This window comes from Oreochromis niloticus, linkage group LG10, assembly GCF_001858045.2.
Source record: "Oreochromis niloticus isolate F11D_XX linkage group LG10, O_niloticus_UMD_NMBU, whole genome shotgun sequence".
Taxonomy (NCBI): Eukaryota; Metazoa; Chordata; class Actinopteri; order Cichliformes; family Cichlidae; genus Oreochromis; species Oreochromis niloticus.
Window position 1 is genome coordinate 3534481 of NC_031975.2, and position 109850 is coordinate 3644330.

Genomic DNA, 109850 nt, shown 5'->3' on the forward strand with positions numbered 1-109850 from the left:
TTATTGTTACGTCACATTACTGGTACAATGGTACAGCAAATGTTAGTGAGATTCTTGTGTGCAACCTTCACAAGCAACAGTGGTGTGCAAAAATACAACAAACATAAGAAACAAGCCAATTCAAGACATATGTCTGCATGTATATACATATATGTAAAATATACAGAGGTGTCAGCAAAAGATATGGCATATATGAACAATATGGAGTGCATAGTGTTGAAGTTCCGGTAAGTGAGAGTGAGGTGCCTATGAAGTGTCACTGTTCAGCAGTCTGGTGGCTTGATGGAAAAAGCTGTCCCTCAGTTTCCTGGTTTGGGACCAGATACTGCAGTACCTCCTGTCTGACGGAAGTAGTTTGAACAGTTTATGACTGGAGTGACTGGAGTCTTTGATCATCCTCCCAGCTTTCCTCAGGCACCGCTTCCTGTAGCTGTCCTGGAGGGAGGAAAGCTCACCTCCAATTATCCTTTCAGCACACCGCACCACTCTCTGGAGAGCTTTGCGGTTGTAACCGGTGCTGTTGCCATACCACGTGGTGAAGCATCCAGTGAGGATGCTCTCAATGGCACAGCAGTAGAAGGTCCTGAGGATGCGGGGGCTCATGCTGAATCTCTTCAGTCTCCTGAGAAAGAAGAGGCGCTGCTGCGCCTTCTTCACTGTTTGTGTGAACTGACAATGTGAGATCCTCCGCCAGATGTGCACCTAGGAAACGGAAGCTGCTCACTCTCTCCACAGCAGCGCTGTTGATGGTGATGGAGGTATGTGCTTCTCTACACCTTCGGAAGTCCACTATCAGCTCCTTTGTCTTCGTGATGTTGAGGGTGAGATGGTTCTCTTGGCACCAGTGTGTCAGGGCACTGACCTCCTCCCTGTGAGCCGTCTCATCACCTTTGGTGATAAGACCCACCACTGTTGTGTCGTCTGCAAACTTCACAATGATGTTGGAGTTGCTAGTGGCCATGCAGTCATAGGTGTAGAGTGAGTACAGGAGAGGGGTCAGTGCACACCCCTGTGGAGCACCAGTGTTCATTATGACGGGGGATGAGGTGATGCTGCCCAGTCTGACCACTTGGTGTCTGTCTGACAGGAAGTTGAGGATCCAGCTGCAGGGAGAGCTGCTCAGTCCTAGATCCTGCAGTTTCCTTCGAGGGAACGATGGTATTGAATGCTGAGCTGTAATCTACAAACAGCATTCTCACATACGTGTCTCTCTTCTCCAGGTGCGAGAGGGCAGTATGCAGTGCCGGGCTATGGCGTCATCATATTTGGTCTATTTGGGATGTTTTCACATGTTGTGTTGGGCCAATATTAGTGTAAGTATCTATCTAAATTATCGATCAAAATAATTCACATGTTCAGTACTAAAAGTTCCAGATGTGTGCATGTTGTAGTCATAGTGGTCACTGTTGAAAGTTCAGCAACAGTAAACTGTGTTGTGAAATGGGCGGAGACAAGATGGGGACTCGAGACATTTATCTGAGCTACAGGACTCACATTTTCTGCTTTTACATACAAAGATGCTCTAAGGGAAAAAAGACAGTTCTCTAAGTCCAGCAACAATATTCAAATTCAGCACATTAATGAAAAAATTGATAGAAATAATCAAGCAATTATAAAATGAAATTAGTGGAAGGGTGAAATTTGCCCTTTTCACCAGTTAAGGTCTTGGATTTGGAATGAAAAGATGTGTGAATTGAAAAGAGCGTTTCCTTCATTAATATCTCTGGATGTTAGGAACTAGGTTGCAAAGTAACGTCCTCATCAGAAAAACAGAGACAGCACAATAAAGTGAATGAAGGCGGATAACAAAATGAAAACAAATTGCAACAAAAATGCAATTAGAATTAGAATTGTACTGCAGCAAACCACACCACGTTAAGAGTAAACAGAGGAGTAAACAGTAACACATTGCACAATCATTATTGTGTATCTGTGCCTGGATTAAATACTGACATGTAGCTATATATATATAGTAATGCCCTTTAATAACTATTAACCTCATATACTTCATCAAATAGTTACTCTGATTCTTAATCATCATATCGAAAATGAGAGATTTGGATAGGTTGTTTGGCTCTTGGTGATTGCTTTCTTTTTACAACCAGGACAGGAGAAAGAACAGGAGGAGAGCGCAGAGCTGATTAAGAGTGAAGCAGACTGATGAGACACCAGGAGAGCAGGAAAAGGGAAGAAGAGGAGAACAGATAAGACAGAGGTGACACAGTTTATTTATAACACGGTAAAAGCAGGAGCTGTGAGACCAGAGCTGGCTAAGTTTAAAATACTGTAAACATCACAGTTTGGATATACATGCTTCATCATCATCATCAACATCATGGTCTTACTCCTGCTTCTTATAGAGAAAAATCATAACAAAGCTGAAAAACTCAAATTGCACTGATTATTTATTTCATTATTATTCTGTGGAAGACAGTTTGACCTGATTTTACTATCAAACATAGTAAACATCTTTAAAAAGGTGTTTTTATCAGGTGAAAATCCAAACAATTACAGGGCTGGGCTAAGCTGCCAATGTTTCAAGAGCAACGCCCCCTGATGACATCATTCCAAACGTTACTGAAAATGATGGTGCCTGTAACTGTCCTCTGCCTACAAAATCGTGGGTTTACTTAGAGGTTGCAAATCATCTGAATTTAACATTAGAAAATAAAACAACAGGGTTTTTTTCTATTTCCAAAATGATACAATCTGTGTTTCACCATTTCACAGGGCAGTGTCTCCAGCACTCCTTGAACATCAGCCAAATCCGTTCAGACAACCAAACCGCTCTCAGCGCTTCACACCCAGAGAACACAGTTATAACTGCTTTGCCTCCAACACCACATTCTTCAGCCACCAGGAGGAGCCTCCTGACCGTCACTGCACAGACGAAGTTGTCACCATGTGCTCCTTCTGCGCAGGTGGGTTTAGGCTGATGCTCACACACACACAGTAGGATGTGGATTTTGCCTCTAAGCTCTGAAATAATGGATTTTTCCAGACAGGACAGACAAGTTTTATGCTAATATAAAACAATGTAAACCGGAGATTTATTATAGTAACTGAGGATTGCATGGGATGACCTTGGGGTGAATTTGGGAAGACTGGCAACTCTCTTAAATAATTTTCACTTGTGAATAATCTTAATAACTTCAAATTGTTTGGAAATGTCCATGTAACCCTTGTAAGATTATTGCTGAAGATGAATCAAGTGTATTTGGTTAACAGCACCTAGGTGTTATTTACTCTCTTCTTCTTATAGAAGTAGCAAGGATGCACTTCCAAATGCTTCTTCATTCTGCCTCAGCTCTTGACAAATGGTGCACCACGTGTGTTATAGCAGGTCTGAACAATTCAAGAGCTTGAATTGAACCAGACTGAGTGTTGCGCTGTACAAGGTTGCTGTGCATACAAGTGGAGTTGCATGTGCTGTCCAACTTAATAGATGGTGCCGTTCAGTCATGGCTATATGTCTTGAAACATTTTATATAGACATATATTCATGCATTATAAAAACATAGGATCAGGTGCTGATTTGTGGAAACTGCCGTGTTGCTCTCCCATTTTGAATACTTGGATCGTGTCTTTTGTATGTGACTAGATACTGAACATATGGCCAGTAAGAAATTGTACACGTTTGCATGCTGTGGAAGCAAATTTTAACATTTAAGATATGAAGGACCATAGCTTTATTACCTGAAAAAGAGTCCCTTCACCAAAGAAGTGAAAATGTGAAGGAAAGACACAGTGTGATCTGGATAAAACATCATCCTCTTCCTGGAGTCAGGGCTCTAAGACATGAAAACATCAACAAATATGGCTATGGTTTTATTCCCGATATTGTCACAATTATCACTTATTATCCGCAGCTGAAGACAGCTGACAACAAGTCAGCTAAACAACAACAGCTGGTTATAAGCTAACATTATGCCAGAGGGCTAATGTTGGACTCGAGTGTCCTAAAAATCAAACTTTCCCTCTGAACAGTTTGATCACATTTTCACATGTTTATCTGTCCTGCCTCTTCTCGCCACAAACCCCTCGCTGCAGATGGATTTCCCTCGCTGAGCCTAGTCCTGCCCGATGCTTCTTCCTGGGGAGTTTTTCTTTCCCATGTTTGATCCACTTCAAAGAAAGTTTCATCATTGCTGGCTAACAGCAGGAAAAAAACCCGCACTTACCAACAGAAAAGTTCAGGATATCCTTAACAACTCACGCCAGTATCGCAGTCATCAGTCAGAAGTAACTCGCACTGACTCACGTTTTCTGCACCGTCTTGAATTGCAGGTTCTAACTTGTGAATGATGCAGTGAGGAATGAGTCAGATAAAGGTTGGCCTCTTTACACAAGAGTGTGTCTGCACCATTAGTTGCAAAGCCAATGAAGCCTGCACCTAGTTTCATCTGAAGTTGTAAACAATCAGGCAAATGTCTGATGCATAGAATGAATTTGGTTAATTTCTCATTACTCTGAAACAGCGATCTAAGTTTATATGCAATTTTTACTGTTGTTTGTGGTGTGAACTGCTTGAGAAAAAAATCTTCATGTTTGGCTCACATTAATCGCAGCACATCACAAACATCTGTTCATTTGGGCTTGTTTTACAGTCCCTGGACCTGGGTACCTTGGGTAACAGTCAGTGTGTCAATGATGATCTCGGCAGTCTAATGTGAGGCTCTCTGTACTACAGCTGAAGCTTGGCCCAAATTGGATCACAATGATCCCAAGCACAGCAGCAAAGAAAAGAACCAAAGCCCAGTCAAAGTCCAGACCTCAACCCAGTTGAGATACTGCGGCACAAATGCCTGAAAGCATCAATGAACTGAGGCAACACTGTAAAGAAGAGTGGGCTAAAACTCCTCCACATGAAAGACTGAAAGCTGCTTCAGGCTGCTAAATATGGTTCTACAAGCTATTGAATCCAGGGTTGTAGAAAGTCTTTCATAAAGTGTTTTTATTTAAACATTTTCTTCTTCAAAGTCAACACCATCTTTAACTGACCCATCCCAAGGTAATATATATTACTTGAAGATTATTTGCCAAATCTTTGTCTTTGTCTAAGACGTGGTTTACATTGGATATTAGTGTCACTGGTCTTGGTCATGTGACCTATTACAGGTGATGTAATACCCCCCCCGTGCTTCACTGTCTGATGATGGGCAGCTTCATTTGAAATGTCATGCACTACTAGGTTCAATAAATAAGGACACTGGTGTTGTTCAGTGTGTGAATCATTCATTCTTTTCTATGTTTAATAAAAAAGAAAAATGGTGCAAAACAAACCTTCCCTCTAATCAATCAACAAAGAAAAAAGGAAACAAATTACGCTGACATTCCTCTTCACATACCGTTTAATACTATCAGTGACTTTTCTCTACAATAAGAGGTATTTACCAGTTATTCCCCAGCAACAGTAACTCATCTTGCTCTGCTTAAAATCTCAGGTAGTGAATTTTTTAGGCTTTAATTGAGGTCTGACCTGGGTGACATGTTATTATATTATGTACTGATTTTTCTTTCTTTTGAGAGAAAAATATTTTTTACCTCACTTTCCATGTTTTTTGGGTGCACAAACTTAAAATGCATCTGTTAAACACAGAACAGATAAGTATATAACCCAATAAGCCATATCATGTATGCTTCTTTGCTCATGTGGACTTGAAGAGAAACCCCCCCCCCAAAAAACAAAACAGTGTGGGCGATGAAACCGATCAAGACACATGCAGTTAAAATTTAAATGTAATTATGACAACTTACAATAAATTACAATGTGCTTTTGCCAATAACAGTCCAAATACATAAAATTAGAAATACAATAACATTACACCATTGATAAATAAACAGATAACACTTGAGGGGTGAATGAATCGTTATTTTCAAGGAGTCAAACTAAATGGCAGACACAAGGTGCTTATGAGAAATTCATTGTGTAACTTTTTATCAATTTCACATTTCAATACTGGCTCCATGTAGTGTTGCTATTATCAATGCCTACAATGAGATCAAACTAAGCAGGTGCAGTGCGCTTATCATCAAACAGTGCCTCATGTCACCTAACGCAACACAGACACACAACTGAGCAGTGGGAGATATTTCATAACAGCAGCTTATTGCTTCTCCTGTGGACTGTCAAAAAAACTCACTTGCTACTGAGCGGCTGGCAGGCTTCCTTCAAATCACCTGGATTCATGAATACTGACAACAACGAACTAACAAACAAGGTTTCTGAAGCAAAGTAGTTTTTCTTCCAACTGTTATTTTTACGTATCTGAGCAGCTTACTGTGTATTATCGCCTGAAATAGTCACCTGTGTAAAATAAGCTCTGACCGAGACTCTACAGGTGTGGGGAGACATACGACCAAATCCTGCGAGTCTCCAGGTATCAAGCAAAATCCAGCGACTTCACATGTATTCTGCTTTCTTAAAAAAACAGTCGCTGCATTTCATGAGGTGAAAATGAAGGAGTGTTGTCACAATAATTTCACAGTCCGGCAGTGGATGCCACAGAGTTACGTGGTTGAATCTGTGGTGTGTATATATGCATGTTTCTGAACCATGGCAGCAGATGTCAAATGATGACGGCAACTGTTTATCAGTGGGAGTTTTGTGTGTGTGTTATTGTGTAGGCATGACTCTCCATAGTTGTGCTCGTTTAGAAGCCTTGTATATGGCAATAGGCCTCCAGGCTAGAGAAGAGGACGTAGAGGAACCAGAGTCCAAAGAACAGCAGTGAGGTAAGGACTTTGGGGACGCGTGGGCCTCCGAGTTCACCACCTATGGACGGCCTTCGGCGAAGCATTAACACTCCCATACACAAGAAGGCAAAAATGGTGAAAAGCGTGACAGAGAAGGCCAGTGATCCAGGGTCCACACGGAAAACCTTCCCTTTGACTTCCCAGTATATGGCAGACACAGACCAGGCCACTCCTATGCCCAGAAACACATTAACTGCGTTACTTCCTGTCACGTTTCCCACAGACGCGTCTGCGTACTGATCCTGCGTAGCAGCAACTTTACTAGCAAAGGTGTCTGAAAAAAAAACAGTCAAGTTAGAGAATGAGGCTAATCAGCTGTACATTCTTACATTCATTTCCTAATTCAAACCTCTGCAATACAAGAGTGTTTACAACAACAACAACTATAACAACAAGAATACCTCACTAACCAGGAAGAGAAGTCCCCAGTGCTACAAAGACCACTGCAGTGACAGTGTCTCTCAGGCCGACGGTGCACCCGAAATGGGAGGCTAGGTCTCCGATAATGGCTGTTAAAATACCAATGACAGTGATTGACACTATGAAGCACGCCCAGCCATTCCAGTACCCTGTGGGTGGGACGCAAGCAAACAGGATCTTCCAGAAGATACAAAATATGTGCATGAAATAGTCGAAGCAGTTGGGCACTCGCTGCTCCTCTCCCTCATCCTCATCACCTGTTTACCAAGACAGAGAAAGTAAATCAAACACGGCAAGAAAAAGAAAAGACGTCAATACCTACAAATGGTGCAAAAATAACTGAGACATTTATTGATCCTCATTACAAAATCCACAAAAATGTTTTTGCTATATCATGTTGTGTATGATATATTTTTATTACGTTTTTGGATCGCATTTGACACATTCTGCGTTTTTGGCAACTTTTTGTTAACAACAATGTTAATTTTAGACAAAAAAAAAAAGTTTTGTCCATACCATTTTAAAATTGATCACTGATCAAAGTATTGATCTTGTTGATGACATAGAGGTCTCAGAAACTCATGTATCAAATATGATACAAAGGGCATTATAGGGTTAAACAAGAAAACTGTGACAAGAAACACTTTAGTAGATTTCTTGTTTTATATTCCCACTTCTATCTTCAGTTTTCTCCCTCTGCACTTGGAAATTACTTTGACATGTCTGTAATTCTCAAACTATCAATATCAGATTTTCTGAAACCTTTGTGCAGTAACTGCTGTTGAACCCATTGAATTAAAGATGAAAGTTTGTTCTTCTGGTTTGATTTAGTCCACAGTTATAGTGGGCAGAGGCAAAATTACACAAAAACAATGTTACACTGTCCAAAAACTTGCAGACTATCTGCAGCTCAGTATTTCAAGCATCTTAAATCTTTCACATCCATGAGCAAAGGTGACGTTTACAGTACATTCCTCAGTTTCAGCCGCCAAAAGTTTATTGTTGAAGTTAACTTAGAGTTCTGTTTACAACACAGAGACATTACCACACTTCCCAGACCACACTGTGTCCATACCTGGTTTCAAAAGTACACGTCTTCATTTCTAAATTATAACGTTCACAAAGTCTTGTAATAAAATTACATGCAGTGCAATAAATTTCATGCATACGGATTCACAGGCAAACCTGAATTTCAGAAATTTACAAGTGAAGCTCCAAAGAAATGACACGAAACAAAAAGCAAAACAATAAATAAATAAAAAATGCCGCTGACCTGCACTGACTGTGACCGCCCCGATGAACTGCTCTTTCCATGAGCGCGTACCAATCACCACGGCCAGATTTGTATCCTTGAGCAGTTTGTCCACAGTGTTCTGTTGCAACAAATTAAATATGTTGGTAATCAAGCAGAAACAATCATTGCTTACATGGATGCATACACAACAGATGGGTTCACATTACACAGTTTCAGGACTTTTTTCAAACCACGTCTCAGATGTCTTTCCATTTTAACTTGTTTTGTTATTTAACACACACCAGGACAACAAAAAGAATAAATATTATTTAAATGATCTATTTACTTCATTGCTTTAATTGAGAATAAGAATACATGAACAACACTTATTGGCCACTTAATTAGGTATACTTGTTCAACTGCTCTTTAACATAAATATCTAATCAGCCAATCACACGGCAGCAACTTAAAGCATTTAGGCATGTACGCAGTGTCAACACAACCTGCTGACATTCAAACAAGCATCAGAATGGGGAAGAAAGGTGATTCAAGGGAATGTGGTGTGGTTGTTTGAGAAACTGCTGATCTACTGGGATTTTCCTTCACACTAGGGTTTAAGGAGAACGGTCAGAGAAAGACGGGTCAATGAGTGCCAGGGTGAACCTGCCCTGGTGAAGAGCAGAACAGCTAGACTGTTTCAGGCTGATAGGAAAGCAGCAGCAACTCAAACTGTTGCCCGCTCTAATCAGTCCAATTAGTTCTGTTGCAACATTTGGATGGTCAGAATTTGACAGGGTGGATCCATCCTACCCTAAATTAACAGTTTAGTCCTGCAGTAATGATATAATAGTGTGAGGTATTTTTTCTTGGCACACCTTCATCCCTTTATAATCCTAAATGTTAGGATAGAGTGTCATGTCACACCGCTCTAATCATCTCAAACCTGACTGTTAAACATAACGATGAGTTCAATGTACTCAAATCGCCTCCACAGTCAGCAGAGCAAATTTCAAGAGATTTGCAACTGAGAAATCAACAGCAACTGAGTCATGCTGTCATGTTAACATGGACCAAACTGTCTGAGTAATGCGTCCAGCATCGTGCTAAATCTCTGCCATGCAGAATAAATGTATTTTTGAAGGCAAAAGGGGTTTGAACCTGGTATTATACAGGTATACCTAATATAGTGGCCGATGGGTATATACACAGTACAAGATGAGATGGACTTAGCCAAGCAGTGCTTACACAATACACAATGTACACACACATTCCTTCTATGTATGGGAAATACAGGTACATGGAATGAACCTAACTAGATAGTTTGGAAGCGGAAGAGTATCAGTGAGGAAAGTCTCATCATTCCCATCAAACACAGCGCGTGAGTAGAAACTGTACCTGGTCTAGTACTCCATTGGGACTCTGACGCACAACAAGGCAGCAGGAGGTTAGTGAAGAAAACCACATACTTGTACAATCTTACACATTTATTTTTTAAGTTAAAAAAAAAATTAAAATTTTTCCAAATTTGCAAGTAAACTTCTTCAGGCTGCATGTGTTTAACATAACTTAATGTCAGTAACTGTCACTTTACTGGTAGTGTAACGCTTGTATGAGCATCATAATATAGAAACAAACATCCCCCACTCACTCCACACACACCTTAAACTCACAGGACTCCTCTATGATGACCTCTAGCCTGCTGTGCTCTCCAAGAATGGGTTTTCCCATCTCGGAGATCCTCCTGGCCTGTTCCTCCTCAGGGGTGGGATTCCCTGTGAGAGAGCACAGACAGGAAATCACTACTCAAGCATTAATGATATCTTACGCACCTCAGTTGAGGCTAAATGCCCCAAACCTAAAGCCAATAGTGAAGAAAAATAGCACACTAGCACACGCTTTCAAAGTATGGCGTATTTCAAAGGTGTGTGAGCAGCATTTCAAAAGAATCTATAACTTGGCTAAGAAAGTGGTCTCTTCTGCACCAGCAGCTCTTTAGAGACCTGACCCCACTCAAAACATGTGGGCGGCAGAGCTTTTTGGGCATGGTAAACGTCCTAGAAAGGTGAACGTCTGTGAACTTCTTTTCATGAGAAACAGTCCATCATGCCAAAGGACCCAGGCACAATGGAAAGTAAAGGAAGAAAAAAAGCTGTTTTTGACTGGAACAAATCTAATTTACACGAAAGTTTCCTGATAATTAATGAAGCAGCTTAGCTAACCACCAGCTATCACCAACAAACAGGGACAATGTAACATGTTATACAGTAGCTTCTGCATTTGTAACCATTTACTGGTTGTAAATTTTACCATCAGAGTGTGAAGACAAGTGCACAGTACAGTGCACCAACTACATTATATTGCCAAAGGTATTCACTCACCCATCCCAATTATTATATTCAGATGTTTCAATCACCTCGGCGTGCAGACTGCTTCTACAAACATTTGTGAAAGAATGTCTCACACTCAGGAGCTCAGTGTATTCTACTGTGGTACCATAATGAGATGTCACCTGTCTAATAAGTCCAGTTGTGAAATGTCCTCACTGATAAATATATCCACAGGCAACTGTTAGTGGTATTATAACAAAGTGGAAGCAATTGGGAACGACAGAAACTTGGACACTTAGATCGCTGAGGTGCATAGTGCACAGAGGTCATCAACTTTCTGCAGAGTCAATCGCTACAGGCCTCCAAACTTCATGTGGCCTTCAGATTAGCTCAACAACAGTGTGTAGAGAGCTTCATGGAATGGGTTTCCATGATCGGGCAGCTGCATTAAAGCCTTACATCACCCAGAGCAATGCAAAGCGTCAGACACAGTGGTGTAAAGCACACCGCCACTGGGCTCTGGAGCAGTGGAGACATGTTCTCTGGAGAGACAAATCATGCTTCTCTATCTAGCAAGTCGGGGTTTGGTGGTTACCAGGAGAACGTTACTTGTCTGATGCTTTATGCTAACTGTAAAGTTTGGTGAAGGGGTGATTATGGTGTGGGGTTGTTTTTCAGGGCCTAGGCTTGGCCCCCATAGTTCCAATGAAAGGAGCTCTTAATGCTTGTGGTGGAAGATTTTTTTCTGATGTATTAATCATATGTTTTAATCATATCACATTAGCAATAGTAATATAACGTTCTCACTTTAGCATAGCAAGATCAGTCCTGTCACCAGTTGTATGCATGCATGTAGAATGTTATCACAAGTGGGCCCCGAGTTTTATTGCGCCTTCACAGTGGATCCACTGTAGACAAACATTCCTGCTAAGGTGACGGCCAAGCAGAAAACAAGGTCATAATTCTCTCTGGGAATTGTTTGGAGATGACCCCTCCCTGTTCCAACATGACTGCACACCAGTGCACAAAGCCAGGTCCATAAAGACATGGATGAAGTGTTTGGTGTGGAAGAACTTGCACAGAGTCCTGACCTCAACCTGAGGTCAACTGCCTACTGTCTAATATCATTGTCTGACCTCACAAATATGCTGCTGGAAGAATCATCAAAAATTCCCATAAACCTATCAACATACTCCTAAACCTTGTGGAAAGCATTCCCAGCAGAGTTTTCCTGGCCCAAAGATGGTTTCTGCTTGCTTGAATGAAATGTGCTCACCTGGGTTGCACATAAGCTAGCCAGGTTTTCCAGTCTTTCTACTTGTACTTCCCTAGTGTTTGGCCCTCTTCACAAGCACATTTAGTGTTTCATCCTCTGGCCCTGCCAGTATTTTTTTTAATGAAAAAACACAAACCCATGGAATAAAAGTTAATGTATTCATATATGTTTTACAGATGTCTTTATGCCTATTGCAATTCTGAGACAAATTGACAGTAAGGTACTAAAGTGAGTGTAAAAAGAAGCAAGCGCTGGGGCGTTCACTGAGCTCAAAACAAGAAATGCAAATTTCTGCTGATAGTGTAAAACGACCACTTCCCACTGTCACATTTAGAGCCAAGGATTTGGAATTTCAAAATAATAACCAGTTATTTTAAAATGCTGCACAGATCACCTTTAACATGCAAAACCACACCCAAACAATCTTACCCTGGTTTAGCAGCAGTGCTGTGAACAAAGACAGATAATGACTGAGTACAAGAAATATTTTCATGCTGTGATAAAACAGCCTTACACTAAAATGAAAGTCTTCATTTCCCTTCTGAACTTCCACAATAATGATTTTATACACGACTACTTCTTTCCCCTCCACTGGCATGCACATATCCAATTTCTGCATCTTTCTGACACAATGAGATTACACGAACAAACAATAACACACTCCAAACTCATAATTAGCTGTTGCGTCTGTGCTGCAGTGAAACAGAGACAGTAGTGAACGCCTGCGTGTTATCTTCGGTTACTTGCAGCATTCAGCTGCGTGTGTTGTTGTTACTGTTTTGATACTTGATCTTGCACATTGATGCGCTCTGTTGCTTTCTATTAGTGTACACGAGAAAGGAAAAACAGACTACAACTGTTATTTTATACTAATTTTTTTTTAAATAACAGAGTCATGAGAAGTCACTTAAACATTAAAAATGAAATCTGAAATAATTACACACTCACAAGAGAGTCCTCGCTTTAGCCATTTGGGGTTGTCAAGCACAATGAAGAAGTTTTCCTGCTTTTCATACTCCTCCACGTTTATAATGCACACTCGCAATGTCTGACTGAAGACACAAGCACACACACAGACAAACACACACACACACTTATTTCTATAACAGAACAGTTCTGTGATTTTACACAGGAAGAAAAACTCAGAAATACAACAGTCTCTGCTTCCTAAACATCTGCACCTATATATATGTAACATGCATAGGTAATGTCCAATGAACTGAATTTACTGTGAATACTTTAATAAAATTTCTAAAATTTCAAGCAAACATTTTTTTTATTTGTCACTTTGTGTGATTTGAGGTGAAAAATAAATATAGGCTTGAGGTTTAGCACCGCAGCCAAAGTAGAGATGTCAGGAATGACAGCTTATAGCTTGTAGCTTGATTAACAGTGTCCCCCTATCTCCCAGTCATTGCCTCTATGTTACTATACCTTACCTGGTCTGTTCATTGGTGAATTCCAGCTCCCCTCTGGTCTCCTCGTAGTCCACTCCTGCCTTGGCGCTGCCATCTTCCGTATGGTACGGCACAGCAACTGTGCCCCTGGACCCCGAGTTCCTCAACACAGTCACCGTCAGGATGCCAGTGCTCTCACTCACCCGCAGCACGTGCTGCTCAAAGGTGAAGATGCCAGCATGATCGTCGTCCAAGATGGTGACCGTGGCAACCAGCGGCTCCACTAGTCTCCCTTTGGGTGGAGTCCCGGTCCCTTCATTTCCACCCTCCTCTAACCTCAGGTTCTGAAGGCGCACAAAGAAATGCTCATCCTCTTCAAAGATGTCATCATCCAGGATCCTCACCTGGAGAGAGCAAAGTATTATGAAGTTACATTCCTTCCAGATGCACGTGGTCATTAACCATTTTATTGCAGACATTCACTACAATTAAATTCTCAGAATGACAGATTTTTGGATCCCACTGACAGACACCCTAATTATAGGGGAGAAATGTAGATTCCTGGTCACCTTTCCAGAGCAACTTTTGTGTTTGACACAATAAACGTTAAACGCTGACACTAACATTAACTTTTTTTTTCTTACCTTGATTTCTTTGTGGGTCTCCCCCGGTTTGAACACCAGGGTTCCCTCAGTAAATTCATAGTCTGCTCCAGCATTGGCAGAACCATTTTCTGTACAGTAGTCCACGTAGAAAGTATTCTGACCCGTTCCCCCATCGAGGATCACCCCCAGGCTCAGAGAGCCACAGTTCTCCGTGCACTGATACTGGGAGCTTTCAAAACAAATGTGCGAGCACGTGGCCTTGTCAGTCTCGTGGCCTCCTGAACGTCGCGTGTGCTCAGCAGCATGTTTCTTTAATATGTTACCAGCACCGATCATCATGCGAGTTGCCTGGACACGGTAGAAGGCACGGCTCTTCTTCTGGTGAACCAGGGCAGAGTAGTTGGCCATCTCGATCAGCTGGTCCAGATCTTTGTCTGGGTGTTTCTCCTTAAGGTCTTTCAAGATGCGGACAACCTGTCAAAGCAGGAGAACTAGTAGTCAGACTAAGTCTTGTGTTTACACAGATAATTATGTTGCTTAATATTATGTAAAAATGCCCTTTAAAAACTATTTGCTCAGCAGTGTCTTACAAGAAGAGATTTTATTGTAACTATCCAGACAGGGTTTGCAGTGGGGATGCGAAGAGTGATGCTCACACCAGAACAAAAATAAATATCTTAATTTGTGATGACAAAACATGTAGTTGTTTCTTTGACAAAGGTTCACAAAGAAAAACTTTGGTAACACCTGCTGCTCAGTTTCCTGCTGTTCAGATGCCTCCTGTCTGCTCTTCTGCTATTCCCTCATTGAGACTCCAACTGAGATAAAATCTTATTGCCTCAGGAAACGTGATAATGAACTGCCGCTATTCAATAATACATGTACTTTGTATTTATTTTATTTGCCATGGACCCAATGTGTGTCTTTAATAAAGTGAAACTAAACTAAAAACTAATGTCTACTGTGACCATTAAATATGACTGTTTATAAACTCACTGAGCTCTAAATAGAAATGAACTGATTAGAAATGTGTGCAGTAGCGGTGAGAAGTTTACATGCATTCATCATGAGCATTAACATGAAAATACATACATACACCCCCACTGATATTTGGCTACATTTTAGTGGGCTTGCCATCAACAAGCTTTTAGCATACTTTTGGCCACACTTCTTGGAAGAATTGGTAGCGGTCACTTAAATTAGTTGGTTTCTCGGCACAGATCTGGAGCAATTTTCAATACGGTTGAGGGTAGGAGCTTTGGTACTCAAAGATAACCAGTTCAAACAATGTACATAACTGCAAATTATTTAGATGTGTGACCACTTTGCCACAATCTAGAAGAAGACCCGAGCTGTCACGTTCAGATGAGAGGAACTGGAGAGCTCCTGGAAGACCAGTGTGACAAATTTGACATCACCACAGACTGAGAGGGTGCAGACCACGAAATAAGCCCATGCTCCTTCACTAAAATGTGCAGCTGCCCACATGGACAAGCCAAATGGCTTCTGGACAAAAGTTTATGGTCAGATGAAACAAAGACATATGTTGGGAAGAGTAAAAGGTAAGGCTTTCTGAACACCGTTGAAACTTGGTCACAGTTGGGTGTTTGAACAGAATAATGATCCCAAGCACACATCAAAACTGGTTTTGTAATGGCTAAAGTAAGCAAAGGTAACATCAGGTTACTGGAATGGCCTCTCCAAAGTCCCAAATCCTATTCAAAATTTGTTGACTTTGCTTAAAACTGGTCAAATATCCAGTCAGAATTATGGCAGTTGCTTGTTGATGGCTACCAAAAGTACCTGGTTGAGGTGGAACTTGTTAACCAAATATTAGTGAGAATACAAGCAAAGTTTTGACCCTGAGTGGATTAAAGTCAAACAAAGTCAAACTTGTGCATCCCAATGCTTGTTTCTTAGTCATTAAAGATGTATGCTGTATAATTACTCCAGTCTGGATGAAGAACAAGTCAAAGAAATCACTAGAAAAATAAACTTATTGTGACATTCATGTCATTGACGAGTGTAGGCAAATTTTTGACAACAACTGTATATCAGAGGGACAGATCAGGCTGAGCGGTTAGAGGACATAGAGATGGTTTGGACAGCTGCCGAAGAGGCATAGAAGATATATTGGACAAAGGATTTTGAATCTGCCAGGCAGGAGGAAAAAAGAAAGACCACAGAGCAGATTCATGGATGTAGTGAAGGAGGACATGCTGAGGGTTGGTGCTAGAAACAGGGTGAGATAAGGATGATGATCATCTGCGCCAACCCTTACAGGGAGAAGAGTTCTAATTAGCTAAAACAAAACAGATGTTAAACCTGAAATTAATGGAGAAAAAACCCACTATTTTAAAGCCTTCAGTCTGAGTGGCTCAATAACACATTTGCCTGAGTCTTACCTCATCTTTGTTCTGGTCTAGTTCATTGCCTGTCTGCACAGAGACCGTAACAGTGGAGGAGTTTCCAGGGCATGCACTGCTGTCTGACAGCTTTCCGTCCATGATCACATCAATGCCTTTTGGAGCAGGGTCCCCTTCCATTTCCACCACGATGCCGTGCCTCTTGTCAGCACGGTAACGCTTGTGCATGTATTTGTAGAAGAGTAGGCGGCGGTCAGCGATCCAAGCCAAGATCACACACACCGGAAAATACAGCAGCGTCACTATGGCCTCCCACACCTGATTATGCAGGCAACATGAAAAATAATCATTTACTCATTTGATATATTAAAAATAGAATAAAAGTTATGTGTACATATTTGGGTGCTCATTAGCTAATTGGATGTTTGGGTGATTTTTAGAAACACAACATCTGCAACAAGTTTTTAAAACCTCAAATCTAAAAATACAGACTGTGGATGTGTAAAGGGTTACCAAATGAGGATCTACCAAACCTTGTAATACAGCTTGTAATATTTTGAATGTCATGTGAGATTCAGTATTTAAGATCCCCCCATCTGTTTGAAGGTTCTTGCCACTTATATTTTCCACTGTTTCCCTTTGTTCTCCACAGCAGAATTCAGATGTTGATCTAAATAATCGTTTTCTTGCTAATCTGTCGTCCATACATGAACACTGCAAAGTGCAACAGTGAGCCACCACTTCTGTGTCTGCAGCTCAGTCATGTGACGCTTCGCTTTGTCCTTCTGCCATGCAGCGATGTAGTTTTTATGAGTATTATTGATCTTTCAGGTGAACTGAACTGAATCCTGTTTTCTTACGTCTCCTTACATCGCCTCTGGAGGAGGCTGTAAAACTTTGTGAAAAGAGTCCAGTGAGATGGTATGAGTCAATGACGCATACTTCTGACCGACGACAGTGATACTGCAGTGAGTTGTTGAAGATATCCTCAACTTTTCCCTCCATAAGTACTGCTGTTTTTGCCACTGCTAGCTGCTTTTAGCCAGTGTTAGTGAAAGTTTCCTTGAAGTGGATCTACCATTGCTGACTTGGACACTTAGGGAATTCTCTTGTATTATGTGAGAATGTAACCAACCCGTGTGCTTTTTGGAATAATCTAGTCTATCATTAGCTGGGGTAACACTGGCTTATAACCAGCTGTTATTGTTGTTTAGCTGGACTGCTGTCAGCTGTACGAAGTCAGGAAGGTCACATGTCTAATCTGCTGACAAAAGGTAACTGTGATAATATCCGGAATAAATGTGTTGGAGACCTGAATTCATTTCAGGAGATTCCATTCGCATTTTTGTTTCTTTCATAAAGGGGACCCCTTCTTAGATGAAAAATATAGGTACGATCCTGTCTGCAGGTGCCAGCACAAACTACAAGTTTGCCTCCACAGAATGCAAACCCCTACGAGTCCTCTTCTCCTCCGCCTATGGCAGTGGTGTCCAAACCCAGGCCTCGAAGGCCGCTGTCCTGCAGGTTTTAGATGTGTCCTTGATCCATCACAGCTGATTTAAATGGCTAAATTACCTCCTCAACATGTCTTGAAGTTCTCCAGAGGCCTGGTAATGAACTAATCATTTGGGTGTGTAGACCCAGGGTAGGATCTAAAACCTGCAGGACACCGGCCCTCGAGGCCTGGAGTTGGCCAAGCCTGGCCTATGGTGTACGGGCAGTCTCTAGCCATATCCATCTGGTCCAGCGTATTCCACGTGAAGGGCCAACATAGAGTTTTCAATGAGTTTTCAATGAATTTGTTGAAAGAAATAATAATAATACACTAATCATTGTATATTTATGAGTACAACAATTTTTTTCAAGAAAATAATCTCATAAAACCACTAACTTTAAAGAAATACTCATTTTTAAAGTGTGTTAGTGCAGATGCTGTGTTTCCAAAGATCAACAATAGCACTTTGGCCAGAAGTGCATACGTTTTTCAGTTTAAATGTATGCAACCATCAGAACATACCTCTACAATCCCAGGTGAGATGACATCCAGTATGAGGTAGAGCCAAATGTAGGCAAAGATACTCCAGAAAGCCGTAATGAAAAACACTCGGAGGTGTTTGATCTTACGAGACTCTCCGTCAGGGACCACCCACACACACAGACCAATTATCACAAACATATTGAAGGCGGCGCTGCCCACTATGGTGCCCGGGCCGAGCTCCCCCGCATGGAAGTTGTGCCCACACACCTGTTAAAGTGAGACATAAAGAGCCAATCAAAGATCATTTGTTAAGCTAACTAGAACTGAATAAGAGCCACGTAATGACTAGAATTCAACACAGACTCCGAGTGCACATACAACTCCAGCAATTGTTGTATATGTTACGCATTATGCTGCAAATGTAATGACTTGTGCACCTCAATAACAGAAAGCAGGATCTCAGGTGCGGAGGAGCCCAGTGCCATGAGCGTGAGGTTGGATACAGTCTCATTCCAGATCCGTACCGTCGCGACTGTGGTTTCACCGTTGGGTTTGGTGATGGTCACCACTTTCTCCTGCAGTCACAGAAGTTTGGGAAAATGCCCAAAATGCTTAATTTCAGTTAAGACATATTTGAAATGCCCAAATCCATCAGGTTGAAAATCTTGTATACGGTCTGGTACAAAAAACAGCGCCTCTGTCAGTGCGCCCCAGGGTGACTGTGGCTATAATGTAGCTTGCCATCACCAGTGTGTGAATGTGTGTGTGAATGGGTGGATGACTGGATGTGTAAAGCGCTTTGGGGTCCTTAGGGACTAGTAAAGCGCTATACAAATACAGGCCATTTACAGGCCATTTAATTGTTGACAGTTTTACCCTTTATAATAACTGCACTGAGGACTGCTCCTCTAATTTCAAAATGTTGTTACATTGTGTAAAATGTAAATTCTTATGGTCCATTTTAAATGAGCTTTGCCACAGACAGGAATGCAGCGTTCCTGGATCGGGTTTATATGTAGGGCTTTCTCTTGCATGATAGAGCTTAAACCGGCATTCATGGATGGCATAAGAAACTGTGTTCACAGAGGATATATGGAAGCATTCCTGAGCCCATGCCATGATTTGAATGACAGAATCACCCTTGGTTTTTAATGGAGTGCTGGCTCAAAAATCACAAGTATCCAGTACTGATTTTTGGCCCCGTCCCTTGTGTACTTGTATCGATCTTTTTATGATATTAGGTACTATAGATGATGGATATTCAAAGCCTTCACAATTTTATGTTGAACACTATTCTATTTTTTTCAGATTGGCAAACCTTTATCTAAACTCTGCCTCTCTAAGATAGTTTTCTACACCCAGTCATGTTACTGACCTGTTGCAAGGTCATCTAATTAGTTCCAAATGTTTCTCCAGCTACTTGTTTTGCATGAAACAGTATAATGTCATGCAAAATTTAATATATAAAAATATAACAACAAGAGTTAAACTTTTCATATGTTTTCTGTATTCTGCTGTGAACAAAATATGGGTTTATAAGATTTGCAAAATCAGGCATTCTGCTTTTACATTTACATGGTGATCCAACGTTTTTGGAAGAGGGTGGTAATTTAATTTGTGTAAGGAATAAATTTAGGGGTCTGGCTGCTTTGATTGACAGGTATGCCACCACATGCTCGACTTGTACTAATAGGAGTCACTGAACTGGATCTTTCAAACATGTTTGTGCTGTAGGAGCTTATTTAATAGAATCATCTGTAAAATAATAATCTATTCTGAGTTGTAGACCACCCAAGAGATTTGTGCTTTGGTCTTGGTGACTGAAATTTAAACTAGCCTGTTATTTAGCACTGATGAGCATGTCAGCTTGCTAACCAAGATTACTACCTTTAGCGCCCATTTTTAGCTCCCCAAAAAACAAACAAACTACTCATTGGCAGTTAAAAGACTGTGATTCAAAAGTGGAACCCAAAAGCAATGGGTGAGGTGACAGTGGCTTTGTCCATCTTATACTTACAGTCAATGCTTCAAACACAGTGACCTGATACTAGAACTACTTTTGTTTTGGTAACGAATTAATGGGTTAATTTTTTTTAAATTGAAGATTGAATTGTAAAATTTATAGTAAATATTTTACAACTGTTTCTCTTTATTTCCTTATTCTCAATATCTGTTAATTCATCTAGGGCGACATATATTGGGACTTTACTTTGATATTTTTTTTAAAATGCAAGCTTAAAGTGGAAATAAAAGTTGCCTTTTCCTGATGTAATGGTAGAGAATGTAAAAAGGAGCCAAAACACTAGTCAACTACCAGCAAACACAAAACTCAGATAGTAAGAAATTACATGGTTGCATTTTTTAATTTCAAATTTTAAGCTCAATAATACCTGTGAGGTAATGACTTCTATAGATGCCATGAAGCGGTCTGCAATGATGGACACACCCAGGAACATGTACATGAGACAGAGGAAATAGATGATTGCCCTCCCTGCCTGCTCCCCCAGTGGAGGGTTGAGTGGTAGCCACACCGGCAGCAGGATGCCAGGTTTACAAACCACAGTGTCAGAACATGTCCGTTTTCCAGAGCCTGAGGTGTTACCAGAGGATTGCGGCAGCTCAGGGCCAGATGCTCGCTCCACAACCTGGGGCTTGAAGGAGGTCCGGGCGTGGCACAGGAGGAGGATCGAGAGGAAGAGGAGGCTGGAAAGGTAAACTGGAGGGGGTCCCATGGTATCCCTGAGTCAGGAAGGGCCTGGGGGTGGGGTTCACTGGGGGAACCGCTGGGTCAAAAGAAACTCCTAGTGAAGCAGAGAAGCACACATTTTTTTAGAAAGAGATTTATCAAAAATCTTTTTGGTATACGTTAGTTTACATATCAACCATGTCTTAAATGGTACATGATAGGCTGGTTCTTATACCCTGCTTTTCTATACTGCTCGAGACCTCAAAGCACTTTATACGACAACAAGCCTCGTACACCCATTAACACACCTTCACACAGACATGCCTAAGTGCTTTCTAGCCAACATTCACACACACATGCACACACACTACATTCATCGGGAGCAAGCAGTTTGTCTTTTCATCCGCTCCGCCCAATCTCTTCCTGTGCCTTTCTGAAGGCATCTCTGGCCCTCGAGTGTCCTGGTCCAGTTACTATCTAAGAATGTGGACATCAGCTTTTAAAGCAATTATAATGTAAACTATAACAGCAATGCCATGCAAATAAGTACATTTTAAATATGCTCTACATCAGATTACCATAAAAACAACAACAGCTGTGAAAACAGGTCTGCAGTCTTCATGATGTAACACAAAATTGTAGACATGCTGCTTCATTTCTGGTATTTTTATGGTCTTTGTGAGTAGTTTAAATATTAGATGTGCTTTAGTATCACCTGTCAAAGCTCTTCCTCTTCCCTCATGTTTAACCTATATAATATCCAGCAGGTGACGATATGATGACCGTCAGAGTAAAACACCATTCATACTGCTTCAGGAATGCAGTATGAATGGATGCATTTTCACTTAAAACCATACTATAATAGATTTGGGCAATATTTGCTATTTCCCATAAAATACTGAAGTATTCTGTAAAAGGTGTAGAATGATGGCAGAGAGGCTCTGTGAATACAGAAGTTTACTACATGGATAAAAACTGAAGATATGTGTGTGAACCCAACTCTGGACTTTTTCTAAGATTATCCATCTGAATCCAGCACTGGATAGCATATGGTCGATGTTGACCTACTAGCAACAGTATCCTCTCAATAATTTGTAATTGATCAGTAATGAAACTGGCTAGCTTTCAGCACTAATGTTTTGTCCAACACTGCGATTGAGAAGTGGACTTTCATAAAATTAGTTTAAGGCATATCCATATTTTAGTTAACATTTAGTTAGAATTAATTCAATTCAATTCAATTTTATTTATACAGCGCCAAATCACAACAAAAGTCGCCTCAAGGTGCTTTATATTGTACAGTATACTCTATAATAAAACATACAGAGAAAACTCCAACAATCAAATGACCCCCTAGGAGAAAAACTCCCTTTTAACAGGAAGAAACCTCCGGCAGAACCAGGCTCAGGGAGGGGCGGGGCCATCTGCTGCGACCGGTTGGGGTGAGAGAAGGAAAACAGGATAAAGACATGCTGTGGAAGAGAGACAGAGATTAATAACAGATATGATTCAATGCAGAGAGGTCTATTAACACATAGTGAGTGAGACTGGAAGGAAAAACTCAACACATCATGGGAATCCCCGGCAGCCTACGTCTATTGCAGCATAACTAAGGGAGAATTCAGGGTCACCTGGTCCAGCCCTAACTATATGCTTTAGCAAAAAGGAAAGTTTGAAGCCTAATCTTAAAAATAGAGATAGTGTCTGTCTCCCAAATCCAAACTGGAAGTTGGTTCCACAGAAGAGGGGCCTGAAAACTGAAGGCTCTGCCTCCCATTCTACTTTTAAATACTCTAGGAACAACAAGTAGGCCTGCAGTGTGAGAGCGAAGTGCTCTAATAGGGTGATATGGTACTACAAGGTCATTAAGATATGATGGGGCCTGATTATTTAAGACCTTGTATGTGAGGAGCAGGATTTTGAATTTAATTCTGGATTTAACAGGAAGCCAATGAAGGGAAGCCAAAACAGGAGAAATCTGCTCTCTCTTTCTAGTCCCTGTCAGGACTCTTGCTGCAGCATTTTGGATTAACTGAAGGCTTTCAGGGAGTTTTTAGGACATCCTGATAATAAAGAATTACAGTAGTTCAGCCTGGAAGTAATAAATGCATGAACTAGTTTTTCAGCGTCACTCTGAGACAGGATATTTCTAATTTTAGAGATGTTGCACAAATGGAGGAAAGCAGTCTTACATATTTGTTTAATATGTGCGTTGAAGGACATGTCCTGGTCAAAAATGACTCCAAGGTTCCTCACAGCATTACTGGAGGCCAAGGTAATGCCATCCAGAGTAAGAATCTGGTTAGATACCATATTTCTAAGATTTTCAGGGCCGAGTACAATAACCTCAGTTTGATCTGAATTAAGAAGCAGAAAGTTAGCAGCCATCCAGGTCTTTATGTCTTTAAGACATTCCTGTAGTTTAACTAATTGGTGTGTGTTACCTGGCTTCATGGATAGATAGAGCTGGGTGTCATCTGCATAGCAGTGAAAATTTATGCTATGTCTTCTAATGATGCTGCCTAAGGGAAGCATGTATAATGTAAACAGAATTGGTCCTAGCACTGAACCCTGTGGAACACCATAATTGACCTTAGTGTGTGAAGAGGACTCTCCATTTACATGTACAAATTGGAGTCTATTAGATAGATATGATACAAACCACTGCAGTGCAGTACCTGTAATACCTACAGCATGTTCTAATCGCTCTAATAGGATATTATGATCAACAGTATCGAACGCTGCACTGAGGTCTAGCAGGACAAGCACAGAGATGAGTCCACTGTCAGAGGCCATAAGAAGATCATTTGTAACCTTCACTAAAGCTGTTTCTGTGCTGTGATGAGCTCTGAAACCTGACTGAAACTCTTCAAATAAGCCATTCCTCTGCAGATGATCTGTTAGCTGTTTGACAACTACTCTTTCAAGGATTTTTGATATGAAAGGAAGGTTGGAGATTGGCCTATAATTAGCTAAGACTGCTGGGTCTAGAGATGCTTTTTGAGTAAAGGTTTAACTACAGCCAGCTTGAAGGCCTGTGGTACATAGCCGATTATTAGAGATAGGTTGATCATATTTAAGATTGAAGCATTAATTAATGGCAGGACTTCTTTGAGCAGTTTTGTAGGAATGGGGTCTAAAAGACACGTTGATGGTTTGGAGGAAGTAATTATTGAAGTTAACTCAGAAAGATCAATTGGAGAAAAAGAGTCTAACTGAATATCAATGGTACTAAAAGTAGCTGTAGATAATATTACATCTGTGGGATGATTATTGGTAATTTTTTCTCTAATGATAAAAATTTTATTTGTGAAGAAGTTCATGAAGTCATTACTAGTTAATGTTAAAGGGATTGTTGGCTCAGTAGAGCTCTGACTTTTTGTCAGAGGATAGTCATGTATTTAAAAGTTTTTAATTAAATTGCTAAGCAGATAAGCTACTCAAAAAACACCACTGTGTTTGAGCAGGAACAGGAAGTGATACTCTACCACAGAGAGCGCGAACACCAAGTGACAGCCAATTTAGAGTTCAATGTAGGGTTGTGTAATGTGGTTCAGACACAAAGTGGGGAGGATTTGTAATCAGGTAACCCTGGTCATGAGATTAAGGAGCCACCAGTTGTCTGGGTTCACAGCAATGATCCATTCATTTATTAGTAAAAATGACAGAACAGTATATTGTGAAACATAAAACCAACAAAACAGCAGTCACAAGAGATGTTAGTCTTCCCCATCAGCCTAGCTAAGGACATTTTAATTGAACAGATCAAGACTCCTGATGATTCCTGACATCTTGAAACAGCACTTTAGTGAATTCACCAACTCCCCCATGCTGACTTCCAAAACATCAAACAACAACAACAATACTAGTCACTGATGGGATATTGGCTTTGGCTAAACAGTGCTATTGACATTGCTGATAAGCGCTTATGGAGGGAGTGCTGAGTTGCCTCATTGTGGTAATCATGTTTACCTAAAGTCTTGATCCACAACCACACCAAATTCCTCCCAGACTTGAGTTTTTGCTTCAGCCACACTCCACTTGGCCTAATGGTACCCATCAGCTGCTTCAGTAGTCCCACAAACTCATTAAGACTCCACTCCTCTTTTCACCTGAGTGCCTGAGAGATAGTACCACAGTTCTAATGACTCAAAAAAACCGCACTTTTAAACAGGAAGAAATCTCTGGCAAGAATCCACTGGCGAGAAAGGACTCCCGTAAAGCTGTGTACTCTGCAGTGTCATGCAAAGAAGAGTCAACATGTCATCCCCAAGCTGAAGGTGCAGGGAAGAAACCCTTTAATCCACCAAGGAAAACTCCAACATACAACTTCAGAGTGGACCAGAGTCCAGCTCCTTTTCAGGAAACAAGGTCAAGAACCTGAGTTCTGTGTTGAGGTCAAGTCCAACTATTTCTAGCTCTCCACTTAATCCACTAGGTAATGCTTAAACAGCATTCACATTAATGATAAACAGAATTTTTGACAACAACATATACCGGGCTTGTTTGTTTTCCAATAATCCCACCAATTAGATGTGAAATTATTCTATCAGGCACGTGTTGTTCTGTTTCATATTCACTTCACTTACCTTCCATGTATTTCTATGCAGCCTGTAATGTCAGACTGCTGGTTTTCAGTAACTTCACTGATTTAAACCAGAAAGAGGGACATAGCCAAAAATGTCACTAATTGTAAAGATGTACTACCATCGCTTATTGATCGATCAGTGAGTCATGATGTTGCAGTCAAGTATTCCAGAGCAGTGGTCCCCAACCTTTGTTGCGCCACAGACCAGTTTAATGTCAGACAATATTTTCATGGACCGGCCTTTAAGGTGTGGCGGATAAATACAACAAAATAAAATGATACGACCAAGACAAAAAGGGTGGTATTTTGTAAATATAATAATAAACGCGAATTCACTGTGTAATTGTGTAACTTTATTAGCAGCGTCCTCCTGAAATGCGCCAACAACATTGAGAGTAACATCCTCCTCTCTGCCCCTTAATGCGCTCTGGTCGCTATGGTAACGTGTAATTATTTCTTTCAAAATAAGACACACAACTACAACACGGGAAAAGACTCAGGGAAACAGAGTTAACGATAAAAACCCTGAAAACCATAAATTTCACACCCGAGCCTCAACTCTCGCGGCCCGGTACCAAACGACTCACGGACCGGTACCGGTCCATGGCCTGGGGATTGGGTACCACTGTTCTAGAGTTCTCAAGTTGAAAACATGTATTTTGGCAATTTCCAACACGTGTTTTTGATTGAAAGGAAGGTTAACAATATCAAGCATCACACAGACAAAGTGTAACAGGGAGATTTAGTGTAAGCAGTGAGTCTGAGAGTGTCATGGCAGGGTGGGAGAAAGATTTCAGCCTTTTTTCAGTGCTCCTCTTGAGTCCAACGCCTCCACTGCTCCTGCACAGGTGACACTGCACTATTGTGCACTGTGACTTGAAACAGATACTGGGGTGCTGCATCTTTGATGTAGCTGGAGCCCTGCCAGCTCATTATGCAGTTGTGATTCAAAAACACAGCCCCAAGGGCCTGCAGCATCACATTTCACTTTCCAAGGCCTGCTATGGTTACCTCGACCTCAGACAGCGGGCTACCTTACGCCAATGGTTGCTGTGGGGGAAACAGGCTCACCAAAAATAACCTCCCCAAAAATCATATTTGGACATTAGAACACAGAACAAACCTGTTTTTTTGCGCAAGTTGGAGGATGACGATAATAACACTAAAAACACTCATATTTATTTTACTGTCACATAAAATTATTTTAAAAAAAATCTGTATGCCAACCCCTTTAAGAAGTCCACTAAACGTAAAAGCAAGAACCGAAGACTTCAATATTTGATATGACCTTTTCAACATTGTGACGAGACATGCGTAAAACATAAACTCAGATTTGTTCAGAATAATAAGTGGTGAATTTTGATGATTGGTAGCATGCAACAAAGCCTCAGTGGATAATGAGTGCTAGCTAATCAAGAAGCTGGTACAGGATAAGCTGGATGCATTATTGATCAATGCATTCACCTAAATATAGAAGGATATCTCTTCCTTTCAATCACCTACTCTTTAAGGATCATTCATATGAAGAGCCAGGTGGATTTATGAGTCAGACATTAAGTGCGTGCTTCATAGTCTTTCCACTTCAGAGACTGGGTAAATAGGCCGATAAATTGGCAGACTACTGCTCCTCCCTGCGAGCTGAGCAGCTCTGCAGTGGCACTGATTCAGGTCAACTCTCTGATTTTTCTGGAGGACTGATGTTCACTGGGAACTTTGTCTTTTAAGGATTATAAAAAAACGAGGATAGTGAACAACATAAAGTGCAAAAAAATGTGGCACTCTCTTCTTACAAGCCTCTCTAATGCCTGGAGTACAGGGGTCCCAGGGTGTTGACAACTCTGTGGTCTCTCTGTCCTCTTCACGCACAGGAACAGTGAGCTGGATGACAGCTCCTCTCCCCTTACGGCCTCCGACACGGCCACTATCTGTCAGCACCACCGATAAGTGATTGCCTGGGGTTATCTTACACTGATAGGAGAGCCAGCAGAAAAAAGAGTTAGCACCTTTAACAGTTTAATATTTCCCGCCTGTATCCTGGCCGTGGGGTACTGTCAGATAAAGGGATGCTCTTTCTGACATGTGGAGCAGCTGGGCATACAGGTGAGTTAAAGATGAATAATTCAAACATCAATAATACGAAATAAATGCAATCGGACTTACAGGAGTAATTTCCGAGGTGTCCAAAACCTTTCCGACCACTGGCTGTTCTGTTTTAGCTCCAACAACCAAGTGGATGACATGGCTTTCTGCTGTGACTCTAAACCAGTCAGACTCAGAAACAGTGAGGCAGATGGGCGTGTTACTTATTCACCAATGGATTATCTATTACAGTCAAGTTAAGTACTTTGATTACAGTGATCACAGAAATAACACATATAAATCAAATACTAAGCACTCTTGTCCAAACTAAAAAGAAAACCAAAGACACTTCCTGTCTTGGTCCCGTTTGACAGAAACCTGAAACGCACACACAGACCTTCTAATCACCGATCCATCACTGCAGGAAGAAACTGTGTTGCCCCAACAGCTCAAACATTAACCTATATGCAGATTGACACAGATCGCTTTTCCAGGATGTAAGCTCTATGCACGGGTAAACCAATAACACACCGTGTATCAGTTTCACAGCCAGCCAATCACGGCCTGCGTTTCCACACAGAGCATAAGTTTACACTCGTCTGTAAAGCATTTCCTCTGCATTCTAACAACATCTACAGTGAATCACAGACGCACTCACTTGCCGTTCAAGAAAATATCATAATAACTCTCAATGTTAATAGGCCAAATTTACCACTAACAAATAACCAGTTAATACCACAAATATACATCAAAATATACTTTATCTGTATTCACACTATTTAAGTGTTTTAGGGTCTCTTTGGTTACACATAATTTTTGAACATACTGAATATCTGATTCCCATCTGATTTTTCAAAGCAAACACTGACACCACCGTAGTCAGTTCTTACGGTTTAGATGTGATTAACCATCCAATCTTCTCTTGCTCGTTAATATTAGTAGAGTTATACAAATGGAGAGTATTTTAATATTTTTAAAGTTTATCACACAAACTGGTATAAGTAGATATTCAGACCAAAATAAGACCTGTGTTAAGAGACCTTGGGGTTTTATTATTTGCCTCAAGTACCAGTGAGACATTAAATATGATTCCCAAGATCCCCCAAAGAGAACCATCGCTTTAATGAGTAACACAGGGCTTTGGGGTGTTGTTATGAGCCTACTAATGAACCAATTAAATTCAATTCAATTCAATTTTATTTATACAGCGCCAAATCACAACACCAGTTGCCTCAAGGGGCTTTATATTGTAAGGTAGACCCTACAATAATACATACAGAGAAAAACCCGACAATCAAATGACCCCCTATGAAAAAAACTCCCTTTTAACAGGAAGAAATCTCCAGCAGAACCAGGCTCAGGGAGGGGCGGGGCCATCTGCTGCGACCAGTTGGGGTGAGAGAAGGAAGACAGGATAAAGACATGCTGTGGAAGAGAGACAGAGATTAATAAAAGGTATGATTTAATGCAGAGAGGCACATAGTGAGTGAAAAAGATGACTGAGAAGGAAAAACTCAATGCATTATGGGATTCTCCCAGTAGCCTATGCCTATTGCAGCATAACTAAGGGAGGATTCAGGGTCACCTGGTCCAGCCCTAACTATATGCTTTAGCAAAAAGGAAAGTTTGAAGCCTAATCTTAAAAGTAGAGATAGTGTCTGTCTCCCGAATCCAAACTGGAAGCTGGTTCCACAGAAGAGGGGCCTGAAAACTGAAGGCTCTGCCTCCCATTCTACTTTTAAATACTCTAGGAACAACAAGTAGGCCTGCAGTGTGAGAGCGAAGTGCTCTAATGGGGTGATATGGTACTACAAGGTCATTAAGATATGATGGGGCCTGATTATTTAAGACCTTGTATGTGAGGAGCAGGATTTTGAATTCAAGAGTGTAAGATATATAATAATAATAATAATAATAATAATAATAATAATCACACAGACAGATACATGCTGAGCCAAACCACTAACGTGGCATTCAGTTATACTGTGGAGATTTCACTGTAAACATCTCACTTTTTACCAGTCAGTGCTGGACTGTGTTAACGTGCATACGTTGTGTCAGGTGTTGACTAGAATCTGTCAGTTGGGAAGGCCATTTTTCATATTTAATCAAACAGAAACACCTTCTTTTACTTTATTACGCAATTAATTTTTGAATCTTATCACAATTTAAAAAAAGGCCGTGGCCATGGCAGAGGCAGTGGAAAGCAGGCTGGGGTTTGTTAAAGAATCATCTACTTGTTTCCACTGAATCAGATTTTCCAGAGCGCCTTCAGCAAATGTTTAAGCCAGTTTAAAACGTGTCACAAACACATTTATTTATTATAAGTAAAGGATTGAAGAAAATAATGCACATCAAGTTTAACAGACTGAACAAGCAGAATGTAGCAGAAAGATGAGCGCATCAGAATAAACTAGACAAAAAGTTCTACTTACTGTTATTAAAAAATGTATTTGCCTTTTTGACAGCCACCTATTCACTGAGAACATTTCTAAAGCTCAACTTAAGATGAGATGTATTCTTGTGTCTCATGACTTTCAAATATTAATCATCTGCTGCACATAGTTTTTAAGGCAGTTTCTTCTTTTATTGTCCACTTGGAGCGCTGCACAAAAGGACTGAAAATGAGTGAAAACACAACCAAATAAAAACTTTCAGAAAGCCTACGAGAGTAATGTAGACAAACTTAAACTTCAGTTCAGTCTATACCATCAGGTGTGTCTTACAAAAATCTGCCACGTTTGCTCTAATTATGCATGTATAAATTAAGTACACCAGCTCAATCAGTACCCCTGAGGAATTAACTGTTTTCTGAGAAGTCCACGTGCACGCAGCAGGGGAAAGATAAGCCAACTGCTTTACTGTCTTTGTTCCCCACAAGTCCACCGGGTCAAAATTATCATCAATCTGGACGGCAGCAGTGCAAGCTCGGCTGAGCACAAGGTTTAGTTTACAACACGGCGGGCACACTGCCATGCTGTTCAGTTCCTCAAGTGTGGAGATCTACTTTCAACCACGAATCAACTGCATGTCTAACCCGTTCATGTACAGTCCTATACTGTATTACAACTGACTGCATAATGTCCAAATAATTTCTCATTCAATGTCATTTTGGAACTGATTGTATTTCATCCCATTCACTAAATCCTGTAAATTTAGTCACTGAAATTTCACCATAGGGTGGGATAGGGTGAGGTGGAAGCAGGTGATCCACTGTGCCGACCCCTAATGAGAGCAGACCGAAGAAGAAGGCCACATAAAATTCCAGACTGACATCAGGTAACTTTTTATTGCACTTCAGAATGAGATCGCTGACTGATTTAAAGAAATCAGCTCTACAGTTTTACAGGGTCTCTGTGCTTGATTGGGCATCTGAACTGGCCACAAAGTATATTTATATTGTAAAAATATATTTTTAACATCTTTTTTAAAAATGTCAACATACTTAAACATTAAAAAAAACTAATACTTCAGTTCCATTATATAATGGACATTTGACACTGTGGAGCAGGTAACACTCTGCCATCATTACTACATGGTTGCTATTCAGTTATATGCCAGGCTACACTAAGTGCCAGCCAGACCCAGATATTTTGTAGGGTAAAGTTTCTTGTAGACACAAGAAACTTACAACTGGTAACTTGATGAGCTAATGATCTTTGTGTATATATCGGTGTCTGTGAGACTGTTTGCATTCATTTACAGAAACTTTATGGAACCACTAGAATATTTTGGGCTGTGGGCATTTTCTGAAAGATAAGTCAGTAAAGATGTAGTTCTACTGGTGGCTTTAACACCAGTAGAACTACAACATAAACAATATTTCTTGGGCATTAATGTTTGTAAGTTAATGCATATTGTTATACGAAGTTGTGTTGAACGTGTTGGCTTTGGAGTTGGAGCTCGGTTCTTGCACAAGACAGTGACACTGACTGGGGCTTTGCTGGTTCCTCACAGTTTGGGCCAATTTAATCTCTGCTGAGGACGACAGTTTGGATCTTTTTCAGACCGTGGCAATGTGGCTACACTTTCTAATAACTTGCACTGTTTGTGTCAATCTGTCATCTTCTCAGATCTGCACTGAGCTCCTTGGGATTCCTCTTTTACTGTGTGTTGCTCAGTCCAACAAATGCTGTCACAAAAGCCTGCCAAGCAAGAAGAAGCTATCTTCTGCAGTCAGACGAAGTTCAGTGGTCTTGACAAACTGAAAGACATTTTGAACTTTAATCCTGCAGCTAAATTACTAACTTAAATGAGAATATGTGTTTTTTAAATCAGTTTGTATAAATTTCATCCTTCATTTAAAAAGTGCACCAAATCCAAGTTTTTTTGTTCTTTTACACTTACACATTATATTTATTATCATTCAGCTGCAGAACAGTTCACAGACATTACTGAATGTCCTATATTACTTCAACATGATGATTGCAAATAAAGTTTGGAATTTTAGTACCCAGACAGTATTATTATGACAAATTAAAATGAACTGATCTGCTACACTATCTTAATTAATTCTAATCCCTGTGAAAACACCATGCCACAATTCTAACTGACAAAAAACCAAGAATATGTATATATACATATATATAGATATGTATATATGTATATATACATATATATAGATATATACACATCCAGAGCAGCTTGAGTTACATACTGTCAGACTAAAGAATGGTTACAGAGTTTAACGTCTCTCTTCCTCTCTGATCAGTTTGACTCTGAGATAAACAATTCATTCGACATCTCTAAGCCATTTCCGTCTCTTGTTTCTCGCTCTAGACTCATTGTGACTGTGTTAAAAAAAAATAAAAGAAACGTAGACAGCTGCTTTTCCTGGGACTTCCACGTCCACCTCATTGTAAAAAGAAGAGGCAGGTGGACAGAGAAAGTCTGCATGGGGCCGAAGGTGAGGGCGGACAGAAAGGAGGTCGGGAGACAAGCGGCTGACAGCCAGCAGACAGCGGCTCCTGAGGTTTCCATTACCTGAGACAGCCTGCTCAGCCACTGGCGGCTCTGTCACCTTAGAAGGAACAGCACTCTCAACTTCAGTATGAACCCAGACAGAGACACCTGTTATGCAATATTCAGGAAACTGTCACAAACATAAACAGCAGACTGAATATACAAATACATACTGATGGCTGTGCAAAATAATAGCTCAGATACAGACTGTCAGTACCTTACCTCCCTTTTCCCCCTTTGCTGTAACTCATTCAAGAGAGAATCTGTACTGATTACCCAGTATAAGTGAATACGTTACTTGTACTGTTCATTAACTGGGTGACATCACACAGCCGCCTGGAGACTAACATAGATTATGGAAATGGAAAGACAGCATGCTACTAACTTATTTTTTGTGTTTGCAAGGTGACTTTTATCCTTCACTGTGAACATGTTAATTCAGGACAACAACCTAGTTCAGATCAACAAAATGTGCAGAGGCAGCCAGCAGGCCGGCAAACACAATAGACCAGCGAGTCAATGAAAACAAAACAGACCCTGATAGGCACCGACTCTCCTTTTCCCATCAATCACACGAACTCACAGAGAAACTGATAAATACTATACATCACAGCAAGCCAAACAAGTTCAAAATAAACAGAAATTGTTTACTTGTGATTTATGTGATTTAGGTTTTCTGGACTCATTAATATTGTTGCACTATGCAACAACTGATATCCAAACAAGGTAAGCCAATTTAATTCAAAAAGAAGTATCATCCATAAGACCCTGACCCTGGCTTTCCTTAATCCTGAAGATAAACATGCAGGGGAATCGCATGTGAAATATGAGAGAAATGTAAGGTGTAGTATAGCCAATTGTCCCTTGGCACTCACGAATGGTGCACATATGGGTGGCTGCACCTAATGCTGCCGCATTGGTTTACTTGAGCGCTCACATACGTGTGAGTCTGTGGGTAGGAGCTTGCATTTCAGGATAAGTGTCAGTGAGCTTTAGTGGTAGACTACTTAGATTTACCTCCTGAACCCCCAACACATATTGTCTTCCCTGTGCTTAGATATCACAATAAACAAGACAGCAACTTTGTGTCTGCAAACAACATGAAAACAGGACTGTAACTAAAAAAATTGTTTAATGAGAATTGAATTTACTCTCACATACATGATAACAGGAAACACAAGAAACATCTCACAACTCAGCAAGGATCTTGAAAAACCTCCTGGGATGTATTTGAGCAGTTATTTGAAAAAATTACTTCTACCGCCATCTCTGCTAATGCTGTATTGTCTCAGATGGCAATTCAGGATACTTCTGGTCTTTATATAATACACTGACTGTAGAGACAAAAGAATGAGACAATACCACTTTTAATCCAGGTGTTTCTCATCGCACATGTGTATGGAATCAAGCACCTAATCGTGCAATCTGCTTGAATAAACACTTGTGAATGAATGGCTCTATAGAGTTCACTGAATTTGAGCATGGCACTGTAACAGGGTGCCACAGTTGCAACAGGTCTGTTAAAGAAATGTCTAACTTCTTATGCGTTCATAATCAATTCTTACCATAGCAACTCTGTCACAAAGTGGCAGTCCATGTAAAGTTACAGAGCAGGGACGCCGAGTGCTGAGGTGGGTAGTCGTCAACGCTCTGCTCACGCAACAACAGCACAGTTCCAAACCTCATCAGGCATTAACATCAGCATAAAAACTGTGTGGTAGGAGCTTCACAGCATGGGATTTCATGGCCCGGCACTTTTGTTTATATGATGTACCCATGAACCTACTTACTGTGAGGCTAATATAAAATAAAAATTTCGACAATAGTTGATGCTGATCAGGATATTTTTGGTTGTCTGTTCTCATAACAGGGTCACTCGGCTCATCGACACACTATTTTCAAATGTTCAGACAGAAAGACAAAGCAACAACAGATAGACATTAGCCACTAGCACTGATATATGTCATGGTACTGATATTCAATATCTATATGTCAGCATGCCTCAAGTAAATAATCATCCCTAATATTGAATTCCTCATTACAAAGACTCTTTAAATGTGACATTGCATCATAATATTCAATTGTTTCAAATACACCCACCGTGTAAAATCAAACTTTGTTGCATTCCTAGTTGATTGGAGTGGATTTAAGCTCTATAGATATTACAACAGAAAAGATAAGTGTATGCCAAAAAACAAAAAACTACAAAGAGAAAATGAATCATCATAGTGCTTTTTTGGATCCTCATCTGAAAAGTGATATAACTGATATAATCTCTCTAAGCAAATATAATGAACCAGCACTGGGGATGTATCTGCAGTCAACGCCTCCTGTCTCACACATCAGCAACTCTTAACACACCGATGGCCAGCCAGGGCTGTGGCGGACACAAGAGATGAGTGAATGGGGATACTGTGTGAAGCCACTGCCAATCTGCTAAATGAACAGTGTTTATCTGTCAGTTAAATGTCAGCTCTGAAGTCCAGCCCTTATCAGAAGAAAATGTCAGGGACGAAGCTGGGTGATCTTTCTGAATAAAACATATAAAACCCTCTAAACGTCCAGCGGGAACACACAAACACACATTCTCTAGACATCCTGGACTCATGGGACAGCAAAGGAGAGTAAGTAGGTTCTGGTATGAATTATAATGCACACATATGGTGGAGCTGTAGCAGATTAGATTTCGTTTTCAAACACTCATCAAACATTTACTTGCAGCTGCCAGTGATGATCCATATAGATGGTTTTTCTAGCTGTACTATATAACGCAAATATACTGTAAAGATTATGGGCTTAATAAATACGGACTAGAGGTACTTGTCTTCATTCCAGCCTTATATAATGTTTATATTCCTGTTTTTACTGGCCACACACCTCTTACTATTTCCTTCCCGAACCCATTCATTTTCGACTCAAGATTGCTTTAAATTTAAAAAATCCCGGACAACTTTTAACCTCACTTTTTTTCTTTAATAGAAAATAATTACATAAATAAATAATTCACTGGTCTGATTGACAGCGTAACCACTGAAGTCCTTAGGTTTTTAACAGCGTAGTGACCCCGGACCTATTTAATGTTAGCTATCAAAACTGTACATGGATCACGAGGGCGTAGCCTCTAGCAGTCCGCCACAACCGCTGTCTGTCCGCCGCACCTGTTCGCTGGCCATCCCTTCCCTTCGTCTCTTACCTTATGCTTTATGGGACTTCTCCACCACAGGCTGCCATTGCTTCAGAAAGTCTAGAAACACGCGCCCTGGTTAAACTTTCCCCGCGTCGACAGCAGGCTGAACTCTCAAAGTGAACTTTCTCGTTAACTCACATTGTGGCTAACAGAGGTGGTGATGCTGCGAGCCCACGCGGCTCGTGACGTGCTGCCTTCAGGGTCTCCTCCCGAGATCGTGTTTTGGACTGTACGCTTTTAAAGTGGATCAGGAGCAAAGGTTTCTGAAACTGGAAATAATATATATTAATCACGAATCCTAGAACTTCAAAGAGACTTTGTTCCCGCCACATAAATCTTGTTAACGTCGTTGTTTATGTAATAATTTTTGAGAGCGCCTGAACGCAGCTTAAGCAGATCAAAATGCACAACTGCGACGTTGATGTTACCGTGCTGTCCTGAAGGCTTGCTTCCTCCCCAGATTTTTTAAAAACCAATTTTTTGTCCTTCTAATATTTATATTTGTGGGTAGAATCTGCTCATGTGCTGAAATACAGTTTATTAGAACTGTGTGGCAAGAACTAATGACATTGTAAGCTAATGTAAACTAATGACATTGTTAGGAGTTTCAGGCTGAATAAAGTATTACTCTGGTCTGAAAAGCGTTCTAGTGAATTGTTATTTATGTATATTTGTTTGTTCTACAAAAGGGACTGTTAATATTTTTCATTTAAAAACATGCACAGCGCTCTTTGTAGTAAACATGCAAGTATATTTGTCATCACCAAAACTGAAAAGGCTACTCAGAGCACAGTATGGTCACCATTCTGTATGCTTTGTAGTTATGTAACCATTATACAAAGCAAATTTAACCATTTAAATATAAATTAGTTTATTTGTACTTAACCTATGCTTTACTTCTAATATGACCGTCTGATCACAAAGGTAATGTTATATCTTTAGTGATAGCTGTTATGTGAAACAGATATTTATGACGTGATATATGGTATAACATATTAATAATTTACTCTTGAGAAATAACTAATGAATCTTAAATATACTGCCTTTATCGTGAATGAATGAATGAATAACAGATTTTTAGAACATTTTGAACTATGTTTGTCCTTATCATGAAAGACCTGCCCCAGGCTGTAAGGACGAAAAGATGATAAGTGGTTAAAAAAAACTGATGGATGACATTACTAAAACATTGTAATTTTAAGAAACATTTGGGGAAAATAATTCTTACCAGAACCTGCAATGAACAAGTTTTACATTCATATATGATCATAAATCATATTTATAAATCATACATATAAGCTCTTTCATGAAACTTCCTGATATACTAAAAATAGTGAGTGCGTGGTTAGTGTTTTACACACTGCACAAACATATCTAATATTTTAAATACCCAAAGATGTAAATGCTTAAAAGAAATGATCAACTCTCAAAACAGAAAACTGTATGTTTTATTATTGCATCATATCAGATTCTTCAGAACAAACTGTGAATTACACCTCCTGGCCCACCCCCATGTCTCCCATACAACCAGTAGTCAAATACTGATGATTGTGTACAACATTATAGTATTTTCATGACAACTGGTGTAAATGCAGTTACGCATTGGTGAAACAGATTACACTGAGTGCATTATCAGATATGGCTGCATTGTAACATTTAGCCTACGGGCTGCTTTTGCTTGGTCGTACAATCACTGCGCTGCCAGTGAACCGTGTATTATGGAAACCATTTAGGAAGCTGTTCTTCAGTCGGTGCAAGAAGTGGACATATCTCACTCCGGGTCCATAACCAGAGAACACATGTGACACCTGCAGGCCAAGACAGATGTGTACATTAAAATGCTGGAATACACCACTGTGCACTGTAGCGGCAAAGAAATGAGAGTCTCACCTCTTTCCATTTGTGAGAGTAAGCCTGTCGCTGCTCGGTGGGGTTGACTGTGTGCTCTGAGATCACTGTGTTTTTATCCGCACCCAGTAACTTCACATGCAGCTGGTAGATTGAGTCATGCAGCTGACTCTCCTCATACCTGATAAAATGACAAACTTAGATTTTTCTAAAAACTTCAAAGACATTTCCTGGGATCTCTACACACTATATATGTGAAGTTGGGAGAGTCTGTTTGTTCTTCCTTTTTGGGATGCAAATGGAAGCTACATACATGTCAATTAAAGCATTTTAAACAGACTTGGAGTTCAACTCTTTATCCTCTCAACTTGTACAACAATCATTGCCTACACTTTGCGCTCTTTGTAGTAAACATGCAAGTATATCTGTCATCACCAAAACTGAAAAGGCTACTCAGAGCACAGTATGGTCACCATTCTGTATGCTTTGTTATGTAACCATTATACAAAGCAAATTTAACCATTTAAATATAAATTAGTTTATTTGTACTTAACCTATGCATTACTTCTAATATGACTGTCTGATCACAAAAGTAATGTTATATCTTCAGTGATACGTGTTATGTGAAACACATATTTATGACGTGACATATGGTATAACATACTAATAAATAAAAGTACTAATACTGTAAAAGTACAATACACATAAAAATGCATAAGAACCCCTTTTGCCTCAAGAACCAACTTGAGTTTTTGTGGTAATTCAACACGATTCTGGGAAAATATTCCTCAGAGGCTTTAGTCCATACTGACATGACAGCATTACGCAGTGGCTGCAGATTTGTTGGCTGTACATATACGATGCAAAACCTCTGTTTTATGACATTGCTTTACTGGATTTGAAATCTGGTAACTGTGGAGGCCATTTGAGTACAGATAACTCATTGTCATGTTCAAGAAACCAGATTGAGGGAGGAAAGCAGCTGTCAGAAGATGGGTACAATATACATAAAAATGTTAGACATGGTCAATGACAACACTTGGGTAGGTTGTGGAATTTAAATGATGTTTAGTGTGGGGAAAAAAGTGCTCCAAAGTGTGGCAAGAAAATATTCCCTGCACCATTACACCACTGTCCATCTTAATTGTTGATATAAGGCAGGATGAATCAATGCTTTTATTTTGTTAATGCCAAACTCTGATCCTAAGACTATGATCCTGAAGAGTCTTAAGAGAACTGTAGCACATTGTACGTTCAGAGATGCTCTTCCGCATACCTTGGTTTTAAAAACTGGTTAATCAACTTACTGTAGTTCCTAACAGCTCGAAGCATTGTGTCCATCTCCTCTCACCTTTGACATCAACCCAGAGACTTGCTGCTCACTGGATATTTCGTTATGCTCTATAAACCCTACAGGTGGTTGTGTGGGAAACCCCCCATTCCAATGCCTCTTTTGAATGTACTGCACTTTTTTATTTTTATGGGTTTTGACTGTAGTAAAAAAGCATCTACAGTGTTGACTTCATGTATGAAACAAGCAGCAGTAGGGAATTTCTAGCAGCAGATTGTTGAAACACACACACAAACACACAGGTCTCTGTTGACCAATAACCATTTGGAAATGAATGCAATTAATGGAGGAGCGTGATGTCACAACTCCTTAACAGATCAATAAATAGCAGGATGCCAGTGTTTTATGGGTAAAGTCACTTTCCGTGTACATTAAGTGTCCTTTTATTACAGTTTTTGCTAAAAGTAACATAATGTGTGACCTTTTTGTCAAGAAGCAGTTGTACTTCCTTAGTTAGCTGTTCAGTTCCATTCATTTTTATTCATTGAGGACTAGCCTGCAAGCGCCCTCTGCTGTGTCCATAAAGGAACTGCTGACATTTTTTGTAGAAGAGGTAAAGGCTCATATGGATTGGCTCTGGTATTGGTACACTGTTCCTGTTTAGCTTGTTTGACACTGCAAACTCTGTTAGCATTATTAGGCCCTTTTACACTTTACTCACTTGGTGCAAAGGTTCTATCGTTTCACTTTGAACTAAACCAAAATGATACAGTCACAACTATAACTAATTTATTTACATTTTTTTTGTTTGTATTTATGTTTATTTACCCACCAGTCTTGGATGGCAATTTCAGGCTGAAACTCATCCAGCAGCTCGTCCCACAGTCGTTCTGCTTTCAGGTCCACAACCTGCTCCATGATGAACCAGCTGAGAACAACACCACAAACAAGAGTTATACTTACTACCACTGTAATTATACAACTAGAGGTTATATGGCAACCCACTCTTTAAATGTCATTTCTACAAGTATGTTTGCTGATTATCCCGGTTATACACAGCATCATGGTAATGTCTGACCCAAGTAACACCTACCTGTAACGAGGCAATGCACACACCGCAACACCTTTAGGTATGCCGCTTGTATCATAGGGCAGGACCTCCGTGTTCGTGGTCCAACCAGTGAAGTCGCCTAGGCATTCAGAGATTAGTCATGAAACCACATTCATTTGATTCATTTTTGCCTAACGTCACTCCTGTCTCTCACCATCAGGCTGAAATCGTGGAGGTCCGCGGTCAGGCACGGCAGGCAGTTCGGGTTCAGGTGGTGGGACGTCTTTACTCAACCCTGTGTAGGGAATAAGAGACAATGCTGGTCACTGTAATCCCAGTATAAACAGCTCACAGACAAAGAGTTATCTTTCTGACAGGCACTGGGCGTGCCTCTTTGTAAAAACACACTAAGTCAGCATTCTGAGTCACACCTCAGTTTCCAGTGGTCTTAGGGCCATAAAAGCTTTTTCACATGTAATCTTTAAGGCAAAAAACAGCAGCCGTTTTAGTTGATCTGTTTTATTCCTTTCTTAAAAACACCATACTGCACTGTTTAAATGCCAAGGAGGTTTAACTCAATGCTGATGTTTGTTAAATACGTCTGTAATCATTTATTGATTTAATGTTTTCAGTAAAGTTATGTCTCACATATCACCAGTACAGCTGCTGGAGCATCAGCAACTTCTTGTTCCGTCTGTATATGAAGCTGAATGTGGCTGCAGTTTTGAGGAAATAGCACAAGCTTCCATTTCTGACCGTTGGATGTGCATTTGTGTCTATTGGCATCTTTGCATAAACTTTGTATGCAACTGTGATGGCTTTGTGTTTTCATTTACTTGTTAGCAATGTATTTCACAAACTAGTCTAGTTGCTGTGTGCAGCAGAATACTGGCTTAGTGGGCTTAAAGTCACAGTGTCTCCGATGTCTATACCCAAAGCATCTATTTTTTTGTAAATATATCGCTACATAACCAACAATACATATGCTGATTCTGATCTTTCTGACAGGCCAACATCTGCCAGTGAATCTGTATATTAGCTGGACAGCATTCCATTTACCTGTAAATGATCAGCACCTTTATAATACTGTAGTTGTTTCTATGGTTGCAATGCATCACATTAAGCATTTAAGATATGTCATAATGAATGGTAAATACCCAAACAGCAACAGTTAAAGTATGAAGACATCAACTTCCTGAAGATCAAGTTTTTTTCCTTCTCCACTTCTGCATTAGTCAGATTGCACACAGGTACTCAGAAAGACGTTTAAGGAGGGGGAGGTCTGTGCATTCAGGTTCCATTTTTCCATAAATTACCAAAGATAATGAATTACTCATTAACTTAATCCCGCTAATACTGTGGTCATTAGGGAATAAAATCTGAATTCACACCAGCAGTGAATGTGTGCAACACATGACATCTGTCTGTAGTCCAAACTTTCTGTGGATCAGAGCTAGACAGCAAAACAACAGAGTAGCGTGTGTAACAGTGATATGGTACCGTATGGCGCAGGGTTCTTCAGTAAATTTCGTCCGAAGGGCTTAGCTTCATACACGGACTTCCAGTCCAGGCCGTCGGGCATCGGTGCACCCTGCAGGCTCCACTCTTCCTCGCACTTCTTCTTCCACTCGGCAGCAGACATGGTGCAAATAGCGTGACAGTGTACTACAACTGGAGTCGGAGTTTCCGAGTTCCCAGTCGGTAGTTTTATCTGGAACGCCCCCTCCTCCAACTCGAGCACAAACCACCAATACAGGCAGTGTACGTAAACAGTAATAAACCTTCTGTGACTAACTAAAGGAGACTTTTTATTGTAGTCTGCCAGTGACACACCCCAGTGTTGCAAGCCAACATGCTACTCCTCCCTGGCCCCTTAAAGTCACAGCAGTTTAAAAGAATTTCCATCATCACATGATTTATTTATAATAAATATATAATAATATGTAATATAAGCCCTCATATTATATATTATTTATTCACATGAAGTTTCGATGAATCTCTTTAAACGTATAACCCTTTATCTAAACAAGCTACAGAAACTTCACTAGTGAAAGTGTGTTTAAAAGGAACTATAAGGTGAATATAATAATATCGTTTCGCTGTATTCTCCAGTAGCCTCTAGTTTTTTCTGTGTGAATAATTCTTTGCTAAATACATTAAATCTTTTGTTAGGTTCAGTAGCGTGTACTTATTTATTCATGTATTTAAATCTCAGGGAAATATAAAAATGCTTACTCTTAACAGCAGTCTGCCAGTCTTTTATTAGGGATTACTTATTTTTTCAAAAATGTATTTTAAGTCAAAGTAAGCACTTTGAAAATACCACAAAATAAATCACTTATTAATTTAAAAAACATTCTATTCGTAAAGTTGTCTATATAGCTCATTTGAAAAAATATTTAATTGTTTTATTTGCAGTACGGTTTAAACATTTCTGCAATAAAAAACACCTTTCCCGCACAATTTCGTCAGTAAGCATTGACTGCAATGTCTGATAACTCTGATGCAAGGAGCACTTTGCACTTTTAGGCTATTGCATGATCACTGTACTCTTACACATTTTGCAATGCTAAGGAACCCTATCTTGACAAGGCCAAGTTAAGCTTGTTTAGTTACAGAAATCAAAAGGCTCAGTCTGCATCTTAAGCGCTCATTTTTCTGTTGGAAGTGTTAATGCAGTTAAGTGTAGTAAGAGTTTAATGTTGACTGCAGTGTTAAACATCCACAAGGTGGAGACATTTGTATGTATTTAGTGAGGACACCTAATTTCATCCACAACTGTGCTGCACTAAAGATTTTTCTAAGCATGCGCAACTCACTGAAAAACAAAGTCAGCAACAAAAAAAACTCCGCAGGGAATTACCAAATAAACAGGGACTCGCACATTTTTAGATCATGCCTAATATTAAATAAGAAAGCCTGATATTTATCATTAATGAAATTAATGAAAGTGAGAAATTGTCTGAGAGTCTAATAGGATTTATATTCCATATATTTTATCCTGCTACCTCAGTTTTGCCTTTCTTTATGTAAGTAAAGACATTTCCACCTTAAATTCATGAAGAAAGAAGTGCAAATATGTGCCTAAAAAAATTACCCAGCCTGATCATTGTTTGTTCATTTTCTAGTATTCTCTAAGTGCTTCAAAGTACAACACAAATAGATGTTGGGAACCAGTTGAAATCAACATATTTTTAGTCTAAAACGTATAAAATGTAATGTCATTTATAGGCTACTTTTATAGGTTAATTTATAGGCTACATGCTAATGACATAAGGAAGACCCTGAGTCGGCAGGGTGTGTGGTTGGCGGAAAGCCACAGACATACAGGTTGCAGCAGATGCTGGGTTGGCAGCTTGAGCTGCAGGGCAACATGCTGTGCTGTAATATGGCTCTGACACACATAGTTACTCATAGCATACAGAACTGTGAGGAGAAGCAGTGTACACAGATCAGCCACAACAGTACTGTGACTTGCTTTGTAGTGAAGGGCTGCCTTGTGTTGTTAAAACAGCTTAGATGTGGCAGAGGCCTGCGTCTTGTATTATTAAGCGATTTCACCATATCCAGGGTATCTTTTCATTATCTGGATTCACTTACGTTCAAATTTCACAAGACAGGTTTTGTTGTTTCTATGGCTGCATCACATTAAGCATTTAAGATATGTCATAATAAGTGGAAAACACCCAGACACGACCAGTTAAAGAATTAAGACATCAACTTCCTGAAGATCGTTTTTTTTTTCCATTTGTTCATCAGTCAGATTGCACAAATTTCCAAATTTCACAAGACGATGTTTGTTTGTTTTCTCTTTCAGCCGCAGCCCTGATGGTTTTAATTATCTAAGAGCAAATAAAGAATTAAATCAAACATAGAATTCATATATGTGCTCAGTCTACCAGCGATTGACACCAAGGCCAAATAAGTGTCCAAATTTATATATTATTGCTCATAGAACAACAACATTATTGTCAATTTTTTTTGGAGTCACTAACTTCAGACTGTCATGGGCTGGCTCTTTTGACCAAGCATTTAGAGTTTCATGCCTTTTTGTGTTATGATGTCCTTGTTTGTATGGTTTGTCTGTCAAGTCTCCGGTGTTTAAGTCTCCCTCGCCCTTTGTGTGTTTCAGTGTCTTTGTCTCCTATCGTTTCCCCTGTTTGTCATGTGTAATCTCCTCGTCCATTTAAGTTCCCTTTGTGTCTCTGTCTTCTGTATCCCTCTCTGTGTGTTTGTCTTTATGTGCATGTGTCCCTTGTCCTCCTATTCATGTTCATTCCACATTTCCTCTGTCTGTCATGTTTATCCATGTTCCCTCGCTCCCTCTCCCGCCCTCTTTCTCGTGTTCCCTCGCTCCCTCTCCCGTCCTCTCTCTCGTGTTCCCTTGCTCCCCCTCTCATTCTCCCCTTAACTATCACCATGTCCGTGTGTCTGAGACCTGTGCAAAGTTGTTTTTGCACAGGTCTCAGAGATCTTCCCGGAATGGTGACACTGTTTTCCAGGGACTTGGTTGGTCAGTAGAAAGTGATTTCACCCTTTCACCTCTAATCTGGTTTGCAGAATAAGTGACCATGGCAATAGGATCTCTGGCTGTGCACTGTGGCATCTGTTACTAGCATGTTGGTAGCATTGTAAGGGAAAAGGGCTTTTGGTGGGGCTACAAAGGAAAAAACAAACAAACAGAAAATAAGAATCCCAACAAAAATAAAAGCCAAATCTCTGTCTAAGGCTAGTTCACACAGAAAGGTCAGACAGGCCAGGAACAGACACAGTGACAAAGGTCAAAGAGAAATTTGAAGTTTTATATATGATCACATACAGAAACAAGAGGGGCACTCTGGGGGAGTGGAAACTCCTGGCAAATAAAAGACAGGCGACGACATTCCATACAATGAGACAGGAGGAAGATGCATAAAGATGGATGCCACTTTGCCACGTTTGGAAGGTATCATTTGTGAAACCTGGAGCCAGCTTAGCATTTTAATATCAGACACCAGGGCCCTATACATTTCATCATACCCAAGTAATCTGCTACTGACCAAGTTATGTTCAGCATAGGTTACCATAATGATTTAGCCAGGTATAAAAACAGTCTCTTACGTGACACAGAAAACTGTGACTTTAAGCTTTGTGGCTCTGTGGCTTTAAGATTTTATCTTCTAGACCCAACCTATGTCCATCTTTGAAATAAAGCATATGGTTTCTCTATACTTACCTGTCTTTTGTGAAAACAAAAGGTAGAAAGGACATACCTCCTCCACATAAGCTTAAATTGGTTTAATTAATTTATGGGATACAGCAGATAATCTTACACTAACATTTATGCAAGATTTCTGACTTTCAGTGGAGGAAGAAGAGACGAAAGAAAACTTGAGAAGCAAAAATTCAAGATGACATAACATATAACCTATAAATAAATATTTTCTCTTCAGCGATGGTCCTGGACCAGGTGTGGATCCATGTCACATTGGACAGGACACTCTTTCATTTGGGATCAATAAACATGCAAAGGTCCATGGTCACAAATTGTACTGGAAGGTTCTGGGATCCTACTGACAGGCTCATTTGTTTAGAGCAGAACCTGCAAGACTCATTTGTAAATGCTGTGGTGAGCAAATGGAATAACTCTCTCGCTTCACCCACAAACTTTACTTCCATGGACGCTTGGTACAGTTATTCATACTGCTACTTGCAGTCAGTGTTTGGGGTGTTTAGCCAAAGCAAATGGACCTCGAGTCCTGTCTGCGATGGACAGACAACTGACTCAATGAAATTGAATCAGGGTTCTGGGTGTGCACAGGCTGCTCTTTGACAGGATGGACCCAGCAAACCTGGTATAATTATAGCCTCACCCATGCCACGCTATGTACACGTGACGCAAGTGGTTAGAATTTAAATGAAGAGAGGCCAACCAGAAATATTTCAACAAGCGCTGCAACACCTGCAATACCTCAAACCCGGCTTCCATAAAATCCCATTTTTCCACTTGATAATTTGTATAATCTTCAATCAAAATAATAAAAAAAAGAGGTGCAATTTGGGTTTTCTTTTGAGAAGTTAGGAAAGTATAGTATAAAACACATTCTTAAAAATGTAGATATCTGGAAAGTAAATCATTAAGAGCAAACGCATTATATATTACAGGTCATACTGTGGGCATGAGCTGCATCTCCCTGCTGGTTCTGTCCAGACAGGTGCTGAGGTTAATGTGTGAAAGAAGCTTTAAATATAGCCTGCCATAAAGGTGCTATTTTTAGCAGCTTGCTCCATCATTGTATTTGGTTGCAAAGCATCTGAAGTTACTTTTCCAATCATGATTTCTTGAAATGGTTTTATTATGAATGAACTGCCCTTAAGCATAGACACTGGAATTAAAATGATCCATTTCCCATTCCTAAACCAAGTGACACAATTTGCTCTCACCAATACTGAGAGTGTAGCATTACACGCAGCCTGCAGCTTGACACTGTGCTGCTCTGACATGGGTCAATGCAGCCAGCACAGATTCCTTTCAAAGGTTCACGCTGTTTCAAAAGTGTGTGCAAGTCTGCAGACTAATGGATGTAATGAAAGAACAAAAAACCAAAATTCCAGAGAAATGTAAGCAGTCATAACCGGTGAGATCAAATCATAAAACATCATGAAATTCTCAATAACTATAATTTTGGACTAGAAACATACTTCCCTTCGGTTAGCATGTGTCCAAACATGATAGGTGACTATTTCTGTAATATGATGGTGATTCCAACTTGTTGTGACGCTGGAGGAACTCCATGAGCACCGTTTGTAGAAGGCAGCTTATGTGATGTAACCGCCCTGTTGCATAACTGCTGTAGACCAGTATTATCCAGTAGCTGTGTGTAGAAGCAGCTAGGGTCTGCTCATACTGCTTCCTCCTGAAAATTAAATGCTAATGCCTGTTCTAAGTTTTACTAACACACACACACACACACACACACACACACACACACACACACACACACAATATATATATATATATATATATGCCAAAAATATATGTTGTTTGCCTGAGGGAAAAAACAAACAACAAAACAACGCCAGCTACTTACAAAGTACCTAAATATTCTGCACAGACAAAAGCAGCTGCTCTAGTTAACAGGGACAGATTGGTGTGTGGAGAGATAGAAGAAACCTGCACTAATTTGGTAACATCTGACTTGTTGAAGGACAGGCAGGGGACAGCTGAGAAACATGAGAAGTGGTTTCAATTCAGGGCAAGGGCACAGTGACCCTCCTCTATTATACAACGGGAGGCGGGTTAGAGTGCAAAAATGAGAGGGGACCTAGGAAAGCACGCATGCAAGCCTAGGGAGTCTGGGATGGTTGGACTGGATAGCTGGAGTTGTCCTTTCTGTGCTGTGGTTCACAGACATGGTGACGTTGAAAAAGCAGCTGTGAATCAGTCAGTTGCCAGTCAAAGATGGGTGAGAAAGAGCTGCATTCTGGGATGCCCCTCCCTCTTGGATCAATGCCGGTGTTATAGCTACGATGGATTCTCTAAGTCACAGGTGGCATCGACTTTCTTCCTCAACATTCCGTCACTCAGTATTCCCATCAAAGATTCAGCATCTGATAATTACCATATCAGTTTTGAGTCAAGGGTTCAGATGTCTGTGGTGTGGGGCAGCACTGGTAGCAACAACATCTCAAAACATACGTGAGAATCATTCTCCCTTCGGTCTTCAGAGAAATCATGAAGGTTGGGCTGTCACAGAAAATATTAACACACTCCCTTAAATACATGCACAGCATACTTGAGCTGCAAAAGGCTTTAATAAAAGAAAATAGTAGCTCTTAATCTAATATTGCATTTGCCAAATGTATAAAAATCTGGCAAATGCAATGTTTAAGTCTTTGTTTTACCCTCATTTTTTGGACTCCTGGGTCTTTAAGTTTCTAGACAGTCACACTGTTGTTGTAGTTTTTCCTCTGTACACCATTTTACCTGAAATATGATTGAAGTGCAGACTTTCATCTTCAGCAACTGACAAGCAGCTTCATGGCCAGGTGAGACCTGTTCCCTTGTTATTTCATGAAATAATAAGCAGGTAAAGAATCTGGAGTTAATTCCAAGAGTTAAGTTTGCATTTTGTATCATTTTGCTGAAACTGTCACTCTATATAAGTGAAGAATACAACAAAAAACAAGATCATAAAGATAGCAAAAAGGTTTAGAAGTGACCAAATCAACAATCAACAACCTGATAACTTAAGAAAATAGTCATTAGGAAGAGATAGGTGCATCATTGTCAGACTCTACAACGAAGATACATCTTCATACAGATGATCTGCAGCAATCTGCAAACCACTGGTTCCAAGACAAGTAGAGAAAATTAGACTTGGGGAAAACATCTATAATAGGATACAAAGACCTGCAAAAAAATTTATTGACATAAATATCTGAAATTGTGTACAGAAATATCTGTACACAAGGGTAAAGGCTGAAAATCAATATTAGATGGTTGTGATCTTCGCGGCCCCAGTTCATCATGTCATCCACAAATGCAGGGAAAACTTATGTATTTTTTCTGCATGATAAAGAAATACCGCGTTGCACATAAACTGCACAAAATAAAATTACAGAAAATGTTCTGTTAGCTCATTGTGCACACAGTCCTATGCTGTGAACCCACTGTATAAATCATACATTTCTACAGTAGTTAGTAAAAAAGGAAAAAACGGGAATATTCTGTAATTTAATTGTTTATCTATTACTTAGTTACTTTGGTTAGTATGCATGGCCATGGAGGAGATCTTTATCGGCAGGAAAAGACGCAGGAGTTGCGAAAATACAGTGAAAAGTTTAAAACTTGTGCACTCCTTCACATTTTCCAAAGCCACGCTGCGGGCCAAATAGAGTTTTTGGGGGGCCTGTTCTGGCCCCCAGGCATTATGTTTGACACCCCTGGTCTAGATCAAAGAAGTGCAGTGATCAAAACCTGACCAATCACTCTGTTTGTTTGATTCAGTGTGTTTATGCCTGCCATAGCGTAAACCAGCTTCGGTGGGTGGTGGGGCATTGCTCACCGTTAAGAAACTATCAGTCAAATGCTAACTGTTTGGGATTAGGAAACCCATGCGAGGGGCATTTCTAGATAACAGCCATTTGATAAGTGAAGAAAATACCAACTCTTTCTAACCTTCACACCTACAGTAAGAAACCCTGACCTCCAAAGTGTGCTTGACAAAAGTGAAACTCAGCTTATTTCAGTGGCCTTTCCCCATTACCACCCCAGCCTCACTCATGTGACCTCCTCCTCCCCTTTCACATGCTCCCACACTCCAACTACAGCTATGTATGGGCCAAGGGTTGGTGGGGGGCTGTGCGGAGGATGACAGGGGTGAGGTTACAGCTGCAGCACCCGTCTTGAATGACTGAGCTGTAAATGTGTCTCTTTCATAAACTGTGCAGTATCAGTGCAGAGGCTCTGGCCAATGAGGCTGCAGTAGGCACTAAAATGGCCAAGCCAATGGCTTAGTGTCTGTGTGGTATATAAAGAGGGGCCAGAGACCTCCAGAGTTGGGTGACCCCTATTTTGGCTGTGGTGAACAGGATCTGATCCCAAGGACTGTTACCTCTGTACTTGTCTGGTGTGCAGGTAAAGAAATGATTAGTTTTGTCAATCATTTAAAGAAGAGCAGACGCAGAGATATGGATGGATTTGGAGAGCAAGCCAAGCGTTTAAAATAGCACAAACAATTAGTTCTGGCTACTTTTTCTTTTAATGAAGAGCTGTGGACATGAAGTCCATGATGAAATCAAAGGTTATTGTGCAACAAATCTGGTACGTTTGCATCCATATGATGCATTACTAGCTATCACAAGTCGTTGAATTTCATCAAATTATTCTTCGTTAAGATTAAGCTTAAAGATCATGCTTTAACATACTGACAGACAGGCTGTGGTTCCAGTGATAACTTGTGTCACTCCACTCTTTATTCTTCCTCTCTGCATATGATTTTCTTTTGGACAGTGATTTATGTGGACAGGTGCTTCGCAGTTTGATACATGTAGAGGAGACAGTCTGAAGTCCCCCATGTGTCCTCTGCGACTTTTGCTGTTTCAAAGTTACACTTTTGGTGCTTTTTGGCTGTAAACTAATCAGAAAATTGTCACAATGAAAGGGATTACTGATTTAAAGAACAGCTAATTTTGTAAATCAGTTTGGGACTGAGGTGCAGATCATATTTCATGTGATGTAACTAGTGCGTCACTGCATGCATCAGTACGTATTCATGTTGAACAGCTTATCAGGTAATGAGAGTAACAAGAGTATGTCCATATATATTGTTGGATCGCGGTAGCTGGACAAGTCTGCTGCTAATCAGGCTTCTTTCAGCTTTGTGACAATTATACTTTTGCAGTAAGCCTGTAGAGAAACACAAAGACCTTGTAGTGCTTTCAGTGACCACCCCTGTGCTGGAACTGACCAGTCAAGTTTTCATTTATGTGCATTTATGTGCCAATGTGCAATCAGGACAGTTGTGATTGTTCGTATAAAGCTTTGCTTGTAGATACTGAGGACATAAAGGGTACACAGTCAGATGTACTTGTGCTAAAAATACCCAGCCAACAGGCACTCCTCCCTGTACTCTGTTTCAAACTGACATCTGAGCTGCTGGAAATTGAGTGACACTTGTTACCAAGATTCCTCTGCCGACACCGCTTAAAACTTGCAGCTGTCACACAGAATATCCCATATCTCCAAATGCTGCAGAAGTTTTGTGACTATTTAGATCACCTCCACAATCTCCAGATGAAACTGTTTATTATCGTTCCAAGATTTAATCAAAGGCTTTTCCCTCACTTTGCAGTGTTAGAAAGCAATCATGCCTTTCGGAAACACCCACAACAACTTCAAGCTCAACTACAAAGTTGAGGAGGAGTTCCCAGATCTCTCCAAGCACAACAACCATATGGCCAAGGTTCTGAGCAAGGAGGTATATGGCAAACTGAGGGACAAACAGACACCCAGTGGCTACACTCTGGATGATGTCATCCAGACTGGTGTTGACAACCCCGGTGAGATATGTTTCATATCAGATAAAGAAATCTGTTTAATTTGTGATTAACATTAGCCATAAAAACTCATTCTTTCATTTCTGTTCCCTCTAATAATCCCCCCTCCCGACACACACTTCTTCCTTACATTCTTCAGGTCACCCCTTCATCATGACTGTCGGCTGTGTTGCTGGTGACGAGGAGTCCTATGAGGTCTTCAAGGATCTGCTTGACCCTGTCATCTCTGACCGTCATGGTGGATACAAGCCCACTGACAAGCACAAGACCGACCTCAACCATGAGAACCTGAAGGTATCGCAGATTTCATGGAGGAGAAGTACTTCAGTCACACAAGTCTTCAGATGAACTGATTTAATGGTTTAATGGCACATCTGTGCATTGTTTTAGGAACTCTGTTATTTATTTATCCTTTTCACCTAAAACTCAAAGTTTATTTGTCTTTAGGGTGGTGATGACTTGGACCCCAACTACGTTCTGTCTAGCCGTGTTCGTACTGGTCGCAGCATCAAGGGATTCACCCTGCCCCCGCACAACAGCCGTGGAGAGCGCAGAATTATTGAGAGGCTGTCCATTGAGGGTAAGCATTCAAAGGAAAAGGACCGTGTCTTTGAATTTAAGCGTCCAGTGTCAGTTTGGACAATATTATCCCTGCTTTGCTCCTAACTGCAGCTCTGAACAGCCTGGATGGTGAGTTCAAGGGAAAGTACTACCCCCTGAAGACCATGACTGATGCTGAGCAGGAGCAGCTGATCGCTGATCACTTCCTGTTTGACAAGCCCGTGTCTCCCCTGCTGACCTGCGCTGGTATGGCCCGTGACTGGCCTGACGGCAGAGGCATCTGGTGAGCATTGTCATTAAGTGTTAGTAGGCTGAATGTGAAACATATTCTCTAGAAATCTTTTGTCTGCATTAGCTGTGTGCCCCGCTAAATGTGAAACTATATCTGCAAAGGCACAACGAAAACAAGACCTTCTTGGTCTGGGTGAATGAGGAGGATCACCTTCGTGTCATCTCCATGCAGAAGGGTGGCAACATGAGGGAGGTGTTCAGGCGTTTCTGCGTTGGCCTGCAGAAGGTATGCAGATATAACAGGCCTCGGAAAGCCGGGATGAAATGAAAACAATTGCTCCGGATGTTTCCACGACTATTCTTCTTTCACACCTGCCAGATTGAGGAGATCTTCAAGAAGCACGACCATGGCTTCATGTGGAACGAGCATCTCGGCTACATCCTGACCTGCCCCTCCAACCTGGGCACTGGCCTGCGTGGTGGTGTCCATGTCAAACTGCCCAAGCTGAGCACACATCCCAAGTTTGAGGAGATCCTCACCAGGCTGCGTCTGCAGAAGCGTGGCACAGGTAAACACTCATACGCTTGTGGACCAGCTTGAACAGCCCAGTGAAATCTCCACTGCGACTCTGATCTTTTGCCCTTTCTCTTTAGGTGGTGTGGACACTGCCTCTGTGGGCGGTGTGTTTGACATCTCCAACGCCGACCGTCTGGGCTCCTCTGAAGTGGAGCAGGTCCAACTGGTGGTTGACGGTGTCAAGCTGATGGTTGAGATGGAGAAGAAGCTGGAGAAGGGAGAGAGCATTGACAGCATGATCCCAGCCCAGAAGTAAAGAGGGACAATCTTCCGTTTTTCTCGTGACCGTTCATGTGTAATCGAGCCAGCGGATGGACGCGCAGAGGAAACAGCTGCTCACCTAGAGACTCTTGACTCTGCAAACTTCTTTTTCTTCTTTCCTGCTTTTTCTTCTCTCTGTCCTCTTTTTTTTTTTTTAAGTTCTCCTGTGTTGGTTGGTAACATCCTGGGATCAGCCTCCACTGAGCTGGGCTTGCCTGGCAAATGTGGCATCACCTACTTTTTGTTATAAAAAGTAAAGATTATTGAAGCTGCTCATACTGCTCAATAAAAAAGTGCCCTGTAAAACAACTACACGAGTCATGTTTGTCTTGTTGCAGCATAATCGACAGATAGACGTTTTGGAAAGTAGTAGCTTTGAAAACAAGATGGCAAAATGACAGAAAAAATTGCCAACATCAGTGAATTTTATTCATCTTCAGCTCCATGTTCTCCTTACGCATCACACCCACTCATTTCAGGTTACAGTTTGCTTCTGATGGGAGGAATTAAACAGTAGAAGAGAGTAAAATTACTCATACAGGTCAAACTGTCTGTGTTCTTAAGTCTCTTTTGTATGTAACATTAACTGTATCCAAAATCAGTTTTGAAATGACAGTGAATGTTAAATACTGAGCCCCTCGGGTTTCTAATACTGTCATCATCCACCATTTAAACCATTTAGACCAGTGATACACCTTCTCCGAGCAGGTATACAAGCATTTACCCAAACACTCACGTCACCAAAACCTCTTTTCGAGAATTTTTCACAGTAGAATCCCCCTTAAGACAATGTTCATCCATCTTATACTATGAGTTAGTTGTTTAACCATAAGTTATTTGCTTTTTTCTCTTTTTTTCAACCCATTTAGTTCAAAAACTCCAGCTGAAAGGCTCAGCAAACAACCTGAAACGTTTCTATGGCTTGAATGCAGACAGGGACTTGGAAATTCAAGTTAAAACTGAGTCAAACTGCACAATTTATTCCAACTGCAGCTGTCCTCGTGCAGGGTCTAAATCTAGAACATTTTTCTCATGTATGAGGTGCACTCAAAGTGTTCACAGACTCCTGTTGTGCAGCATGGTACGGTCATGTGTACATAAAAGATGTCAAGTAGGACTTTATGAGACGGGATTCCACATTTTGTCTCTGTCAACATGAAAACCTGTGATAGACAAAGTTCTGTAGCTAGGCTTTTGCACTTTGTACCATGGAGCTGAGGCAGTGTGTGGGCGTCTTCGACCCAACATTCAGACCCAGGATCTGCCATGAATTTGTCCCTCAGTGTCATATTATTTTTGGGTTTTTACCTCACAACATAAAGTGCCTTGAGGTGAATTTTGTTGTGATCTGGTGCTGTATAAATAAAATCAAACTGAACTGAGTATTTCCAATGTAGAGTTCTATAGTAACAGCCTACTAATCAGCTCAAATGCACGTGCAAGCGTTTGGACCATAATCGGTGCTCACCGCCTGCTCTGCTACACAGAACTGCGTCTCTGCAACCTTGTCTTCCTGACTGCAACGAGTCTTGTAATTCTTTGGCTGCACCTCATACTCTACGTTGTGGTACGTTTTACGGCATATCCAAAGACTTCTATGAACTCAAGATGCCCTCTTGAATGAGTGCTGAAGCTATCCTGTTGCAACAAGGTGGAGTGAAGTTACTGTGTCTCACATGAGCCCTTCTGTTACTTTTTGTGAAAGGGGGGTGGGGGATATTCTGGCATTTCATTTAGCAACTCAAGTCTGAAAAGTGACTGTGTGTGTCTGCATTTCACAAAGCTTCCAGTCCAAGATGTGCATCACATTTCATTTTTTCCAGTATAACCCAAACTTTGAACTCATGCAAGATTGCAGCTTGGTTTTGTTCCCCATTATCACTGACAGAAACTGCTTTAAACTAGAATTACTTCCCTTGCTCTAGCTATAAATAAACCTTGAGCTCTAAGATATATACTATATTCATATATTTTATATACAGCCATCAACTGACTGATATAAATCCTGTTTTTTTAATGATATTATTCTAAAAAATAAATAAAGTACCTGTGCAAATATCCACAAATTGAAGTGTTTCACATTTAAGACATTGGCGCCTTCCAGTGGCTAGTTCTGGGTATTACCTATACAGGTACACTGGAAGGAGCTGATTCAAGTCAAAGCAAAGTGCATTGAGGTCTATATTACCTAATGCTAATATACACCACAATGAGAAACGTCCAGGGAGAGGACAAGGACAGACTCCTGGTGTCCACTCTGGTGTCTGCTTCTCACCCTGAGGGGGAGGGCAGGTCAACATCGACTTCCCCTGCTGGGCTACGTGAAACAGCAAACACCAAACTGGACTGAAAAATGTAGAACAATGTGAGAGAGTCGATGATGGCTGACCATTTCCCTGCAATAAAGAAAGACGAATGCTCGACCGGATAAAGTTGGTGGTACGTATGGAGGCGGCAAACAGAAGGTCAGCGATCCCTGTAAAATGTAGGGGTGGGAATGGAATGGGGTGGGGCTGGGCGGTGGGGGTAGGTCACCATGAGCAAAGCCACAACTGAGAGACAGTATTAACAGTAAATCAGCAGCCAAACAATATGATCTCTGTAGCCTACGCAAATATCACAGTACATTATTCACTAAAAACAGGGAGGGAGAATAGAAAGCTCTCGCACTTTTCTCTCTCTCTTTTTTTTGTTTTTTACTTTTTTACATTAAATGTGTATTGTATGAAGGCGCTGGGGGTAGTTCACTTTAAAGGCAACTGGACTAACAAGAAGAAAACACTGTCCACACTGCCTTCGCCGTGCCTTTCCGAATACAGAGCGCTCCCCCCTCCCCTGATCCCCACGGTCATCAGTAATGGACAGAGCAGTTAATACACTGTACCACAAGAAAAAAATAGAAAAAAGAAAGAGGGCGGGCGTTAGAGGAGTGCACGCCGCCTCTGTGTGTGTGACGGTGAGTGTGTAATCTGAGCGCTTGCGCTGCTGCTTGGCCCATCCACTTTTTGGCGTTTCCCACCAACAGAACTGAGGCGACGACTAAAGTGAGATCACGACTGAGGTGAGATCGCACGGCACGGAATAGAAGCGGCAGAAGAGCTGCCCTGCACTGAAAATACACCAGACATACTGAATCTCTCTAAGTCTGTGGTGGGGTGAGTGACGGCCCACCTCTTATTACAAGGCTGCTGAAGAAAAGTGAAGGTTGGTGAAATCTAAATGACTCGGTTGGGGGTCGGTCACAAATACTGAACGTCACTGATTTTAACCAATTTTAGCTCCTGTATTTATTATAGAGGGTCATTAAGGACAACTTATTACACCGAATTATCCCAGCAAACATACTGAAATATAAATGACGGACACAGCCAGAGTGAAATCAGGAAATGGGTTTTAACTTTGCATTCTGAAGCCTCAATGGTAGCTTTGTGACAGCTGCTTTAATAGAATCTTTTAGCTCACACATTATTGCAGTGGACTGCATACAGGTCATACAGACTAATACATGGATACAGCCTCTGTTGCTGAGCTATTGGTTTTTGGACTATTCAGACAATACTATATTATTTGCCAGATTATTTCATTATAAATTATCCAAAAGGTACCAATACCACAAACATAGTTCAAAGATCCAGTTCAGTAGCTCATATTAACAAAGATTGGCAGACGCCAATGAGCTACAGCTGCCCGTGTCGGCACATCTGTAAACACATCTGTAAAGGGTCTGTTAAGGCCAACACTGTTTCTGTACCACAGTGCAAGCATGCTTTTTAGTGCTGTGAAGAAGATGAGAGTCTATGGAGATTGATTCACATTTGGAGCCTGCCTCAAGTGGCCACTAGAATAACTGCAGCTTTTGGCACTTTTTTTCATTACTTGAGGTTATAACTTGGTTACTACTGGTAATGGGAAAAGAGCACCATCTGTCTTCCCTTTTTTCAAACCATGTGATTGACAGCTTAATTTTGACTGTAACTGATTAAGCATAATGTAGTTTTAGTCATAATTTAGGGGTCATAAATTCGTTTAGATTTAGTTTTTCGTGTTTTCACTGGTAACAGTTGCTCCACACCATTTCCAAAGGATTTTTTTCTTTGACATCAAATGCAAAATGTGTCCACATGTCTGATCTTCTCTTCCCCCCAAGCGCTGGATATTCTGATTCTCGCATCAGAAACAGGGAGCATGACAGCTAGCTGTAACGTAGTTGTACCCTTTCACAGTGGCAGATCATATATGTGCCTCTAACCTTTCTACACTTCTACACAACTTAATCAGGTCTGATTGGATCTCATCTCTCCAGAACGTTTTCATATCAGTTTTATCTGTGGATGAAAGTGCATTTCATCACTGTTTTTGTCCTCCTGCATTTTTATTTAGTTATCGCCTTGTCTGAAAAAGCATTTTGTTGCTGACTCTCTGTGATCAACGATCAGCTGATTAGGATAAGAAATGTTTCCCTCGTGGGAGAATGTTTCGTCCGCTCTTTGTAATCAGCACATTTTTCACTTTGGAACTATTTTTCAACCCATGCTGAAATGTTTGCTGGGATAATAAAAGGAGGAAATCAGATTTAGCGTTAAAGAAGACTGAAAAATGGAGGTTGACCAGTTACTACTGACCGACATTAGCCAAATTTGAAGCGTCTGCTCTCGTCACTCAGAGAAACTAATGTGACTGAGAGGCCATAACTCCATGCTGCACTCAGGCTTCTGACTGGCTGTTTCAACGGCCCGTCAACCCCCTCCCCTGACCTTAATCCGGCGTGTTTGTCACTGCTGTATTTACCCGACTCAAAGCAACGTAACACTGCGGCTGCTCGTCTGATTGCTGAGTTGGACCATTTCCTTGTTTGTGCATGTTACTATTTCAACAGGATAACTATCGGTGAGGGGGGAATATTGAAAATTAAAAAAATAAAACAGTAACACAATGTAAAGGTGACATATAAAAAAAAAGTTTTAAAAAAAGGATGGACGAGGATGTCAGACAGACAGGAGGTGATTTTCTGCAGTGGTGAAAGTGACAGTGTGTAAAAACAATGACCAGAACAATAAATAACAAAATAAAGAGTCATTATGGCTAGGAGTAGCAATAAAAAATATTCCACGTATTCCATCTGATCCAGGTCCAGTGGGAGCAGCAGCTCAGGGAAGGGAAAGCTGAGCTGTGTTGGGTAGGGTGGAGAGAGAAGGAGGCAGGGGGGAGGAGGGTGGATGTTTTAGTCTGTATGACTTTACGGATCAGGTGTGTGTCTATCAGAGTGTATGTGTGTATGTGTGTGTGTGTGTGTGTGTGTGTGTGTGTATATGTGCATATGTGCGTGCAGGGGGGAGGTTAGTCTTGAAAGAGACAGAAGGAGACGTCTTTTCTTTCGGGTCCAGCCCCTCACCTCTTCTCTGTTTTTTTGTTTTCCTTTTTTGATTTCCTTTGCACACACACATCAACACTCACACGGAACCACGCACTCGTATGCAAACGCACCCTCTCAATCAAAGTTCAAGGTCCTTAGAGATTTGGGTGGCAATGTCCCGAAAAGCTAGCGGCGCCCCCCAGAGTCGCGTGTAGCGCACCCCGTTAGAAGTCTCCGAGGTGCCTGTGGAAAGATGGCACACCTCGGCCTCGAAAGCCACGCGGCCCCCTGCCACGCCGTGGGTGCAGGAGAGCAGAAAGGGGCCGGCATGGTGGACCTGGCAGCCACATCCGAGAGCTGCCTCCCGCAGAGCCAGTACCACCTCCGCAGGGTCCCGCCGCCCGCCGCCTCTCAGATCCCAGCCACGTCCGACGGCCCGGGGCTCGGACGCTTTTTGATACCCAGGTAGATGGCAACTGAGGAGAGGGAGGGAAGAACAGGAAAAAAAAAGGTCAGACATCTGACATCCTCTCTGTTTCCAAACGCTATCGACACAGGCAGAACCTTTATGTACTTACCTTGTGACCGCAAATCTCCTGATTCCCTCAGATTCATTTGTGACCCTGTTGGACAAACAGGCAACGTAAGAGGTAATCCACCAGAGCACAACGAGCCTCATGATGAGACGGCATTAACAAGTGGATATTACACAGTGGAACTGAGCAAGCATCAGCAACAACAAGCATGTGATGTTGCAAAACAACTTGTCCTCACAAAGGCACTCCTCACTCACTCACGACTTCTAAAGCATGCAGATATAAACAGTTTCCTTCAGCTTCTGTGTTACAACGCTTTCATTTTACTTACTTTCATTTACTCAACTCCACACGGAGAAAACATTTAATGATTTTTACCCCACCAACCACAAACTGGAAACACTATTCCTACAGGTAGGCACGGGATGCTAGTGCATAGTCTTTATAGTCTTTATAGACGATGACACTGATTCTTCCTTGATTGCAACCATGCTTGAAAACAAGTGTGTGGGACCTGGACAGAATGAAGACCATTCACGAGGCATGCAGACAAGCAGTATGAAAAAAAGTCAGGCATTTCTGAACTTGAGCAAATTCCGGTGTGAGCAGGCAGACAGGAAATGGGCGGCACAGGCAGACAAGAAAGAAGAGAGAGACATGGAAACTTACTAACTGTTTTTGATCCTTGTGGAAGAGTACAACCCGAGACTGATTTGTTTGAGCCCTGGCGCTTGGACGGGTCAAGATTGACCCTGATGCCATGACACGGAGAAAGCAGAACGAGATAAAGATGGAGAAAAAAGAGGGAGTAAAGGGTAAGAGCAGGGGATTTGGGGGAGGAGTAAGAGAGAGTATAAGTGAATCACAGGAAAGCAAGTGGTGGAAAAAGAGTGCAGCGCTGCAGCTGATTGGCAAGGATGAAGCTGAGGTTTGATAAGATTAGACATGTGTGATTATGATGACTAGGAGGGAGAGGGGAGCAGAGGATAATCCAGGGCTGCAGCAGGGCTTGCCGAAAGGCCTGGGTGGATAAAATGTTTTGATAAGCATGGATCCATACCCAGGCTGTGCTCAAGACGAAACACAGAACTTTACATCAACTCTACATGACTTTGTTTCATTTATTTGAGGTCCTTGGTTTGAGTTCATAAAAATCTTACACCAACTGGAACAGTAAAGAAAATCAAAAAACAAAAACATCATGTGAGAGACACGTGTGTCCAATAACCATATAAGAATATGGAAATTGAATAAAAGCTATGCAGATATAGCAAGGGCTACACTACGAGGTAGTGTAATAGATTCATTAATAAAGACTGTTTTTTACTGCTCAAAATCAATAAGATCAAGTAAAATGGATGTCTCATGTCAGGTCCGTAGTGAACCAGCACAGAGGTTTTATCCTTTTTTGTTCTTGTGCATGTTTATGGATTAACACAACTTCAGTCACTAGTGAGAAGCAGCAGTCCAAGACAAATGGCAGCAGCCGTCTTGACTTCTTTGAGAAGTGAAATTTCCCAACAAGTACCCTCCCCCAACGTCACATTAGCACAACATAATACCAACATAGCGTTAGCTTAGCATACAAACACATGTATATTGGGGGTGTCCAGATTGAATGCTGCATTCTCCCGAGGACCCGGCCTTCGCGGTCTATGTGGACCGGGTACTGCTCCTTTCTATCTAAAATATAACAGGACACTGGAGTAAATTCTCGACCATCTCACACTTCTGTTTAATCAGTTTTCCGTTTGATGTTTATTCAGCTGTAATCACAGCCAAACCAATTTACTCACGAACAAATAAAACACTGAAAGCCAAACAATAGCATTTTTAAGTTATCTAAGTGACTTATATATCATCTTTAACCTGAGTAGTGAAAGACCGCGGGGGGTTTGAAAACGATGTGCTGAGAGTTTGCTGTTTGCTCCGGCTAGCTATCGAGCTGGTGGGTAACAGATGTCTCAGAAAACGTTGGAGTACTTCTGCAAATATGTGATGTCTTGATAAATAAATAAATAAAAGTTTACACAGCTACATTCTCGCCTGAAAATATCTTAAAAGTTTATTTTGTGACCCAGAAAGAGTAAGAGTAATATTAAAACTAAGTAGTATTGTTGGAAACTGGAATTGGCTGGGCCGTGCTATGAATTCTGGGATATTGTGGGCCACGAAGGATACACCCGACCCATCCTTCAAATCTGGGGAAAAGGAGGACGCACTTGGAGGAGTCTACGAATTTGGACAGCCTTCGTCGCGTCGCTGTGACGTAATCGGCCTACAAATGTGGCCTCAGGAGGATGAATTTGGACACCCCTATTATGTTCTTAATAAGTAGTAACTGCTAACGTCGTAGCAAGTGGTTTCCACAAATGTATGACGCAGGGAGAAGCTGTGAGTCTGCTTCTGTTAAAAGTAAAAAAGAAACACAGCTCCAGCTTTCTTAAAAAGACTACAGCTTGTATAGAGTATAGCTTATGTCAGTGGTTAAGGATACAGCTAACAGAACTACACTTACTTACTACAAGCTACTGTGTTCAAAGCCTAACCACTGAAAACTTCAAGTCACTCAGGAAATGAACAGTTGGTTGATTTTACTTGAGTTTGTAATACTTAAAAAACTTGAAGGCGTTTGGAGGTGAACTAGAGGACAGCTTTTATAATGTGCTTCTAGTCTTTATGCTAAGATAAGCTAATGTCTCATAGCTCATTTATATTTAAAGCATACATATGCCATGCTATTAAATGTTCTTATCTTGAGCCATTACTTTAAACAATATCATTCTATTGATTATTTATTGTCCTATCACTTGCAGAAGAGGCGGCTTGTACAAAGAGCAGTTTCCCCAGGCTGTCAATGCTTTCCTGGTTAAATCAAAAAAGTTTTGATTTCATCACACTGTAATGTTTCTTGTATTCAGCAGTACCTCTTTACAGATCACACCTAGTGCAAGTCTACCTGCGAGTGAGTTTCGAGGTCAGCTTGGTGAAGAGGTTGGAGGTGGCCCTGGTGCGGGCATGGGTCAATGGGCTGGCGTCATGGTGCGACAGAGTGGGTGAAGTGGGCGGGGCTGAGTAGACCGGGGGACCACGATCCCTCAGCTGTCCCCCGTGAAAGGTGCTGCGGATTGTGGAGCCTCGGGTCAGGCGGCATCGGTCTGAGGAGGAAGAGGAGCCTGCAGCTCCGGCTGCAGCAATGCTGAGCGTGGAGGGAGAGGCTGCCGGCATGCGGTGGCCCAGGGAACTGGAGCGAGGAAGAAAAATAAACAGGATTTAGTCTTTGGTCTTATTGACTTATAACTTTTGATAATCCGGTCTTTGAGTCTGACGTCATTAGCTGTTTCCGGGTTCAAACTCCGCCTCTGGTCCCAAAATCAAACAAACACTGACAAACTGTCTAAATTCATCTTAATAAAATGATCAGTTTGGCTTCTTTACAAGGTGTAACAATTAAGTTTAACATCCAGGCATCCATGAAAGCAGGATTTATGGAGTTTAACAGCGTAGGGAGTTAGCTCGCTAGTTTCCATTTAAAGATGATATCCCATGTCCTGACTGAAGGATTTCTGAAAAAATTAAAGGGTACACAATTAAAAGGTACAGCAGTGACGTTTGTAGGGTTACTGAAGCGGGACTAGCTGGTATGTAATGATGTGCTATGTGGTGGTTAGCATAACATAAACACATTAGCACAGTGAAGCTGGAGGATGAACGCTAACTTTTTTCCACTCGATAAAAGTTAAAGCGAGGGTTCCCGATGGTTAGGGACAAATGCAATCGCATGGCAGGATGCTGTAAACGGGCCAACTTCAGTCAGGAGAACAGCTGAGATAATCCATCCACAATACGAGGTTAGTCATTAATGTACTGCTGCATGGGTCAACGCGTTAACGAGCTAACCGTGCTAACAGGTTGACGCCGTGCAGCCCCACGCACGGAGCGATCTGCGGTAACTCGCATACGGAGATTTGCCGCGTTAATGCGGTTATGGCGTCAATGTCATTTTAACAAGATTAACACTGACAGCACTAATCGTAAGGTTTTAAAAACTGAGCTTTAAAACATGCTGCTGATGAATAGTGGTAAAAAAAAAAAATCACAGTTAATTTTGCAAATTGGCCCCATTATCAACAAGACAACCAAGTCATGGTTAAAAGGATGTCGTATTCATTTCCAAACGTACCAATATGTTGGCATCTTCGACTCTGTCTCCACCATCTCCAAACCATACATCACAGCAGGTCATTACCATCTTCTAAACCTTTTCCCTCTTGCTGCTGTCCCACCACACACCTCACTGTCCTCATACATGTCCTGCACCACCCACATACTTTTCTGCCACTCCTCCTCATGCTGTACCACAGTTCCTCTCTTGGCACCCTATCACATCCTTTCTCTAGATCCACAAAGACACAGTGAAGCTCATTCTGACCTTCTCTATAATATATCCCAAAGCAAACATCCCATCTGTAGTGCTCACTGATCGTCACCTGTCTTCTTAACCGAGCTTCAACAACCATAGTTTCATGGTCGACCTTTTCCCTCAGCTCTGTACATGACCCTTGTTCTAAAAAAAGCATACCAGCACACTTCTACTTCATTCCTTGAGGATCCTTTCACTCAGACTGTGTTAAGCAATCTGGTCAAAAACTCGACTGCCCTCTCTGCTAGACGTTTTCATATCTCTACAGGTATGTTAATTAGACTGAGCCCCTTTTCATTTTTCATCCCCTTCAAGATGCCCTCCTTACTAACCCCCTTCATTTCTTATTTCAATCGTTTTCCTCCATCTGTGCTCCTCTCTCTCTCATTTTCTACATACATCAGCTCCTCAATATACTCTTTCCATCTTCTCAACACACTCTTGTCACTTGTTAGCCCATTTCCATCTCTATCCTTAATTATCCCATCCTTAATTACAGCTCTGTCTCGCTGCATAGCCAATCGATACAAGTCTTTTTCTCCTTCCTTGGTGTCCAGCCTCGCATGCAGCTAACTATAAGCCTCATCCTTTGCCTTGCCTCTCAGTGCTCCTGTCTACTTTCTCCTTCTTCCTGACTGCCTACTTTTTCTTTGCTAACCTCTTCCTTTAAATATTGTTCTGTACTTCATCCTGAACTATCTCAATCCTTCTTGAACTCTGTGAAACACTCTTCCTTCATCAACTTCCACCACTTAATCCTTGCCTCTGCCTTTACGTACTTCCTCTTCTTGGCCAAAGCGATCCTATAGACCTCGATCCTGACACAGATACAGTATCAGCCAGCCCTCTCACCTCCACATTCCTGCTTTCTCTTTTCCTATTGCTGCCTCCCAATATGCCTTCCACCTCTCCTCTTCCTTTGTCTTTGGTCAACAGCACCACATTGACTGATTCGGTATGGTAATCTCTTGCTTTAGGATCTGCATATTTGATTCAGCCAAGATTTTATGCTGGATGCCCTCCCTGACATAACCCTCACCCTCACCAGGACACTGACTTGTGGTGCCCTGTGACTCAGTTTGTAAATATTATCAGAACAAAGGACTAAAGCACCAATCCAATCCACCTTCCTTTGAAGGTTAATGTTACCAAATATCTGCTACCTGCTTAATGTCTCTGTGAATCTGTACGACTGCTGACGACACAAAGTGGTACCTGTTGTCTTTGCCGTTCTGCAGAAGAGAGTGTCTATCAGTTCCTGAACGGTCGGTGCACACATATGTATTCCGGCGTGTCATGGCGCTTCCGGGGATGTTATTCTATTCGAGGAGAAGAATAATTTCAGAACACAGAGGTGTTGAGGAATTTAAACTGTGATTCATACAGTGAAGCCGTACTGTAATGCAACTCCATGATCTGTACTGAACTTTGACATTTTACAAAGATATCTGTTGGAGCTACATTGGAAGCAGACAGGACTACGGCTGAGTGAATATAAAACACCTAGAATGCATTTTTTAAATGTTACAATATTTATTACAATTTACAGACCTCGAACAAACCATTTTAACCTTGTAACAACATGAAAACAAGATTTGTTTCTAACAATCTACCTTAAAAAAAGGTAGACAAAAAAAATATAGTTTATATATATATAGTTTTAAGGAAACAAAAGCCATAGCTTCACGATTATGTAAATAATTCTTTTATGCCTTTCTTTGTTTTCCATTATATATACAAAGGTTGAGTGCTTCCTGCTCTTGGCTCTGTATGATGTCCTTCTGACTATACACAGCACAAGGTTTGTGTTTTTTTAACTTGTCTAAGAAGCTGTACAACCTTAATGACTACTTATCTCGGAGCTAACAGTAGTAAAACTATACTTGCTGAGGAGTAGTGAAGACCAATTTTCCGATTCTTGCAGTAAAAACCTATGCCCTTGGTTTGATGCCCAGGTTTCTGCTTCTTGAAGAGTAAATGTGTCACTTACCGTGGTGGCAGTCATGTCTTTGCGACGGTCTGGGATTTCAGACTTGTTGGGGTTGTTGGCACTGCTAACCATTGGACTAGAGGGAGGCAGGCTGCGGCTGCCCATCACACTGCAGCTAGCCTTGCGCGGAGGCATCCTTCCCTCCCGCAGTTCCCGGTCGCCCGTGCTGGTTGGGCTCCGCTTGGGGTGCATGACGGGCATGGAGGGCCCGCCTTTGTTGTGGAGGACAGCAGAGCACAGACACACAGAAATTCATATAAAGAATATTCTGTAGATGACTGGGTGAAAGCAGAGCTGTCACAACAGTGCTTACAGACCTAAATAAGCCCCTCATTTGAATAACTGCAAATTTACTAGAAAACTTGTCTCCTTGTCATATCAGCCGAGACCCAATGACAGGTTGTGGTCACTGGACAACAAGGAGGTTCGTGGTTCCAGATTTCATCATAGCTCAGAAAGAGTTTAGAAAAGAGACTCACAGAAGTCACTGTGTCGTCGCTGCCTGTGGTAGGTGGAGGCACTACGCTGAGTCTTGCTATGTGACGAAGAGGTGGAGGAGGAGGAGGAGCCAGTGGCTGAGGAGTGCTTGTTGGTCCCGTTGGTGATGGGGCTGGGTCGTACCCTCGCCAGGGACAGGCTACTAGCAGTGCGGGCGTCACTGCCATCCTATAATGTCCCAGTGATATTGGATAGAACGGTGTTAGAAAGTGTGACAGTGCAGAGTGTTTGAAGAGATAAGAGGGAGATGGCATGGTATGTAATGATTTCAGAAACAAAGATTTGAGTCAGAATTTGGAATAAGGGCTCTGAGAAGAGATATGAAAAAGAGATTTTTGAAAACACACAACAAACAATTAAATAATATTTATAATAATTATTTTGTCCCATTGGACCCATTGATCCTAGCCAGATACCGTCCGCGTCGATATGCACTGCAACACTGTCTGAGCTAAGAAGAATGTGTGGCTATCTGGCTACAGTACATCCCACCTACTGAGACTTCAAAGCCAGAATTACCATCTAACGACATTACTTGAGTGAGCCAATCATCCCATAATCAAACTGTTCCCTGCTGCTAATAACCAGGGGCAAACTTGCCTTTATGTTGTTTATCTACAAGCCTGGTAAAGACATCATACTATTCTAAACTAGGCCAACTTAAACACTGATGCAAACTCTGGTTTATGGTCATACATTTTAAAGAGTTTTGGATATTAGAAAGAAAAGTTAAACGATTCCAATTCTTGCTGATCCAGTGCTAACATCTGCACCACCCTACAGGCTGGAAAGGCGGTGAAGTGGTTAGCACTGTTTCCTCACAGTCCAAAGGTTCTTGGTCTGGATCTCTTGTTTGCAGTGTGCATGTTCTCTGTGTGCGTTTAAACCAGAAACTTCATCCAAAGGTAAATTGTTGATTCTAAACTGGTTATGTGTGATGATGGAAGGTAGATAAAGCATTGAAGCGCTGTGTGGAAAAGGTTAATAAGCCTTATAGTGAAATATGCATAAATAAATAATACAGGTAAGATACATCTACAGAACTCACATCGCCTTTGCGGCCAAGCAGTAGGTAGGTAGCGGTGACCTCGTTATATTTTTGATTAAGCAGAGAGTCTTTGATTTCCTCTGGAGTGAAGCCCATCCCGACCATAACCTCTGAACCAAACAAATAAACAAAGATGAAGGTAAGAAAACACAGATGACCTTGTATCCTAATTACATAGACCTCAGTGGACAAGCTGACAGCCCACTGACTCACCGATGCGAGCTGGATCACTGTAGTCCTCAACAGGTTCTATATGAGGCTTCAGTTCATCCCCCTCGTACCCTGCATTTATCCACTTGTCCTTCATGACTTGCTGTAGAAAGGGAAACACAGAAGAGCTTCACATTAGCGGGAATTTCACAAAACGTCTGCTCTGTTGATTGTGCGACGCTCACCTCGAGCGTGCAGCGTTTGGCGGGATTGAGCACCAGGAATCGGCGAAGGATGCCTTCACAGTCTGTGGACATATAAAAGGGCACGCGGTACTTTCCCCTCAGCACGCGCTCCCTCAGCTCCTGTTGGCCACATCAAATACATGTTTTTCCATATTTCCTTCAGCATAATCCGAGAAGAACAAGACCAGGTCATTCATGTTTATTAGCAATAGTGACATATGTGACAAATTAAACATACATGGGTCTCTATCCTTCCTTTAGTGGAGCTCTGGGAGGAGCGAGGCATTCATTGCCAACTATTAAATTTGAGATAAAAGTTCTATTTTTCATTTTATATTCAGCATGGCCCACTACACGGAGTAATGATATTACAAACAGAGAGAAGACTGATGATGATGCCTTAGTGTACAAACCATCTGAATGGAGTCCTTCCATGCTGCCAATAGTCTAGCTACATTTGCCACATCCTTTCCTCTGACAGCTGTTTACCTTGATTCTGCAGGCATTATGGTATGTCAAAAAAGATGCTGCTGAAACGGTAATGGCTGTGAACTGCTAAAATCTGCAAACATACACTAAATGAAACAGTAGATAAAATTACATAAATGAGAAGAAGGTTGAAAAAAGCAGTCTTGAACTCAGCAACACTGTACTATTGTTCAAACTCTTTTTAATTTTAGCAGTATGTATGTATTTTTGGACATATTAAATAACTAGCCTGCTTCCTGAGAAATGCATCACCAACAAGAAGCACTCTGAGAGCCCAAACCGCCGCCAAGGCAGCTCTCTCTCTGGGCAGTATTTTAATGAAATGGAAATAGAAATGGAATTGGTGAGGTCAGAGGTCAAATGTGACATCATATTTGGATGCAAACTACAAGGTGAAGGCCTGTTAAAATGATATGTGACATCTCCAGCACATATTGTGAACATAAGCAAATACACACATTTGTTTTAACATTTGTGATTCTTTTATTTTTATCACTTAGAGAAATTAGAAAACATCAGAAATGCAAAACGCAAGAAAGAAATCATAATCATGTGCTTGTTCTTACTGCAATGTGGAAACTGCACAGAGAGTACACCGCTCCACTTGCTGCCAGATGGACAGACCAGATATCTACAACAGTTGTCAGCATTTTACAGCATTCAACAGTTTTTAGAGGCCTCAGTAGCTGAATGGCAACATTTATATTTGTCTATTAGCTGATTAAATATGAACTGAATACACCATCATTTTAAATACTATCAGTTCAGTAGTGTGAGGGCCTCCTTGTCACGGTTCTGGGTCAGTTTCGACCCAGTATTTTGTGTTCCTTATGTTTTGGTTTATTTTGCAGGTTGGAGTGTTTTGGGGTTGTCTGGTGTTTTGATTATTTGTGATACATTATATTACTGTGATTCTGGTTTAGGGTTTTGTGTTCTCATGTTTTGTGTGAGTTTAGTTCTGTGTCCTGTCTGCGTCCTCGTGTAGTGATCTCTTGTTTCCTGTTTTATTGTGAAGGTCTCCGTCTCATGTGAGTGTGTTCAGTTTTACCCCTGTCTCCTCTTGCTGAGTTTGTTTCTCTGTGTGTATTTAAGTCGCGTCTTCTGTCTTTGTAGTTGCTGGTCCGTCTGTGTATCCACCCTGCTTCATCTGTGTGCTTCCCTGCTGTCCGTCGTCATTCTCCGCTGCTCATCCTCCTTCATGTTCAGGTCCTGGTTTGTGTTCAGTAGTTTAGTTGTTCTCAGTTCAGGTAGTCTTTGCTCCGTTCGCCATTTGTCCATTTTATTTTGTGTTTAATAAACCACCCTCACACCTTTACAAGTGCCTGGATCCTCCTTTATTTCCTACACGGCTCATCTCACTCGCCGTGACACTCCTAATCAATCCTAACTTTCTTTTGTAAATAAATGCATTTTGACTGTTTTGGCATTTATAATGTCTGATATGTATGTGCCACCCACACAGTCTACATTTTAATAAACATGCACCGATCAGCCACAACACGGCTGACTGGTGTGCTGCCAAAACCCCTGACATGTCAGGGGATGGATACAGGACCTCTGCGGGAGTCCTTTGGTGTCTGGCACTGGAATGCTACTTGGGCATCCTTTGTGGATCCTCCAAACAAGCATCTGTGGTTCAGGATCATTTGGTGCATTCAGAGGATGCTTGGTTAAATTTGAATCAGAGGATATTGCATGTTCAGTCAGCAGCTAACTGTCCTGTTTTTGAGCAATGTCTGAGGTATGGGAGGTGGTATGGGTCTTGAAATGACGATTTGGAAGTGCAAGGAGGGCTGTTTGATCTGCAAATAACCCACTTCCCACCCATTTAGGTGGGTGGTACTTGTCAAAGTTAGTTTCACATGAATGCTGTGATGCAAGGTTTCACAGCCCAACATTGCATTGTAACTAGATGATCAACGTTACTGAATAAATCAGTGATTTTAATGTTGTGACGTACTAATGCATGAAAACCTATCATTGCTACAATAAACCACCGATGAAAACTCAAGTATCCCAGACAGACAAACAGACGGATAGTTTCCTCCAGCCTTCCACTTGCCTTCAGATTCTGCCCATCGAAGGGCAGCGAGCCGCTGACCAGCGTGTAGAGGATGACTCCCAGACTCCAGACGTCTACCTCGGGCCCGTCATACTTCTTTCCTTGGAAAAGCTCAGGCGCAGCATAGGGCGGTGAGCCACAGAACGTGTCCAGTTTGTTGCCCAGGGTGAACTCATTGCTGAAGCCGAAGTCGGCAATCTTGATGTTGGCATCGGCGTCCAGCAGAAGGTTCTCTGCCTGACTCACACATCCATTCATGCAGAGGAGGAAGCAGAGACGGACAGCAGGATGGAAAGGACAAGGAAGAACAGGAAAGATGGATGGGGCAGAAGAGAGAGTAGAGTGAGAATAAAGTTGTACTGAATACAAAGAGTGCAAAGGGGACAGACGAGGAGAGGGAAGTTGTACTTGTGTGTTATCCACTAACCCACAAGTTCAACTGGACATGACTTATATATGTCACTGTGCCCACTGTGCATTTGCACATCCTACCCTCCCATACTAAAAAAAACCCCACCCTCTTCACTCATCAGTGTGATTAAAAACCCTTTACAGAGACATAGATTAAGACTAGTCAGAGATTACAACTTTGAGTTCAGGGTAATCTGTCAGTGAAATAAATTTTCTAGTCCTAGACTAGCCTTAATCCCCCTCTGAAAGTTGCCCAAGACATTCCTCTGAGCTTCCTCACCTTCAAATCTCTATGGACAATGTTCTTCGTGTGGCAGTAGTGGACAGCAGAAACAATCTGTGGACATAGAAAGACAGACACCCTTGAAGTACCGACAAGGAAAAGCAACAAATGGTGTAACGTTGACACCGAGAGGTAATGTATTCATACTTGTCGAAATTTGGCTCTTGCTTCAACTTCCTTCATTCTCCCATGAGACACGAGGTAGTCAAAAACTTCACCTGTGAGGAGCATATCAGCACATCGGTCAGGTAACAAAGTCAGAAGCTGCGGTTAGCTAAGTAAACACTGCTGATGTATACGGTCACATTAATCACATCATCAGCTTTTAATATTTAATAAAGGTGCAAGTACTGTAAGTTCATTTTAATATCAACAAATCATGCAATTGCATGAAAACATATAATAAACATATAATACATGCAGACTAAAGGAAGAGTTTGACATTTTAGGAAATGAACTTTCTTGCCATGAGAACCACTGAGGCTTAACAGAAGAGGGTAGCAACTACCGTGGCTCTGTCCAAAGGTGATGAAAATCCATGTGAGAATAGTTTTAAGGTTTATCTTGTTTGATAAGACCAGACTACAACTTTGGAAAGACTAAATAATACTTTCTTCTGTATGCTGAGGTGTTGTGATGCTACAGTACTAATAGGCCTGGTATGCACATTAGCTTAAAGTGGCTAAAATTAGCAAATCCTCCTAAAAATGACTGTCTGTAACAATGACTGGATATTTCTCAAAGATATTTAAAAAAATAAAATTGTTTCATGGTCAAACTGACACAAATTCACTGACATGTATTTAATATTTTTGTTAGGCGTTCCCAGTTTATGTGACCTGTATCCACATGGTTGCCATCTATGGCAGCCTCCAGCCATAACAACTACTAACAACACCAAGGAACATCCATAACTACTGAAGCCATTAGGTACAGGTCTGGTGATGTGGGCCATAAAAACTTGATTAAAGTCTTTTCTGCACCCTACTTCAATATCACAATTATCTCACTTGACATTTTTAGAGACAGAATGGTAAATGGCCTGTATTTGTATAGCGCTTTACTAGTCCCTAAGGACCCCAAAGCGCTTTACACATCCAGTCATCCACCCATTCACACACTGGTGATGGCAAGCTACATTGTAGCCACCCTGGGGCGCACTGACAGAGGCGAGGCTGCCGGACACTGGCGCCACCGGGCCCTCTGACCACCACCAGTAGGCAACGGGTGAAGTGTCTTGCCCAAGGACACAACGACCGAGACTGTCCAAGCCAAGGCTCGAACCGGCAACCTTCCGATTACAAGGCGAACTCCCAACTGTTGAGCCACGATCGTCCCTGACGCCTCCTGACACCTTCTAACATATAATGAAATAACAGAGCTAACTGCTTAATCCCAAAAACAATCAACATGTTCAGTTTTAATACTTTCTAAGCTCTTTCTTGTGTGACCACATCGATGAAAGCAGAAGGTTTGACCACACTTTTCCCAGCAGTGATGATTTTGTCCACAAAAATACAATATAACTTTTTATGTAATATAAAAATGTCACATCGTAATATCATTGCTATAGTGACACCATGTGTATATCTTCAGTAGTGTGTACGACACTACTAAGCATAAATCTGGGAAATCTTTTTAATACCTAAAAAAAGGAGCTACTTCAACAAATCTGAAACAAAGCACAGTACTTGGCAAAATATCCAAGAAAACTATCCCTGCAGTGGAAAAAAACAAACATATTTTACCACTTGAGGCAAAAACACACCACAGAGTACAACCAGGCTATGAAGGAGGAAATACTAGCAGCTGGTGATGTGTCACCCAAAGTAAACATATGACTCCACTGAGCGTCCCTGGAGCACTCTCTAGGTGCGCCCCATATGACAGGAAGAGCAAACAGTGGATGGAAATTACTGATGCGGTGAGATGGAGGAAAAACAGGGCTTTATGTAAATGGTTAAAAAGTTTGACCGAGGATGCAACAGCAGCTGGCAGAAAATACTTTTCAGTTCTATTAGGAGACAAAATTATGCAACTCCTGAGGAGTTACAGGGTTTACTTGTTAAGCAGTTATTTTACCATTTTTTACACATTTTACTAAGGAAAAATCATTCGATGGAACTGAACGTGCTTTATTGATACACAGAATTCAATGAAGCTATTTGGCAATTACACTCTGATGAAATCCCAGCGGTGACAGGGATTAGGGCCCTGCTCCCTGGAGTCTAGAAGCTGGTGGTGGAAATGAAGATGGAGGCTTTGATAGAGCCTAAGTAACATGGGAGAGGCGGAGATGGGAAGAAAGGTGCATCACACGAAGGCGTCTGCGAGGGAGAACGACAGGTGATCGGTGAGATTTAACGTAAGCAGAGTGGAGGCTGATTGGGCTGAGGAAGGCAGGCAGAAAGATGATTGGACTGGACCACAGCTGCCGCAATGAGCTTTAAAGCGTGGGAAAGTGGAAGTGATGTAATGCTTAGATTAGCCACCAAACACATGGGAAGCAGACAGATGTGTGACTACAGATCTTCCTTATTGAACTTACGCATAAGCTTCATTTCTATTGGAAACACCACTTTTGCACTTACATTTGACTTATGCTGTGTCACAGGCAATAATACTGTGTAACTACTAATATATTGCTCCTGCTGCCCTATTTCAGTAGATTTACTCTTAAAATTAGTAGTTATGTCATCAATGTCAGTAGGGAAAGGATGGAAAATGGATTGCTAGATGCAAGCATCAAGAAAATGTTCACTATTTTCTTTCAATATTGTAAAAAATATGATCATAAATTTTATTGACATACTGTGACATGATTTAGAATTTTTATGATCTAGCCCTTTTCCCAGGAGTGCATGCCCCAGCAAATTCACCACCAGTGTTAGACAGTACAAGGCTGAGAGAAATGTGAAAAACAAGACCTACAGACTCTACAGGGCTTAGTTATCATTTTAAATGTTAAAGTTCAGTCCCAAAAAGAATGAATGAGTATGGCTTGTTTGGAAGGGTTGGCAAGAGAAAGCCCCTTTATTATAAAAAGCCCACAAGACTTCTGGAACAATGTCCTTTGTACAGATGAGACCAAAGTGAAGATGTTTGGCCTGTCGCTACATTTTTAGAAAACCAAACAGCATATCGGCAAAAACACCTTGCATCAGCTGTTAAGCCTGAGGGTGGAGGGTTGATGATCTGGGCTTGTTCTGCAGCCACAGGACCTGAACAACATGCAGTCACCAAGTCAACCACGAAATCCTCTGAATGCCAAAATTTTAGAGTCAAAGGTCAGTTTGTCTGACAGCTAAAGTTAAAACTGAGTCATGCAACAGCACAATGATCTACAAAAGATTAAAAATGTTGCAATGGCTCAAAGTTCAGATCACAACCCGACTGAAATGCCCCAAAAAATCCATGAACCGAATCAACATTTTTAAGAAGCGTGCACCAAAAATCCTCCACAAACATGTAAGAGCTTGAAGTCTTGCAGAAAATGATTCATGCAAAAATTTATTTTACAAGCTATTAAATCATGGGTTTCACTTCGTTTTTCACAGGACTCCACCATCTGCTCGGAAAACTAGCTGTAAATCTGTAAATCTTTACATATAACTAACAGAATATGCATCATAAAAATACTGAAAACCATAACCCCAAGTCTGACCACTAATATTTCTTTACAGTAGCTTAGCTGTTGTTTTAATACTATCATGTTTGAGCATCTTCACTATTATGCACTGTTAAACATGCTGCAGGAAAAAGACAGAAAGCATATTATGGCCTTCACAGGCATTTTACACCACTACGACTCCCTAATACTTACTTGGTTTTTACCCCCTGACTTAAAGGCGTGCAAAAAACCCACATTTGAATCAATGCCTCTGACATTCGCCAAGGTCACAGCAAGAAAATGATATGGTCTCAGACACAACACAGAAAAATGGGATTGGTGACGAGAAACTGACACAAATAGAAACAAATGGATGCAAACAGGAAAAGGATAGTGTACAGATGCGTGTGCTGGCGGGTATTAATGTGTTCAAGTCTGTTTAAAAGCAACATTATTACTGCACTGAGGCTGCTCACTTATTTATGTTGAGGTCCCATATGCTATTAACTTTAAATACAGAGCAGCTATTAGCGCATAGCCCACAGTTATCTTTTTAAAGAGTCTGTCTATCACATATAGCCATAAAAAGGTTTAGGCACACTATATTCCAATATGTCATAGTGCCTGAACATGACATGTGGATTTCTGGACAGCTATCACTTGAGTGGAATAATTCAATTGCCCACCAAAATTATTATATTTCACAATTTTAGATTAAAAGGTGTGATACTGTAGTTTTGGTTATTTCTATGTTATTTAGGCTTCTTTAAATTAACTATGTTACAGAAGTAACGTTTCCTTTCATTTCCTTTCAGTTCAAGATCGACAACATCGCCATTTGTACTATACGTATAAGGTTACAGCCTTATAGAATAGGCTGCTTTGTTCTGCTAAGGTAAGCTAAGCTAACTGACAACTGGGTCTCATATGATACTGTGGAGATGAGAGTGGAACAGACTTTCTCCCCCTCAGAATAATATCTGTTTTAAATTTTTTTAGGGTGTTAATGCAATAGCATTGAGGCACATTATTTATTACTCATCAGATATATTATTCTTATTGGGTGTGCCAGTCCATCAGCATGAAGGCACACTATTATTTGTCAGACTTACTACTGAGTATGCCAATGCAAGAACACTGAAACACTGAGGCACATTAGATATTAATAAGTCAGACTTATTTTTATTTTTCTCCTTCTTCAGCCTAAATGTTTTTATGCGTGACTCTATATCAGGATGTGTGACTCGATTGGGAATGTAATGACAAATTTTTGGAAATTTGATAATAATAATTATTATCATTATAATGTGAGAGGATACTGAAAATTCAGAAACCCAGGCCAGTAGTTTAAGCTTTATAAATAATTTTGATTTTTTTCTGGTGTTTTCCTGCCACAGTGTGATGATGTCATCCACTGTAAATAAATAATCAGAAAAAAAAAAACAAACGCTTTCTTTCTTTCTTGCAAATACTTTTTATTATACTTATATAAAATATATTTTAACATGAAGGTGTTTTGTCCATCTAGTGTTCTTCTCATTATGGTAGAACTTCTCTGGTTCTCCCAGCCTCCTGCAACTGCCTCGCTCATTAAGAGCGATTCGATTAAAAGCAAATTCTAGCTGAAAAATCACAAGTGCAGGGTGTCTTTAATCATAACTACACATAAGCAAACATGCACTTTCATTGAATTTCTGCATGTAGCAACATTTTCCTAGTCAGGAATGTATTTTCTTTTAATATGACACCAATACAGAGAGTGTCTACCAGGCACTGGAAATACCCCAGGAGCTATTGTTTATTTTTACATATGCAGTGTACATAAATTCTCTGAATGAAGATGGACAACGTCAAAGCGATTTTTCAAATAGTGAAGAACAAATCCTGCCGAAGTGAATGAGTGTTTGGAAGGACTTAAACCCCTTAGACACTGTGTTTCTATGATGGATCAGTTAACTGAGTCTGTCAGATCTCAGTCTTGCTATTGATATTTCTCAATGACCAACGTCAACTACATCCCTACAACATTTTATCAAAAATACAACATAACATTGCCAAACACACGGTTATGATTTACTCTTTCTATTGTGAATATGTATTATCGGCCTTCATGTTTGTAAAATTGGTTGCGCGCAAGCAAGATAAAAACGACTGTGTGGATGTAGCATGCCACATGGTTTTAAAGCAAACCAGGAAGCTATCGTTTTCAGGCTCATAAGGCATGAAAGCAGTTCTCACAGATGGAAAAAGTACAGATATTCCTCAATTAAGTAGAAGTACAAATACTTGTAAAGTTAAAGTACTTATTGAACTTTCTTACTCAAGCAAAAGTGAAAAAGTAAAACCTCTGAAATGTACTTGAAGTATAAAAGAAAAAAGGGCCTAGCTGACCTCCACAATAATTTGCTTTTGTGAGCTTCAGTAAATTTTGCATTCAGGTTCTGATCAGCTGACCTATGACACTAATCACACACCTGAATCAACAAGAATCAACAAGACATAAGTTATTGATATTACATGAGCTATCAAGGATGATTTCAGTCAATGAATCTAATCAACATTCTCATCTTAAATTGAATTTGATACCTGATACCTGCGATATAAGATAACATTGACCATGAACACTAGCCGCTCCAGTCCAATATGGTACATTACTATAAACCTCACCAGAGTTAGCAGTTAGCTTCAAGTTTCCAGTCTATAAAATGTCACTGAGCAGTCCTTACCTTTAAAAATAATCTCTCTTCTTCCTCTCCTGCCCTGTCATTGTTACACATTTTTCTGTCTCTGCGTAAAGTTGTCTCACATTCTGTCTTTCCTGGGAAATACAGCCTCAGTACCGTTAGCTAACAGATACCACTACCCAAACAGACACACAGAAACAGGAGCTAGCTTAGCTTTGTGTAAATACTAGAAAGGGGAAAGAGCCACTCTGGCTCTGTAGAACATACCAGCCATTGATTATATCTTTGAGAAAAATCCTTTTTTTGTGCATATATTAGATAAATGAAGTCAAATAAGAAGTAAAACCAGGGTGTTCTTTCAATTCCATCTGCTAAATTAGGCTAACTGGCTGCTTCCACTTATGTATATATTTTTTCTATTTACATGAGAGTGGAAATCACTCTTATTAAGCTAATATTAAACTGAACCCTTTTTTAACCTGTTCTGTGGATATGGATGAAATAAGGAATCAGTGTTTTTAAGAAATTGTACCACTTTTACTCTGTTTTATTGCACATCCTAAAGAAAGACCTCATCTGTAAAATCAGCCACATACTGCTCTCACAAACAGTTTTCATTTTGGAGCTTCGATGCCAAATCTGTAACCCTATACATCATTTGGGCTCCATCATAGCTTTCCTGGACATGATGGTTGATGTACCTACCTCCACTGGCATATTCCATGACTAGGTAAAGGGTCTTATCCGTCTCAATCACCTCGAAAAGCTGCACTGTAGCCCAAAACAGAACCAGATCAAAGTCAAAACACAAACAAAAGCTGTTAATGTTATAAAAAATGCACAGGTATCTGTCTGGCTCTCTTAATATGTAGAAAATGCCTATGGGAGGGATTGATACATGTGAGATGTCACTCTGCACTTCAGTCAGTGACTGCTTAAGAGCTTAAGAGCTCAAACCTTTTTACTACTGCCTGCGCACACACCTTGTGACAAAGTACAGTAATGTGTACATTAACTTACCTATGTTTGGGTGATTTAAGCCTTTCATTATCCGTACCTCCCGAAAAAGCTGGAAGAAGAAACAAAATTTAAATTTGATGATAAATAAAACCTCAGTGGAATTAGGTGCTCAGTAGAACTGGTTTCAACTATGGAACCAGTCTCTATACAGTGGTGGAGAGGCCATTTCTGCAGTCACTTTGTAGAGATCCATGTCAGTTAAACTAGAGTTTCCCTGAAGTTTTATGATCCCAGAGAACTATGAAAATGTCAAGCAATTATAAGTAGTTTGAGCTTCTCATTTGAAGCATGTTGCTGTTAATTCCTACATGTGACACTGAATGCTAAAATAGTTGTCAGCAGAAACTGAGCATAGTTACACACTTCATGCAAACTATTTTCTCCATTTCATTTAATTCGCTTTTAAATTAAAATAACAAATCTGTCATTTTCTAATTGCACAATTTAGAACTTTTCACAGATAAATTCCAGTTAGGGGCTCACATTTGTCCATTGCATGTTGCTCCTTGTACATACATATACATATCATGCTCATGTCCAGCCATACACTTTATTCTTGGACATCTATAAAGTAGCTCGTCATGATTCACATTAACAAATATTATTTTTTATCTAATACTGTAAGTTATGAAGGTGAGGCTCTCCCCAAAGTGTGCGATATTAGCTCCATACACCTTAATGACCCCTACCTAAAACCATGATTTCGTTTCACATGCAGATTTAGTAAGTCTGTCAAAGGGCAGCATCAAGTGCCTGCGAGCACTTGCCTTGACATTTCGCCAGTTTAAAGGTTCCAGAACATTTAAAGTAACATCATTTCTCGTTCTTTATCAAAAAGTCAAACTGTTATCTGAGAGCAGGAAAGCCCGAGACAAACTTTTCTCAACAAACGGGGAGCAACTGAAGCAACTACAAATGAGACAGCAAGATACTGTTGACCAACATATCACCTGGTAGTAAATACATTGATGGGTTATCTAGGCAACCACAAGCAGGAGTTAGCTCCAAAGCAACAGGCAATGAGTGTGAGCGTTAGAAATGTGTTTACTGAGATCTCAGCATCTAAGGAACCAGACACCTTTTATAAAACAGAGGTGCTGGCCTGCTGATCACTGGCATGATAAAATTGCCTCACTTTTCAAAATTGGAAATTACGGCCCTTTTGTACAGTACAGAACATGTACAGTCTGTGATGTAAATAACGATGTGCCCTATAATGCCCACAATGCTTTTATAACAAAGAATTTATAACATATCTTGTAATGCATCCCTCCTGATGTGAACAGAGTACACATATAGTCATTCGTCTTTATAGTACAGTAATGTGCAAGTCATTTTACCACAAAAAACCAAAGAGGAGCAGACAAATTTATAATAATCCTCATAATAAGAACATTTTCATTTTAAGAGCAAGCAAAGCCCACACAGCAGTGTGATGAATTGGGAGCCAAAATCAGACCAACATCTACTCTGAGCCCTCCTCCTGTCTGTGATACTGTGGGGCACGTATTTGTACACTTCAGTCAGGGGCTTTAAAATTTATGCCAGCTCTCCCAGTTTCATGAACATACAATAACAGTGCCATTGTCATAACAAATGGCAGTTGGTGGCGACTCTCTTCCATGATGTCAGCAACAAAAAAAGGAAGAAAAAAAACGATGGTGCGATAAGCAATTCTATTCTCTTTTTTCTCACTCCCCTTTCCCACGTCTCCCTCCATCCCCTCCTCCTCCTCCTCCTCCATGCAATTCCTTCAGCAGTGCCCCAATATCACTGTTGCCATAGCAACCCAGGTATTAAGACCAAGCTCCTTCCCAGCTTCTCCAGCTGTGCTAGAGGGAATCTTGGGATGCGTAGCGTTTAAGTGTCTTATCATCCAGGCCATCCCATTAATTCCTTGCTCATCACAACGAGGCTGAGAAGAGTCAGATCCATCAAAACAATAAACAGTCTCCCAACACTGTAAAAAACAGCAGGTCTATGTCAGGATGCATGTGAACAGTGGCTATAAGCTTCCTGGCTGTAGACAGAGCAGAAATGCGCTGAAATAGAAATTTCTGCTTGGATGTGATGTGTCTTTAACACACACTTGATTTCAGACAGGACTGTCGTATAAAGAGAAGACAGTTACTTCGATCTGCAGCAATTTATATTTGGCAGCAAGGCTCTGTTCTGTGGCCTCTCCACCAATTCTATGCACATGTATGGAAGGCAGGGAGAGCAATAAGACACCATCGCATTATAAAGTAGACGTTGGGTGGCACTGATAAAGTCAGAAACAGCCAGAACAAGAGGAACTGGAATGGTGGTGAGCTGCAAAGTGGCACACACCTGTAGCAAGTGCAGACAGGTTAAGGCAGCTTGAATATCACACTCTAAACGAGACTGACCAGTTACATACATGCAAGGGTGTCAGCTGATATGGGATGTCACTGTTAGCCTGGCTGAATTAACATGCTTAAGTTCGGACTTTGTTATCTTTCAACTAATCTCTACAAAACCATCCACATTGTGTTAATATTGCCTCTTTTGTGTGTTTAAATCTAAGGACTTTCACTAGCCCACAGGTATATGAAAAAAGTCAGCTATAACCAGTGGCCAGGTGTGGAGTTTTCTCCCTAACTGGCGGAAATTCCTTCACCTCTTTCGTTTCCCACAAGAGCCAATCCAATCCAATAAAAGGTGCACCCAGGAAGATGGGATCACATGGAAGTTAGAATTACAGTTACAGTTCCTGAAGAGGATGCCATGAAAATATGATTTTAAGAATGAGGATTGCAGGAAGTCAGTGAAAAGGGCAAAAGAAAACAATTAGAACTTTACATTTATGCACTTAAGCTGCAACAGCTTGAGGTCACTGCTGTCGATCTACTTAAGATATAAATACAAAAAAACCAGAAAAAATCAAATCAAATATAAACCATCCCAAAATCTCTAATTGGTGTTTATTCTAGGCAAATCTTCTTGGACATTTTTGCAATAGTGTTACCCTCCACATTAATGTAAACAAAGGGTCCTATCCTATAGAACTAGTGTCTTGTTGACTGCATCAAGCCAGACATGCAGATGTCTTCAGTCAAATGAAATCACACACATACTACACACAAATAAAACTGGATTATTTCGTCCCTGATTTGATTTTTTCTGGTCTGTTCGCTTCTTGTCCACAGGCAGAGGAGCTTGTGCAGGCTGATGGACGTAGAGAGACTTATGGCAGTATGATGTTGAGACTTTGGCCCTTATGTGGATATTATAGGAAGCAGCACATGTCACCTGCATTTTCTGAACTTCTATTTACCTTTTATTTTTCTACCTCACACAGCCCACATTTCGAGGCACAATGGCTTTTAATTAGTAAAATAATGAAGTCTTGCTGTCTCCTGCTCCATCTATACCAGACATCCATGTATAACAAGCCATACAAGTATCTACAGTTTAGACTCACATCTCAACATTCTGCCCAGCAGGAACAAGAAACCAGACTGTGCCATGCACCCGACAGACACCAAGCACAGCTGATTTTGTAGCAGTCCACCTCTGAACTGCTACAAAATCTTCTGTTTTCTTTGTCATGCATAGAAACAAGCTTTTCGTGGCAAATTAAGAAAGTATAGGTTGCGTGACCCCGGTTTATGAAATAACTCAGTCCCTCTCAGGCCGGCGATTAGCCCAGAGAGAGACAAGAGTTGATCTCTGGAGCAGAGGTCTCCTCTCACTCCCATCCAGTCCCTAGCACCTGTCAAACAGCATCACATCCCATGAGCCCTCTCTCGATCAGATGCTGTCTCATTCCTGTCCCTTGTGAGAGGGTGGAAGCAGCTGAGGACAAACCTGACCAGCCTCTAAACCCCCAACAGAAGCCATGCTTTGTTTCTGCTTATGAAGACAAATAACATTAAACCAGTGTTTGTTTCTGTTTTGTACCTGAACACATAACACATATATTCCCTTGTCTCATTAGTATCAAAAGGAAAAACTCACCTTTTGTAGGCTGGTAGGGTTCAACTGAGTTTTGTCAATGATTTTTATTGCAACCTGGAAGAGACATCAAGGAATTTTTGATGAGTGAAAAAAAGATAGCACCACTCTTATATGATGCTGTGAAGCCTTTCCTTCTGATATAACTGACTCATATCTAAGAATTGTTTTCTCAGCACCCAGAAATGCAGAAAAATCTTATTTTGAGAGGCATATTTATGTTGTTTTCTACAGCAAGTAAACATGGACTGAGGCCACTCGGAACATTTACTTCAACAAGCTGTTGTCACGCGAATTTGAGCGGATTTAATCCCTACTGACTAGAACTGGTGCTGCTAAACCAGGCGCTGCTAAGTAGATGATGAAAGTTCTTTCCGAGCTTTGTTAAATACATAATTAATCATAAAGTGATGTCGAGGCAAGTCATCAAGAAAACATGTACTACAAATTATTATAAAATCATGTATTAAAAGTTATTCATCTCTGTCTCTCTTCCACAGCATGTCTTTATCCGGTCTTCCTTCTCTCACCCCAACCAGTCACAGCAGATGGCCCCACCCCTCCCTGAGCCTGGTTCTGACGGAGGTTTCTTCCTGTTAAAAGGGAGTTTTTGCTTCCCACTGTCGCCAAAGTGCTTGCTCGTTGGGGGTCATATGATTGTTGGGTTTTTCTCTGTGTGTATTATTGTAGGGTCTACCTTAGAATAAAAAGCACCTTGAGGCGACTGTTGTTGCTGTATAAATAAAATGGAATTGAATAAATTGTTAACTCTTATCTTATTAGACGTAATGCAATTATTTAGTCATGTGTTTAGTTTAGGTTGTTTTTACCCACAGTTTGAAATAATTTTACTTCATAGTTTCCCAGTTTCCCTTAAAAGGACCTAGTATGTGTTTCCTTATTTCCTGTCATACATGTAGTATTACAGTGGTGCATGCTCATGTTAAACATGGCTATAGTTTCATATAATGAGTTCACTGTATCCACAACTAACGCCTTGTGAGCACATTAGCCCCTCCTGTCTGTTTGTGAGTAGCAGCCAATGAGAAGAAAGGTGGCTTAAACTGAAGGACTTCGCTGATGTACATGCAGCATATCATAAGGACTATTTTGAACTTTGAGTCATCCAAAGAAATTCTACTTGAGTCCAAGAATAAAATATGGAGCTTGAAGCTCAGCATTAAAGATACAGAAGATAAGTCAATCTGTTTGTGTTAAAATAGCTAGCTCAAAGAAACGTACACAAATACATTTTAGAGAAGGACTAATTAGGAGGTAAGGAAAATGTACTTTTTAGAAAATATCATTAAAAGGAGGGCTCTCGTGAAGACATACTACTGGATTCTTAAGATAATATTAAAGACACCAGCACCTCGGCCAAGTGTTACCTTCCATTTTTCACAGTTATATCCATCACTCACTCCCACCTTTGATGTCTGTTACTCTCGTAACTCACCTCCCTGCCCGTCAGAATGTGGCGGGCCAGCTTGACCTTGGCAAAGTTTCCCTTGCCGATGGTCTTGAGCAGGCGGTAGTTGCCTATGTGCGGCTGTTCGTCAGAGCAAGAGGCAATGGAGTTCCTGCACCGGGCACCCAGAGAGCGGCTGGACTGGCTGGTGGCCTTATCTGAGCGGCTGGCCCCCAGTGACACATGCTGGAGGAAAATGAAGGGGAAGAGGTTAGGTCACTGTGCCAACAGCAATATCACACAGAGCAGCAGCAGCAGGCTGGAAAAGGACTTTAAGGATGATCTACAACCTCAAACGACTGATGGGCCTCCAGAAGTAAAATAGTATGCATTAGTTAGTGCCTGCAGCCTCTTCAAGCTAGTCATAAACTCTGTCTCCAAACAATAAGACACTCACTCTTTTAGTAGCTAAAGTGTTTGTCACATTGATCACTGCACAGTGTAACACATACTGTGTAAGTGACAAAAAACACATTGGTAACAACACTTACAATAGGCAACCCAGCTTTGTATATCAAATACTGCTAAGCTCATAATGACAAGTTGGTGCCATATCCCATAATCATTCCAACAGATGTTTGACCCGTAATGACAAAGAGCAACAACCTGGAGCTGATCTGCATGTGACTACATGTCCCTCGTTCCTGGGCTAACAGCTGTCATCCAACACAACATACTGTTTCCATTTTGGGCTCAGCATCATCTTCTTCAGAGGTCTGCTACTTCACTGCTGAGAGATGTCTTCATCAAGTTTGACAGGGGATACAGGTAACGCTGTTGCTAGAATATGTGGTGGCCCTGAAGCTTTCACAACCCTGTAAACAGTTGATCCTGGACCCCAACACTTTAGTGCATTGCTGTGCAGTTCTGATCATCTCAAGCTTGAGTCGCAGATAATTTTCAAGGGGAAAACGACAACATGCAATCACACGAGCAACGCTTGATGCAGCACAGCATGAAACAGCTACTTGTCATGTGACAAACAAAGGGAAGATCTTAAAGAGGGAAACATAAGAATAGGTGGTAGTGAGTGGGGCAATAAAGAGGTATCACTTTCACTGTTTGTAAGAGAAAGAAGTAAAAACAACAACAACACAAAAACAAAAAAATAGGGAGCAGATGCTGACACAGTGGTCCCTGGCCAGCCCTGGGCCCTGAGGCATCACACTTCCATTCCCCCCCAGCATGTCATCTTGCTCTTAGTTTCACACGCAAACACAACCACTCATAGCCTTAACCCCCACCTTCCGTTATTCCTTCTCTTGCTTACAGTCATGTTCCTATGCTTCACCTTGGTGCCAATTGGGATCCAAACTCTGCAATCAAACATCTCCAACCAATACCACGGGCAGCACACACATGCATGCGTGGCGAGCAAGCGAGTGCATTAATCCCCCTGCGCTGTTCGTTGCACATCAAGCCAAGCCTCACCTGTGACTGCCAATATGGCAAGACACCGTTTCATCCGCTCCATCCACTCATCTGTCATCATCGTATAATCGAGATGCAACGGCAACAGCTCCAGATCACTTCTAATAGAAGAATCTCCATTCACAATCAATCATACACCTCGTAAAGTCACACGCTCCTGCACATTCACTTCTACACACACACATCCACACATCTATTGGCTTAACCATCCTTCTGTGCTGAAAGCTCTGCTAACAAACAGATGGGGTTGGGGTGGGGGGAGGGGGTGCAAAAGTGTTGAGGGCAATGAAATGACATAATGCAACATAAATCAGTCATGCGCCCATTTAGATATTAGATGGATAGATTCCACATATGCAGAACCTGTTCGGTGTCAGCTTGCTTCTTTTCTGCAGGCCGTTTCTGTTTTCCACAGCATACAATGTATGGCGCTGTCTGACACCCACTGGCTCTGGGGTTGATCGCTTTGTAGGCTGCGCAGCAATGGACTGCACATCATTTTACGCAGTAATCCCCTGGCTTCAGCCGAACAGTCCAGATATTCTCTCTACGTTTATTTTGGCCTCTTGTGCTGCTCTCGTCCCACCCATCCAATTTCTAGGGAACACACACACACACACACACACACACACACACAACAGCAGCAGCAGCAGCAGCAGCAGCAAGGAGTATAATGTGACATCACTATCTCTCCAAGCCTTATAATAAGAGGTGACGGCTGGTTTTCAGGCTTTCTGCGCATATCCGCTGAGCGTTATCGTATGCGGATGGACTCATTCCGGGCTGTTTGCCTGCCATTAGCTCTTTCCCTGCACAGACACCCAAGGTTAGCCCTTTTCCCAAAGAGCCTGCTCTGTTTAAATATCCGTCCAATATCAGGGCAGCAGAGCCTCAAACGAGAAAAACATCACCATCTATGACCCCCCCCCCTCCTCCCCCCTCGCCTCACCATCCGCACAATGAATAAAACCACACATATGCAGATATCTTTTTTTTTTCTTTTTTAAGGGATGCACAATCTATCGTCTGCATGCACACAAACACAGGCAGCAGACTGGAATTGCACTTACATGGTCTCCACTACTCCTGTCGTTTCCAGACGGTAATGCAGATCGAGAAGACATGTTGTTTTCTTTCTCCTTTTTTCCCTGAGTAAGAATCACGGTGTGCGCGCGCGGATGTGATTTACAGGCTCCACAAACGGAATAACATCCGCAGATATGACCCACCGTCCCAAATCAATCCGCCTCTTCTCCAACCGGCCGAGCCACGGTCGAGAGGAGACCTCTGCCTATCATGGCAGCAATGGGTATGTGGAAGGGGGGTGTCCTCAAACAAGCTGCATGTTCCACCATGCACTGTGAAGAAAGGGAAAAATGAGCGGTGCAGCAGATGCAGTGTAACGCAAATCCCGAGCACTCAAGAAGTGCTAAAATGCGGTGATGTTTGGACGGAACCCAGCGTCTCTGTGGCGACTCTCCACCCCCTGCCTCATCCTCATTTCGCCATACAAAACAAACACAGCTCCCTCTGGATGTGTGTCATCTCCCTCTGTCATAATACCGACCGACAGAATCTGTCCTTAACCCCACAACGCCAATGCAAGCCGCAGCACGAAAACGCGGCTTTACGGTGCAGCGGAGGGAAAAGGCCGAAATGTTCAGAAATCGGTATTCCCGGTCGGTGAGATGCGCACCACCGTAAAGTCAGGAAGAAGACACAGGGACGAGACTTCCGGTTGGTTTGGGGACCTGACAATACGAAAGTTATGTTTGATGTTCGAGACAAAACGATTCAAATATCTATTATCTGATCTATCAGGTCATCACTTTCAGCCTTTGTGTATGAGGATAAGAACCAGGGCCCCTCCCTCCGGGGCCCTTAAACTGAACACACACTAAACCTGTATTGTGGTCAGTTGTTACGCTCCATTAAATACCTTTGTGTTGAGTCTCTATGTAAAGGAACACGCAAAACAGCCATCAACATAAGGAACATATGCTATAATGCAGTAATGCTCTCATCTTGTGTATTGTTTCCAAACAATTATCTCATCCTAATGTTAATGATGATGAGATTAATATTAATGATAAGATGAAAGAAAGAAGAAGAATTATTGTTAAATATATGTATTTTTCTTTTTGCTACCTTCTGGCTCCCGGGTGTTCTTGTACCCAAAGTTTAATGTTTATTTACATATTATGTTGTTTTCACTCAGAGTTTGAATGAGTGGTTAATTCATTTTAAACCTTTTTTATTTTCACGTGTGTATCTTCATCTGTCTCCATAAAGAGCATTAATGTAGCTACAAAATAACCAGTGAGAGGATAAAGCAGGCCGTAGAAGTATCACCCTCTCGTTGTGCAAGTGGGGCCAAGTCAGACCGAAGCGCCCCACACATCGACCAACTTCACCATTTTATTTTGGAAACTCAATTTCCCAACTTCCTGCCTGAGTTGTCTAACCCTATTGCGTTTGATGCGACTTAGATGCGCCACATCAGAGATGCTGACAGGTCCAGCACAACACAACCCACTACCGGTTATACCAGCGTAGTTTTGTGCGTAAATGAGCATAAACTATCCAAAGATGGCCGAAGTGCAAGGCTTCTCCATCCAAAACAGTGATTCATAAAGCGGTTCTCTGCCTTTATAAGACCTGGTGTCTGGCTGGGGCCTGCACAGGGAGAGAGATAGTGTTTGCTGTGGGAGCTGAGGCTCTTGTCTCTGTTAGAGTGAATGCTTTAAAAGGCAGAGGCATCACAGAGTTAAAGCATGAATCCCTTTGTGTATAATGTAATGAAATCCCCGAAACTTAACATAATGGGTGGAAAACTGTTTTGAAATTGTAACCAGGCAAATGTTGTTCGGCCCCCCAATAAACCTCTACACAACACTCCTAAAATTACACATTCTAAACATTTTAGGGATCCAGCAATAAAAGTGCCAAGCTACTTCATGTCCACTCATCAGCTCTGAAATAATGATACTTTTTTCTTCACACTGTCAGTGAGGTGCTTCCTGGTTCCCTCTAGGCTACTGGCTTCGTATGAGCGCTTGTGTATATGCGAGTGTCTGCACACACACAATGCTTTGCATTCTATCTGATGGCCAGCAGGAGGTGACATTTATGGTTGCAGAACATGTCTGACTATATAGAAGTCTGTGATTAAATGGCCCTCAGCTCCCTTCATCTATCACCTCAGTCAAAGCTTTTCTGATGAGTTTTTTGGTCTCAGTTGCTGGTTTCAGTTCTTACTGAATACAATATGATGTTTATTTTATAAATTATTGCCTCCATTAATTTCCAGAAGGATGATAAAGAAGAATATATTTTGCCTGCTGTATGAACAGTGCCCCCCGGTTTAACACTTGCTCATGACACACTGTTTCAAAAATATGGAATTTAACTACGATGCTCCACTCAAGGCTTAAAAAAAAAAAAAACTTCACAAAGCAACATAGGATCATGTTTAATGTCTGTTCTATGGTCCACACTGGGTTTGTGGTGGAACACAAGAACACATCAACACAGTCATGACATTACGACCTGTGCAGAGGTACTGTGACTGATGTCTTATCTGTCTGTCGGGTCTTGTACTTAGTAAAAGATGCACATGTGCATGTCTACAGCTCCCTAGAACTAGGAATTAAGAAGCTATGGCTAGTTAGCCTGTTTGTCTCTTTTGCTGTGCTTTAATTGCATTCTGTTATTTGCTGAGGTAGAGATGCCTTTTCTGCATTCACTAAAGAACTCTATAATAAGTACATTTAGCATCAGTCATTCAAACTATCTCCTTATCGTTAACTCAAATTCCAGCTTTATTTTGGTCTGTGAGGCAAAAACAGGTTCTCTGAAACACAAGGCTTTATTACACATCTGTCAAGTTGTTTTCTGTGTGCCACATACCTGATGGCTTATCTTATGTTTCTAAGAATGAAGGCCCCTGTTAAAGGTGCCACCCAGACTTTAATTAAATTGTGCTTGCCCTACTTTTGCTAAGCATAAAGCCATTCCTGAGAAACCAAGCTCTGTCATTTCCACTGACACAAGATGACTCCTTACACACTCTCCCCAGACTTCCAACAGAGACAGTAATCTGTCATCCATCATGTTTTCATAGCCCTCCTGTCTGCTGTCTTCTAGCAGGCCTGTCCTCCAGTTCATACTTCCATCACAGCGCTCAGGTTTTCTCTGCCTGGGTCACAGCCACCCTGTTTCATCTGCTAGCGCCAAACAATTTGATTATTCACAAAATTACTTACGTCTCTACAAAATATAGATTTTCTCAGTGATAATTTGTGAAGTTGCTACAACAAAACCAAATTCCAGCATCACCAGTAGTCCTTGCTGGTTCACAAGTAAATAGCTCAATAGTCTGACAATTGCTAAGAATTTAGGGATTTCATTCTCTGCTGTACATGATATCATTAACATTCTGAAAAGTAGACTGAAAGCCAGTAATAAATCAGTCTTTGGGTCTTCACACAGCATTGCATTAGGTTTAAACTTTAGGGATGTCAGTGTTGAACAAGTACTGCTGGATTCTCCGGGTGTAAATTCATTTAAGATGGACCGATCCAAAGGAGAAAACTGTACTAGATAATCAGTTTTTTCTATCAGTGCAGTCATATCGTTATAAAATATCAGACTGAAGCACTTAAATGAGCTTTGAAAATTCTGCCTGTGAATCTGCCACTTCTGGCATCTCCCTAAATGTTGTTGGACTGTCATCTACAGTTTCCCTCTACTTTCTTTGCACTTGGATCACAGCGATAGGAGCTCATTGTTAAATTAAAAGGTAAATGTCACTGTCGACTACACTGATTTAAGAATGTGAAGACAAGGCTAAATACCTAACCGTCTTGCTAGGACCTGTATGAGACTGTAATTGGACACAAGACTGCTTGGAACTCAATGCTAATGTCGGCATGCTAACAGTGAAAATGGTCACTGGAATTATGTCAACGCAGCCACCGTGTTGTTACAGAGCCTTTTAATCCATGCTAATCTAGGGAGGCAGAAATGTGTAATTAAAATTATTATAACTCACTCACTGAATTTTCAAACAAATTTCAAGCATTGTTTTTCTTTTTAAAAATAAAAAAAATGTTTATATTATATTGAAAGTAATAGTAATGGTTCTTTAGTGTAATGCTTAAAATTAACATTACAGTTCTTCCCAATTTATAACTGAACAACTGGCAGTATTAATAACTTTATATTAACTAATCCATTTATACATAGTAGCCTATTTCGTTATTTTGTTCTACTGAGTTGAGATCAGGTGACTGACTTGACCATTGAAGAATATCCTATTCGTTTCCTAAAAAAACTCTTAGATTCCTTTTTCAGTATGTTTTAAGTAATTATCTATTTGTGCTGTTAATTAGTGCCTGACCTGTTTTTACAGTAGCTGATTGAATCTGCGCAGAAAGCACGTTTCACTTCAGAATTTATACTCCTACTTCTATTCACAGTAACATCATCAATAAACACTAGTGACCCAATTCCACTGGTAGCCATGCATGCTATAACATATCTGACAGATGAGCTGTTGAACATGGTCAAACATGAGCTGTTTCTCTTCTTTGTCATGACTTTTTATCATTAGTTCATCTGGATTTCATCGGTATAAAGAATTTGTTCTCAGAACTGTGCAGACGCTTTCTGCACAGTTTTCTGTTGAACTCTAATCTGCCTTTCCTGTTCTTGAGTGTAACCAGTGCTTTTCAGCTTGTCTTGTCTTGGTTAAATATTGTGGAGTTCACTATGGAAAGCCTTTTCATGTCCTTTATTTGCCTTATGTAGGCTTCCATCCGTTTGGTATTTCTGGGCTCACCAAAGCATTCCTTCTTTTTAAGAATGTTCACAATTTTTGATTTGACCACTCTGAAAGTTTTTGCTGTCTCTCAGATTTTATTTTTTCTTAATGGTGGTGTCCTGGGCTTGCACTGGCATCTCCTTGGGCTTCATATTTAAAATTACAGTTCAAAGCTATAAAATTAAAATTTGATGCGTCAGATATTATGTTATTAGGAGGCTTAGAAATGTCACTAGAATGAATGTTTTAGGGACTAGTTATTTTATTTGTCAAGAAATAACAAGGGAACTGGTCTTACCTGTCCATCAAACTGCTTGTAAATCAGTTCTCCCATCACTTTTGAGCCTCTCAGAATGGGAGATTATGTATGAAAACGTCAGTAATTAATAGTTAACACATGTTTTTGTATCATCCTTTGAATTAAGGCTGAAAGTCTGCACTTCAATCACATATTGACTGATTGATTAAAAATAAGTTTGGTGGGGCAGAGAGGCAAAAGTACTACAATTATCCAAGAAATTCTGAACCTAAATGTGTTTGACTCAAAATCGCAAAATCTCATGACACTGCAGGAAAAGTGAGGGGATTATAAACATCTCTAGAATAAATACTCTGCGGTAATGTTGACTGTCTATACAAAATTACAAGACAGTCAAGCAAACTCTGCACAGATGACTGATGGAACAATCTTGGCATCCTAAGAGCTTTGCCACTAGCTTGGCTAAAAATCAAGATGAATTGTGCAAATCCATTAGGTATACCCAATATACTCACTCATATTGAAGGAAAGAATACATTTGAATAAACACTATAGAGTGCTTGACTCATCATGGAATAATATGCAGATCGCCCAGTCCTGGAAGTGCAGATGGCACAGAATAGCACAGCTATGGCCTCTGTAAAGGGCATTAAGTACAGAGGCTCATTTGGATTGATGACAAATATCACTGTTTGATATTAGTCCATAACAGATATATCAATAGTGATGCATAAAATCCCCAATATAATCCAACATGAAAACTATTTTTCTTACAGAGCATCATGAATAAAAAGATGCATGAGGTATTTTAGAAATGTCTCCATAGTTTGTTCAGCTGTCTTAAATTTGAAATGTCTCCATGTTCAAAATGTGCCATAGATATAAAAAAAAAAAAAGTCACATCAGCTTTGTGAAGTCTTATAGTTTGGTCAGGCAATGCTTTGTAATAGCCACCAGAGGGAGACAATGTGTAGCTAATGTTGTTGCCAATGGCCGTCGTCTGGATTAAATGATATGGAAGTTAAAAGATATATAACAATATGCAGACAAATCAGTTTAAACTTAATGACCATGATGTTTCATGATTCACTGATATTTAATATATGCTTTAGAATTATCATTAGTTAGAATTGCTGAGGTTATTGGTGGTTATGACATAAGATTTATAGACATGGAGTCAAGAACTGTTGAGCATATTTAACTTCATATTTTTCTGGTGACTGGACAAAAGAAACATACAAAGTTATAATCAAACAGTGTCCACAGGGTTCACACATGGTATCTATGCTAACCTGGCATCTGTCTCGCTGCCCCTCAACTGTTTCTTTTTCTTTTCCAAGATCCACAGACAGCGACCTGTTGTGCAACAGTGACGTTGTTACACAACAGATTTACTGATGAGCATAAAAAAGATAAGGTTCTTATGTCAGAGGTCACAAGTGCGAGTGGGAAGGGAGAAGCAGCGCACCGTCAGCAGGAGACAGGAGAGGATGTGGAATCATTAGACTCAAGTTTTACGTCTCTGTTGATGAATGATGGTGCTAAGTGAGGTCAGGAAGAGGTGACGCTGGCTGATATAGCCTCATGTGCACTCACAAGACTCCCATATTTTTTATTTATTCATTTATTTTAATTTAAGGTGCTTAATCATATTTTTAAAAATGTGACTGGGATGTGTATTACTGGAGCTGACAAGTGTAAAGGATACTCACTCCTATATAGAGTAACCACATTATTGTTGACCCGTATGCTCAGAGAAGAACTTCTAGAGACCAAAACCTGCTACTGATTGAGAGTAGGAGGCAACCTTATTATGAGTCAGGCAAACAATGATGGTACTTGGATAAAAAGAAAGCAAACAAACAAAAAAAACAAAAACTGCAGCCCCACCAAAAAGCCCTTAAGATAGTTTAGGTAACATCATGCACACTGACTTGCCTCACTCTTCTCATGTCATATACCACAAGACTTCTCAGCTTGGTTGTATTGTTAAGCATCTCTGCCTGCTCTTTCAAGCCCGTCATCCTTCTAGAATCAGATCATCATGATGTCATGATATAAGGTCCCATGTACAGGGACATAAAAGTGATCTAGTCATTACCGGGTCTTGAAATTAGGCAAAAAAGCGAAATAAGCTGCGATGAACACAATACATAAGTATACCCATGATTCTGTAGCGTGTACGGCCAGGTTTAGAGGCAATACCTTGAAGTATTTATTTACTGTATAACCTTATCAGTGTCTCACATTATTGTTGAAGAATTTAGACTCACTCTTTTTTTTAATCTTATTTCAATTTGTTGAGGTTTTACAGGCATTTGTTTATGTACAACTCTCTTAAGGTCAAGACTTTGACTGGACCATTGCAGCATGTTAACTCTTTTTCAGCCATTCTGTTGTTGCTGTGCTTGGAATATTTAGTCTTTGTTCTCACATTCGACTCTAGAATATTTTGGTATTCAGAGAAATTTATGGTTGAATCAGTGAGTGAAAGCGCCTATAGCTGCAAAACAAGCCCAAATCATCATCCCTTCACCACCGTGCTTAATAGCCGTCAAGGTGTTTGTGCTGATATGCTGTGTTTGGTTTCTAGTAAACGTGGCTCTGTGCACTATGGCCACACATCTCTGCTTTGGTGTAATCTGTCTAAAGGACATTGTTCCTGAAATCTTCTGGGTTGTTCAGATTTAAGTTACTATTGTAAGATCAGTGCTGATGTCTTTCATCCTTGACACTGTGTTAACCTGTGGCGGTCCTAGCCTGTTTGGCGCCCCGGGCGAACACTCCCTCTGGCGCCTATTTTTTCTAAACTGAGCACCTGATGGCTTTGAACTTTTCTTGTCCATCTTCCTGGTTTTAATTTTGCACTCCAGTATGAACACAAATCCCCCAACTCGAGGATCGCCACAACATAACCTAATAGACCTACACCTTAGTTCACAGATTCACTTTGTCTAAGATGTATTTCTAGGATTTCACACAACCCAGGATTCAAATCATGAATACATAATGGACTTGGATTTACAACATTATGAATGAAATGTGCTCTATTTGGAAGCAGCAGGTCTCCCTCCCCTTTCGACAGGCTGTGTGTGAGACTTTAAATCAGCAAACTGTAAATTATAAAATTTAAATTGTTATAGATCCCTTTACCCCGAGTCCTAAAGTGTATTTTTATTTTCTTACTCTTCTTATATTTATTGTTTGTTTACTTGCACTGCTGTAACTGGAGCCTCGTTGTCTCGTCTCTCTATATACTGGACTGTATGTAGCGGAGATGACAATAAAGTTTACTTTGACTTCAGCAGCGCGCAGGCGCACCGAGAGCTCTCGCGCTCACTTTTCGCGTATAGAATTTCGAAAAAACATCGGTGCAAATTATAAGTCTGTATCATAATGTCTGGTGTTTTCGTGTTTGTTAGTTTGTTTTTATTTTGCTTTATTTTGCGGGTTGGTTATTAGATGCTGCTCCAGCCAGCCACATGATCCCCCGCCGCCTCGCCCTCTCCTCCCAGTGCCGCAAGCAGCAGGCGCACCTCGCAACCGGAGGGCGCCTTTACACCCAGCAAATGGGCGCTAGAAAACCGATAGGTGCCTATGACATTCCCAATATGCGCTGGCTGATGTCAGGGCAGCATGAGTATGAACAATTTTTTTTTTTTTTGCCGATGCCCGTGATGCCGCCCCCCACCACGATGCCGCCCCGGGCAACCGCCCGTGTCACCCGTATCAAAAACCGCTACTGGTGTTAACACACACCTTAATATTCCAGACCAACAAACTGCCAAAACATCTGTTTTTATAGAGGTGGGCACACGTGCTCATAATCTGTTAATCAATAGGATCTGATAAGCAGTAGATCCTATTCTCTTAAGTTTCTCACACATTGCTTTTGTATTTTCACTCAGTTTTTGCTTTGTTGCAGTCGCCTAATCTTAAGCCCTGAGAATGGACATAGCTTCTGGGGTGGAGCCAGGAGACAGGGTACGCCCTGGACACGTCGCCAGTGGAGACAGTCAACCATTTGCATTTACAATTAAGAATTACCAACTGACCTAACCACACTAACTGCATGTCTTTGGAATGTGGGAGAAGGCCGGAGTATCCGGAGAGAACCCACGCAGACTCAGGGAGGACATGCAAACTCCACCCAGAAAGGGTGGAACTCAGGACCTGCTTGATGTGACTCAACTGTGCTAATCACTGCACCACTGTTCTGCTTCTTTTGACCATGACTGCATTTATGAAATGAGCTGTTCAAATGTCACCTGCTTTATTTTCAGCGTACTTCACTGTCTTTTCAATGCCCCGCAAGGGACACTGGAGGGAAAAAAATTGAGATATTTTGTGAGATCTCGCAGAGAAAGACTTTTCCCTGCATTTACCAAACTTTCATCGGTACCAGTGAAGCTGTCCAGAGTACTGCAGTTGGTTGTTAGTAATTTCCCGACCCTGAACCGTGGTTCAGGTGGTTGGGAAGCTCATCTTGTAACTGGAAGGTTGCCGGTTTGATCCCCAGCTCTGTCTGTCTTGGTCGTTGTGTCCTTGGGCAAGACACTTCACCTACCGCCTACTGGTGATGGACAGAGGGGCCGATGGCGCGATATGGCAGCCTCGCTTCTGTCAGTCTGCCCCAGGGCAGCTGTGGCTACAACTGTAGCTTGCCTCCACCAGTGTGTGAATGTGAGAGTGAATGAATAGTGGAATTGTAAAAGCGCTTTGAGGGTCTAGAAAAGCACTTTATAAATGCAAATTAATTAAGTGTGCCTATGCCAAGAGGCACAGGGGAGGTGGACCCACCTGAGCGGCATCTGCAGTCATGCCTCTCGGGCGTAGTCTGTGCTCTCTCGGCTGTTTTTTGGGTGTATGTTGGGCTGTGAGTTGAAAAGCTACAGCTGGCTGTGTGGGTACACCAACCATGTGTAAAAAGTAATGCTTCAAAGCGTGTTCATGCAAACATTGTCGGGTCTGCCGTGGTACAATGGGACGTCTGCTCATGAACCTGTGTGCACAGGTCTGCAAATCAACGCTGTACGAAGTAACTTCATCTTTACACAAAACTGTAAGCTGTCATCTGTGAAGCGTGAGCGGTGTTTGTTTTTACCATAGTTCATGGTGGAGAATGGCTGCTTTGCTGAGTTTTCCTCTGTAGCCGTATCAATGGCAAACTACACTGATAGCAGCGGCATAGGCACACTTAAAATTTCTTCTGAAATTTTCGCTTTCTAGTATTATTATTATTATTCAACTAACACCTTGCGTGGGTCTCCTTGCACTAAGAACTCTCTTCAGATGTCTCTCACTTACATAAAAACTGTGTCTACTGCCAAGCACAGGTTTAATTTCATAGTTCAGGCCAAATCTATGAATCTCTCCCACGGGTGTGTGTCCTCCATCACTGTGATTGTATCCAAGGTTTCAATACTGACATGGAAGTGCACGGACTTCGATCAAAGACTTTTGCGGGAGAACATTTTTTCCCATGTAATTTTGTTTGTTTTTAGTTAAAGTCCACGTCTCTTTTCATAGCATTTTTTATTGTTTTGTCACCGGAGCTGAAAAGCTTTCATACTTCAATCATTTTACTGATTTAATTAAATCTGACATGTGTAGCCTCACCAATCAAATCAACATTGAAAAAATGCTTGAAAAAAACTCAGACTTTTTAAACTGACTTTTGGAAACATTGTTTTTTTTTTTTTTGTTTTGTTTTTTAAAAAAAAGCCTGTCATTTAATTTAGTGAAAATAAAGATGATTAATTTCTTCTTCAAATGTTTCTGGAATGCTCTTGTTTCATTCTTCTTTGGGTTATCACATTATTAGCTTCTGCTTTTCAAAGTTTATTGCGCACCAAAAAGCATCTTAATGATAATCAGTATTGCTGGAATCAAACACAATGAACAGGTTGCACTGTAGGTCAACATAAATAACCCCCCAGGAATGTGAAAACATTACACCCAGTGAGTTCTGGTGCACAGGTCACGCTCATGTTTACCCTTTTTTTCCACCTCCCTCTGGGATCAGATAAGCTGTCTTTTGGGGTCTAATGTTGTGAGTTTGTGCTAAATCCTACCTCAGTTTTGGGTTTCCTGCAACACCTCTTCCTGATGGGGTACAGGACACAACGTGCTTACGTAAATAAGCTGGGGGAGAAGGCACAAGGAGCCAAAGGTGAGACCCTGTTGCCATATTTCACAAGAGTAACCATTGTTTAGTTCCAGACTTACTCCTCGCCATGTAAAGTAGTTTCCGTTGTTGCAAATGGCCTGAGCCAATAAATTTGTTGTTAACAGCAGGAACAGGCAACTTACTGGCAGGTACAGGACAAAACAAACTGGGAGTCTATCACCTCTGTTTGTGGGCAGAAACACCAGCGGACACAAATAAGCCTTCATCGGGAAACTGCTCCAGAATGTGTTAAAGTTTAAGCGACCGTTTCTCTTTCAGTTTATTTAATGTTTCCCAAATGGTGAATTTGGAGCAGAACATAACAGAAAGACAAACATCACAGTCCAAACATTTGAATTTCTTACACTTGTGTGTTATGTTTCCAGAGACTAAAGGTGAGGCTTTTCTCATAAATACAGCTTTTAAGGATGTCCGTTTGTCCACCCTGTTTTCCATGAAAAGATCCGGGATCACAGTCACTCACTGTCATATCCACTCACTCTTCTTTCTTTTGCCTTCCATCTATTTTTAACTTCTTGTGAGTGTCAAGTTCTGAAGAGAATGCTGCAAATGTCAACTAGCAGATATCAAGGGGGAAGGCTAATGAGTAATTCTGCCAAGGAATAATTAACACATAAAAATAATCATTATTTTTATGAGAGTTTTGTGTCTGAGAAAAACTAAATGTGCATGGTACACCTCGGGGGAATGTTTCAGATCATCAGTCTAAATGTTTCTCTAAATTAAACAGTGCATTTGAATTATTTTAAGCTTGTCCTTTAATTTTACTTCTTTACACTGACTTTTCTGCACCTTTTAATATATTCTTGTGTGTAGAGACTCCGGGTACTGTTATTGTCTAAGCTGAAATCATTAGTTCGTATTGCAGGACTACAGACGTTGATTTTGCCATGTGTGATGTGGGTTTCCACCACACTGACTGAGACTCTTGTAATGTTTAATAACTTCCGGCCAGTGTTCACGACTGAGGCTGTTCTATAAATGTGAATTAAGCTGGCGCAGCTGTGAAGTGTACAGCTCTCAGCCTCCTGACAGGTAATGTTGTGTACAAGTAAAGCAGAATTTATGGGAAAATATCTAATTAATAAAAGAAATACAGCCAGAGATTGGCTGCTAACATGGAGGGTGCATGTACTTGTGCGTTTATTGGTATTTCAGTCTTGTGTGAGCTTCCAGATAAAGATTGGTTCTATAAGCAGTGGTTGAGTCTAACTTTTATCACCAGCGTGGCGAGCCTGAGACCATTAATTACATTTGTATGGCACAGAAGCAAGATCATTATTATATTATTTTTATTTTCTGCATGGCAAATCACTGCGTGCTGAACAGTCAGCTGATCTTGTACAGGGTTGATTGCAATGTAAAAGTACACTATGAGGACTCAAACTGTCAATATGTTATGTTATATATATTCAATTTAATTCAGTTTTATTTATATAGCGCCAAATGACAACAGCAGTCGCCTCAAGGCGCTTTAATTGTAAGGTAGACATACAGAGAAAAACCCAACAATCATATGACCCCCTATGAGCAAGCACTTTGGCGACAGTGGGAAGGAAAAACTCCCTTTTAACAGGAAGAAACCTCCGGCAGAACCAGGCTCAGGGAGGGGCGGGGCCATCTGCTGCGACCGGTTGGGGAGAGAGAAGGAAGACAGGATAAAGACATGCTGTGGAAGAGAGACAGAGATTAATAACAATATATATATATATAGTTTATTTTCATATGCCCTCTTTTGCATCTTAATGCAACATTTTCTTATTGATGCTAGTCACAGAACAGACTAGCAGAGGTAGCTGGAGGCTGTTTTGTAGATCTCTTCATTCACCTGCAAAGTCCTTCTGCAAGTTAATCTTGCCATTCTGTGGCCATTTTGAATTGTGTAATCTGAATAATAAAGTTTGGGAAGATAATGTTTAAGTTGAAAAAAAAAAGTCTTTTAAAAATGCCGTCTTTGGTGTTTGGAGAATTCTCCCATAGATCATAATTCAGGATTTTTGGAGTTCTTACACAGTAAGCTGCTGTGCTGTAAAGGCCTTCTGTTTAAACATCACAACAGCAACATGCAGCGGGCCGTTACATCCAAGAGATCAACAGAAAACTAGGAAGTTCCACGTCAGGCAGTACATGATCAGTTTGTCACCCAGAGGAAAAGCTGTGAGATGGGTAGACTCGAAAACAACTTCCAGCGCTTTCTTTTCTTTCTTTCTTGTTTTTTACACCTTACCCTTCTACCCTTCTTGTTTTTGGAAGACATACCAATATATTTTAGAGCAGAGGAATATCCCAACTTTGGGATAAATAAAAGTTGACAACTTCCAACCACCAGTTGTCGACATGTTTTGCCTTTGCATCCGTGACTAGTCAGACAAAACAATACAAATCTAGAGCCGCACTTATAACACTGCCAGTCTCTTAGTTTTTGAGGATTATAATTCACTTTCATTACTTCTGTTATTATGATCATCACCTGGAGGGCAGAGGTCTTCCTTCTGCTTATTTACTCAAGTATCACTGCTCGACTGGCGGTGATGCTGAGCATCCTGCCAGGTCTGTGAGGTTAAGGGATGTGCTTGCATAAATACAGACAATCGGGGTGAAAAAAGCATCCCCTTGTTTTTTTTTCTCACTATTATATGGACGTCAAAATGGTTTAAACAAAGGAAAACAAATAACTCTACAGGTTGGGATGTTTACAGTGTAAGTGGCTTCAGGCCAAAGCTAAATATTTATATCCATGGATCCACCCAGTGTCACTTTTAACAGTGATCACATGGCTCAAGAGTAAACCGAATGAATTCTCATGCTTGTGTAAGGACTGTTGACTCATTTTAAGAAAAATACTTTAAGATATAGTCAGAGTTTATTTTAGATAGCGTCCCCGCTTTGAACAAAGGTGAACTTCCTTTGCTCTGCCCGAGTCCTGAGAACGATGATTTAATATGACCGCTGCGAAACAAACAGGTTGGTGTGTCGCTTCGGTGCAACGTGGATTGAACGGGCACACACAGGCAGGGCCCTGCATTCCCCCCATCGCTAAATAAAGATCCACTTGATGGATAAACTCTGATAACATAAATCAGGATATCCCAAGAGGAGTGACGAAGTGCACCATTGTTTTGGTTCAAGTGGGCAGCCATCCTGACAGACGGTGTATACTGGACATGGGAGAGGACAGGAGGTTCTCTCTATTGAGTTTTCCTTGATGGGTCAGGTCAGAGGCAGTTTTTCACATGTAGTTATGCAATCTTCTGACGACAGAACTGTCTTTTGTGTTCCGTTTGAAGGGATAGATGTCTTATAATCTTCATAAACAGGTATATGAATATGCAGATGCGGGGTAAGGTAAATGTTTTTTACACCCAAATTTGAGAAATTAGTTGAGCATAACATTTGCACAATAAAAGAGATTTTTCTGCTCAGGAATGCAAGAAATTATATGTATTTTTGGCAGCTTAACCAAAAATGAGCAAACCAGTAAATATCATTAAAATATAATTCTGATTATTTGTCCACACTGATGGATTAAATACTACAGAAACATTAAAAAAGGATTTCTTTATTTGTGTTTTTGTAAAATAACACTCGGGAGTTTTAGAAAGTTTGTCTTCTCACCACAAAGAAGAGAATTTCCTAAATGTTGAAATATTCCTGTTAATTGTTGACTAAATGTTGAAGAAAAGTAGGATTTTTGTGTGCTGCTATACAATATCACCTACCTACATGCATCTGCTGTTGCTTCATTCCATGTCTGGCTCATTTGGCCAGTTTACATGATAACTTGTCTATTTCTTAAATAGCGCTTTTCTACCCTGGAATGATTTCAGAGTTCTTTGTACTACAAGCCTCATTCGTGCTTCCACTTTTTTCTATGCCTAAGTGCTCTCTATCTAAAAGTCCTGTGCATCAGGGCCCAGGAATACTTTAGACTGGAGCAGCCAGGAACTGAACTACTAACATTTCAATTTCTAGACAATCTGCTCTACCTCCTGAGCTATAGCCACCCTGTAAATGGCTGTAGTTGTTGCTCAAAGTGGTTTAAAAATATTGGTAGGAGTTGTTGGAAGGTGACAGTTACGGTGGCCCTTAGAGACAAAGCACGTAAAAACTCCAAAACACGTACAAACTCCAAAATCTGTACAAACTCAAAAACACGCACAAATTCCAAAACACATGCAAACTCCAAAACACAACAGAAGTGCTCCAGGACGCTAGGGGCAGTGTTGAGCTCGATTTGCAAAATAAACGGCAAGTTTGTTGCAAACACGTGGAGTTGGATACCGGCAGAAAACACCTGCAAGGATAAAACAACCACACTCATATATATTCAAATAATTTTTAAAAATGTTTATTTACCTGTTACTACCACACACCAACTCCGGTCGCTGGTACTTCCTGGCTTGTGTAGCCACTAGGTAACAAAAGCTCAACACTGCCCCTAGCGTCCTTAAGCACTTCTGTTGTGTTTTGGAGTTTGTATGTGTTTTGTCTCTAGGGGCCACTGTAGACAGTAAATAACTACTTGTTACAACAAAGTCATGCAGAAGAGCAACTGTGATTGAACCTTGAAGCAGACGACCACACCAGGTGCCGCTACAAACAGGAAACTGAGGCTACAATTTGCACAGGCTCACCTAACTGCACCATCTCAATCATCATGTCAACATGGACCAGATCTCTGAGCAATGTTTCCAGCGTGTTGAATCTATGCCATGAAGAACTAAGGGAGTTCTGAGAAATGGGTCAAAGTGACCGAGAGAAACTACAGTGGTGCCTTGGACTTGGTGCAAGTGGAGCTTTACTGCCATCGCCTGCTTTTTTACAGCGTTCAGAAAGAATGACAACAATAAAGGAAAACAAAGTGAAGCTTGCTTCTCTTTAATCTTTTTTAGACTCTAGTTCCTGAGGGCCGAGAGCAGGAAATGTAATAAAAAGTCACCTGATGACGGATTCAAGGATGATCTGACACTCGAGAGTTGACCATTTTCTCCGGAAATTCATGAGATTCTTGAGATGTTCTGTTGAACAGTCAAATCCAGAATACACACTATAAATGAACATGGCTATTGTAAAACGGTCTGTGTTAATTCAGTTGTTTCCTGCATTTAAGGGATGCTGTTTGCACGAGTGCCTTAGCACATGTCCAGGAGAAAGTCTGCATCTACAACAGCACGAAAGAAAACAGTACTTCATGGTTAAGGCTGCCCCAAATTCTGTTCCTGAAATTCAATTTAAAGCTTTCTGAAAGCTAAATAACATCTATGGAAGCTATTTGGTTTCGTGTTAAACATGTTCTTAAAACTGTTGCCATCTGAGCAGAAAAAAATCAAGATTTATTTCTTTTTACAGACTGACCAGAATGTCAATCTTAAATATCGTCACATTCAAGAGTGTGAATTGTTAGCAGGTTCCTCGTGTCAAGTGCGCGGATCAGACCAGTACTTCAGTAAGCAGTCATATCAGTCCAGACTGAGTTATGAGCACTCATTCAGAGAGGAAAAAACAAACACTGGAATGAATTGTCTAGACTAAACCAAACCCAGTGCCCGGAGCTGAGCCAAAACAAATGCCATTCTTGACAACAACACAATCTTAAGGGGTGTTTTTTGCTTCTTTTGCTTCTTTTCTAATAGAAAGCAAACAGAGTGCTGCTTGAGAAACAAAAAGAAAAGCTTCTAACTGTCAAAAGTGCATGACAGTGTGAACAAAGACAGGGTACAGCTTGCTTCCAAAAACAAACAGCAAATACAGCCAGATGGATTTTCCATTGCAGAGCTGTGTTAATGAGAGGAAGCAGAGGAGTGCTTCCCAGGGATTGCATTGTGAACCTGTGCACCACTCCACCTTAACTGCTTGATCGAGGGAAACCTCCTAGAGTTTGGCCCTCATTCCTACCTGCCCTTCTCAGTCAGAGATGGTAATCCCCACATGGGATCACTTGAAAACAGCCGTCCAGCATCCGCTTTCAGCCTGCTATATAAGAGGATGTCTGATAATGCTCTTAGGTATATGTATGACTCAAAAGCTGAACTGCCAAACTTAACAGTTAGTTGATGCCAACTCCACTTAATGTTCTTCCTGTTCTGGCCTACAAATTCGTGGAACATATTTAAAAAAAAATGCACAGTGCAGTCCAAGGTCAGAAATATCCGAGAGCTATTGTGGGTAAACATCTTGAAGAAATATTTAGATATGTCTGAAATCTTTTTTTAACACATGTATGAGTCTTTGTTGCATTCGCAGTCTTGGAACTGATCATACAAAGTCTTAAATCAAAGACATGTCGTTAGGTTGAAGGTGGTACACCTCTCTCCGGCTGGTCATCATGGAAACCAATAAAAGTGTTGCAAAGGAGATAAACAGCCCACTGTTTATCTTCCATCTGCAATGGAGTCTGTTGTCTATCCCAACTCTTATAAACGGAGAGGCGGGGTACACCCTGGAGAAGTTTGCTAGTGTGTCAGAGGGATAACGCATAGAGACACACAACCATTTATGCTCACATTTACACTTACAGGAAATTTAGAATCACCAGTTAAACTCACATTCATGTCTTTGAAATGCGGGAGGAAGCTAGAGTGTCCGTAGGGCTCTCTCCTAAAGACCAATAACAGGAAGAAAAAAGGACCACATCCAAAACTTGTTCGCACTTTGACTCTGTTTTGATAGAAAGGTGAAAACCTAGTGAAATCCTAACTCTAACAGGTTGTCTAAAGAAATAATCCTTTCAAATGGTTTTTAGCATCAAGGACAAAGATGTGTGTTCAGAGTTCATTTTTCACATTTGTCAGCTGATGGGGAACATTTCTCTAGACTCACCTTTAATCAGGATTTCTTTGTTTTTTTGACATGGCTGCTTTGAAATCCAGTCATGGTGTTTCTTCCAGTATACTTATGTTCAGAAATTCTATGTGTAAAAGACATTCTGTGTATATAAAGATTTCTTCCACAGTTCGTCTTTCTTCCCGTTTCCCTCCTCTCATCCTCAGCAGGTCGTAACCAGGGTCTAGTTATGCTGGAGCTTTCTTCCTGTTAAAAAGGAGTTTTTCCTTCCTATTGTCGCTAAGTGCTCGCTCACAGGAGGTCATGTGATTGTTGGGCTTTTCTCTGTACTATAGTAGTCTTTACCATATAAAGCGTCCTGGTGTGACTGTTTTTGTGTTTGTAAAAACACAAAAACAGTGCTATAGAAATGGAATTGAATTGAATTTGATTGACCTGAAAAATTTCTAGTAAAACTTAAACAATACTTTGGTTAAACCACTTGAATTAAAGCTGAAAGTCTAATCACAGTACCACAGTGGCTGCGGTGAACACTTACTACCCGAACTATAGTCTATGTTTTAAAAAGTTACAGTGCGTAACAATTTCATCAGACTACCACCACAGCTGCCCTAAATCAAATATCCATTTTAGTGGAGCAGGCTGAGTTTTATAACAGCTACACTGTGTCCCAGGATGGTGACTCGGATCTTTGTCAGTGTCATGTAACGTGGAGTTTCTCCTGAAGTTTGAGTTTTGTCGTTAATTTTGGATTCCTGTGTTTATGATGTTTTGAGATTTGTATTCTGTTCATGTACTCGTTATTTCCTTGTTAGTTTCTTAGTTTTACCTTTGCTATTGTCTGCAGTTTTGTCTCTGTTTGGGGTTAGAGTTACAGTTTACACTCAGTTCATTGAGTTTCAATTTATCCTGCCTCCTCTGCATCCCCATGTCTTGTTGTTTAGTCTCAGGCTCTGTGTTATGTTACTTCCTGTTTTATTTTGGTAGTCTTCTGTCCCTTAAATCTTGCCTTTAGGATTTTTTCCCCCGCTATCCCTTGCTGTGTGTTTACCCACCTGTTCCTCATTCCCCTAATTAGCCCTTTGTGTGTATATATAGCTTTAGCCCTCCCTTTGTCCTTGTTATCTCATACTGTTGTCTTAACTGTTTACTCTGTCTATTTGTAATTCCTCATTCCTAGTGTTTTTCATGGAGCTCTAGTGTTTAGTTGAACATTGTTTTGCCACCATCTACTTATACCAGCCTTAATAAATGGCCTATTGTGTATTTACTAGCGCTCCTTCTCTCTCCATCTCTGCATTTGTGTCCTCGCTTCATCACACTCCAACATGACTGTCAGACAGGCAGTAGTTTAGGCTTTATAACTTATAGGACTACTTAATGTGCTGTTACTATTTTCTATATTATCGTTTTAGAGTTTTAGAGTTAGTTTTAAGACTAAGACATTGTTTTTTTGGTTTTTTTACTATACTTACAGATCAGAAAACAGAAAAGGTAAATGTATGCAATCAGAGAACATACCACTAACTAAAGTCACACTGCACACATTCAGCAGCCACTTTATTACTTACACCTGTCAAAACAAGCTGCTGATGTGCAAACTGAACGTCAAGAAGAAAGGTGAGTGAAAGTGGCACGGTTGTTGGTTTGAGTGCTGATCTACTGGGATTCTACTGGAGTTTCCCACACAATGAGGCAGTTGTACAAAAAAGACCAAATATGTCACAGTTGTCTGGTTAAAAATACCTTTTTGAAAATGTGCAACAAATCAACACAGTAGGAAATATCTTTACTGCTGAACAATACATGGAAACCATAGCAGTGAGTATAAAAAACTGATTTCAGAGCTGCATTAAGAGTAGTGACAAAGACTGTTCTACTGTGAGGTTAGTGGCAGAGTGGAGAGGATTGTCTGCAGGACTAAATGTGTTGTTTTCTGTCAATATTTCCAATTGGAATACAAGGTTATTAGTGAATAATTACTAATAATTTTTAATGATCAGAAATTGAAATGAATCAGGGTGAAGCAGCAAGTTTATATGTGAATGTAAATTTACCAAAAGCACTTAAAATAAACTTGCTGGATTGTGTTGTGTGACCACCCTTTACTACACTGACCTTACTGCGGTAAGGGGACATGGAGATGGCCAAACATCTTCAGTTCCATGCTTTTCAAATAAATATATCCCACCACCTACTGTGAAATCCCACACGCTCATGGCAAACCTCCCGAGTTATTTCAAAGCACAGGGCCACTCATTCAGAATTCAAATACAGATCCTCTGAGAGGTCAGCATGTAGAATGACCCCTGCTGGGGCTGGCCAACTTTGTTATGGTAAGCCCACGAGCTGCTCAGACATGAAAAAACTCAGCGGCAGCAGCAGAAGGGAAGTTCCCTCCTAGTGCATAACGTAAACTTGGCTCCAATAAAAGCATCCGTTGGCACCTCAGCGGACAACAGGAAATCTTTGTTTAGTAAAAAACATCCCGTTGTTGGCCCCGGGTTGGATGACCCTTCTTGTTGCAAGACAGTGTAGTCGTTGCTCTTGAGCTCCATATTTAAAGCTCTGTTTACTGAACAAAGCAGCCTTACTCTTAAGATAAACAACAAAGACTTCATGTGTAGGTGGGCGTACATGCGCTGGCTACATATCTGTGTGTCGGTCCAATGCCTGTTTGTCACAGTACCACTTGGTATGTATTGTTTAACATAGTGCTAGACAGCATGTCTGACCCTCCGGTGTTCAGGGGTCGCAGCACCCAAAGTTAGAAGCTGGCAGAGTAATTGACAAAGAGCATATCCATTCTAACAGTTATTCAGTTTCTATCAGATTTCTCAGACTTTTTAAAAGTCAAATTTAGTGCTCTGTTCTGATAAATGATGATATTCTATTAGACCAATCCGAGAACAAGCTAACTTCAATCATTTCTTCCTAAAAACCATCAATGTGTCTTTTAGATCCCATCCCTGCTGCTTAATAAAGTTCCACCATTAATTAATGCTTCAATTGTAAATATGATTAACTAATCTTTATTATCAGGCCATGTACCACAGGTTTTTAACCTGCCAGTAAATCACCCATTCATTTTAAAAAAAAACCTTAACTGATTCGGCTTTCTTAGCTAATTATATACTGATTTCTAGCCTCCCTTTTATTTAAAAAATTCTCGAAAGTGTAGTTGTCAAACAGTTAACTGATCACTTGCAGAGGAATGATTTGGTTTGAAGAGTTTCAGTTGGGATTTAGAGTGCAACATAGCACAGAAGCAGCATTAGTGAAGGTTACAAATCTTCTTATAACCTCTGGAAGTGGACTCATCTCTGTGCTTGTACTGCTACACCTCAGTGAAGCGTTTGATTTCAAAAGGAGTTACTACAGAGATAAGAACATACATTAGGTATTAAAGGAATTTCACTGCAGTGGTTTGAATCATAGCTATCGCTTAGATTCCAATTTGTTTGTGTAAATGGAGCCTACTTCTCACACACAGTCATGGAGTTCCACAGGGTTCTGTGCTGGGACCAACACTATTTGCTTTAAACATGCTTCACTTGGGAATATGATAGCAACTTTCATTGCATAATATCACTAAAATTAGAGACATCCTGCCTCAGCGTGATGCCGAAAAGCTGGTTCACACATTTATTACTTCTAGGCGCGACTCCTCTGCTTCCTTAATACCAGATCACTCTAACAGATTCCTGAAAAGTCTCTAGTTAATCCAGAATTGGAGCTATAAAAAGAAACCATGTGTTTCCCATATTAGCTTCTTTTCACTGGCTCCCTGTTAAATTCATAGTTGAATTTGAAACCTTTCCCCACACACTCAGGCTCTGAAAGGTCACACAACACTGTACACAGACTGGAATATGTTCACCCACACAGACCTGGACCAGTACGCCTCATCTGTACTGGATTACATCTCCGAAACCACAGACAGTGTCACCACCCAGAAACGGATCACCATGTACCCCAACCAGAAGCCTTGGATGAACCGGGATGTTCGTCTCCTCCTGAAGGCCCGCAACACCGCCTTTAGGTCAGGAGATGCACACGCCTACAGTACAGCCAGGGCTAATCTAAAGAAGGGCATCAAAAAAGCCAAACACCATTACAAAAAGAAGGTAGAAGAACACTTCTCCAACTCCAACCCCCGACGCATGTGGCAAGGACTCCAGACCATTACAGACTACAGGACAACCAAACCCTCCCCCACATCCTCTGATGCCTCCTTCCTCAACGAGCTCAACAACTTTTATGCTCGTTTTGAGCGAGGGAACCCCACAGCCACAACCATAACAGACATGACGCCAGACCACCAACCTCTGACTCTCTCCCCCACCGATGTAGGAGCGGTGCTGAGCAGGATCAATGTCCACAAGGCTGCAGGTCCTGATGGTATCCCCGGGCGTGTTCTCAGAGCGTGTTCTGGGGAGCTTGCAGGAGTGCTCACAGACATATTCAACCTGTCCTTGGCCCACGCTGTGGTACCGGCCTGCTTCAAATCCATCTCCATCGTCCCGATACCCAAAAACTCCAACCCATCTAGCCTCAATGACTACCGCCCAGTAGCCCTCACCCCCATCATCACTAAGTGCTTAGAGCAGCTGGTCTTAGCACACTTCAAATCCTGTCTCCCCCCCACCCTGGACCCCCACCAATTTGCATACCGCCAGAACAGGAGCACAGAGGACGCAGTCTCCATCGCACTGCACTCTGTCCTCTCACACCTGGACAACAACAACACCTACGCCAGAATGCTGTTTATAGACTTCAGTTCAGCATTCAACACAATCCACCCCTCACAACTCATCAGGAAACTGACAGACCTGGGCATCAGTTCCCTCATCTGCAAATGGTTACTGGACTTCCTGACCAACCGCCCCCAACATGTCCGACTGGATAACCGCTGCTCATCAACAATCACAATGAACACCGGTGTACCACAGGGCTGTGTGATGAGCCCTTTCCTCTACTCCCTCTTCACCCACGACTGCAGACCTGCTGATGGTTCCAACACCATCATTAAGTTTGCAGATGACACCACGGTGATTGGCCTCATCAGTGACAACGACGAGGCCGCCTACAGGGAGGAGGTGGATCGTCTGGCTGAGTGGTGCGACACAAACAACCTGCTGCTTAACACCGAGAAGACTAAGGAGCTCATCGTGGACTACAGGAGGAATGCTGACCCACATCCACCCATCCACATTAAGGGGACGGCTGTGGAGCATGTGAGCAGCTTCAAGTTCCTGGGAGTCCACATCTCCGAGGATCTCACCTGGACGACCAACTGCTCCAAGCTGGTCAAGAAGGCCCACCAGCGCCTCTTCTTCTTGAGGACTCTGAGGAAGAACCACCTGTCCTCAGACATCCTGGTGAACTTCTATCGCTGCACCATCGAGAGCATCCTGACCAACTGTATAACAGTCTGGTACGGGAACTGCTCTGCCTCGGACCGGAAGGCGTTGCAGAGGGTCGTGAAAACTGCCCAGCGCATCGCCGGAGCACCACTTCCTGCCATAAAGGACATCTACAGGAAGTGGTGTCTGAAAAGGGCTGGGAAAATCATCAGAGACCCCAGTCACCCATCACATAGACTCTTCACCCTCCTGCCCTCTGGGAGGCGCTACAGGAGCCTCCGGACTAAGACCACCAGGTACCGGAACAGCTTCTTCCCCACAGCTGTCAGACTCCTGAACTCTGCCTCCTGACATCTGACCCACGTTAAACTCATGGACTGAACATACACACACCCACAACCACTAGCACTTTACCACTACTGTATAGTTCTGTGTAGATAATCATTCTGTACATACGATAATTTTTAATCCCACAACTGTTTATAACTTACATAGTTCACATTCTGTATAACTGTATATCTCAGATTTCTGTATAGTTTTTATTTCATATTTATATCCTGTTCATAGCCTGTACATAGCTTGTACTCACTACAGCCTGTACATACTTATAGTTATAGAATATTCATAACATACTTCACACTGTGTACATTATAACATACCATAATAGACCCATTTCTGTAATATACTTACACATGACAATAAAGTTGAATTCTATTCTATTCTATTCTATTCTATTCTATTCTATTCTATTCTACTTTCCTAACAGAGCACCTTGTTCTCAGACTGGTGGCTTACGTGCGGTTTCCAGATTTGATAAAAGTTTAGTCAGAAGCTGAGCATTATTAGGCCGTCTGCGGGACCGGCTCCCAGTTTGGATTCAGAAGATTCATCCTCACTACTTTTGAAACTTTTGTTTTTGATCAAACCTATAGTTGGTGCTGGATCAGGTGATTCTGAACCATCCCTTAGTGACACTGCAATAGGCTTAGGCTGCCGTGGAGTTTCCCATGATGCAGTGAGCGTTCCTT

The 109850-nt window shown here is 41.1% G+C and overlaps 4 protein-coding genes across 10 annotated transcripts; 1 reads left to right on the plus strand and 3 right to left on the minus strand.

Annotated features, from left to right (window-relative positions):
* Nucleotides 1-5333: 5333 nt before the first annotated feature.
* On the minus strand, nt 5334-36314 carry slc8a2a (solute carrier family 8 member 2a). 4 transcript variants are annotated; one of them, XM_025910978.1, is made up of 14 exons: nt 35868-36314; nt 20750-21160; nt 18797-18934; nt 18399-18626; nt 16421-16699; nt 14055-14489; nt 13453-13814; nt 12962-13065; nt 12443-12460; nt 11853-11855; nt 10070-10182; nt 8450-8549; nt 7167-7433; nt 5334-7030 (listed from the first exon to the last, which is right to left on the minus strand). In XM_025910978.1, the coding sequence occupies exons 2-14, from the start codon at nt 21089-21091 to the stop codon at nt 6654-6656; spliced, it is 2766 nt and encodes a 921-aa protein (XP_025766763.1). In that variant the 5' UTR covers nt 21092-21160; nt 35868-36314; the 3' UTR covers nt 5334-6653. The 4 variants fall into 4 exon arrangements, with proteins under 4 accessions (XP_025766763.1, XP_025766762.1, XP_013129638.1 ...); XM_025910977.1 differs by lacking the exons at nt 11853-11855; nt 12443-12460; nt 35868-36314 and adding exons at nt 27424-27601; nt 27794-28129; XM_013274184.3 differs by lacking the exons at nt 11853-11855; nt 12443-12460 and having other exon boundaries at nt 35868-36311.
* Nucleotides 36315-37291: 977 nt separating this feature from the next.
* On the minus strand, nt 37292-41705 carry nccrp1 (P1, F-box associated domain containing). The gene is given in 6 exon segments (NM_001279692.1): nt 37292-37669; nt 37752-37890; nt 39833-39928; nt 40094-40190; nt 40266-40346; nt 41552-41705. Coding segments are annotated over 6 exon segments (702 nt in total). The 5' UTR covers nt 41694-41705; the 3' UTR covers nt 37292-37522.
* Nucleotides 41706-49530: 7825 nt separating this feature from the next.
* ckma (creatine kinase, muscle a) lies at nt 49531-53030 on the plus strand. Its single transcript, XM_003449801.3, has 8 exons — nt 49531-49670; nt 50887-51094; nt 51231-51385; nt 51539-51671; nt 51764-51935; nt 52046-52169; nt 52263-52452; nt 52538-53030. Exons 2-8 carry the CDS (start codon nt 50902-50904, stop codon nt 52714-52716), a joined length of 1146 nt encoding a protein of 381 aa, XP_003449849.1. The 5' UTR covers nt 49531-49670; nt 50887-50901; the 3' UTR covers nt 52717-53030.
* A 98-nt stretch (nt 53031-53128) lies between these two features.
* On the minus strand, nt 53129-86130 carry mark4a (MAP/microtubule affinity-regulating kinase 4a). Of its 4 annotated transcripts, none has more exons than XM_005454582.4 (18): nt 85471-86129; nt 82958-83155; nt 81505-81558; nt 77524-77572; nt 77209-77274; nt 70357-70427; nt 70207-70263; nt 69516-69752; nt 66965-67084; nt 66783-66882; nt 66570-66679; nt 65503-65689; nt 65024-65235; nt 64249-64352; nt 61570-61854; nt 59280-59362; nt 58653-58697; nt 58334-58550 (listed from the first exon to the last, which is right to left on the minus strand). In XM_005454582.4, the coding sequence occupies exons 1-18, from the start codon at nt 85522-85524 to the stop codon at nt 58486-58488; spliced, it is 2097 nt and encodes a 698-aa protein (XP_005454639.1). In that variant the 5' UTR covers nt 85525-86129; the 3' UTR covers nt 58334-58485. The 4 variants fall into 4 exon arrangements, with proteins under 4 accessions (XP_005454636.1, XP_005454637.1, XP_005454639.1 ...); XM_005454581.4 differs by having other exon boundaries at nt 65024-65250; XM_005454579.4 differs by lacking the exon at nt 59280-59362 and having other exon boundaries at nt 53129-58550; nt 65024-65250; nt 85471-86130.
* Nucleotides 86131-109850: the final 23720 nt, after the last annotated feature.

What these genes read in the sequence shown, in the direction of transcription:
- mark4a (XM_005454579.4), bottom strand. Translation starts at nt 85,524, where the DNA reads ATGTCTTCTCGATCTGCATTACCGTCTGGAAACGACAGGAGTAGTGGA. An exon ending in ACAGGAGTAGTGGAGACCAT is followed by an intron (nt 83,156 to 85,470) that starts GTAAGTGCAATT and finishes ATTTTCCTCCAG; the next exon opens with CATGTGTCACTGGGGGCCAG. An exon ending in TCGATGGGCAGAATCTGAAG is followed by an intron (nt 67,085 to 69,515) that starts GCAAGTGGAAGG and finishes TGTGGCCAACAG; the next exon opens with GAGCTGAGGGAGCGCGTGCT.
- slc8a2a (XM_025910978.1), bottom strand. Translation starts at nt 21,091, where the DNA reads ATGGGACCCCCTCCAGTTTACCTTTCCAGCCTCCTCTTCCTCTCGATC. An exon ending in TCCTGCTTTCTGTTATTGAG is followed by an intron (nt 18,627 to 18,796) that starts GTGCACAAGTCA and finishes TCACTTTAACAG; the next exon opens with GTGTGTGGGCACAACTTCCA. An exon ending in GGCGGTCACAGTCAGTGCAG is followed by an intron (nt 7,434 to 8,449) that starts GTCAGCGGCATT and finishes CTTGGTAAACAG; the next exon opens with GTGATGAGGATGAGGGAGAG.
- ckma (XM_003449801.3), top strand. Translation starts at nt 50,902, where the DNA reads ATGCCTTTCGGAAACACCCACAACAACTTCAAGCTCAACTACAAAGTT. An exon ending in GACTGGTGTTGACAACCCCG is followed by an intron (nt 51,095 to 51,230) that starts GTGAGATATGTT and finishes TACATTCTTCAG; the next exon opens with GTCACCCCTTCATCATGACT. An exon ending in TCTGCAGAAGCGTGGCACAG is followed by an intron (nt 52,453 to 52,537) that starts GTAAACACTCAT and finishes CTTTCTCTTTAG; the next exon opens with GTGGTGTGGACACTGCCTCT.